Consider the following 144,179-nt stretch of genomic DNA (forward strand, 5'->3'; position numbering starts at 1 on the left):
TTCAGTCTAACCGGAAGTAGCTCAGCACCAGTGCTTTACAAGGAGCGACTGCCCTGTCTGACCCCCTCAACCCAGTTACCCTTAGTATGAATCTATCTGTTCTTAAATTATCGTTGGCAATAAAACCTTATAATCATTAACATTATCATCTCAAAGATTGAGGGACGAACTTTCTAAAATTCCTTAATAACGACTCATCTTCAAACTCTCGACGAAGTTTAAGATCGCTGTAACAAAGTTTGCGTGAAAAAGGCGGAAGATTCGTTAATCGTTCGCTAACCTAAAAGATAATTGTCGCTAAACTTCAACAGTTTGGAGCATCTGTCAGGCCTTAGGGCTCGCTGACAAGGATAATGTCACAGTTGCTTCAGCTCTATTTTATTTATTAAATTCAGTTTGCATTTCTACTTCAATTCTCGAATATAAATCCTAACCGTTTGATCTAATATTAAATTGTATTTAAAAGTTACCTGATGTCTTTTCATTTTGTTCCAGATAATATCTCCAAGCACATCTTGCAGAGTTGCAAGATTTTTCAAAACAGTTACAGAAGCCTTGGTAAATGAAAGGCAACATAGATGCACCTACCAAAAGAGACTTTCAGCCGTCAGATCTTAAAACCAAAAGAAAAATACTGAGACAGAGGATTGTTAGATACTGTTACAGCCTTTTCATCATCCCACTGCTGGGCTCAGGCCTCCTCTCACACGGAGAGGGATTGAGCATTAATCACCATGCTTGCGCAATGTTAGATATTAATTCTAACTAACTTTGTTCTTCTACGTAAAATAATCAACTGCGCGATTCTTGCAATGGAACTTAGGGCATTAATGCATTCCTCAGTTTGATCGATGGTGAGTGAGGGTCTCCAATTTACCATTTATCTCTGTCTAAAGGAATAAAAGACGAAGTTTTCCGAGTGTTTATATTCCGATGGAATTTGGAGGCTGTTTTTTTTTTTTGGACGATTTGTTTTTTTTGTATTTTATCTCTTAATTTCAAAACGAACTTACGAGTCATGGACTTCAAGAGGACTAGTCGAAAGCTATAGATAACTAAATGCTATAATGTGTAGGTAAAACGTCATAGATTAAAACATAAGCAAAACTGTTCCAAGAGATAGCAACTTAGATGTCCATAAAATTTCAAAAAGATTACCACTTCAGTTACTCATACAGCTTACCATATCTCCTAAAAATATATTCGAAGTAATTTAAAAACAATAACTACAGGCCTTCAGCACTTAAAATAAGGTCCGATCAAAGAAAGAGGTGCGCTCAAATATCTTTTTAACCACACTATACCCTTGTAAATTTCCCAAAAAAATATACCTTCAGCTTACGGAAAAGGCAATTTGCTTATAAATTTCCTTTGGCACGAAACCCTATTGGGGAACCGGGTTTCTCTTGGGGAATTTTAATTATTTATTATGTACTAAGTTTGAGGGCATCTATCTATCAATGTCGCCATTGATGACTGGGGTCCTTTCGCGGTTTTAATGGCGCCGACAATTTAGGTTATTGATTTATTCTCGTTTGAAGTAAAAGTTAAAAGAGTTAAGCTTGATTTTGGTAGACATTTTCTCATTATGTCTTTTATTAAGTATTTTTAGTACTTATAGGAAAATTTTGTGTTTACTTAAAATCTTAAACTTGGCGAAATGTAGTGCTGGTGCTTCAAAGACATTTTAGAGCCTTGAAAACGTAGTTCCATTTAAAAAATAAACTTGACCATGACTACACAAAGACGATTCAATACAGTGTAAGTTACTATCCATCATAAAGTAGTCGTAAGTGAAGTTCAACATAAAAACGCACATAAACTTTGGGCAATAAAACACAGTTTTATTTACAGCACCCTGAAAATTGCAATGTCCACCTTTCATCATGAAATGTTGATTTTTGACGATATCAAATAGTGACAGTATAATCGAAACATCATGCAACGTAGTGATGCATTTCTAAACATACATGCTTTAAATTTCGATTCGCTTACCTCATAACCAAGAATAAGCGTGATTGTCCTAGATAGAAGTTTTTTTACCATTTCAAGATTATTTGCAATTTGTAACTTACGTCTATGTATCGTGACCACAGTTTCCAAAGAACAGACAGACAGACAGCTACCAACTAATGAACAAGATGAATTAAACTCCATAAGACACCGAAACACCATAGCATATAAGTAAGCTGCTAAAGATAATAATATTAAACCATATACCACCATCTCTGGGGATTCAAAGTCTAGAACACGAAAGCGAACACCATTTATATTTTAACGTACTGGTATGTAATTTTGGTTTGAGTGTAATCTTCTAACAAGCCCCTAGTGGTTACCATGCGAATGCATAGGAAGAGAAAACTTTTGAGATGCCTTTGGTTGTTGGAATATTGTTGTAGGCCTTAAAACGATGGGGTAAGCGAGCGTGAAACGTGGATCAAGGATTAGTTTATACCTACACTTTGATAAGAATTACATTGATATGTTCGACTTCCTTGAATAACCTCTAAATATGTAAGTGTAATAAATAAGCACTGTTCTGATTTTGAGCAACTATAACATAAACACTCACCTATAAGTATATCACACTGTATTTACAACCGAGGATAAAAAATATATTATCTAAATTCCAAAGAGGACACTAACGGACATTCTAAAAAAACTTAATATAAAGTTCCATCAATACAGTATTTATAAAACTTGATATTTATTTAGTTCATACTAACAAATATCACAACACAACACTGTCAAAAACCTATTGGAAAAACAAAAGAAGCGTAAAGTAAAACAATAGGGAGAACCCATAACATTAACCTGACATGATATTGGCACGAATTCGGCAGCCAATACCAGGGGGGCTACTCTGAGTCAACCAAAACGAAACATCGTAAATAATCGAAAACACGAGGACACTCGACCCTAAGTAACTTTCGGAGGAAGTCCGTGAGCAATGCCAAGTAATTCCCATAGGGCTATGAGATTGATTTAAATAGTTACAATGACCATGAAACAAAAAGGGATCTAGCTGGAACTCAGGTGATTTATAGTCAGTAAAAAGTGTGACTATATCTTCCACTCCACCTATAGCAGACGATATTTGGTCAATAAAGACTTTTTAACTCATCATCATCTGTCTAGCCTTTCCTAAATATATGGGGCCACTTCCAGTTTAACCGAATGCACTTAGGCACTATTGTTTTACATGGCACGCCTACCTATCTGACCTCCTGGTCCCTTGGTTAGACTTTTTAACTCCCAAAAATAGCAACTAAACAGCAAAAATCGTGCAAAATTTGAAGCTCGAAGGTGTCTTTTTTGTTTGTCTATAGTAGGCCTCTAGTAACTGGTGAGTCCGCGAAGATTGCTGGCAGCTGACAGCGATTGGCACTATGATTGATGCCAAGACTGGCAGGTGAATCTATCCGTGTATTCATTGAAGCATTTGGAACGTGGCATCGCCAGAAATTGATATGGACCCCGTTGAGTTGGGTGTTATTTTGATTTGAGGATCGCTTTGTTTTCCATTAGGGATTTTTTGTTATTTCTGTACGTACGAAAATATTGCTTTGTATATCTTTGAGGAGATTTTCTGAACAGATTTTATTTTACAATGTAGCTAGTATCTTCTATCATTCATCCAAGAGAAATTATACCTTATGACTCACGTCAATGCTTTGGAATCATTTTTCTTTTTAGTAGTTTAATCGTAAAACAAGATTTTTTTCAAATTGGATATGTAGTCCCCAAGCGCGCTAGAACACACAAAGTCTCCAGCTGTTTAATTTTCAGTAGGTAAACATCGTATTTTAAAAAGATTAGATGACTTCAAATCGACCTTTTCTATGAAATCTCAAGAAGAATCTAGACTGTCATTAAGAACTTCAATATTTAATGTTACAAGTCACGATAGCAATGTATCTCATTTATAAAAGTCAATGACTCAGCTCAGTCAAAGCACTTCATCATTTTTCAGTGTAAGATTAGATTTAGTATTAAAATGTAAAGGTTAGAGAGGAAAATTTTCAAGTACTTACATATAATCTGCAGTATTATTATTTAGCTTGACAAATCTAGGTGTACTGAGAAGAATTGGATTTCTGGAAGATCCGTTGACAACACGGAAACAGCTTATAAGCTTAAAGTGGTATCTTGCTCAACAATACATATACATTGATCACTTAAAAAAATACTTTGAAATAAGCATTAAGGAAAAAATCCTTGGCATAACACCTCTTTAATAGAAAACGAAATCTTAGTCGTATCCAGAAAACAATTTTCGCGGCGACACCCTATCCTGAGAGGCATAAAAGTTTAGAATTCAATCCTTTTCAAATTCCCACACTCGCGGAATTTAGAAAAGCGAAAATATTTTCAATATGTATAAAAAACATCAAACTATGTAAATTGCTAAGTGAAAACCAGGTAGACACTCCCAATATTGAATTGACCCAAAATATTTGCGAACCAATTTGGAATGGTAATTTAAACATGCAGGATTTAGTCGTGTTTTGAATATGTTTTCAATGTTTGTGGTACCGCAATGTAACTTTAGGAACTCTTTCATAGTTTCGTCATAAAATGTACATTTACTTTTCATGACCTACTCAATTACACAGATCATCATTGCTTAAAAAACTTTGTAATCAGATATGTTATCCAGAACTTTAAAGTCGACTCGAAGCTACCTATGATTCACTTCTTCACTTTCTATAACAAATACTAGGGATAATTATGTTGCTTCAAATGTCTCAACAGCAATCAAATGTAGATAAACAAATTCCAAAATTTTCACGGCAGACTTCACAACTAACTTTTTCAATAAAAATGCTTCATCTTCTATTTTCATCATTAAAGTACTTCATACAGAGTATAATTTGGGTTATCAGCAAACATTGGTCCCTAATCCCAGCTTAAAGGGCCCCATTTGCGTCCATAAACGAAATTGAGGAAGTTAAAATTTGTGATTCGTTGGTTCATGTATTAATATTATGTATGCCCACATAATACGACCCTCTTATGTAGTAAAAAATATAATGGAAAGCTCACGACAGGTTTTAATATTTTTTCATTGACTTTTCTAAGGTTCTTGACCTATGAATTCTGTTATAAATGTAATATCCTACTATGGCATGTCATAGTTAAAAATGCGCGGTTACTTTATTGGCTAACGGCCAGTTTCTTCATCAAAAGTTAAAGTTAAAGTAATGTCTAAAGTAAAAGTAACGGTCAAATTCGTTTTTTCAAGGCTAAAGTGACAGCAAAACTAATAGAAAAATTGAATTTGACCGTTACTTTTACTTTAGACATTACTTTGACTTTTACTTTGGCTTTAACTTTTGATGAAGAAAATGGCTGTAAGAGAGATTACTTAATGTCTACTACCACGATGAAAACGGTAAAGAAACTAAAAGATTCGAAAAAAACCTTTAAAATTGTATTCATACGCTCCACAAGTAAGTACAAAAGTAAGTACCAGTAAAAGCAAATTACCTCCACAAGGTCACAGTGCGCTGTTTTAAAACCTCATCAATTGTTATGAGAAAGACGTTAAAACCACACCATAGCTCGAATTTCCACAAGAATCAACGTTCAACATTAAAAAACTTGTGCAAGTGACATTACAATGGCGGATAATTCCATTTTGCCACACATTAAAATGTAATATCTGGCTAAAATAACTCAAGACACTTAAGATAGGGTCGTGATGGTTAGGCTAGGTCTGAATTTGCGACTTTTAATCGCACTAAGTCATCTTTTGACAAGTGGAAATCTGTCTGCTAGGTAGACCGGTATTTATCACTGTAACAATAGTTAGAGATTGATGACATCTTGGAAAATCAAGTCTTTTTGGGTGATCCAAATTTCATGCTCCCAAGTATTACTGAAGTTAACTTCTAAGTTTAAAATACTAGGAAGAACAGAATAAAGGAACTTAGCACGATTTATGTTTTTTTTTTTTAATTTAAGTACTACATAAGGATTATCATGACGAAATGCAATACTGGTAAGTAATTCAGCAGCGATAAGGAGCACAAAAGGTAAGATATAAGTGTATATTGTTGGAGTTTTTATAAAATCACTAATGCGATTGTCGCATTAGTGATTGTCGCAAAACTTCTAACATGAGCAGAACCTAACGAAACACAAAGTTGTTTTAAAGAATTTACGTCGTCGAGTTTCGCGGGAATGCTTGCAATTTTGTAAGCGGACGAAGGCGCAGGAATTCGCCTTTGTCATAACATTTTCGTTGACAACGCGTTTTAAATACGGCTTTGTTTTGCGAAATTATCATTTTTTCAGCTTTGTTATTTGTTGTGGAAGTTCGTCTTGAGTTTTGTTTGAAAGAAATATTGGTGTAGTGTTGTTTTGATTGTTGTGTTGTATCTTGTTATGGCCGTTTATGAGATTGTATGGTTACACCTTATGTATCTCCAGCTGTAATGAAATCGTCCCCATGCTAAATGCTAAGTCCGTTCGGCTACTTAATCTCTATTTAGTGGTTCAGATGAATAAATGTTTACTTGCGTATAGAATATACAGATTGAGATGTGGGGAGGACACAACGTAATTCCTCAGCCTGTAACAAAAACTGTAGCGAACTTTGTAAAAAAACCAGGAACGTATTGGATGAATTATCACTTTACATGGGCTTCAAAACCAAAACCCATCAAACTACTACACCATTTAAGCATGTTGCTATGTAATAACTTGCAACTGCATTGAATTCTGCATCAATATCTTTAGTACGCATACAAAATGCATATTAATTGCTCGTATGGAGAGTAAACATATGGGTGTACAAAATTGCACATCACATCTTCCCCTAGGGCTGTGTTACGAACGGAATTTTCCCGCATATGGGGAAAATACGTAGGAAATGTAAGGGAGAGGGGAAGGAAGAATTAAAGATAACATCCTTCAAGGTATGTTGTATTAAGAGGGGAGAATTTATTAGGTTAAATATATCAAAATTGCGATTGGACTGCCTGGACCATAGTTTGTCAAAAATAAGGGTTGAAATAAGTAGGAATGGCTTCAGCATCTAAGCACGGAATATTTTTTATCTGAACTTGTTTGATTGAAATTCTTCTTCTTCCATAATTTCTCACTAGTAGATAATACATTTTTTTCAACCAAGCCAACCAACCAATTCAACCGAGTTGTCTTTCAGACAATCCATTCACAGTTTCGTTGGTCTTCCCCTTCTTCTATATACAGTTTCATGCTCTTTTTACCCTTCTTAATAGAATGAAGAATGCTTACTCGCTCAAAAACCTATTTCAAAATCTACCAACCCTAAGACCAAGACTGCATAATATAGGGGACACGTATCCCAAACTGATTAGTGTACCAAATGCAACTTAGTAATCGTAGAATATTTAGTTCAGGAGCGCATCAATAAGTTAAGAGTTTGTAAGTGTGATTACATACTGCAGTATGCAAGTATGCAGCTCTGATAGACGGCACCTGATTCTGAGTTCAGGTGAGATATTTTGTTAGTTGTTTGTTCGTTTGTTAGAAGATGTATTCTGGCTATATATGTTAATGTCTTTGGCTGTGGATTCTGTGTAAGTCGAAATGGTAAGAAAGAATGTGACTTGTGAGATGACGGCAGATAGAAGAGTATCGAAGGAGAAAACATGCTGCGCCGACCCCAAATCAAATTGGGATAAGGGCAGGAGGATGATGTCTTCGGCTGGTTTATAAAGGACTTTGGGGACAGGTATAATATTGATCGGTTGAGGCATAGATGAATGCATTTTTTTAAATATAGATTCATTGTTTCATAATAAAGGGTATACCAAATGCAACTTAGTAATCGTAGAATATTTAGTTCAGGAGTGCGTCAATAGGTTTAAGTTTGTAAGTGTGATTACATACTACTGTATGCAAGTATGCAGCTCTGATAGACGGCAGCTGATTCTAAGTACAGGTGAGATATTTTGTTAGTTGTTAGAGAGATTGCTGTAGTTGTTTGTTCGTTTGGTTTGAAGGATGTATGTATGTTTTGTTGTAAAAGTGTTTTAGCAGAACAGAGTTAGACAGACAGAGGTGTGAAGTTTGACTGATTAATCGTGACTGATTCTGACTGTTCACGTCGACTGCTTAAACTAATTCTTGTTTTTAAGTAGTAAACAATCATGTATTCTGATGTTAACATCAGATTCAGTTGTTGAGTCCCTAATGTAAGTATCTTTGTTTTTGAGTAGGTAAGTAGATATTTATGTTCTAGGGTGGAGACCACGCCTACGCAAACGTAGTGTAGGACGTCCTCAGGCACGGTAGAGTGATGACTTGCGCAAGACGGCTGGCAGGAGCTGGATGCGAGAAGCCGAAAATCGATCTCAGTGGCGTGCACTTGGAGAGGCTTATGTCCAGCAGTGGACTGCGATAGGCTGATGATGAAGTTTAAATGTTAAGTTTTATAAAATCCGTTTAGACTTAGATAAATAAAAATCCACACACGATAAGTTTCATATTCATACTAATATTGGCGTGATATTGTGATGGGGTTATAAGTAATATGGTCTATGTATTCGATGTGAAGTGTGATATCAAGACAAAGGAAGACACATCGACATATTTCAAAGCACCAACACATTATTATCCCGGCAAGCAGGATTTGTTTACACACATTAATCAACGTTACACATTACGTAAGATTTCAGCAAGTTTGTTCAGCTAATGGCAGCCATTTGTAGAACGAGGCGGCTCATATAGTTGGGACACCTCATTTATATCGACGACGATCTGCAGACGTTTCTTAAATGGCCGTATAATTCCATTTTGGTAGGTAACTTTTTATTTACCAACTTAGATAAATAATAGTACTTACTTAAATGAAAGCTGTGTCCACTGGCATTTTTATAGAATTTGTTCTCATTAGCACTAGTATTTATAATAAACTATCTTATTGTCACTGAAAACTCAAAACAAAAAAAATACTGAACTACTATAAAAAGATACATTTTACGCCACCTAACGAAACATTTAAGAACTACACCAAATTCTCGTAAGGTAAGGATATAAAAGTCTTACAGCGCCACCTATACTTTTGGGCACAAAGCCATTAGGTTCTTTGAAAAGCCACCATGGATTGTGATTTGTAAAAAAACTAAGAGATGGCGCTGTATGTACAACTCAAAACCTAACACTATCATAAATTAATAAACAACTTTTATATGTTAATAGTACACTAATTCAGCCAATAATCCACAATGTTTAAAAACAGGATCAAAACAGATACAATATAAAGGTAAAAAGAATAAAAAACACAGTCTTACCTGTTTAATATCGCTGTCCGGAAAGGTCGCCTCCCAGAAATCTTCAATGTTCTCCGGATAATCAGCCTCATTAGTCGGATCAGGGCTCAGGCACGCCTCCCTTTTCTTGAAAACGAAGATCAGACCACCATATTCCTCTTCTGGCCTCCATGCACCACACATAGTTGCCACCGTTCTTTTTTCAAGCGACTGGTCCTCACTTTCCAGTTTTATTTTTTTTACCGGCTCGTGTTCCATTTTTGAATCACTCTTCGTCTTCAAACCTTCACTAGCCATAACAAATTTACTTTTTAAATTGAAACGCGGGTAACCTAAGTATTTCGTTTTAAAACTAAATGCTCTAATAGCTATGAAATTAGCTATTTTTAGAAAACTTATCATTTAACGAAAATTTTAACTACTTATAACTATTTTATTTACTGATAAAATTGAGATTAAACTAAGAGATAGTAAATAGAAAATAATAAACAAAGTTTTATTTACACCGCGATATAAATAACTTTGACGTCAAACGCGCACACGCGGGTCGTAAGACCCAAAAATTGGGGTCTTATATACAATTTGAATGTATTTCACTACTGTAATACTCAGAAATTATATTACATTCATACAAAACCCGAAAATAATCGAGATTTTAACCTCAAAAACCGACGGATAGAGGTTAGTGAACACCAAGCCACCAAACGTCAAACAATCAGCTGTTTTTTATGTCAGTCAAGAATGTCAAAGCATTTTTTAAACTTAGAGCAAAGTCTTTTAAGAAAGAATAACTATTATTCATGTACTTATTTATTTATATTTGGTTATGCTGTGCTCTAAACACTTGTAATCTTAATTACTGAAAATAATGTATGTATTTTTGATACTAAAAAACTGATTAAATTGGTTCCACTACGGTATTACATCATTATCTGATAGATGGCAGTATTTTATCCAGTCAAAGAGTGCCCTTTGCCCTTTTCAAGTTTTCCAAGTACAAAAAGTTTTGATTAAAGGTCTTGAGATGGCGCTGCTAGATCATTAGCGCTCCTAATTGGTGACTGGAATTAAGTTATATTTTATGCTTACATAAATTTTTTACTTAGGTAGATACTTTGTTTTTTACCAATTCGTTTGGCAACGATAAATGACAGGAAGATTATTTGATAGTGTGTAACTAAAATCATGACGTAGTCGCATCATCAGGTCATGTAAAAATATTGTAGTATTAATTGTTATAACTATAACCATAGACTAATATACTCTATAACCTTATGTATGACTTAATTTATAAATACCTATTTTTATATTTTTGTAATGTATTTTTATGGGCCTTAGTTGTATGAATTAAAGGAAAAATAAATAAATAAAAATGTAACACAGAGAACGAAACCATGAAGCAACCGCTTGATTTGATATTTTTTAGTAAAACTGGTTGTCGGACTTTTTTACAAACGCTAGCATCAGGTTTGGTGGTAACTTACTCATACGCTCGCTGGCGTGACTCGTGCTGCTGTTACCTTCATCCCGCATTCCATCAGCCTAGCCTTATCCCAACTATGTTGGGGTTGGCTTCCACTCTCACCAGATGCAGCTGAATACTAGTGTTTTACAGTGAGCAACTGCCTATCTGATCTCCTCAACCCAATTACCAGGCAACTTATAACCCTTGGTGAGACTTAGTAAGCTCATTACAGACGCAAAATTTTCGCTGACTAACAGCAAAGCCTATACAAAGAAACAATAAGCAATCAACGTCCAAATGAGTCATAAATCACGTGGAATCTTTGGTGGGAACTGACAGCTGTTTCGACAGCTCGGGATAGCTTTATTTGCTGGAGCGAATTGCTCTGGGGTTCGATGATGGAGGACCGATATTTTTGGGCTAGGAGATGGACATGGACAAGTGTAGGTACTATGTATGATTATTGACCCAATGTTTGGGTGTAAGGTAATCGTGAATCAGATTAAACTGTTTAGTCGGTCTTATGCCGCACTTGGATACCTGATCGTTATAGAATTATTAAGTAAATAAATAATCTCCAGAATACTGATTTACCTATATTATGAAGCTGATGAATTTGTTTGTAATTGCTCATCTCAGGAACTACCTAGTCCGGCTGAAAAAATATTTCAGTGGTTCAAAAGGAAAGGCGAAAGCTAGTAAGCAACATGGAAGGCACTAAACTCTTTCCCTATTCGAAGATTACCTACATGTAGGTATTCAACAAAGTTAACCCGAATCGGTCAACTCAGCCGTTATTTAAGCTCACCCCTACAAAACCCCACTGAAAGTAAAACAGAAATTCAACCACCTTTACTTTTTCTAACCCCTTTTCAGATGTAAATAAAGTGTCACACGATGGGGTTGGTTGGTTGTGCCACGGAGGAAGGAAAGATAGCGGAGATGCCATAAGGAAGGTAGGCCGGAGTGTCCTTGTAGGTCACGCTAACGAACATCAGCCGTGATCAGTTACTGGACTACTAACGGGTTCCTTGTCAAATCAAAACTAATCTGTCAAAGATTGGGCTAGACTGATATTTTGAAAATAATGGCTGGATTCCATAGAAGGCGTGTAAGGTTGGAGCTAGGAATGTTCCTCGTCCCCCGAACACTTGCATTTTGGCACGCTACTTCTTCATCTTATTTTTACTCAGGGCTTCTTCGTTATTTTCGAAGATTTTGCCAAAGTTAAGGCAGGAAAACGACACTGGGATCGGTTAGAAAAAATAAATAGTTTTAATCATATTCTTAGGAGATTTTGCATTATGACATATCCGCTTGTCATTTTATTCTCTATGGGTTGTACAGACTGACGTTCGTTTGTTTATATAGAAAACATGGCAGCTACGCGAATACTGTTTATCCTGCGCCAAACCTTTTACTTTTCGTTGATTGTGTTTTTAAATCATCTGGCTGAGATGAAAGAAAGGAAAATAGTGAAAATACGAGGGCATGATCATTTGAATTTTGTGATGAAAGAGTAAGATTAGTTAAGCATGGTGAACTTTGGAGTTGGTTAAAAAAAGTTTTAACTTAACATTAGGTATATGCGAAAATAACTCCGCCTGTCGCGCTTTTATATCACAATTACTGAACTAATTTAATTTATATGAAACTTCTTATACAAACTGTAGAGTATCCAGAGAAAGAATATGGTTATTTTTTAACCGAAAGCGGGAAGTAGTCTTCTCGGGAAGCTAGTGATTATATACCTAGATGGTTAAAGGACAATTTTCATACCGTATTTAACCTACAGTTTTCACACTTTTTTGACCATACACGAAAAACAAACTATTACTCCAACTGCCAATTTCCGCCATTACTTAATATAACATTTTCTTTCCCCATTCTCTCGATTGGTCCACGAAAGTGGTTCATAATCTTACTAGCGACATCTGTTGGGCGTCACCTAAACGATGCGCGGACGGCTGACAAATGGATAAACCTTAATAGCTGCCTACGTTAGGTGTTTAGTGGGGCTGCGGAAATAGCGGGTAAGAAAATGTCGGAGTTAAAGAATTGCATTGTCGTTTAAAAGAAACAGTTGTAACACTGAATCTAAATGTTATGAGACGGAGCTTGAGATTGATTACCAGCTGATCTTCGCGGTTTCATCCACGCCTGGGGACGACTCACTTTCCGCAACCGGATAAAAGGTCCTTTTTATCCGAGAGATAGGTACCTACCTAGTTCTCTCGGGACAAGTGAGGCACCGACGGAAGAAATACGTACTTGTAAGTTGTAGTACGTAGAAGTAGTATATTATCTTCTTACCGGTACTAAAGAAACTTTTATAACATAACACCAAAAATAGGTATCTTATTTACCGCCTTCTTCATAGCCCAACAATCCACAAAGCATTTCACAGCCCGCGAATAGTGTAAGTGTAACATAGCAGGCTGGATTCTCTCGTATATTTGTCATAGTCAATCCTCGTGTGCAGCCGTCACAGGATTAATGTGGAGCTTTTTGTGGTCATCCGTTACCCTGATATCATGATGGAACTACTAGTTTGAGGTTGTATTTTTTGAGAAGCAAGCATTGCTGGTTGTACTATCTTGTAAAACGTGGTTTTAGGAAGTACCAGCTTTAGTGCTCGGTTTAATGAGTTGATTTTATTCAAGACGAAGGACTGTTGCAACAAAATAGGAAGTGGTTGTTTCATATGTATATTTTTTTATGTTTAAAAAGTGCAGATTTGCAGCTTAGTTTGATTTAGATTGGTTTTTGATTTATTTGTTGCATATAAAATGGGTTTTGTAGGACTGTACGGCTAGGAAGACGATGATTGTCCCACTGCGAAGCACAATGGTATCCATCGTAATCTTTTTCTCCCGAAAGTTTGTTGTGGTCACTTAAAAAAATTGATTAACTTACCTAAGACCAAAATACAAAACACCTATTTGAAATCGTTCAAAAACCTGTACCTTACAAAACTCAAGAGCCCTAATCAGCTGACCCAAATAAGGACAGGCACCCATCACCACCACACCACTCAACTGCAAAGCAATACATATGTAAATCGATTCAAACGGGCCTAATTAAAAGCTTAACCCTGCGAACGCTGCATGGTAACAAACTCGTGTCTATCTGAATTAGCGTCCGCCAGTAACTATCGGGCCGGGAGCCCACCTCGGCGATAAATTAGATGCTTGCCCACTACACGGGTTGAGTTTGTCTCCATTGTGGTACGTCAGACGTCAAACGGGAATGGATGACAGTTGGAAATAGGTATATAGTGGCAGTTTTTTCTAATATGCTTGTCTAAAGATGATGGCCTGAACAAAATACGGCTTTGGAATAAAATTGCAGGAGTTTACAGTGATAATATGCGCTTGCTATAGGTATTATCATAGTCCGGACATGAAAAAATTTAACCCACTTTCTTCTAAGAATACCTTAGAAAAGTGTAAGAGCGTAACAACGTAGGGCATCGGTAAGTATGATTTCATTAAATCATGAGACTGTTTTGTTAGATAACTTCCTACCACACAACTATTAATATTGTGTTGTCCTATCAAATAAAATTTTCTAACGCATGTTCTGAAAATTTTTGAGATTTCTTCAGATTACTTCAGGATAAAGAGTTCCCTATTTGTGTTCATGCATTTTTCTTCCCTCAAAAATAAAAGCATTTCACCGTTTTCACCATACCAACAAACTTAGTTACAAACACTGAATTACCATTCTCGATAACGAACCAACTAAGCACAAAGTACAGTCCCCACATAAATTTCCCCGCCACAAAAACTCACATTACAATGGAAACACTCTATAAAGCATGGACCATAGACTTTTAATCAATCTGCACGAGCGGTACGGTGCGCAAAAATGGCCGTCCTACCGGCGAACGAGGCTTAATTAAAGCCATAAGGAAAATACGTTCAGTTCCTCTATGAGTTTGTTTTTTTTGCCATCGGTACATTGTTTGCTTGATTGTTATTGTTATAGTTGGGACTGAAATTTTGTTTTTTTGGGGGTATAGGAATATTTGGACTGAAATGAGAAGGTATAGAAATGGTAGCTTGAAATTGTGTCATCACATAAAAAATATCAGATTTCATAACATAAAACTGATAATCTAACTACCGTAAATTAAAACGCACTGTAGGTACCTACTTACCATCAACTTTCCACGCTTTTCCTTCCTAAGATTATTACACTGAAGGATTGGCTCACAGTGCCAATCATCGCATTGAATAAATGAATTTTATTGGGATGTTACCATTGCCAATTAGACATGAATGTATTTAGAAGAATTTCTGGCAAATGTTGGACCCTAATTAACACATTACTGTCCAAACTACGTGGATCTAAAATAAAACTTACTTCTAACAGGAACTCTCACCAATCAATCCACAGTCTTCCCGCACACATAATTTGAGCAACAAATCTATCATTTCTAGCGCAGACATTGAAAAATTGAGACTCCCTTCCCCGCGGAATAACACAAGATATAACCAAAGAAAGAAAATAACAAATAACGATAAATAAAACAAAATATAACCTGTATGTTAATCCCCGGTTTAATCTTGGCAACAAATCGCGTTGCCAACTGTATACGGTTCTTGGAAAATGGATTTTATGGTAATATTATTCCCATGAAGAAAAGTAATCCCCTATTGTGGGGTATATAAGAAAATGTATGAGATTACCTGGTATATTTCGTATTAAACATTAATGGCGATTTGAAAATGAAAGTGGAAAAGAAAGCGGACTTACGGAATTGCGTAACAATCGTAAGCAAGTAGGATTTAATTTGAACACTGTAGAAGCTGTATCTAAGATACATTTGATAACTTAATTAACATAGATAATGTCGGAGTCTTAAATAACAGCAAGCACGTACCTACCTAATAAGTAAATAAAGCACGCAAGAAGTATTGTAAATAATGACAGCTGACAATTGTAACATAATTTGCTAGAAAGAACAGTTTCAAGAGGAATAGCCTGATTTTCTAAATCATTGTTTTCAAGAAATTAATAAAATAGATCAATGAAATCTTCCTCTTTGCAGCTAACAAAACGTCAAAAAGAGAACATTCGACATTTACAAAAAAAAGGTACGATTCGACTGTTTAAAAAATAAAAAGCAAACCAAAGACAGGACTACAGGACTGCGTGTTAGTTTGTATAGTTGTGTCTTGTATCATGAATTATAAATTGCGACTACGCATAGAGTACGCCGATTGCGTGAGTACTGGAATCTAAAATTTTGGATATGAAATGACAAACAAAAGAGAAATAGAGAATGAATGATAATTAAGTTCTTGGCGTCATGGCAACAGATTAGAAACAGGCCGTCTAAATTGTGTATCAAGATTTTGGAAACTATAAAAGCACATCAATTGAAAATCATTACATAGCTGTAAGTACATGGATGGTATTCGAAATGTCCTATTTAGTCATAACGTTCTTATATAGGTAAATAGATTATTTCGCATTACTGACCTACTTATTAGGTATTTATGTCAAAGCATGAACATCATTTTGTACTGAACTGCAAGTTCGATTCTTTCGAATCATTCATTGATCCAGTCATTTGAGTATTCTTAGTTATTTGAGCTTCGAAAGACTCGGAAGGCAGAAGAGCTAGATGCGGCAACCAAGGGTTTAACGTCCAATCCAGTTGTCTCACCAATCCAGCACTGGCGTATTCAAAACAATCCACAGGCAAATAACCGATTCTCCGCCCCACGGGGGTCGTTCGGTGTCCGCTTTACTTTTTCACATTATTCTGACTGCGTTACTGTGCGTCCTATGTGAGCGATGTGGATGCGAGTGCGAAGCGAAAACAACAGACGTTCGATTTTTTCCGGCCAACGTCACGCGGTGCATTGTCCATTCTTGACATTTCACGTTAGAGTGCCTAGTGCGAGCTTCGCAAGTTAACTTTCTAAATGCGAAAATCATATTACCACTTAACCACGTAGGACTAATCTTAGAATTGTTTATTTTATAAAGACTGCCATCGATACTAGGTTGTACTACACTCGCGCTCACTTTTTAAACATTATTATCCGGCAAAATGAATGAAGATATAAAATGTCGGGACAACATATTATATCTTCATTCATAATTACGTATCGAGAGCGTTTGCTTACAAAACTCGGAATCAGCACTCAGTTCGCTTGGCTTTTGCGGTGACTTGCCCACGTAGGACGCACGTTTACGCAGGCGAGGCGGGGCGACAGCGGTACGTCTGCGGGGCAGCGACGACCGTGCGTCCCATTACCTAAGTGTTTATTTTTATGAAATGTGTACCGTGTGTGCTTGGCTTTATAATACACGTGAGATTTTTCCTTCATAACGATTTTTCAAAATGAAGGTTTTTTTCGGTGGAATTTCTAAGCTTTGTTTGGGGTATATTTTATAACAGGTCCCTGGAGGTCAGATAAGGTTATGAGGGCGAGTTATTTTGATTGTGGTTCATAATAAAGGCGTCGGTGACCTGGGTAATTAAGATTGTAAAATCGTTGCCCTGGTTTTCAGAATAGAATAGTATGTTTTATGGAAGGAAAAGCATCATATCATGAACTAATTGAGATGAAGGTAAATATTTTTATTGATCCATGCTTAGGTATAATTTTTTTATGTCGAGAGACATAGTATACTAAGGTTTAGACTTCATAATTGTAAAAGCTTTTGAGATGATTTTATTAGTAATTCTCAGTTTTCTTCTGGTTTCCTTAACATAACCTTTATTTACCACATTAATTGCATACAACCAACTTCGCAAGTAACTAGGAAGATATTTACGTAGACACAGTTACATCTGAAGACTGTTCTCCAGCCTCTTTGAAATCCTTCTGTCTGGTGCCGTAACTACGTTTGTGGCGATTTGAATCTCAAAGATTTCGAATTTAAGTTCTGCTACGCTCCCGGCTTGTGGTTGTGGCTTAATTTCGGAGCGGATAGCGATTGCAGCATCTGTATATACCTAGTTTGCAGCTGATAAGTAAGTAGCGGTTTTATATGAAACCATGAGAAATAGCAAATATCTCAACATACTTAGTTCTTATACTATTTTTTTGACCATTGGGTATTTGTTCCGGTTATTCTTGCATTTAAATCGCTGGCCAATTATAGCTTGGACCATACCTCATCTTTTTATGCGCAATATTCAATTCTGATATCCTTTGAAGCATCATCTTTACCTATGTATTAAGCTAGTCAATCTGCTTGCAGTATTTTCAAGTCTTTACATACATACGTATTTGTAGTTTAATGTTATTATTTTCCTTCCTCTTCTTCTTTCTTTAAGATCTTCCTAGCAATTACAAATCTAAGACCCATTTAAATGCTGCGCGTTGTTCGAAAGAGATACCGCGGCCCTGGTCCATAAAAGGCCTATGACGGAACATGACGGTTTTTAGTCAGTAAGAGTCTGACACTCCCTCACCGCTGCTAACCCACAGCGGGAGGGGTCATTTGATGATTTTTGACGTCGTTAAAAAAAAGACCCATTTAAATTGCACCATTTAACTATAACGATAACTAAACCACAACCATCCATATCTATACTTGCCACTGCTCAAATCGGCGACTTGGCAACTGAAAATGGTTCGGTTATCGTCTTATGTAATAAGTTAAGTAAATGGTGCAACTCACGCTATAGGTGCGTTTTGGAAGCTAGTTGCCGAAGTCAACTGCCGACCGCATTTGTGGACACTGCAGGGAATCTGTCGATATGTGAGGGCGACTGCACTTGCTGCTGCCGCTTCGATCCAAAACGATTTCATATAAAAATACATACAAAACAGAAGTGCAGCTGTGGTCGCTTTGCTGCGGGTTGTTCGAAAGAGTTATCGCGGCCCTGGTACATAAAAGGCCTACGACGGAACACGACGGTTTTTAGTCAGTAAGAGTCTGACACTCCCTCACCGCTGCTAACCCACAGCGGGAAATTTTTGACGCCATAAAAAAAAACTGTGGTCGCTTTAATGCAGTCGGCAGCTAGCATTCAAAACGAATCCAAAATGTTTTAAAAGATGACTTTTGAAGGACATTACTGCAAATCCATACAAGACCTGATATCGCATGGATTTTTCCGTCAAACAAACCGACAGCAAATCTCTCATACGTAACAAGTACCTACTTAAAATAAATACCTTTCTTTTATGTGCCGTAAAGGAAATCTTCAAGATAATATTAAATACTGATACCTATAGATAAAAAACCCGCCAAGTGCGAGTCGGACTCGCGCACGAAGGGTTCCGTACCAGAGCAAAAATAAGCAAAAAAATCACGTTTGTTGTACGAGAGCCCCCAAAATATTAATTTTATTCTAGTTTCCAGTATTTGTTGTTATAGCGGCAACAGAAATACATCATCTGTGAAAATTTCAACTCTCTAACTATCGCGGTTCATGAAATACAGCCTGGTGACAGACGGACGGACGGACAGACAGAGGAGCGAAAACAATAGGGTCCCGTTTTACCCTTTGGGTACGGAACCCTAAAACAAAACGATGATACAAAACAAGTGACTATCTACATAAGTATTAAGATTTTGTCAGCCAGTATCTATGCGCATCGAATAAATATTTATCTAAAGTATAACAAAATCTATATTACGTATAAGATTATAATGTTTCTATCTGCCTACGTATAAGATTATAATGTTACTATCAGCCTTATAATAATTGAAGTTTATTGCGTAGCAGTAAATATATCTTAGGTAGTCACTAAGCGGTTTTGGTGAATTCATTCATTCAAGTTTATATAACTGTTTTATAAGAGCTTCATTCAAAAAGAATTGAGTCACTAAAATAAAATAACGTACTAGCTTAGGTGCATATATATTTTTTCATTTACAATCTACATATTTGCTCATGTTTCTCATCTTCTACTTCTATAGGCATTCATTATCATTATTCCACAATCTCTAATATAGAGACGAAACCCCCAATGTATGATATATTAAATCTATATGCTATTCATTGCTGACTGGAAATAGGATCCAAATAATTAGTTGGATATGAGAATCGTGTACCCAACTGCCAAGTGGGGCTGCTTTTATTAATAATTCATTTAATTGAAACTATAATTTCCCTTATATTCTAGATCCAAACCCAACAAAAATCCTACCCACCTAATTACAAAGTCCATACCAGCAAAAATAACCACACTACCAATCTCACTTCCTCGCACATAACAATTAGATGCGCAGTGACGTCACAGCACTAATGAGGAAGCACCGAACCTCAGGATACGAACAATTAGCGGGATCATAACAAATCCCCGGGAAACGGTTGTAATCGGGACGCGAGGACATTTGCAATTGACTCCGGAGTTTGTGATCGTATCGCGATGTTGGTTCTGAAGTAGTTTTACGGTTTTTTTGGAGATTGAAATTGTAACTTATGTTGTACATTGCCTTGAGTTCAAATAAATCATACTTCACACAATTATAAAGGCGTAAGTAAGTAGTTCTCGATTCGATCGATTAATGAATTTAGATGAAACGTGGCAGCTTATGTATGACTACATACCTATATAGTATAAAACAAAGTCGCTTTCTCTGCCCCTATGTATGCTTAAATCTTTGGAACTACGCACCGGGTTTTGATGCGGTTTATTTAATAGATAGAGTGACTGAAGAGGAAGGTTTATATATGTATAATAACATCCAGCACCCGTGCAAAGCCGGGGTTGGTCGCTAGTATCAATAGTAGTAGAAATACAGATTAGTAACTGTTTCTGATATCAGGGTACGAGCAATAGTGCCCTTGTGAAATAGCTTAAACCACGGACAGATCCTATTGTAAATTAACAAAAAAAGTACCTAGGTACCTACCCTGTCATGAAACAAAAACAAGAATATCCTTAAAAATCTCACTTTAATGAAATCACCAAATAAGGAAAGCAGTAACCCTTCTTAGTGAATTAGATGTACCCTTAGAAGCATGTGTGTTCGGAACAGCTAAGAAATTGCTTCCTCTCCCGATCACTTTATCCCAATCCATTGATTAACAAAAATCACGAGATAACAACCCTCTGCACCTGGGCACTCAATTCTGTTAAAAATGGTGGATAGGGCTGTGCTGTTTTCGTCATGATATGTGGAACGAATGTGTTGTTATTTACAAGGCATGTCTCGATTTTAAGGTATTTTTTATGTATTTCATGGCTTTGTATTTATCATTAGACTTTTTTCTTCCCACTGTTGGGCAAAGGTTCCTCTCATAATGATAAGGCTTTACGGTAATACGCATAAAATATATATTAAAAAAAACACAAGTGTTTTGTTGCACTAATCCTTATCGAGAGAGCTAAAAAACCATGCAAAGTTTCGTATGTAAGCTCCTAACCACTGAAAAGTTCTCACATGAGAAGTTACTCTTGGTTTCAGCATCATATTATTGCTTTACGTATTTTCATATATTCTATATATATTATTATCTTAAAGTTTTTTCATCGTTACTGACTTTTTCTTGGAAAATTCTTGTTCTTTCGAAGGAAATCTTCTCCTCATACTATGGCAAAGCAAGAAGGCACAGCCCTAAAAAATCTAAAACCTAAAACATTTGCCGAAGCTAGCTCACCCCCCATATGTTACGATTTTCGATACCGTGTGCCTCACATAACTTCATACTAGAATATATCGATACTAACAAACGATGTAAAGTCATTGAATTCACTTAGAATAGGGTCACATACAAGGGTTTGTGGCTTTACATTTATAAAAAATATAAATGAGAAAGTTTGTTAACGATGTATGTATGCATGTAGGCATGTACGTTTGTTACCCTTTCACGCAAAAACTGTGAAATAGATTTTAATGAAACTGGCAGTAATATAAGCTTATTACTGTATCAATACATACAGGCTACTTTTTACATTATATGCGCGAAACCGTGGACGGAAGCTAATTATTACTTACTAAAGAAAAACGTAGAAGAATGCTAAAAACTAATTTCATTTTTTTTTCATAAACTTCGGTGACAAATAGGTCAGTAAAAATACCACTATTCAAGACAGGGTAATCTGCAATAAGTTTACTTATATACTATTGTAGACATAGGTTAAATCGTATTGGAGCATGACATCAATGTAACAACATTTATGAATTAATCCGTGGGTGGTCTTGTGTTAAAAATAGACGGGCAAAGTCTATTCTTGTAATATGACACATTCATTACGCGTCGAAAGTCAAACAAAAGATTGCGTATGTTATTTATTTATTTTATTTTAAAGAAAGCTTACAGACTAATTACACCAATTATTTAACAAAGTATATAAAAATAATTGCTAATGACAAGCTTCCACATGTTTACAGATATTAAGTTCATATTTTTAACAAACAAACGTGTTTCACTTGCTTATACCTACTTAATCTAAAGAAGCAAACAAAAGATGGGAACAGTAGCGTGCAGTATGTTGTCAAGAGTATATATTATTCAGGCCACCTTTTTTTATATTTAAACAAAATTTAAGCTTTACTACATTCATGATCAGTTTCTTTCAGTGAAATGAAACCCGAACAAGTATCATAAGCTTTATTCATAACTACGACGATACCTTTTTGTATTCAATTTATTTTTATATTTATTCAATTAGGTGACAATTTTAAGCTTGTGGCACATTATAGCAGCACCGCAACAGCACGGATGCAGCACGGCGTCGCCTCAAATTAAGACTACGGCTAGCTGCCAGCGCGCCAACCACGCGCTGTCCGCTCGCCGTGGGCGCGCCGGCCGCGCGCCGGCCGCGAGGTGTAAGCTTGCTGTCACCGCAAACTCAATATTATTTTAAGACGATTATGATTGATGTTATGATTGAACACGACGTAATGACGTTGTTTTCTGCCGGCTCGGAGTCGGCGCGCAATTAGCACGCCGTCGGCGCGCTGTACGCATGAGGACCGCTCGCTTGCAGCACGCGGGCGGCGAGTCGAGTTGTGTGGAAGCGGCAAGCACGCTGACTGCTCGCCGTTGGCTTTTTCATATTGACATTACGAAATATATTATAATATGCACGAAATTCAGAGCATTAAATGCTCTAAATTGAATGACAACTTAAATGCTGGTGTGGAGCCGTGCTGTTGCGGTGCCGCTATAATGTGCCATAACCTTTAATCATCATTTAAGCTACTTCCCAAAGCAACTTCACTAAAAACAAATTACTTTTTATCACAAAATTAATAGTGCTAGTTTAAACTCCCGTTCCAACACACGTTTAAACGCATTCCCTCAAAAATTTCCAATTAAGTAGATTATACTTTGAAGCAGGGTTAACTAGACCCGAAATGAGACAGACCAGAGTTCTGTTACAAACATGGAGAACAAAATGACTAGCGGAGATGTCATAACGCAAAATCTTCTAAGAATGTAGCGCGCCAAAATGCGTGTGTTCGGGGGATGAGGAACGTTACTAGCTCCGCCTTCACACTCCTTCTTTGGAACCTACCAATTTTTAACAATACCAAAAGTCGTTGACAGATGCCTCAAAGAACAGAAACGCCTCGATGGTCCACTCGTTTTAGTCATGCCAATCGTACGTTTTTGACCTAGAAGAAGGCGCCTGACCTGCCTGCATTGTGGCATCTCCACTCATCTTTACTCCGTGGTTACAACAAATAACCGCTTTACCCCCAAATTGAATTACGTTCCGTACTCGCGGAAACTTACGGGGATTAAATTGGTGATTAATTGCTGCGGTTGCGTGATGTGGTGGCTGATCTTAGCTTTTGTTATAGAGTGGATTTAATTGCAAACAATAATAGTACGTCGGAGGGATCTTTGACTAGGAATTGAAGCCATTATTGTACTATTTCAAAGACGATTTTTTCTAATTTGAGTGGGTTTAATCTAGGTATTGCTTTAACCTTACTTTAATTCTAAAATAGTTATTGAAAAATATAACGTCTTAAGAATCCATATTGTTTGTCACACCACTTTATTAACTTTAATATCTAAGTATAGATGGATTTCTTAAAAGTCCAATTCGTTTGGATATTTGGAGTTTATTTGGGATAACTATTTAATTTGCACTGCTTTAGAATAGAATAATAATTATGATGTAAAAATTTATTTGGAAGAAGCCTTTAGATTGTGTAGGTACTTAAGGCAGTGACCATATATTACTAGATTTTGCATTTTATGGGTTCGTTGCAACAGTCTACTTTACATGATATGGTTTAGCCGAAAACGGCATTTATAAAGAAAGTACCAAATAACATCCCGTATAACCTGCCAAAGCAGGAGAAACAAAAACAGTGTGTGTGGCCAGTTTTAAAATTAAGTTCAATTTAGCAGAAACTGACCACCATTGTGCAAGATGAACTGTTTTGTGCACAAGGTTTTGCACGAAACGAAATGCGTCAGTTTTGTACGAATCTTTTATTGCTGTAGACGGTTGTTTAGTTAATGAAATGACATGTGTAATGATAAAAAAATAGTAAAATTTTAAAAATATAAATGAATATCGATGTAAATGATGCAATTATAGTTCGGCCATTCAGAGAATGCGTTCCTGACACGTCGCGATTGAACTGACGACGTAACTTTGCAATGGCGTTGCAGTTACGATAAAAATATTTTTGCTGGTTGTTTACCGTTTTAACAATTGAGGAGCATTAAAACAACATTATTATATCAATAATCAATGAATGTAGTTACGTCGTCAGTTCAATCGCGACGTGTCAGGAACGCATTCTCTGAATGGCCGAACTATAGTCTTTATTTTTGCGGAAATCCATGACATTAAATTTTAGGAAAAATATGCATCAAAGCATATGCATGTGAATAGAACAGCATCTTGCATCCAAGCCTCGATTTATCGTCTCTCGGAATTAACGCTAGGCACTTATTTTTTTCTAATATTGTATTACTTAAAATCGTTCTCTTAAAACTAAAAATAATGAAAATAGTAAAAAAAATCGTTTATAAGTCGGTTTACTACTATATCTTCCATCATTCACAAATATTCTTCCGATCTTTGCTCTACAAGCCACACCTGTCAAAAAATCCCATAAACCAACTAACCCATAATTTAGTTCGTAACAACATTATAAATACTAATCATAGCCTCACATTGCCATCATTACGAAATTTAATAACACGTCCTTGCCGGTCTTCCATCCCCCTTTTTACGAATACCCCACCAACTTTACTTACCACCACGAACTTTTCTACCCATTTTTATACCTTACAACTTAAGGTTGAATTTTGACTGGCAAGGGGTTTGATAGATGAAAATGATTGATGGTATCCCCTAATGACGTCATCGAAGGATGTCCCAAGGCACTTTGAGTATTAAAATGACAAACGTAGGCCGTTATCGAGTATGGAAATCTTCCAATTTATTATACGATAGGTAGTTATTCTATTAGGTAAACAGCGAGGGTTTAATAGAGTCATTGGGTTTATTAACTAGGGTTGGGTGGACTATTTTGTGTGAAGTGTAATTTTTTATAGGTGGTCTATCTGAGCCAATTATGGGTCATTCGGAGTTGTCGTATGACTTGAGTGGTTTGTAGTCCGTCAGGCTATGTTTTGTGTTGGTTTTTGACATTAAAATAATAGAAAGATTTAAATGTCTGCTGAAAGTTTTTGAAAAAACAAGTAAACTTGGTAAGGCTCCACGTTACTAGGGTTAGAATAGATTGCCAAAGATGACCTAAATGAGTAAAAAATAACGAAAGCATGTGAAACCAGTTATAGATTGAGATACGTACTTATTAGTTGATAAAAAGTTTACTTAGAGATAATAAAAATTCAAAAATTAAAAACAAAACATATCAATTCAAAATCATCAAGAACGTTCAATTATTCCATTGTTTTGAGCAAATATCCGTGAATCGTGGTCATACGGTTTGGCCATAAAACAGGCGTGTGCCGACTGAACAAATATCGTTTTGTATTATTATTTAATAACGCCGGAAACAATGAGAACGTAATGGTCGCCTTTGAAAAATTTAAACACTAGCTACTACTATTTGTTTTAACTCGATCAGAAGTCGTTGAAGCGATAACTTTTGAGGTTTTAACGGAAAAGTACCTACGAGAAAAGGGACTCCATTTTTCGAGTTTATTTCATGCTATGTTGGGTTAGTTTTAATTATCTTTTCTATATAGCATTTGTTAGTATATACTTACATAACTGATTTCTTAGTGAGTTAAGTATTTCATCATCGTAATCGTGTCTTATCCCAATATAATTTGGGGTTTGAGGAGCATGTAGTTCCCTTCCGTATTTATCTTTCTGTAGTCATCTCACAAGTCGCCTTTTACTAGTAGGTGATGCTTCATCTAAAACGAAGAACAAATAAAAATGCCTAAGTTAGGTAAACTCTAAAAAATAGTAGCTACAGAAATATTATTTTTCTCACCTGAATCGAAAAGAAATAGTACCAATTTAACTAGAAACAGCACAGCGACCTGTACTAAACGGCATTTCCCTTACAATGTAAACACATTTAAGTCCGATTTTTTACTGTAAAACGTCACTGGGCACCCTTATAGCTGCTATTAGGGGCAATATATCAAAATATTGTAAAAATGAGGGTAATTTCACCCTTGTTTGCTGTGGCGCGGATAAATTTTTATTTACCCGACTGTACACGTTTTATGGTAATAGTGGAAGCTCAATGCTCGAAGCTTTTTGTCAATAATGAAATTTTTAATTGGTTTGTAACCCGTTGGGTTACATACGTTTAGTGGTATGAATCATTAGGTGAGCTTTGAAAATATTTTGCTTTAAAGTACGCATGTCTGTAGGAATTCGATAAAACTTTGTTTACCTGCTATAGGTATTAGAATTACCAACTGATTTCATTTTTCTTTCCGTGGGATTCAATGAGCACAAAGTGTGATGCTTATAATTATACTTACCTATATTCGCTGTTGATACCAATTTTTTTTTTTGACACCTTTTCACAAGTTAATTAATAACTTACCATGGGCTAAACAGCCCATATATAGCTGGCTAACCGACCGTGTGTGAAAAGGTGTCAAAAAAAAAATATATATATAAGTGAAAATTAGGAATATTTTTTGCATTATTATCTAAGTAAACAACTTATTTATAAATAGAACTCCATACGTATCGACACTCTAATAATATAAATCAGCCGTCAAGATATCACGGCGGCACTCATTGATATTTAAATTCATCTGTTTCTGATAACCCCATAGTGTTACTGAGTGCATGATCTCCTCAATTGAATATTTCGTTCATAATATTAAAGCGAAATACATATCTAAAGCATAGTGTTCAAGTTGTAAATGGTTCAACTAACGTAAGCAATATTATCTAAAAAGAGGCAGTTAGATGCTAACTATGCCTTAAACATGGAGTAAAAATTCATATGGCAGGACTAGGCCGCCGGGGCTGCAGGATTGCTCGAAAGAGTTACCGCGGCTCTGGTACATAAAGGGCTCAAGAAGGAACATGATGGGTTTTAGTCAGTAAGAGTCTGACACTCCCTCACGCTGCAACCACAGCGGGAACGATCATCTTGTGATTTCACATCAAAACAAGACCTAACGTTGTATGCTCCTTAATTTACATACTATCGAATTTGAACTATTCAAAAACTGACTTAACATAATTTAGGGATTTATAAAACAAATCATACACCCAAAATAAATCCTCCATTATTAAAAGATTACGGTGAATCCGTGTAAAACACGCAAAATTGACATCAGGGAGGGCCCATCCTAATGACGAGTGAATAGCCGTGATATTGTCATTACCAGTAATATAACTAAGTAATTAATTAAACTGACTGTTAGTAAAATGCGGTAAAACGTCAGTTTTGTTGTTCTTGATAAGATCGGTTTGTACAAGGTTGGGTGGTTCTATCAATTTGGTTATGACTTGTGTCTGATGGAGACAGTTTGAGAATTAATAAAGTTTACCTATGATTACACGGGGGAAGTCAAGTAAAGACAAATAAATAGTAAATATAATTGGCGTTATTGGACTTGGGTAAAATTTAACTCGGAATACGAAAAATTAGAACTGACGTAGAGATGTGTGTGATAAGAAATTCTACGAATAAAAGTTAGCATAGTTAGGACAATTTCCTGAAAAAACTGTCCGGTTTCCAGAGATTGCCTTGCTAGTTATGATTACGTATTGAGAACGTAAACTTGCAAAACTTACAGTGCAGCGTTAACAAAGTTCCCATCATTGTTTTATACTACTACCAGTAGTAATATTATAAGCTCATTCATTTATAATAAACAAAACCACAGTTAATCCTCTACTTTCACACAGCACACAACAAAATTATACCACATAACAGCCGAAAAAAAACAACGATTATATTCATCAGCTACCAAGCTGTCAGTCAACAGCAGGAGCATTCATTAGGTAGTCCATTCTAATGGGAATTGAACGCGACTAAACTAAAAAACAATAGCGTTTTAATACGCTTCGTTATCCGCTTGAGTGATGGCCCCAAGAGGTTGAGCGACATATTAATTTTGCCGTGAAATATTGCTACTAATGTCGTTTGGTTGGTTAGCTCAAATATGGGCAGAACTTGAAGTTATTTATGTCATATTTTTAATTATTGATTAACGACTTTTAATCACTTTTCAGTATATTATTTTAAAAATGCTGTAAAGTTTAGTATTATTTTGTATCTACACGATAACATGTTACTGTCAAGGTTTTAACATAATCGTCGGGGAAAGAAAAACTTATCATCTATACTAATACTTATTATAAAGCTGAAGAGTTTGTTTGTTTGTTTGTTTGAACGCGCTAATCTCAGGAACTACTGGTCCGATTTGAAAAATTCTTTCAGTATTAGATAGCCCATTTATCGAGGAAGGCTATAGGCTACTTTTTATCTGGGTTCGTGCCGAGGTTCCCACGGGATGCGGGTGAAACCGCTGGCACGAGCTAGTACCTTCATAATGATATATCGCGTCCATTGCAATTAAGTCCCGATTGTGTATATACCTCTATCAATATCATCAGTAGATTCAGATTATATAAATTATTACAAAAAATCGCAACTAGAAGTCCGTGGCTAAACAATTCCACTTATCGGCACATACTTTTTATAAGTTCTATCCCCCGATATATCTAAATCAGCTCATTAAAAACCAGACACATTCCGCCTCCATTTTGAACCAGACATTAACAGGACCGTATAAACAAAGCAGAAATTGATTGTCTCATCAGGAGCTCTTAATAAGCAATCTGAAACGTCACTGTAATTAACTTTGTAATCAGTTTTAAGTGATAATAACGACATGCGGGTACTGTTGCATTGTTTACTTTTTTTGTAAACCGTACGTTCACCCTTTGTCTTTGGGAGTTTTAATTGGAAGTGTTTATGATCATTATTCAAGTTTATTAAGATTTGGGTGTCATCGAGATTGGGAGATTTTGTGTAGTCGAAATTAATGTGTAGAGGATAGAGCTCCGTGAAATTATAATTTTATCAAGGCAACTATGGATTTTTTCCATAAATGATGATTGTTGCAGTTTCAAGGATAAATTCACTATCAGAGTAAAATATAATTCATATAAAACTAGGTACTATATAAATTGATAAAATTATAATTTCACGGAGCTCTATCCTCACACATTATTTTCGACTACACAAAATTGCCCAATCTCGATATAGTACCTAGTTCTATATAAATTATATTATTTTACTGTATAATTAATTTCAATTGATTTTCAAAGCTAATTGCATTAGCAGCCATGAAACATAAAAATCGTAAAATCCATAGTTTAACAATAAAAACAATTTTCCACAAAACCAACCCTTACAATAACCAATAGATATGAAGAACAATAACACATTTACGACATATCTAACAAATGTCAATTTATTCGCAATAAAAACTAACAACAATAACAAAAAGAAAATAAAAAGCGAGTTACACACGATTTTAGTGGATTTTTAGATAGTTAAGCTTAATAAAGGAGTTGTAAAATTAATTATCATTAAGAGTAGCAACACACCGCCGACTAAAAAGTCGGCCGATAGTTGACCTAAACCCCCTTCTTCCGAGTCTTTTCCCAACTAGGCCGACCCCAACGGCTTCCAGTCTAACCAGATGCAGCTGAGTACCATTGTTTTACATGGAGCGACTGCCCTACCTGACCTCCTCAACCCAGTTACCCGGGCAACCCAATACCCCTTGGTTAGACTGGTGTCAGACTTACTGGCTTCTGGCTACCCGTAACGACCGCTAAGAATGTTCAATGACAGTTGACCCAATGGTTGGCATTTTTTTTAGGGTTTTTTCAGCTAAATATCTGGTCTTAGTAATGAGCGTACTATCATTCATATTCATATTGATTTATGAGCCCAAACAAACTATCGGCCGACTAAAAGTTTGTCGTGTGCCGGTTCCATAAGAAATAGAGAAAAATTGTGTTCTCGGTCCTTTGTACCCGTACGTTAAGTTCGAAAACAATAAAAATCGTGGACGGTGATGGCTTGTTGATTGAAAAAGATGAGTGTACACTGTGAGAACGATGCTCGACAGATTATAAGGGCTTTTTACACTTTACGACTGTCATTAAAGTTTTAATTAGGACTTTTTGGTTGTTGTCACAATGATTTTGGTTTTATGATCTTTTTCAAAATGACAAATACAATGTTAAAATGGATTTCTAAAATTAACTGGATACTTAATTTCAATTACAATCTATTTTATTGTGTCGGTCTATAAATTAAGGAACCACATATTTAGTGTGTTTTAGCATTGATGAATTTAATTATTCTGACATAACGCAACACATTTTGATGTAATTATTTAAAAGTCTCTTTGTTTTCTTTTTACTTGAACGCGTTAATCTCTAGAACTATGTGTAGTCTAATTTGAAAAAAAGAAAGAAAAATCTGTTTTAGATAGCCTATTTATCGAAGATGGCTATACTGCTTCTATATATCTGGCTTCATGTAGTACCTACTTTTCATGGGACACGAGTAAAACTACTTCCTAAAGCTAGTTTAAAAAATATAAAAAAAAAAGTATTAAGATCTATTTACCCAACATTATTGAACGTGCGTCTTTTTCAGCCCTAAAGCTTGTGGCACATTATAGCAGCACCGCAACAGCACGGCTGCAGCACGGCGTCGCCTCGAATTAAGACTACGGCTAGCTGCCAGCGCGCCAACCACGCGCTGTCCGCTCGCCGTCGGCGCGCCATCCGCTCGCCGTTGGCGCGCCGGCCGCGAGGTGTAAGCTTGCTGTCACCGCAAACTCAATATTATTTTAAGACGATTATGATTGATGTTATGATTGAACACGACGTAATGACGTTGTTTCGCTGCCGGCTCGGAGTCGGCGCGCAATTAGCACGCCGTCGGCGCGCTGTACGCATGAGGACCGCTCGCTTGCAGCACGCGGGCGGCGAGTCGAGTTGTGTGGAAGCGGCAAGCACGCTGACTGCTCGCCGTTGGCTTTTTCATATTGACATTACGAAATATATTATAATATACACGATTTAATGCTCTAAATTGAATGACAACTTAAATGCTGCTGTGGAGCCGTGCTGTTGCGGTGCCGCTATAATGTGCCATAACCTATAATCGTATCCGTCCCGTCACCACAAAACGTCCCACCAAACCGATAGTTACATGAGTCACTCATTAGTCGCAAGCTGTGCTTTAATCAGTGAGAATAACGTGTAATTAGTAGATGCGGAGCGAGGATACTCTCTCACGGCGGTTCGCTTTGACCAGTTGACTTGTGTAATGTTTGGCACATGCCTATTATATTATTGGTTATCGCAAATCTTTGGTGTGTATTGGTTTTGACATGTTTATAGTTAGACATATTTCTAATTCCCTAACAAGCTTTGCTGTTAGATACAATACGCTTGAAGGCTGGCCGCTTGATAACTCTGCTATACCATTTTTAACGACGTCAAAAATCATCAAATGACCCCTCCCGCTGTGGGTTAGCAGCGGTGAGGGAGTGTCAGACTCTTACTGACTAAAAACCTACGTGTTCCGTCGCAGGCCTTTTATGTACCAGGGCCGCGGTAACTCTTTCGAACAATCCCGCAGCCCACTCTGCTATTACGCAAGAAGGGTGAAGAAGATTTTACGGCTAAATAGATATATACGACTACTCCCAATGTCTGGGCTTCATTGTGCTGTTTCTAAAGACCTGCACAACTTTTTGCAATATTGGTATAACTCGTTAATCAAAGACAATCCATATTTCCAACCTGTATTCACGAACTTGTTATAGCTAAGTCGCACACATACATTTAGCCACTTTTTTATCTGGAAACTTTGTCCACCTATTAGCCGTATTTCAAGGCTTAAACCATTTATCTACCACCGCCTAAGTAGACAGGTACTAAAAACTTAATATACCATTCCACCCCAATTCCCGTTTACAAATAAGATCACCCTGCATACCCCATGGGTGTCGTAGGTGGCAACTAAGGGATTGTATCGGGGGACCATTGGTTCACATAATGTTTGTACCTAGGTATACATCTTGAAAGGTAGCTATAGATACATCTTAACATGTTTCTTTGAAAGCACTGGTGTGACCTTAAGTATCCCTGTGAGTTTTAGATATTAAGAGTCTGACAGTCTTACCCTAAGTAGGACGACGATTTCTAAGCGCCTTGTTGACACTTCTCGTGACCCAAGGGCTGGCTTTTATTTCGCACAGAGGTTGAGCATTGCCATCCAACGTGGCAATGCTGCCAGCCTTCTGGGTACATTACCCAGTGACAGCGATGAGGAGCAATTTTTTGATGCAATGTATTAGTTTTAAGTTGTATATATAAATTTATTTTTAATTTTTAAAATTAATGTAATTATTATGTAAATACTTCAAATAAAAGTATATAATAACGTTAAAAAAAAAAGTAGGACGAGTAATTATTGTCAACCCTCCAACAAAAAGTTCTGGTAAACAACTAAGGTCCACCTTTTCTCTCTAGGGTCTAGGATCGTCTAGAACCATGTAATAAGGTGACAGTACCTACTAATGCCTATAATTTACAGATAAGTACAGAACCAAACTTTGGGAGTAGGTAACTATTATAGTAATCTGTGCTTTGGGCTCAAACCACGCTCAAACTAAGAAACTGTTCGAGGAACTCCCAGTAACACCTATATGTATAAAGTAGTAACATTTCATCTGACTTAACGAAAAACCACTAGAAAGTGGTTTGTTCATCATCATCCTCCGAGCCTTTTCCCAAACTATGTTGGGGTCGGCTTTGTTTGTTCATAATATACTATAAATTACGTCAACAGAACTAAACCGCCCTTATCTCGTACACCATAAATTCCTAAAACAATCGTCAATAACAATAAATAAATCATAATGCCACCTTTACTTCACAGATGCGCTCGCGCAGTGAAACAATACACATCGATGTTTAACGATTTATTAATTACGGTGCAACAGTAGAGGGCGACGCAAAGATGATGCAATTCAAACAGATAGGACACTGTTTGGCTGATGACGTAGACATTGATAATACTACTATTACTTATTTGCCTACACATATTAAAAACGGGTTGTATTTCCAGTGATAATGTTGATATCATCATCGTCATCATCATCTTCCAGCCCTGTTCCCAAGTCATTTGGGGTCGACTCAACATGTCTTTTTCTTCCAAATCTCTCTGTCAGACGTCATACTTACATCCACTCCCTTCTGCTTCATGTCCTCTTTCAGGCAATCAATCCAAAGTATTGTTTTTTTTTTCAGGTCTGATGAACTACGAGCGTAGCGTGGTCCAAATGTGATTTCTTTTCCTGTAATATTATTTCATAATTCTTGATTAATAATTTTAATTTTTAAATAATGGAAAAAATCGTTAGAAAGTCTAATTTAAAGTTTATTCACGCAACAATTACTTATATCCTTGCAAGATTTATACTTTAAAGATTTTGCCATTTCAATACAACACCCCGCACTTTCCCAATCCACAAAAAACCCTTCTACCCCGTACCTGATCTATGTTCGTTGCGTGTACGCACATGCGGGCCCCAGCTATCTGGCGATCTCGACCAGCCAATTGGTAAAAAGGCCCCCGACACTAAATTCACAGTAAATTGCTAAAACTGTTGAGTTTGATTCGGTCAATATGTTTACGATTCCACTTGGAGATTAAAAAAGATTGCTTTTTACAGTAATGCGGGTTATTGGATTTTTTTTTCTGTTGTTTTAACGTATTTTTTTATTGTTTGGCATGGTGGAGGTTAAATAATTTGGTTTATGTAATTAAGATTTAACTGTGTGTGACAAACAGTTGTAGGTAAGTACATTTTTTTCATCACTCGTATACCTACAGGTAATAAAAAAATTGACGATTTGTCTAAGAATATATGAAAAAACTCGCAAAAAAGGTTGTTATGCATGTCAGAAATTAGAGTGATTCTTTAGTTTTAAGTGCAAAACACAACCCAGCAGCTACACCCAGGGTGGCCTCCTTATTATATAGTACAATACATAAGTACTGTAAGTTCAACTCAGTCGTGCGCGCGGCCCTATGTGTGGGTAACCCTTGTACATATACAGTGACTTTGTGTGCGTGACAAGAGGTACAGTCGGGTACAAATACAGTTATTTAGGGAATTTTCGGATTCGCTACTTTCACCAATGTTAATTATAAATTCTGACTCCATGTCAAAATGTCTATAGTATTCTTCTTTTTTCTTTTGTACATGTCGACAAGTATTACCCAACATCCCTTCATCAATTTGACTTAAACGTTCATTTATGAGTTTCATTATTTCCGTCTTATTTTGGTCGACATTATGCGAAGCAATATAATTTTTTAAAATTCCCCACACATTTTGTTTCCATTATTATACTAAATTATAGGTCTTTTACATTCTTAGTCCACACATTTATTTATTGTCCGCGTACCCCGAGCTAGAAAATATGTAAGGAGTATTTAATTCATCTTAGATATTTCACTTCATTTATTTCTTAGATACTGTCAATGTCAATTTGAAAAGCCGTATGAGAAAATAATGATAAACTGTAAAATGTAATAATAAAAAGCTTTGAATGTTGTTTCATTTTTTTGAAACGCTACCTGACTCCTTAAAACATTTTCTCCGTGAAGAACTAGACATTTTCGTAAACGACTGTACCCATAACAAAAAGCGATAAGAACACGTCATGCTCGGACGACGTCACTGTCACACGAATGAAAGTTGTATATTTACAAGCCGACGCACACATAGGGCCGCGCGCAAATCTGAGTTGAACTATCTATACCTACCCATATGAAAACAGATAATGAAATTGAAAGCTTACAGAAAAAAATCAGTGAATTTTTGTTAGCGCATATTCTAAAAAAACATTGGCAGAAATATTTTTCGCCATCTGCACAAATCGATCTCAGTCAAACGTAACATTATTCATTATTTATTTATTGACCAATAACAAAAAACAAAATTTAATTAAAACATCATCAATATACAATACTTATCATTTCAATCTAACCCTTCAAATGCGACCGTACAAATTAGAGGCCCCGAAAAAACTCAATAACCCTCCAGTGGGCACCGATCGGCAATATCAATGACGTTTAACCCTAAACATAATCGAGTCTGAATCGAAACTACCTCAGGGACATCGGGTCTGTTGTGCCCGTAAAATTGCCGAGTATTTTTTGCAATAAAATTGCTCCCTAGCTTTAAAGGGGGTCGTTCACGCCTCGGGCGGTTAAGGGTTACAGAGCTGTGTTGACGTATTCCGAATGATTTCGTGTAAGTAGGGATAATACTGTTGGTTACACGTAAGCTATGTAAATATGGAGCTTTTGTGTTCCATTGATATTTTTTAAACTTAAACATATTTTTAGAGCAAGGTTTTCCTTTTCTATAAAAATAATTTAATAAGGTATGGTTAGGTTGAAAAAAATATTCAATAATTTGCAGTAAGTAGCCCAAAGCTGATATGACGAGTAGCATCAACAGTAGGCCAGAGTTTTCAAAAACAAAATTAGAAAAAAATCATTGTTATAAATATTTTTAATGATTGATTTCTATACAAATCTACAAATACTCAAAAATAACACAACCAACATCAAATAAACACAACACACAGCAAATATATTCAAAACTAACAAAAATCTTCAAAGCTCAATACAAATTCAGACGGTTAACCCTTACAATACCGGAGCATATTTTCCGCAACCGACCCCGCGTGTCGTCTAAACGACCCCATAATTGATAAGTAAAGGAAAAGAAGAATACCGCCTTATACATATTTATGAGGTCCTAAAATTGCTACGGGACCCTGCGAACGGGAGCACTTGCGCCCATTGCCGTCTCATTATGTTTTTAGGGTACCTTTGTTATCAGCACTTTGATGTCTGTCAGAAATCGGCAGAATGATTTCTTTTAGTTTGCCGATTTAGAAGTTTGAGGGTTAAATTGTCGGTGAATTTGGGGACGAGTTCTGCTTTTTGGAGTGACAAAACACTCCTGTTTTCATATCAAATATTGTTAGAGGTCGGAAATAATAAGTTAAAGATATATTCGTATCTGTAGGTATAGAATGACAAAGGTAATTTTAAGATTTATACAAAATTGTTTTGAGAGCCTTATGTTCTCATTATTTAAATATTTTCTGGGTCTCATATACCATGTACCTATTTGTGTGTATTACTATGCAAGTTACGTATGTATGTACAAAAAAAGCACCATGTTACCCCGGTCCCCACTTCCAACATAAACCGAGTTTATAAACGCTAAACCCGACGATGCGTTCAAAAACCACAATAAACCGTAACTTCATAGGCGAAACAAGAAAGCGACACTTACCTTGCCTCTTTACGACAATAATCCATTGTTGAACGTTTTCTTTGCTCTTTTTATAATCCACGCTCGTTTCTGAACGCGCTAAATGAAACGGCGACGTTCTTATTTTGAATTGTTGGGGGTACAAAGGACGATATACGGTAATGTGGTTTCGAGTTTTTGAATTTCGTATTGGAGGGTTCTTATTTTGTTTATTTAATTTTAGAATGTTTTTTTTTTGGGATGGTAATAGATCCCTGTCGTCACACATTGTTAAATTAGGTGATATGTAGATGATAATTAGGTACCTACGTGTTAATTTGTAGAATTAAAGTATGTATTTGAGACTCAAAATCTCCATTTAATATGCCTCACTTTAAGAACAACTGCGTCTGACGAGAGACTGATTCACTAGCAAAATGGCCTCGACAAACAGACAGAACATTGAAAAATTCCAAATAAACAATCCGCCATACATTCATTCAAGCTCTCAATTAATTCAACTATAAATACCAACAGCGATATCATGACAAACGCTACAAACTCGCTGGACAAACATACACGTTAACAACGAGTGTTCAAGTACTAATGAACAGGGCCGGATTAAGTATAGAGCCAATTTATGTGGGCCCCGAATTGTATCAATGTTTTGAGCTTCAAAATCATCCAAAGAAGAATCTAGGCCCTAGATTCTTAGGATGCTGGTGCTGCAAGATTGTTCGAATGAGCTATTACGGCCAAAAATGTCCACTTCTGTTCGCTGCACCCACATCAGCAGCGGGCTTTTTGATGATTTGTTAACTACAAAAAAATCTATGTAGGTACGGTTAGTAAAAAATCCTCCAGAATGCATAAAAGCGCTGTATAAGAAACTTTTAATGCATTTTTTACGCATTTTAATGCATTTTTTACGCATTTTAATGCATTTTTTTACCGCAAATATGAACAACTGATTTCTGGTAGTGAGTTCTTTTACCACTTGCAAGTGCCCTATGATATTTACGGGCCCTCACTTCTCTAATCCGGCCCTGTTAATGAATGAACTTATATCAATTCGTTTGAGACGACTTGGCACCACATGTCAATGATTCGCTTCCGTTCACTCGCTGTGTGACGTCACATCCTATTGACGATGATTTGTTGGTTCTACAATTAAAAGAATAACGAGTCATTTTGGTGACTTGGTTGGATTAAATGGGCTTGAACTACACATGAATGAAATATGTGTTTAAGCAAAAGATATGGCAAAAAACAACGTTCCAATTAATACTTAAAAATATAAGAATTCTAATGGGAAACTACATTTTTTATAGTCATTACAGCATGGTAAGAAATGTGTATTACGAAATCTATAGAAATCAAACTTTTAGGATACACTTGAAACAAACTAGTAACATCCAATGAAAATAATGTTAAAATTAAAATAGAATTGTAAAGAAATAATTAGTGCTATAATTTCCCTTCTGCCCAAACAAGAATAAGAAAAAGTAATTCTAACAAATCTAAAAACAAAATAACAATAACCAGTACTGGATGTAATTCAAACAAATGGTGTGTAGCGTGTTCATATTCCGAGGAATATGTTTTATATCTGTTTAGCCGTCCATTCAAGAGCTTCTTTTTAATGACATGAAGATATAGACTTACGAATTAATAGATAGGACATGCAAAAGTCTGCATAAGATATGTCTTCTCTTTCGATATTTGTTATCGAATACCACTGCAGTATTTTGTTTTCTATTTCAAACGGTTTCTAGGTAGGTGCAGTTTGTTGTAAATTAAATGTCTATGATTGGTTGAAAACTTATTCTTAACTAGCTTCTCAACCTCACTACTCATACTCTTAATGAATGATGAGAATTAAGGCACAAAACTTTAGTACCTACCTGCACAGTATATTTATATGTGCTTTATTTGAAAAATATACTCCGTAGGTCGTGAAAAAAAGAAGAGTAGATATGGCCACCAACAAAAGTCCTGTAACACAATCAAAATTGTAAAACATCTGATAATAATGAACTTATGGTGGCTCATGGATATTTTCTTTATAACACTTTGTTTTGCCGAGACGTTTTTTTGACAAAACTTTGAGAGAGTCTATTCTACGTATTATTAAGTCTACGCTAAATAGTGTTTCACACTTGTACCAGTTCCAGATCATTAACGTTGCGAACATGTGTCGACTTATCGGGACAGACAGACAGACGGCGCGAATCACTCGTTATGTAACTGAGAAATACAATGTTAGTTATTTATTGGTACTTGTATTGTTTTTACCTTTTTTTGATGGTTGAAACTTTGTATTTCACCAGCCCCAGTCCTTTATTATTTACTAGATTTCAGCTCGTGGTATTGACTGCGGTTTCAGAACACAGCTTGGCTACTTCCTGCACCGTTTAAAAAAAAAAACAAAAATGGGTAATATTCCTTCTGATATTACAAAAAAAAAATTATTTCCGTCGGTTATCCAATAAGTCAATAGTGATTTATTCAGTGTCTAATCTCACCATATTGCTTCTCAAAGTTATAGCTGGTATTAGTAAGTTCATATCAAACTGTTTTATATTTTAAAGATTTAAATCTGAATAACTATAGTTTTTCTGAATTCAAAATTAAAAAATAAGTAGGTAATTTTCTTATAGACTTACAACCAACTGCCATTGTAGACCCCAAAATTAAATCAAGAAAAAAAATCTATCTATAACAAAACCACAATCATAATCAATCATAACTCCACCCCCACTAAGCTAATCTAATTAACCAAAATTAATCTATCAACGTTTATAAATAATTTATAAAATACTAAAATAATAACTACTCGGGCAAAAAAATCTCTCTTGCAAGGGACCATGTGTTAACCCTGCAAACGCAACATGTCTCGAGTTTGTCCCGAGATTAATTCCATTAAGTATTAAAACACACTGTAAACTAAATAGTTGGACGACTGTTTTTTTTTTTGAGAAAATTTTGATTCCTGCACACTGCAAACTTTTGTTTCTTTATTTAGGCTTATCAACTAAAATACAGACAGACAATCTTAAAAATATGGGAAATAACAGTTAGTGTATGCTCTTAAATTAAAAGTAGGCTCAACATTATTTTTAGACTGTTCAAGTAAAAAGTATAATTAAGGAGTTCAACATTAACAGTAATTAAAAAATAAATAAATAAAGTAATGAAATACAAATACAATGCTTTTTACAAGCAAAAAAAATTTTTTAGTCGACCGATACATCAGTATGAAGATGAATGATATTACGCACATTACAAAGATCAGATATTCAACCGGTATCGGACCGACTGAAAAATATTATTGGAATCAATGTTTAAAAAAAATCATCCTAAAGCCGGAAAGTGGGTCAAATTAAGATTCCAAGTGTTTATACATACATAGTTACAAATGAGGCTAATATAAGCGTGTTAAAAATAATAATTGCCAACCTCCGCGTCAACTATCGGCCGACTTTTTAGTCTGAAGTGTGTGCACTATAAAAGTACTATAAAAGCAATAGAATTATTTGCACATGTAAATAATGAAGCACAGGAAGTCGGTGTCACATGTGGTCATGTCATTGGCCTCAACTAGAACATCTAGACTTTATAATTATTGGCTTTTTAAGATTATGCTTGAAGCTTGCTTAGTTGAAGAATTAATGAAGATGTTTAAAAATGTTGGAAGTTTGTGGAATTCAGAATGGAATATTTTTGAGAATTGGGTATGGAATGTAAAATATTTTTAGATTCTACTATTCCAAAAAAATGAATCCTTTGTAGAAATAAAAATATTATAGAAATTAAATGCTTAGGAATATATTTTAGGAGTTCATAAAAATGTCTTTTTTATTAAACATTTTTTAAAATATTGATGAACATTGTTGTAACCCTTTGCGAGAATGCACTTTTTCATATTCGAACAATATTATTTTTATATAATATCTGACGTGTCTCATTGATTTTCACATACATGAAAATTATCTCTGCAAACATTTGATTTTTTAGTTTCCATTCTTATTTATTATTCTCATCTAGTTCATTATCATCCGAGCCTTTTTCCCAACCATGTTGGGGTCGGCTTCCAGTCTAACCGGATTCAGCTGAGTACCAGTGCTTTACAAGAAGCGACTGCCTATCTGACCTCCTCAACCCAGTTACCCGGGCAACCCGATACCCCTTGGTTAGACTGGTGTCAGACTTACTGGCTTCTGACTACCCGTAACGACTGCCAAGGATGTTCAATGACAGCCTACAGTTTAACGTGCCATCCGAAACACAGTCAATGGTGTCTAAGATTTACTTATAAAGTACATACAAACTTAGAAAAGTTGCATTGGTACTTGCCTGACCTGGGATCGAACCCGCGCCCTCATACTTGAGAGGCTGGTCCTTTACCCACTAGGCCACCACGACTTTTCTTTTATTATTCTCATCTAGTTATTTCTCCTAAAAAAATGATTTAAAATCTTAAAATATATTGTAAAGTTTAATATTTAGCACATAACAATAACACAATTAATCTACACATCACACACCTTAACCCTCAAACAACCAAATGTACGTAACCCTTTCAACGCTACCGGACAAATTCGCCTCTAATTTGTTCACCTACCGAGCAAAAAGATAAAATTGTTCTCACTAATGTCACATCAAGATGCAAATTGTTTCGGCCCGGGGGTATTTATTTTAATTCTAATTTCCCGCGGTAAATACCGCAAGGGTACCCTTAGCCGCTTCTGCGCTGAATGTTGGCAAACTTTCCTTTTTACACTTCTATGAAAGTCCTTTTAAAGTAACGTTGTGAAGAGTTTTTTTACTTAAATTGAGTTGGTAGTGTTTTTGGGAGAGGATATTGACTGTCATTTTAGGGTTAATTTTTTTTGGCTTTTTGTTTGATAGGCTGTTGTCACTTTCAAATCAACAAGACAGTAGGTATTATTTATGTATATTATGTAATAAGTTGTTACAGCAATGATAACGACAATATTTATATACCTAAGTCTATATATTGTCAAGAAAAAATAATAATTCTAAAATCATAACCAACTTCTAGCACAATCGCAAAAATCTTCTTTTTTTTTCATTAAAATATCAGTTCTTTTACTATTTATCCGCCGAATAACATATCCTCTCTCCTACGGCACTCCGTTTTAACTTTGACGACAAAAAAAAAGAGTTTGCTGGAAAAGCCAAAAAGCGCTTGAAGCACACAAATATTGCAAGTAATTTAATAATTACAGTAAAGTACAGTTACTGCTAAAAGACAATGGCCACTCCGTCATTGCGTCGCTCTAATTTCAAATTGTTAAGTAATGTCTTAGAAACAAGTTCAAGTTGCAAAAGTTTGTCCTTTTGAAACGCTGCTCTAAAAACTACAGCTTCCAGGAAAGAAAAGGTTCTAAAAGAACAGAAGAGATACAAAATAGTACATATTTAGTTCACCTGTATATTTTTTAATTAACTCCAGATAAACGAAAGACTTTCCTGGTTTGTATGCTAATAAAAGCAACACTGATGTATGAAAATAATTACAGAATGTTACAAGAGTACACAAATACCTATTGCCTGAATTGTCTCATCATATGTTTCATACAAAATTCTATATATATTGGTACAAAAAAACGCACATAATCGTCATTTACTCAGTACTCCTTGTAAATTTTCGCCTTACCTTGTAAATTAATACTAAAAAGCGCTTTAATTCACTAAAAGCGCTTAATTTACAGAAGGTTGAAATAAAATTTTGACTGCGAATTAAAAGTAAACATTAGTAGCGGGTAATTTTGCAAAACGCCTCTCGTAGGCAAAGACCAAATGATTTTTGAGAGAACTACCTGCTTGTAGTTAAGCTTTTGGGGTACTTTTGGGGCCTTGAGAAACGCGATTTTGGTATCAAACCAGACAACCAGTCTAACCAAAGGTATTGGGTTACCTAAGTAACTGGGTTGAGGACGACAAATAGGAAAACGCTTCGTGTAAAACACCGGTACTCAGCTGCATCAGGTTAGACTGGAACCCGACCCCAATACAGTACGGAAAAGGTAAGGCAGATGATAGAACTGCCCCGATAGTAGTTACAAAAATGAATGGATAATTGAGTCTACACTAAACATCATATCGTTTAAGTTGCATGTCACTTTTGTTATGCACGTGCTCCTCAAAGAGAAGTCAGCAAACTCTGCGTGGACCCAGGTCAAAGCCGGGGATGCGAGATTCTTCGAAAGAGTGACCACGGCTCTGGTACATAAAGGGCTTCAGAAGGAACAAATGTCGTTTTCAGTCTGTAAAAGTCTGACACTCCCTTCCGTTGCAACCACCACACCAAAAAAATATGCACATGTTATTGACACTTCTTTGTAATTGTGACCTTCAAGTCAAAATATTGTAACTGAAAATAGCCAAGAAAGAATTAATTTCTTTACTTACTCTTTATCCGCAGTTTTCACAGCCCCAGTCGTAATGTTTCGTATTAATTAACTCAGTATAGTTAAAGTGGTATGCGCAACACTGGACTGGTAGCTTTTCCAACGTTTTTTGATCCGGACACCGTGTACGAACCGTACCCAGTTTTACATAACGGTTTCAGGTAACTTCAGGAAGTTCTGTAATTAGGTTGAAGTAAGAAAGTTAGTGTTTAGTTTAATGCGATTAGGTATTTTAGTGGGTTGGGCTTTGTAGGGTTGGGTAAGTTATGTTGAGTATAAGTATTATAATTAGTAGTGAAACATTTGCAGTTGAAAAAGGGTTAAAATTGGGTTCATCATAAAAAAAAATATTGCCTATTTTCACACTAATGCTTTGAATTAATTCATTAGTGATAAAATCATTAAGTAGACAGAAAATACAAGGTAAAGATGCAAGAATAACTTGTAAATGGAGCTTAAAAACCCAAAAATATCTACAAGAAAACACAAAACAGAAACACAGAGTCCAGTTGGAAAACACAGCGACTACCCTTCAAAATGGTAGGGTTAATAAGCTTTCCGTCTTTATGACCCCGGTACAAAATTGCTCAGAGTTTCTGACACTCACTTTTGAGTGGCCATTCTCCAAATGACCCTCAGATATTTTGAATTTTAAACTGTATTAAAATGAGCTAAGGATTGGGAGACCAGGTTGATGTTTGCAAAATTTTATTAGCAATGCGGTTGTAAAGGGTTGGCTATTAAAATCTTATGATGGCAATTAAAATTCATGGGGGTAAGTCTTTATTTTTTTTTAATATTGCTGTTACTTTTATTTAAGCATGAAGAATTTGGAAAGAAAGACGATAATTTATATTTAAAAAAGAGTCCACGCGGATATACAAGAATGATAGTATTAGAACTGAAATAATAAAAAGAAAAATATCTTGAAATAAAAAAATCTGATGAGCAAACAACTCTCAGAGAAATCCATGAAAACCTTCATTCCCAATAAATTCTGATTTCTAACCGCGCCAACTTTTACGACTAAATCCCGCAAAAATCAAACGTCTAAAAACCGAATTACGATTACGATTTTTATATTGCACGGTTTTTTCCGAGCTCCCCGACTACAATCGAGGGGATGATCAAAATAATGGGATTTAGCTGCGAGATTATGCCAGGATTATTTTGCACTGAGTACGTAGTAAAAATTTTTCCGTAGCTCAGTTGGAAAAACGGACAGCGAGAATGGAAAAGTAACTCTAAAACCGCTGACGTAGAGTCGGAATTGGAATTGGGCAGAATGGTCGGGAATTTCATTTTGTCCCGAATAAAAATATCCTATACGACGGCTTTGCTTTATCATTGCGAAGTGGAAGTGTAATTAGTTTTCGCAAAGCAAGCTCTGCTTCCTTATTCTGGGATTTACGGTGCCCTTTGTCCTGCATTGTTATATTTTTTAAGGAAATGAAAATAAAAACGGAATTCAGGAAAATGTTGATTTTGTTCTGTGGTTTTCCAGGTACTCAACAGCGATATGATAAAGATATAAATACCTATGTAGGTAATTCAAGATTTAAACTATTTGGTTTCAAAAAGTAAGTACTTACTGATAGTCATGAGTGTTAGATTCTGAACAAGGTTTTTTCCAGCAATAACCCAAACTAAATCTTCTATCTTATTTATAACAGAAACCCAAACATTAAATACCTATTTACTCCTTATGAAATTAGAGTCACTTCAAAATTGACATATTATGAACCTCCATTCCATCTCCCATAAAATAAGACCATAATTATACAAATAACCCATCTGTAATTAAGAAAAATAACATCCGTGTTACTTAAAACAAAAAAGAACTCACGACATTTCGAAAAAAGAATTATGGATGCCGACTTCAACATTCATAGTTGGGCAAAGGCTCTATAAGATTTCAAAAAAAGAATAATATATTTAAAAAAAATCGCACCCAATCAGAATACCGGTGCGTAGGCGCGTTCGGATTAGCGTCCCGTATTCGTGAAAAATTGAACCGTTCATTGTTTTAAATGTTGGTTCGTGACGGCGAGCTTACTGCGTCCGTCCGCGGATAATTGTATCATCTTTTGACGAATTCGCGAATACACTGCGTTATTAAAACGGTACTAGCTGCTTTTGCGCTTTGATGTTGGTGATTTTTTACACTTAAATTTTTAACAAACCTAGATTTATTCATCTATTTCTTACACCTATTATGTAACTTAGTTAATATTTTGTTAAATTGATATTGATCATCTAATATAGCCTGGAATTACAAAATTAATAATAGTTACAGTAAAACTACTTAAACTTAAAACAAATCTTATATTTGAAAGAGACGATCGTTCTAAAAATTCTTAAAAAAATGCTTGATAATATCTATATTTTATTTTATAGGTATAAAGTAAAGGCGCTTTTCTAAAGAGATTATTATAATTTGCATAATGTCGGCTGTTGTTAAGTCAATGTCGTCATCCATTAATTTTAAGAACAATAGTTCGATTTAAAAGGACTTCTGCTGGGTGAGAGTGATAAAGAGCTAAATATATTTCAATGACATGTTTAATATACAGTAAAAGTGGTTTTGTATTGACTGTTTTCTTAATATTGACGAATAATATTAATAAACTATGTAAAGTATATTTTCTTAAACACAAAATAAAAATAAATTGCGATCTGATAGAGATATTACTATTTTAAACTTTATTTTGTAAGTATAACAGTTTCGTTTTTTTTTTACAAAATTCATAATCCGAAATCCATTTTTTATTTTTATCAAATTATTCGTCCGAAAAGAATTTTTTTTTTCTTTTTCAGAAAAACATTTTTGTCTTTTACATAAAAAAAAATCTGACACGATGCAACAACTCAGTAATAAAATAAACAAACAATACATATTCCATTCCTAATCAATATTCACATACTTATTTACACGCGTAAACGCGAACTTTTTACCAACGAAAAATTGCTCGCGTATAAATGCATCGGTAGCACAATAAAATCCATCACGAATCATATTATTGTGTTACCTATACAAAGTGATTGTCACTCGAGGCACATGGCGGCTTGCGACGCCCGAGGCGGGGCTTACCACACCACGCCCACAGAAAAACGGCTCAAGCGATAAGGTCGAAATCACTATGGAGATTCTAGAGATTTTCGGCTTTACAGAACAGAAAGCCGCGAGAGCGCGCCACGAGTGTGTGTCTGCCTTAAAACATAGTCGCCACCCGCGCCGGGCGCACGCTCGCTATTCCAAATTCGAAGTCGAATTTTTAAATTCGGTATTCCAAATTTAAGTTCTGTATTCCAAAGTCGGTTTTTGGAATTGAAGTCGGTTAGAGATTTTGTGTGTTATGCGTCGGAGGCCGTAGTTTTTTGACAATGGAAGTAAGTGCAATGCCTCCGATGCCCCTGGACTTCTCCATGGTGAGGAATGGAAGTGGTTCACCTGGTTCGCTTCGGGAAGGTTCTCCGAGACCTGTGTCCAACAGCGCATTCAGAGTTGTCACTCCAAAGGGTAAGAAAATATTATTTTTGGTCGATAGAAAATGTTTGTTATTGTTTTGATTTTTTCTTGTTAGGCTCTCATGTTTTTTTTATTAGAAGTGAATGTAACTAAAAGAAGGACTCTTTTTAATTATTTAAAATAGAATTGCACTCTTCCAGAACATATTGTTAATCAATATTTGTTGTTAAACGGTGAAAATAAACGCTACCCTTTTGTTGTTTACCTTATGTCACTTATTTCACATTTCTTTACAAAATCAGACAATGAAACGGATGTTTTTAGATGGAAAATTATCCAAAATGGGTTATTATACCGTAGTAGACCTAAACGGTACCTATTATTGTAATTTAAAAAGGTGCGCAATATTTCAGGCCTTTCAAAGTGTGCAGAAAAATATCCTAAGTTTCAAGTTAGATGTGCAAACAATAAGTAACATCTGATTCTTATTGGATTCCAGTTTGTTATTATATTTTGACTTTGTTTATTTTATTTAGGAACAATTTGGTTACATTGCTTAGTAGGTATACTACAGTAAAAAATGACAAGCATGTACTTAAGCTCCAGTTTTTTAGTTAATATTTATTATTTCTCTATTTTTTTTCTTCATTCAAATTGCTACCTTTTCTCAACATTATTCTACTTTTAATGAACTATTTATTATTACTCTCATCTACTACTAACTGATTTATTTTAAATATTAATTCATAACTGTTTCCCCTTCTAAAATGCATTTAAATATTTTTGAGTGTAACGGTCATAAAATATTTGTATTACCTGTTAAATCTGATATCATTTACCTTATTATAAAATACCGTTTAACCGCAAGTATTCAAAATAGTGCAGTTTTCCTGAAATTAGATGTTTTAAAAATAAAAAAATTGAACTTTTCACGGAATCCCAAAAGTCAAAAGTTTTTGGATTATCAAACTTAGAATAGGTTCTAATAGAAGGCAGAAATTAGGACCAGATTTTACAAATCATTAGTTTTTTCTAATAAGACAAAAATATGGGTGCAGGCAAATTATCAAATCACCCAGAATAAAAATAATTTACACATTTACTCAAAGTCAAAACTGGATCAAAGGACAATCAATTTTTATACTAACCGATACCTAAAGGGCAATTTGAAATGATCAAATTTTCCTATGAGCTAGCTGATCATATAATCAATACTACTGTCAAAGGGAACTTAATTGTCGCCCCTTCGACCCTTGACAAATGACACCCGACCACTATTATTATGACGGTATTGGGTGCAGCAATACTTTTAATTAAGTTACGAATACATCTATTGGGAATACTATAACTGTCGTTATGGATTTGGGAAAATACTTAGCTGGTGCTATTTTTGTGTGGAACTAAAATGTATCATTAGAATGTAAAAAGATGTGCATTACGGGATGATTTATTAATTTATAATTAGGTAAAATATTCTAGAAAAAATTAAAATAAGAACACAAATAAAAGTACCTATTGCAAATATTTTTTTTTCTCTGCTTTAAATTGTGTTGAATGTAATGTAATGAATCTTTTTGACTATCTCAAAAGTAAAAACACAAAATACATTAAAAAAAATGCCAGAATTAATGTTGCTGACACGACTGTGCTTTTTCCGGAAAGTGTAATTTAATATTGACCATAAACTATGTAAAGGTATCTATCAAAATCATAACATAAAAATCATACTATACTATTTTGTACCACAATTCTAATTGATGTATTTAACACTGATTTTTATTAATGATATTAATTCTATAAAAACGTTGCAAAATAGCGCTTTTGCACTAAACCCACGGACTGCCTTGAACTTCCATCAAAATTGCAGCATTTCTCTGACCCCACACATTTCCAGACGGTACCTAATTCTGATTGGTCAAAGGAAATTAAAGTTCTCACACGATACCTGGATACTAGATCACAAAGGAAACGATACTGGATACCGATACTCTATGCATTTCAAATATTAATTCCGAATATCCATTCTGCAAGTGGAATTTGAATTTTTATTTCAGAATTCCACTATCTGTTTTTAAAATTTGGAATTAGAATTGGGTGGTTTAGAATTTAAATCGGTATATAATTGAGTATTTTAATTAATTTAAATGAAATGTGTAATATACAAGCTGTTGATTTGCATTTGTGCCATAGTTCAGGAGGAGGACATACAATACGTATATAATCGATTGGAATTACAATAGATGGGAAATAACTAAAATGCACTGCTTTTTTTGTCATTGTAATGTCGTGGTATTTCAGAAGTAATCCAATTTTATGAATGAAATTTATGAGTGATCGTTGCGTATGCTTTGTGTTTGCGTTTAAGTGAGGGCGCAGCGCGGTTTTAAGGCCATTAACACACGCGCCAAGTTTAAATAAGGCTAGATGACATTTACGGAATTCCGAAAAAAAATTAAAGAAAAAAAATTACGTACCAATTTTTTTATTGATTTGGGTCGAGAATCATTAGCATAATTACCTCCTTGAATATGGCACGGATGCAAATCAACAGCTTGTAGAAGGAATATTTATTTTTTGCTGAATTTGAATCTCGGATCGGATTATAATAGTTTGCATTTAGGTAGTTAAAATAGTATTAATTACATATTATATACTTATATAGTAACGTAATTAGTAGTTTACTAGATAAACTAATATTATTCCTAGGCGTATGACGTTTTGTTATCTAATTAATTTAATAGGTAGGTACAAGGAAAAAACAAAAACACCTATCGCAATAATTCATAAATCTCCGTCATAGCGCTGATTATGTCTCTAAACTGAACTCTAAACATTTAAAAAGCGCGACCCTTTTTTAAAAAAACACCAAAAAAATTAATAATTCAAGCCAAAAAAAAGCACGCAAATGTCATTGCACCCTCCTCCCAGCCTGGCATAAAAAAATTAATTCCAAAATTAAAAAAAGAAGATCCCTCAAACACTAATCAACCCGGCACCGGCCACGAAAGGGCAAAAAGTACCCAAAGTACAATAGGACCGTGACTGTAATCCGGCGGGTCCTCTAGACCCGGCACGCGCTTACCCCGCATTCTAAGTGTTAAGCACGATTGTTGAATAGCGAACCTTTTTAAAGGATTACTAAATTGTAATTGTTTTACGGGTATTTAAACTTTTGATAAGGGAGCAAATTAACATACGTTTTGGTATTTTTTAGTAAAAAAGGGATTAAGGAAATTGTTGGATTCAAAAGAAGCGTTGAATTAAGAAATTTAATTAGTTTTAAATGGTTTTTTGAACTAAAGGGATTTAATGACATGAGACATTTTGGTTTGTAAATTCAAACAAATCAAGATGGTCTTAGAATAGCAATATCCTAGTTTCTCTTTAAGTGCAATTGGATCTAGTTGATATTTTTATTTTTCTTATGTGCTTGTAAAACATAGGCATAATGAGACCTCCATGGTCTTACCACAAAAACTTTTTAACGTCAGTTTATGACTTGTCTAAAAAAATGTCAAATTATGACGTTGACATATGGTTCATTTTGCAGCCACGATTTTTTCATCATCATCATCAGCCTATCGCAGTCCACTGCTGGACATAGGCCTCTCCAAGTGCACGCCACTGAGATCGATTTTTGGCTTCTCGCATCCAGCTCCTGCCAGCCGCCTTGCGCAAGTCATCACTCCACCGTGCCTGAGGACGTCCTACACTACGTTTGCCGAGGCGTGGTCGATTTTTTAGACAAGTGTAAAACAGGTGTTAAAGTTTTTGTAGTAAGGCCATCAATGTTTTGGCCTACCTATCTTTTGAACATATTTTGGCGAGAAACTGAAATAATCCTAGTTACTTATAATTTTTGGTTCTTTGGTACTCAGTGACATTGTTATAAGATAATAATTGTAAAATATTGAGGTGAAAAGTACTGAAGTGCAAATAATATGATTCTAAATACATTACAATGCACTTTAAAAATTGCATATCAATATAATTTGATATAATTTAAAACATCTCTAGGTATATACCTAGGTTATATTAAAAATAATTGTATATAGGTAGAAGAAATAAAAGTAAAATAATAAGAATAAAATATCACATACAATCTCATTAAAATCAATGTCTATGTTGCGTGTCGTACAGAAATAATGGCAAACTCAATAACGGCCAGTGTTCGATCAGCCAAATCCGATTATGACCGGGATCAGATGTCTCGACAACGAACGTAGATATTACAATCCGGGATAATATCCTCTTACGTATTAATTGTTTTCTGTAATCTGTTTTTAAGATTTTCTTTTGTATGTTAGTTTGTGTTGTTGTTAATATGGTACGGAGATTAGAGTATCTACTTACTTAAGAGTAGGTAATTACAAAAAAACAGTCTCCAGAATAAACCAAGTAAATGCAGTTTTGAATAGAATGAATTTAGACCATCGCACACTAAAATATTTTGGTCACACACCGCAGTATTCCGACTGGTATCAGACTGAATAAAACGTTTGCGTGGTTTTACGATTGCCTTCAAAACTAAACTGTCAGCATAATATCATCGGACTAACTATCGGCCTACAGTTTTGCTTGCGAAGGACTCTTAAAGCCTACTAAATCATAAAATACAATATACATCTCAGGAAATTGCTTTTGTTCTGTTTACAGTCAAGACCTTTTAGAATCTAGACTGTAGTATTAATAAAAAAAAAGGATTTAAGAGCAACCCAGTTTAGAAAATATAATCAGATAATTGTGATTCCTGTGTTCTCTCTCCTGCCGTTTTTAGCGAAAGTAGAGATTACACCATTTATTTTTCAATCTAGCACACATCTTTGTATTCCCTGAATTTAACAACTACTCACTTCTTACTACATTTTCTCCTGGATTTAACTACATTTGAACATTAAAAAGCACTCAACAGAACTACCTCACTACAGACAGCAGACCTGATTTCTGAGCGAGCGCACCGCATCCGATCCATCATTGGCAATGGAAATCTAATTTGTTACATTCGGCAACTACTAGCATATCCCTAAATGAATTACAGTCGACACGGAACGTAGTGCGAAGTACGATTTATTTTTACCAATGTCGTACGCATCTGTGTGGTTATGTTTTGGTAGTGAGTTCTGTCTCTTTTTAGGTATGAGTGTTATACTATAGATCAGTAACGGTTCTGAGGATTTTGTATTGAAATCCTTGTTCGGCAAGCAATATACGCTTAGTACATGAAACTTTCACATTACTTTTTGGAGGCAGATCTCTTTGGAATCATAGGTATCTACAAGAAGATCAATTAGCCATTGACCAGCAAATTGATCATACTATTTATGATATTAGTTTAGGCGGTGAAGTTTTATATGAATCGGCAATTAAAAAGGCTAGAATCGGAAAATAGACACTACAAGCTTTTTTGCCAACAATATCATAGAAAAAAAATGCTTTCAAACCTAAAACTGCGTTATATTCATTGTTAAAATCTAAATAAATTTTATTTCAAAACCAAATCCAACTTTTTAGAATCACTATCCGTTTTCCTTCATTCAAGGAAGTACCGATTCCCACTCAAACGCACACAACACAACTATTGTTCATAATTGTAACGTTCATTCACAAAACTTTAATTACCAGTAGTCATCCGGGCGTCTACTACATTGACAGAAAAAAACCGGCCAAGAACGACTCGGACTCGCGCACGGAGGGTTCCGTACCGATTTATAAAACGGACCAAAAAATCACGTTTATTGTATGGGAGTCCCCCAAAATATTTATTTGATTCTAGTTTTCAGTATCTGTTTAATAATATAATTCACATGATCTGTGAAAATTTCAACTATCTAGCTATCACGGTTCATGAGATACAGCCTGGTGACAGACGGACGGACGGACAGAGGAGCGAAAACAATAGGGTCCCGTTTTACCCTTTGGGTACGGAACCCTAAAAACAAACGAAGCTTCAATTGCGAACCAGACTAACATGTGTTACTCGCGACAAAACGACGACATTAAAATCGCACGTCCTTGGTCGCATCCGACATCCGCTTCTCACAGTTAACTCTACACGCATTAAATCATTGTGTTACGGTAATAAAAATTATAAGTCTTACTGTGGTGGTTCAGAAACTGGTAAGAGTGCAAGGGTTGAGCTTATTTTGGGTATCGGAGAAGAAATAGATAAAATGGTTATGGTGTCTCTTACACGGATTCATTAGGAGAAAGTAAATAAAGTTGCAAAATTAGCTGAAGTCAATTATGATTCTCTGACAGCCAGTATAAGCTTTAAAAGACATACCAAGAGAGATCTTATCCATAAGCAAGAAGAATCGCTTCTTGCTTATAAGAACCGGCTAAAATCCGAGTCAGTATGTAAATGTAAGTGATAGACATGATTGCATCGTCCACTGTTGGAGAATGGCCTACCCTAAGCTGGGCATGCGTGTTAGTAAGAGCACTGTGGGATATTTTTAGCTCCGTAGATGCATAGTTAATATAAAATTGAATAACGCTCCGAATGACAATAATTGCAAACAATAGAAAGTTCATTTCAAAAGTTTAGTTCCATAACGTAAAGGAGCTCTGGATTAGATAAACGGCAAAGATTCCAGGGTCGCCATTAGTCTAATGGCACACACGTGGCCGTATTGCCAAATCCCTTCGTCGTGTGAAGGCGATTTAGTACCCAAATTAATTATTAATGGGCCCTTTGATGCGGTCGCTTCAACAAGCAGATGATTTGTTGATTGCGAGAGATTTTTAGATGTCAAACAATTAAGCGAAACAAGTCATGCGATTTTATCGTTAAGATCATGTACTATTCTTGTATATAGGAAGTTCGTATCGGTTATGAAGTTTTTAGGTCGTACCAATCCTGGATGTTTGTCCAGTGAAAGATGTGCTTCGAGAAGCTTAAATTGTACAGATAGTACATATTAAGCTACTCTACAATAAAACTCACTATTGTAATAAACACAGAGGTGAATTTACGTTATTAAATATGTGTAGGAAAACTACAATTCATTGACAAAACTGACTATTTATCATTTTACAATGGTATTATCGGTATCAGTACACAAAAATTGTATCCTAAATTCAAAGGACAATTTATGAACATAATGCCTGTTCCGTAATAATTAAAGCTAAAGTATCATTATCGTCATCTTGTAACCAATTCAGTGTGCTCACTGACCATTGTTTAATTACCATTAACCATCCGATTCTAGTCCAAACTCCATTCCTCATTGACCCTAAAGCTTTAAATCTTAACCTTATTAGAATCTTCCTGTGTCCAATTGTCGCAAAACGTGCGGCTAACATCAAAGTGGCCACTGTCCAATGAGCGCAATGAATCATAGGCTATGGAATTGATTGAAACTGTTTTATATTATGCCGACTGACGGTTTAGTCAAATTGGACGACTTTGTAGATTGGATAAAATTTTTTTAGTGTTTCAACGATGAGTTCGAAATTTTGATTAATAAATGTTTTAGTTGGGATATTTTTTGGTATTGTGATTACATTTTTGTTGTTGGTGTAATCAATGGGAATGGTGTTATACCTATTTGTAACACAGTCTAGGTACTTATATGCAGAACTATTTACTACGTTGTACCTACTAATTACATTGTATTATATTTTTGCAATGATGCATTTTTGCAACATACTAACATTCTTAATTTTTCCTTACTTTCTCATTCAAGCTGCCTCAGTCACCTACACACGAACTGATTCACTATTGTTTTTTTTTAAATTGGTATTCTAAACAGAAGTTGCAAAGGTCCCAATCTAAAGCATAGGAGTTGCGATGTGTAACACTATACGAACGGCGACTTTGACCCCAATTCCGTAGGGACCAGTCACACGAGTATGTGTTTCAAGCGGGATTTTATTAATTGGAAAGAACTTATTAAATGAAAATGGTCTTTGGATCTCTCAACTTCAAGAGATCTTTGAGTTTGAAAATATAATTTGTATCCCGCAAAAGAATTTGAAGAATTTTAAACTAGCGATAGTAAAACTTTTTAGAATAATACCAGTTACAGATTCGTATATCCACAAAATCAATTGTCAATTCTATTCAAACGTAATTTAATAATTTCCAAAAATAATAAAGACTAGACAAGCAACCTTTCCTTCAACGAAAAAGCAGCATCAGACGGAGTAACAATTGCGTCCAATTGAATATCTGCCCTGAGAAAACATTCAATCTCGCACAATTAACACCTCTTAACCCATTCCGACGTTCGCACGCCAATCACGAGACGGAGGATTGTACAATTTAATCGCTGCCACACTGTTCTTGTGCTAGATACACACATCGATGGGCTAGAACTTTGATAATGATGGTGGTATTGGTGAGTTTGAAGCTGGAAAGAGTAAAGAATCAGATGGACTAGGACTTGAGTAATAGAAGAAAGAAGGATGTTAATAAAGCTTTGATAATGGCAAAAGAAAGGCAGCAACTGATGTTGATAGAACTCTTCTGCAGTGATATGGTCAAGATGATGTCAATTAGAGTCTAAAACAGCAGCCTACATTATTCTTAAAACTAGGAACGCCAGTTGCTTGAAAACTTTTAACAACTAACAATCATCGACAAAACATCACTACGTTTAACCTCAAAAACCAATAAACTCATCTGCATCCACTATTACAATAACGCAAGGCAAGACAAGGCCATTTCTATCGCGAATGTACAACAAAAAAATATTCTCACACTCGACCATTATGAACCACGATTTAATTTACGACTAGATCTCTTTGGATCAATTAAAGTGGCAGATGACAAACAGTGGACATGACTATGACTAAGAACACGCGTAGGTGGCGTGGTTCCGTGGGAAACGACCAATGACTAGATTTGACAGACTTGTGCATTGAATTTTGTAAAACTAGATTCTGTACTAAGGTTGATGGATTTTTATTGGTCCTTAGATACATTCTTTCGGATAGCTTTTGCTATATCAAAGAGACAGTTGAAAGTTATTGTCGGTGCTTGAATGATGAATGATGAATTGAAAATTGATGTTTTGCGCGATAGAGAATTTTTGAGAATAAAATAAGATTAAATATGAAACTGAAGCAAGCATACGTTTTGACGACTCAGGTGAAGATTAAAAACCACTTGAGATTAAAATATTGGAATCGATTTTTATAATCTTAGTTTTGTATAATCTAGGTAAAAACAATTTCAAAAACAATCTTGACCTTCCTAAAGTAAGGAAACCCGTTGATTGGATATCACGGACATTGCATCTGAAAACGGAGGCTGTGGGCGGATTGAACGTGGGAACTCTCAGTGGACTAGTCAACAATGAGTCAGAGGCTGACTAATGTAGGCCAGGCGCCATACTAAAGCGGTGAAATAGGATAAATGGACAGGAACAGTAGGAAGAAAGGTAAGGTAAGAGGAAGCAGAGGTTATTGATGATATTCAAGCTTGAATTTTATGATGAGAAAAGAGAGATTAAAAAGGTATAAAAATATACAAAGCTAAGTTTGACAAAGGACTTGAATGATGAATGATCTTATGAGAAACCTTTAAACTCTAAGTTCTCCTTTTACTAATCATAATTTATGTAATGTATATTTGCTCTAAGTAAGTACCTATGTTCCACCAGACTGACCCAATTTAGAATTTGGCCAGCAACCAATGAAAACAATCAGAATAAAAATAATTAGGTACGAACACACGTTGCTAATCAACGACTTCCTCCGCAGCTTTATTTTAATTAGCAACTTTGTTATCGTTAACAAAAAATATTTTTCTGTTGCTAATCTGTTAGGAAGCGGGGACCTCTGTGACCTTAGGACCGCATGTTTTGCAATTAAAAATGAAAGATTCTTTATAACGTACAAAAAGCTTAGTGTTACAGATATCTGGGTCTTGTAGACCGCCTGTCTCCAGATAAGAATGTCATACGTTTCTGTTTATCTTGTTTTTATGGTATGCCTCATAATGAACTGAGTGTGCTGATGAAATTTCTTTGTATTTTTTAATTGGTTGGTAGCTAGAATTTTTTGTTTCATTTGTTTTTTTTGTTCGTTATTTAGTTGCATTTCAGTATCAAGCTCCATTGTTCTTTTCTATCTTATACTTTTTGTGTGCGTTTTCCTTATTGCATATATTATTGTCCAGTAAGTGTATGCGAAGGTCAATTTCGCTAGTCCACACCCAAAACTTAAAAAATGGCACCACTTCCATACGTCACGTTCACAAAGATTCACAAACATCACACGCAAAATGAACATCAAAGGACCAACAAACAAGTGTTATGAATATAATACTAATATAATCATGACATAACATCGATCAGTTTCCTTTGAGAATTCTCTAGATTGTAGATAGTAGTGCGTTGTTCTTGGCCAATTATAATAATGTACTGTTAGCGGCCACCCAGGACGGTAATGCGACACCCGGATTAGAACTCGATGGGTTCGGAGTCACTGCAATTGGTTTTAACGCAGTTTTTGAGGACGGCCTTTTAGATTTGGTTGCATTATATGAGTTGAAATTTGGTATTTTTGGGAGTTTGGTTTTATGAGATGGGACTAATTATGATCTTGCTGTAAGGATTAAGAGTATCATAGACTTCATTCGTTTTTGCTACATCTATATATTGATTTCGATTTCTTTCTTCGCTATTTAACCAAAGTCATATAGTTACCCTTGCTGTCATCTAACATATTCATGAAGTCATAATGATTTTTTAAACCAAAACGAACGCATCAAAAAAAAACTTTCACAAACGAATCAATCGACTCTATTCATCTCTATAGGCGACCGAACGATTGAACCACATTACTATCTAATAATACGCGAATGAATGACCACCCGTCCATTGACTGAAGTATTGTTCGACGGACACTAATTGATGCTGCGGCTGCCTTTTGTGATAACACTAGTAGCTTCGAGACAAATGCAGCTGGTTTTAATATGGATTTGGATGGTATAGTGAGTTTCTATGATTCAGATGATGCGACAGCAATGATGCGATATTGATTATAAAGAGTTGTAAGCTAATCTGGGATAAGTATAAGGTTAGGATTTAGACAAAGTTCGAGCTTAAACAAGGGGAAATGATTAATAAGTTTAGCTTACGAGAGGAACATGCATAAGCATACAAGAAATCGAAATAATAAGTCTAAAACGTACAGTTGAAAAAAATGGCGTAATCGAAAAAAAACGCAAGTACTACTCTAAAGACTACTAAAGTTGATACTATTTAAGTTGATATTGTTTTTTTAACTTAATCAACGATCGGCAAATCAATCATTCAAATCTATTTGGTTATAGAGTAACAACAAAACAATGATAGGACAGCAATCAATCATACGGTTGATGAGATAAAATCCTTGATAGAAAGTACCTTGCAAAGCTATTCAGAAGTTATTATGGACATAGCTTTCTTTTGAAGGAGATGCGTGATCCAGTGGACAGAAGAAACATAACATACAGACTTAATTCTAAAGCATTTACCAAAAAAAGCAATTCGCATATAAATACGAGGAGTATGGTCTTACAAAAATTCAATAATCACAATCTTGACACTCGATCCTTAGAAGCCGGACGGTCGGTATTCGAGGCGCCGGTCGCCGGGCGCCTGCACGCCGACATGATTTGATCTGATATATCTAGATTTCTTATTTTAGGTGCTAATGTGTGGTCTGGATAACTGATATGTTTAACACATTCATAAGGTGCTGTTGATTAATTGGAGTAGATGTCTAGACAGCTTTGTATGTACAGTTATAAGAGTGTATGTATGGGGATGAAAATGGGGACCGACAAGAAGTTTTTTCTTAATTTTTCATAGCACTAAGCTATCGGCAAAATAAGATGTACCTCTAGGTACAATAAAAGGCAAGGCAAAGCTTCTAAGCTTCCATAAATGACTTTAATAAAACTTTTAGTGTACTTAATCAATTCAAACGTTTCCATAACACAAGACTGGAAAAACTCCAACGACTCACAAGCTATTACGTATAACAATAAAGAAAAAGAATGAAACCCACTTTGGATTGCAACTAAAGAATCATTGGAACATCGCAGACGGTATCAATTGCAAATTGCAACAGCATAAGTGATATAAAGCTAACAAACACTTAATGTATGATCTGAGCCGTATTAAAGTAATGTATGAGATAAATCCCTGTTATATTTCGACATGGAAGAATCAGCACGCGACACTATAGAGTCTCGTGTTGGAAGCGAAAGCGATCTTTTCATTTTTTCTATATTTGTTAATGCCCTTATTTGTAACACATTCGAATGAGTTTTTTTACTTCAGCAGAAACATGATCGCATTCAACAGCATCCAATTGTGCGTCTGCTAGTGATTTTATGATTGCATCATTCTCAATCACTATTGTTTTATTAGGCAAGAAATAACTCTGAGATTTCATGCACGCGCTGCTTTAACGGCCCTATGATGCTATTTTATTCTTTAAGTTCGTATTTTACCGCATTCGATCTCTCTAACCATTACACATCTTTCTGTCTTCCAAAGATCTCAAACATTCAGGATCTAAACCCCCGCTATCATCGTATAGCTTGTTCCACCTCTCATCACAGGAAGCGATGTCACAATTGGCGTGGCGAGCGTCAATTTAATGATCTGCTGGTCCGGACGACGGTCATTGATTCTCGTAACATTGGCGCCGTTCGGCAAGTTCTTTGTTTTAACTTTGTATGTCTGTGTGTTTTTAAATTGTTTTTTTTTTTTTTGTTTTCTATTAGTTGTTCGAAGTTCAAGAGCATGAACATCTTGTCTTCTCTCTTGAAGATGTTGATCTCGTTCATTGTTATTATAGTAATTTCGATTGCTATTGGTTCCAAAATTATGATTCATTATTTGCACAATTGTGATGATAGTTTAAGCATTTTTAGGGAGATCTTTTTGACTATGCAATCGTGTGAGACCTCGCAATATAATTGTATTACACAAAGTGATTTTTATAGATTGTGCCTTATTAAATAGATCAAGAAAGCCTAAAAGCAAAAATATTTGTAAATGCTTTTTATTGTAGGTACTCTAAAATATATCCTAGTTTAAAATCATGATTCATACCACAATTACAAACTTGGCCATTTAAAAATAGATTTCTCCGTTCACACAGTGACGATCTATTTCTATAAATAGTAATTGATGTACTCCAAATTTTACCAATTCTGCTGTTTGGTCGGCGGCATTGAGGTCATTTGGTGGTCTTAATTTTTTCTCATTGTTGATAAAATCTATGATGTTGATGGGAGAATTGCTTAATACTGGTTGCTTCCTGGTTTTATTATCATCCTCAGTAACCAATTTTTCAACTCCAGGCTTAGTTTTAGCTGAAGAATTATTAACAGACAGATTTTTTACATTGGGCATTTACAATAAGGAATAATTAAATTTCAAAGGTTCCAGAACATCATGTTACGTATGATTCAGTTATATAATGTATGTTACGCTACTATCTTCTTTGGGCACTGATGGTAATGTCCGGCAGTCGACCTTAACACTCGCTGGCGCCACCGAATCGCTCTCTTCCTTTGCACTGATTGCCCTTGCCTGTCTTGTTCCTATCCTGTCCCTGATGTACTGCTTTTTGTTTCTATCCTACCCATCCGTTTTGTCCAAGAAGTAATACTATCTATTTACACTAATTATAGAGAAGTTACACCTTAAATTGACTAAAATAAATCTGTTATCTAAATAACAAAAATAATTGCAGTAAAAAAATGTAGGTCTTCACTAACTCCCTAACGTGCCCAGAAGACTGTATGTCTTATTATGTTGAAATCTGGTAATACTGGAACAAAATTGAGAATCATTTTTGGCAGGTTTATGTGCCGCAGTATATATAAAAGCTTAGAATGAATAAGCAATACTTTCAATTTTTTATTTATTCTTGTCAGTGCAGTCAACAGGAACTAACTGCATATTGATCTCCTGTGATTATTGGCATAACTTTAGGATATGTTTTTAAGCCCTATGTATATCACGTTAATTTGGAAGGTCCATTTGGTAGATTATGGTTGGCGCCATCAAATCGTCGTCTTCCTCTGCACTGATTGTCCTTGCCACTCGCTTACAGTTCTTATCCTATCAGTCCTAATTTATTTGGAAGGGCTTTTGAATTAGGCTCGGTCAGACTTTTGTATTTTCAGATCCGTACAAAATAATGACAAGTTTGAGTTGATATTCTTATCACTTTTTTGTGTCATTGCCAAACAGTATGGTGCATGTCTGCATCAAATCTAGGTACGATTTATGTCGGCATTGAATAAATCCTGTTCACGTGAAAAGTCGTATATTTCTTATGTCTTTATCTTTCTTAGCTTATTCTTTTCAAATATTAAGATAACGCTTTGTTGAAAGCAGTAAACTAAATCAATGTAAGAGGACTTAATGCTAGAATTGATTATTACGTTCATCATTATTTGAAAAGCTTTTGTTATGAAGTCTAAGCTTTTATCATCCGATCAAAACAATAGGCAGTTCTAATAAAATACTGACGGTTCCCTGTGGTTTTACCGAGCTTCTTACGCATCCGGATAAAAATAACCTTCGACTTTGTACCTTCATTCAAATTTCACCTCAATCTTAGCTTGAGAAACTAACTTTCACATTTACAATATTAGTGCGAAGATAGCCAAAGTATACCACATTCGCAATTTCAACTATTGTCGCCTGGCGCCAGAGAATCGCTCTCTTCCTCTGAGGCACTGATTGCCTCACTTACAGCCATCCGTACGTAATCACGTGCACCATCCATCTGCATTAACGGACAAACAAACTGACACGATGATAGAACAATAGATCTTATTAGATAGTACAGATATGTGTGGAAAATCACGCTTCAATTGCCCGATGGGTTAAGTGAAGTTAGCAAGTCTGAATTGAAAGTTAGGTCTTGGTTTTCGTCAAGTTTGTTAGACTCCATAATAGTTATATATAACAAAGGAAATGGTAAATTTATTGATTAGAATAGTTCAATATAAAAATATCATAACCAAAACTGATGGAACTACATGTTATCCTAGCCATGAAAAACGTCTTTTTCTCCGACTATGACAAACATCCATAGAGACATCCAAGACCATACATATTTTGCAAAATTACAACCCAGAGAGAAAATTCATCGATAAAATTGCGAGAACTTTTCTTCTCTCCATAGCTGTTTTCTTCCTAAATCATTTTTTATCATGAAAACTTTGACCATAATTGATAAATTACTATAAATTCTCACTAAACCGGAGTTTATATTATGCCCCATTCCTAAACTTCTAAGAATTTTCTGATATCAGAGTGACCTTCATTAAAATATTCATAGATTTAATGTTAATACGTAACTTTATCGGTTTGTAATAAACAAATAAACTTTATTGTTGTTATAAGTACTTGTTTGTGCCTATGTGTTGTGGCCGATTTAATCTATGTTGCGTAGAAGGCTGATTTTGTATTGTATTTCATGTTTGCACGCAACTTACCTTAACTAAAACCTCAACTGAAACTAAAATGAATTTAAACTAAGTATTTTCTTTTTTGGTGTTTATGCATATTGGCATAAAATTGAGAATTTCAAGACATATTTGTTTATTTCTAATAGGCAAAAAATCTATCCATCTCTAAGCTAGTAGTACGGATCCAAAGATTGGGTCTCATGGAGAAGAATGGGAAGAATTGTCAAGTATTACGAAAAAGAAGAATAACAGTTATAAGTTGTAATTATCCTACAGAAAGAAAAGTTGAGTGGTTCTATTGACCATACCTAGTTCAAACTGTGCCAACATGGATAATATTTCACACCTTAAATATTACAATCTTTTGTAGAATTGTCAAATATTATGTTTATTTCACATAAAAAATATGAAACAAAATGAATTAAACACTTAATCGTGTACTATCAGAATTACACGGAATAAAATGTAATCGATACAGCTAATATCTTGTAACAACAGCAGTGATTACCTAAATACATGTTTAGATAATAGTTTATCGAGTAATCCTTTCGGAATTGTTCACCGATATAATCGATGTAAAATCATTGTGTTACATGTGTTATTTATTATTTTTTATTGAAGATTGTTATGTAAGATTTGATGTTTTTGCGTTTCAGTAACACCTTCTTTAATATTTCATAATTATTTTGAAACGCTGAAACTTAATGGATCTTATCCACCCATACTGCATGTCGATTCTATAAAATATCACAACTCACTTCGACATCACTCTCACTTCGACTTCGATCTAAAGGTAGAATTCCGTGGACGCGACAATAGTCAACCTATGAAAATGTATGGCACCGTTGTCGAGGCCCGTGACAGTCGCGCGCGGCCGACGAATTTCGTAAGCTGCTCGCGGCATTGTCAAAAATTTAATTCTGGTTTTACTAAAATTCTATAGATGTTATTAAGCGCTAGACCATGTTGAGAAGCGTACGGCCGCGAGCGGCTCACGAAATTCGTCGTCCGCGCGCGACTGTCGCAGCCCTCGGCAGCGGTGCCATACATTTTCATAGGTTGACTTTTGTCGCGCGCGGCTGCGACAATCGCGACCCACGGAATTCTACCTTAAAGTTTCGTGATTGACATTGTCAAACTACACTAGCGCTACACTATCGAGCGTGTTGACAAGTTGAACTAAATCAAAGTCGAGATTTTGACAGATCTGTCAAAATCTGTCTATCTATAGGGGAGGTAGGGGAGAGATGGGCAGTTGGGAGACATGATCAAATCAGAATAAAAGGGGGGTCCTTTTATTCTGATTTCTGATCATAGTTTTGTTTTTTTTTATTGGGTAGTTTACGTAACCGACTGGTAACGGTGTTCATCCATAGACTATCTGTCATTTCTGTGAGTTGTCAAGAACAAACACTCGTAAAAGTACTTAAATATTTTGTTGCGGTTTCGGATCGTTATAAAGAGAAAACTAATGAAAGGTATGTGTATTTTCTATTATTAATTATTGATTGTCAAAATCTCCAGTTACAATTATAGTAAGTCGATGCAATCCACACCTATTATACCTTTAGAAGAGAGTACTACAGCAATAGTTAATGGGCCCCACGTTTTTATTTTAGTCTAATATGACCGGGACCACCTACGTAGGTTGACAGGTAAGTAACTATTTTTTATTTTCTAGTTTTCAGTGCACATAAGATAAAACCGTTTAACTTAAAAGTTTTTTTACCGATTTTTTTTTCATAAACTAAGTCAAAAGTGTCCAATGCTCCCTATGGTAGGGAGGCTTGGACATACCATGTAATGTATAATTTGTAAATTTTTGCTCTTCTTCGTCAGTGAAAATTTGTGAGGTTATAAATCTGCGCGAAAAATCCTTTATAGAATCTTGTTTCAGGTACCGTTGCCAACTTGATCTAGAGACTATTATATTTAAAATAGTGTTTAAATAAAGTTCTAAGTGTTTTAAAGTGATTAAGTGCCTACCTTTAACGATGGCTAGAATGTTTTTGCTTAAATCTTTATTAGAAGAAGCTCATGATTATTAGAATTTAGAAAAGCGTCAACAATCTGCTAGAATTCGCAGTTTATCTTTATTAACTCGCGATGATGACTATGTGAGCATATATAGATTGTCAAAGGAGCTAATTGACCAACTGGAGTCTGATTTACTGCCCCTGATAAAGCCCACAAAACGTCGAGGCAAAGGACTTACAACTCGTGTAAAAGTAAGTATTGACACAGTTTATAGTTGAAAAATTGTAATCAAGCACACAATAATAAGAAAAACACTTAGTTCTTAATAAGGAGTATTCCCTTTATGTGGTTTCCCCGCCAGCTGATATGTTTTCAAAAGACTCTGTACTTCAGTTATAATATTGGTATTCTCTTAAGCATGAAAATAACCAAATTGGTCTCAATTTTGTTTTCACTAAATCCAGATAAAGTAGGTATTACATTTTTTATTGATTTATTGTTTCACAGATACTATGTACTTTATCATTCTTGGCTAGTGGCGGTTACCAGAAGGTTATTAAAGAGGGCATCAGAACTTATTTATCGCAACCGTCTGCATCTCGTTGCATAAATGAAGTAGTGGAAGCTCTGAACAATCCGGCCGTAGTAAAAAAATATATAAGGTTTCCTCAAAATCAGCAAGAAAGGCAAATTGGCGCTGTCAGTATTTTTTTTTCGTAGGGTAAGCATAGATTATATTCACAGCACGAATTTAGAGATTTCTGTTTATTTTATACTTAAAAGCTGCCTCAAATTCCTTACAATAACAAATTATAACTAAAACATCATATTTAGCTAAAATTCTGTGTCAAAACTGATAAAATTAAAAACTGATTAATCTCGGTTGACATTTTGTCGAGTGGGGAAGTCACTAGCACAGCATTGGTCGATGTCGAGCTCACTTCACTTCGCAAGTGATTAGGTGATGTTTACAGAATGCAAAATCAAGGTCGTTCTGAATCGAATGCGAAGTGAGAGTGAATAGCGAAGTGAAATGCGAGTTGTTGTTCGAATTTTATAGAATCGACGTGCAGGCAGGCCTTGGCCCTGTTGCGCCCCGCTGGGGTTGCTGACAGTATTCTACTTGTGTAGCCCTTTCATTTGATACCCATATTGAGGGGGCTGTGCCATTTTGTGCCGGTGGCCATATTGGATTTAATTAAAGGTGTATACAAAATTTCAGACCAATCGGTTGACAGGAAGAGGGTGAAATTTGAATTACTAAATTTGATCCAAGAATAAATAATAAAACAAACGGGGTGAGCTAAATAAAACCGTTTAAATATCTCGTAATGTTGAAACTGATTGTAATTTTTAGGAAAGCTCTTTCATTATATCTAGCCGAATATAAGAAATGGCAATAAAAGTTGATAATGATCTGTAAAATCTGATTTTTTATGCAATAAATTGTGAAAAAGTGCCCATCCCTCCCCTACCTCCCCTAAAGTATGAAATGACATTACGAATCGAAGTGAAATGCGAGTTGTTGATCGAGTTTTATAGAATCCCAGTACTGATCACTGTTCTGCTAATTATGGATACTATTACATGCAGGTAATATGGTTTTGATAAAAGGTAGTAATTTGTCATTTATTGTATGAAATGAATGCCAAAATTCTATCTCTTTTCATGCTGTTAATGATGTTGCAATACAAACAAAGTTACACGTACATGTATTGGTTGGTTTTTGTTCATTAAATACCGTGTGTCTTAAAAAGGTCATGTATTACTTATTAACATGACTGTCCCATAAAAGCCGGTCTGCAGATAAAACCAACTAAAGCCTCATTACTTTTCATTCTCCTTCCAAGAATTAAACACGCTCATTCTTCCAGGAATTAATATCACGTTTGAAGAAAGTGCAATAGAGTTATTAAGCCAAATGCCTTGTGACTTGGTACAACTTACCCGAACCTGTTAAATACCAATCGAACATTAACCTTCTACTATTGTGATAAGGTTGAAAATCATTTGAAGGAATTTGACAAATTGATCTGGTCGTCTGTACCAAGTTACCAACGTGGTGAGGGCATGAAGCCAAATCATGACTGACCATTTCATTGATAAGACAAACACTCAATTGTTTGATGTTAAGTGGGCCATTAAAATGCTGCTGGGTGATGCAAAAAGGGCTCGTGTCTTTGCGTAATTTTGATACCAATAATATAAAAAAATTACGTATGTATTTTTAATCTTAAAGACTAAACTATAACTAAACGTATTCTAAGAGTATTCAATGGAATAATCTCAAAAATATGATATTAATTAGTAAGATAATGACTTCCCTATCCCATGAGTCATTGTGTCTGCATCGTGACAGTGAAGTGGTTAATGCATGGGCATGATGCAATATTCAGAAGACTTTATTAAACGTATATCAACATATTTTTTTTTTTTATTAAAAACATTGTTTTCTTAGTTTTTCGCTCTCACATAACACAAGCTACAAGTAATAAGCGCCGTTTTAGAGCTCCACCGGATCAACACTTTGTTTATAAGCTTCGCGCGATGTTTGCTCTTCTTCTATATTTAGAAACTTTAATTAAGATTGATTGAAGTGTTTTTAGTAACTTTTACTGAGACAATGGTATTACATGTATCTTGTCAGCGTAATATAGCGTAATATAATAAGCTTAAGAAAATACGATATCCATGTTGGTTAACCTTACGGCACTTCACAACCATGTTTGTTTCTTGCCCAGAACTAATACCACTTTATCAATGGTTAAAATAAAATCCCGTAGACTTCTTAGTAGTTGATAAGCTAATATTATAAGTCTCACTCAACTGCCTCTTCGGTCTAGCTCCCATCGTTCTATGAGAGTGAAGGAGCAGTGAGTGCACCTGTGTCTGCGCAAAAGCTTGTGCACTATAATATGTCTTGCGCAGTTGGCTAATCTCCTTAGGTATATGAGAACAGCTACCGTAGCTGATAATCGAAATAATAAAAAGTCTTAACTTACAATTATTAACTTCTGAAAAGTACCAAACAAAAAATACTACAGAATCAATGGAAATGGAATTCCTATTCAATAGCAACCTAGATCAGTTTCCACATAGACGGCAGATGCGCGTGAGTCACATTGTCGTGTAATTACCGTGAGCTGTAATGAGGAAGTGCCCTACTACTGAATATTGACCGGTTTACTCTTTAGAGCTTGTTTTGTTCAAGATTTTTTAGTGTAATGGATTTTTACAGATGTTGGCTTTCGATTTTTTTAAGTCGACTTTGAGGTGGATGATGATGAAAATAATTTAGTTGGTTATTTTCTTTTTTCATTATCATGATAATCGTTTAGCTTTTCTATATTATACAATGTTATTGCCTGTATACTATTATGTTTTTCTTAAGGAGATTTTTTTTTTGGCAAAGAGAAGTTTAGCGATTGCGTAAAAGCTAAGTAAAATCATCGAAGCAAAAAAGCAAGTGCGTTTATAAAAGCTTATCTTGTGCCTTTGAAACACAAAACCTCAACACCACTCATGATACATTTGATTTAATCACATCATTATTATTTACTGCCTATGTTAAAAAAATAAATCCTCTTTCGTCCCCAGGAGTATCAGCAAGCGAAGCCCTTCGGAATGGCCTCTGCCAGTCCCTATGGGGTGCTTCAGCCAGCCGATCAGAACCCAGGATCGCGTCACCACCTCCACAGAGTCATGAGACTCCATACCCTGTCAGAGGTAAGGGCATCATGTCATTTATTTAATACCAGAACAAGAAGTGAGCAAGCGATTTCCAACTCAGATATAGCAGTTTTAGGGTTATATTTCAGTTGATGCTGAATTCATAAATGTAATGTACCTTCAAAGTCAAAATCATTTACTGCGTATGGCTACGCATATTTAGGCGAGATATATGGCATATGGCTACTACGGTTAATTATATGAGCACTCAAACGCCCATTTCTTCAATTACAGACTTACTTATTTCTGAAGAGACACTTAAAGACAACCTTACTAAGTACCAATACAGAAATATTTGTTAGAGAAAAATTCAAGCAAACCTGTGAAAATGCAATATCAAAAACTTTATTTACAAACTGTCAACACATCACAGGAACGTCATTCACTAATCCTATTACGAAATCATTCAATCATTCAATCCGCTCTCACTCTTTTTAGTTCACCGCCAATAATCTCAGGCTCAAGTGTTCTGCCAAATGACGACTGTATCGAAACTGATAAAATTGGCGTGCAATCGAGCACCCAAACAGATTACTTACAGTTGTCTAGATTGCTTAAGACATGATTGGTAATTTCCTGAGGATTTTGTACGATCAAAACGATATCTGTATTTTGGAATTTTCGCATTTTCTTGATTAGAACTTAGCAATGATGTAAATACGCTTGATTGGCCAAATTAATATCAACTTTGTGCTCATTGCATTAAAGTTGCAAATAACTTACACAAAATTACTGACCTAATAATAAATAAAAACTTGACTGTCATTACATAACAAAAACTTATAAACAACAAAAAACAATCGACGTCACATAAGCTGCCGAAACTCATTCAAAGCATAATCTATATTACACTACAGGCCACAATAAACGACCCAGCTCTAATACCCAACATTTAATAAATAACCAATAACATTTGGTGCCTAAATCCCACGGCTACAGATTTAGGGTTCGCCCTATCTTATCAGGAACGTCAAAACTGTTATCACTGGCGAAATTACGTTGTTTTATGACTTTGATTTTGGCGGTACGACAAAGGAGAGATAAGTTATCGATATACAACTTCGACAGTTTAAACGTGCATGTTATGATACATGTAATTTTTGTGTCGAACAAATTTCGATATAGATAAGGTAGGGATAGAGTATTGGATGTTAAGTGTTATTTTTTTATTGGTAGCTTCTTGGTTGGTAATATTGCAGTTTGCTATATTTTGTTATTGAGGCTAAACTTATAGTAAATCCACATTTTTTCTGCATTGTTGAGTTAGTCAGTTCTTTTGAGAGCTTTTAGCTAGGGACTTCAGTAATGGTAATCTTGCATAAAGTAATAATTTCAATAGCTTCAATACATTCTCCTTCACTGTAAAGATAAAGCAATGGCAATATAATTACAAAATTATGAACACATAATCAACCCAACTTGCTAGACTTACTTAGATACTATATATGTATTTGAAGCAAAAAGCTAAGGTTTTTTTTAACAATAGGTAATATACAAAACAATATGCAAGAAAATTTTTATTAGTTTTAAGTTTTCTTTGTTTTATGTAAATATGCAAGAAAAATTCTAAAAACCAATTTCTTTGCTGACCGTCCTTGGTTGTCTCGGTTGTAAATCGGATTTGGACATGTGTACCCTGATAGGTAAACATACGTCGTCCAGATAACAGCCGGTTATGTTAAAACTCGTGGGGCTAACCAACCAAACATCTTGCTGTGAGTTCGGGATTTGAAATTACCTTCTTAATTCAAAAATGAGTTTTTGAATTTCGATTTTTTGACGTTTTCAAGTGAAGGTGTAATTAGTTGGTGCGTAGTTTTTTTTGCACGCTATTGTAGTGCCAGTCCATGCCAGAATGTTGTTACATAAGGGTGAATATACAATGGTTATTATTGTTGTAAGTGAGAAATTATCGCTTTCGTAACGCACCTTCGAACAACTAAGTTTGGTAAGGTGCTTGGATAGGTTTGACCAATTAGAATTGTGACAAATTACCCCGTCTTTAAAGCTTCGAGGTAATCCATCCTGATTTTATATTTTGATACAATTGATACCACCACATTTAAAAAGCAATTCAAAGAAAGGACTTCTATACCGTCGTAAAATCCAATGACGCCCAACCCTTAAACGCGACATGCGATTCAAAATTACAAAACAGCCAAGTTTAACCACAATGCTCGATCAATCAAAGGGTAAAATTCGTGCCAGGTATAACCGTCAATATTTGCCAAGCGGTCACGACAACGCTTGACTGTTTACCCTATTATTCACTACACTGTTTGCCAAGTGCAGCCAAGTCCCGCCAAGTCTTGATAACCTCTGTTAGCGTGACTTTTGCTCGTGTCAATTGTTTAATGTTAGTCTTTTTGGACATTATTCTGTTGTTATTTTGTTTGCCAAGCTTGGGGTGGCTAATCTCGAATCTATTGTTGACTGCGTTTGTTGAGTAAGGCTTTTGTGCCTGAACCAAACAGTGGGCTGCAATGACATGCTTGATATCTTTACTGAATGATAAAAGAACGTGTGCCTTTGGATTTAAGCATTGATTACAGAATGGAAAATGCCAAGATTGTTTGAGAAAGCAAACTGAGAAAAACGTCATTTTATAGTGTGCCAAAAAAACATTGTCCAATTAGCATTTTTCATCAAGCAATCCATGTTTTATTAGCAAGCATTAAGTTTGTAGTACTAACCTCAATCACACGAGACGCCTTTAAAGAATAAGCCTCGTAAACTGTCCATAATCACAAATCTTGGCGCTATGTTGACTGGCAATTATCAAACCAGAGTTTAATCTCAAAGGCACCGCGGTTTCGTCAACGTTTACAGACAAACAATCATTCAAATGGCATTTAATTCAACAACTGTCGCTCTAAAATCAACCTTAAAATTTTGGTGCTGAGGTGGTATTTTAAATGGAGTAGGTAACTGCACTGTTAAGTTGGTATGCATCACAAACATGAAGCGTGCTATTGTTTCAGCAAATAATTCCTAGAAACATTAAGAAGAGAAATCGGGGCACGCATACAAAGGCGCCGCCGCGATAGCAGAGGTCATCCCAAACTTGATAACCTGACTGAGGTAGAGATTAATGAATAACTCACTAATAATTGAAATAGGAGAAATTATAGATAATTAGTTATTTATTTTTGTAACCCTTCATACAGTAGCCGGCATATAACTTGGCAAGGATTTCAGGATTTGGGTCCTTTAATAAGTTTGAGCTCGCACATAGTGCACTAAATGATACAAAAAAGTGGTCCCTGCAATTGCTTGTGTATTATTCTATGGTTATTGACATCGTGTATTGGCAATTTATGCCTGCTTGAAAAACATAGGACCTGCTTTCATCTCACGATTCTCGTCAAGTTGCTAAATAGAAAAGCTTTAAAACAGCCGGTGGGCGGAAGGACCAGTCTATGGACGGAAGGATCGAAAATATACTATTGGTCCTAATCTAGTTTTAACCGCCATAAATTTTGCTATTAAAAGCAAATCATTTACTGCGCAGAAAACCTTTATCTAACAAAGTTTTGCAACGTAATTCTATAAACACATAAGTGCACCTTAAGCTGCTAATATTTTTTTTCCCTCAGTGAGTTTCAACTATTTGTGTTAATCTTGAGTGTAAAACATTAAATAATTAGTAATCAGATAGTATTATTTGATTGATATCGAATTTGATGCAGTATGTCGGATTATTAAATAATTTCTGTGATATTAAAAACCCAGTCTATTTAAAAATTTTAATTTTTTTATTTAGTTGTTAATTACTTATCTTGTTGAAATCGTAAGATTAGTTCAATTCAAGATTTTTTTATAATAAATGATATTGCAAACACTGGTTACTCAGCTGCATCTATAGACTGCAAGCTGACCCCAAGATAGTTGAGAAAAAGGCTAGACAGATGATGATGAAATGACATTATAAGAAATGAAATTCTCAACTTTCTTTTGCGTAAATTCAAAATGGTTTTTTCTCAGATAATTTTTATCGTGACGTGGAACGATAACTTCGAAAACCTCTAGGTGCGACGACCATACCTAATCCCCCTTCGTCGGTATCATAAAAATTCTTAGATCGTACCGAAAGACCTGATTTATCATATTTATCGTAGAGCATACTGACATTGTTAATACCATCAAATGTGACATCGTGTTACGTAGCCGATATTGGATAAAAATATTGCCATTCACTATTTTACTATAAAATATGTAAAACTGAATTCAACCCGCGTTTTAAAGGAAATCATTCAGGCATATGGATAAAAAGTAGTCTATTTGTTATTCTGATATATTAACTATATTATGGCTAAGTTTCATTAAAATCCCTCCAGTCGTTTTTGCGTGAAAGAGGAACAAACATCCATACAGACTAATTTTCAGTTTTAAGTACTGAAATTGACAATTTTAGCCAACATTTGAAGGTTGGACGCAATTTCTTTGTAAAAACACAGCAGTAAAGATAAGTAAGTTGATAACAGAATCAATAGGTAATATTGGTTGGAAGTTTTACAGTGGCAATCTGGATCAGGTTTAGCAGGTAAAGCGGTATAAATTTAAAACTAGCTTCAGCCTGCAGTTTCACCCGTCACCTACATGAAAAATAGCCTATGTTCGGCTTCATTATGCCACCTATCTCTGAACCAAATTTCATCTAAATCGATTGAACTATTTTAGCTTGACAGCGTAACACATTGGGTTGAGAAGGACAGACAGGCAGTTGCTTCATGTAAACACATGTACACAGTAGCAATCGATTAAAACTAAAAGCCAACCCCAAGATAGTTCGTAAAAAGGTTAGAAAGACTCTTCTAGAAACATTACATACTAATGTTTATTTATCAAAATTAACTTCAAAATGTTTATTTTTCTGTCGTATTTATTTATTTTGTTATAGTCGAATAGTTCTAATCTTTCATAGACCTTCGCGTAATAACTTTGATTAGTATAATCCTTACTGAAATGGATTACAACAAATCCTACCCGATTACACCCGAGGTTTACCGATAATTTATATCTAATGATTTTTAATATAAATTGTGCGTTTCGTACATATTTTCTAGGGTTTGGTTGGCTCTGGTTTTATGTAGATTATTGTAGGATTAAGTGGTATTTTTTTGTTTTTGCCGATTCTTCAGATATTTGGTATGTCGTCATTGTGACGTAAAGCTTTTTAATACTGATTTCAATCATTAATTAATCATCAATAGACATAGGCACAATTTTTATACGTAGAAAATTTGTTATTTTTAATGATTTTTTCATCACTATATTTGACTCGCAATTTCGACCGTATTCTGCACATCTATAAAACGTCCTAGGGTCCGTTTCTAAGGTACCATTTATCTCAATATCCTCTATCCCAATCGGCTCATACAAATCGCTTGCACAAATAATTTATAAAATACCTTTTTTCAGCAAGATTTCCAAGAAATCCTACGCTTAGTTCTTACGTAGAAATTCCTGAAAGTTCTTCGCTCATTTTCAAATCAGGCAAATTGACTTTTAACTGGATAATCTTGAAATTGTGACGGTTTTTCTTACACGCCCGTGTTACTAATGACAGGATTACGCCATCTTGGATTTGCAGTGATTAAAAAATTGGAAATGTAACCTGAATTTAGTGATTCATACTGTTAGAGGCTGATGAAATTTATTTTTAACCGACTTCCCATAAAAGAGGAGGTTCTCAATTCGGGCGGAACTTTTAGCTTATTATGGGGGTTATTTGTAGTTGTTATTTTATTTTCATTTACAGTATCTAATAATAAAATATGTAAGTCATTCATCCTAGCCTAGCCATTTCCCAACTACAACATATTTAGGGTTCGACCTAAATCCTTACTTGGCACATAATCATATTATTCAGGTTGTTTTTAATTAAATAAGTCACTCTATGATGCAATCATCTGAAACTTTTTCTTTATATATTTATAATACATGCTGAAATATTTAGTTTGGTCCTAATGGAAAAAGATTAATAAATATTTTAGGCGGAAGTATTTAACTTATCAAATAATAAAATCTAGGTAAGGATTAATGTATGACGAGTTATACTAATGATATGCTAACCGGATTTATGATAAACATTAACTTTTAGTAAATTTTAATAAATAATAATATACCTAACTATGTAAATTTTGTAGGCAAAGTTTAAGATGATTGAAATGTAGGTAAGAATCTACACAAGAATGTTATTTTCAGAGTTGAAGATTTTTTATATTTATCTATACTAATATTATAAAGCTGAAGAGTTTGTTTGTTTGTTTGTTTGAACGCGCTAATCTCAGGAACTACTGGTCCGATTTGAAAATTTCTTTCAGTGTTAGATAGCCCATTTATCGAGGAAGGCTATAGGCTACTTTTTATCCCGGTACGGGAAGTAGTACCCACGGGATCCCTCTGATTTGTGGATAATGGTTTAAGACTGAAATTCTCAATTAATCACCAAATGTAATGATGAATAATTGGATTAACTATACCTATTATGACTCAAACTGCTCGTAATAAATAGCACTTATTATTTCTTTTTTTAGAATATCAGATAGGTTTTGCGTAAAGACAAAGATAAAAAAAATGCCTTTAGCCGGATGCCCCAACATATAGATTTTAAGTGTCATATAGATAATACTAAATATCTTTAAGTATGAGTTTACCTGTACGGCTATACTTAATTACTTATAAGTACATAAACCTATAATCAATGAACCTACCTATTAATTATCCTATTTTTGTTTGTTAGTACCCCAAAAGGCCTAGAAACTACGGAACCGAAATGGAAAATTAAAAATCCTTCACTGTTGAGTCTGTTTTTACTATTCCCGGGTGACATAGGCTTTATATTATCCAGTTACAGAAAGTATAAGTAGAATTATAGTTTCCACGGTATGCAGGTGAAACCACGAGAACCAGCTTGTATGTAGGTAAGTATATAATAAATAGCAATGTGAGTCAAACAAAAAATCATTAAGACACTGGTAGGTACGTTTTTTACAATCGTTGATTTAACTAATCTTAGCCAATAAAAGGTATTAAAATCATATTATTACGATTGATAAAGGAATTACACGCGAATGATAACATTTGATTTATGCATATTTACCTACTTTTGATAGATTTAATTCTCTGACAGTCACGTACAACGGATATTTTAGACATAACAATATTATCTAGTTTCGTGACAAAAACTCTATCAATCACTGTTTTATCTGTTATTATCACCATCTTCTTCAAGTAGTAAAATAGGCCTACCTTAACTGATACTTTGTTTCTAACGAGTACTAGCATATTTTACATCGGCCACTATTTTTGGCCCCCGACGCAAAAATAATTAAATTAAAAAGTGTCTAGTTGAAAATAATTCAACTAGACACTTTTTTTTAAGAAATTAATTTCTAGTCTTCGATTTTTCATTTTGCTGGTCTTTCAAGTCAATTAACAAACCAAAATAAATCTATAAAGTTGATTTTTGATCATGACACTTCAGTAAATAGTAAAATCAACAATCATAGACAGATTTCAAGATTGGACATGGACAGTTAAATCAAAAGTAGGTCCAAAGTGCAACGTTTATTGACTTATAGATAAAGTTAAATCTTTGACTATCGTATAGTTGTAAATAATGGTTATCTTTACATTGATCACAGCGCCGCTTACTTATCACAGTTTGACAGATAAATACAAGGTGTTAATTTGTTTTTTGAAGAAAAATCAAGATTATCGGGTTTTTGGTAGGCTTGTGGTATCTTCAGTAACTTTCAATATTATTGCAGTCCAGCGGTGCAGCATTTTAATGACAAAAATAATAGAAAAAAGCTTTATTTTCACAATTTTTTTCTAACTTATATTTTAGACACCAATAGGTCAACCTACCCGAATCTATAAATATTACCAATCGAACACTAATCTTCTTACATTGTGATAAGGTTCAAAATCTATTGAAGTAATTAAAATTTGACAGACTGGTGACTTTGGATATTTTGATACTAGAGGTATATTTGATTTTAAGTGTAATTAAGGGAACAACAAAAATATTCAAATATATTAACATCAATAATTCACCTAAACATTAACCCTGCAAATTCTCAGTGCGGTCAAAAGGACCAATAATAGTACCTTTATTAAATTTTTGAATACCCGTCACGGCCCCCGTATGATTTACTTGCATTACTCTTAATCCTGATTAATGATTTGAACGTGACTAGACATTTGATTTTATAATCTCAAGTTATAAATTAGATATTAATTTACTCTGTGTTTTGGTCCTATGGATTAGCACTTTTTGACAATACTTTTGAGATTCGTATAAAAATTGGCACTGTTTATCAGTTTGCTCTTTGCACCATGACAAGAATTTATATACTTACATAGTTTCTATGCTGCATGACTTATTAGTTTCGATATGGTCAATATTCTGAAACCCATACTTTGCTGATCATCATCAATCAGCCTTTTCAATGTCCACCAGTACCAAACAGATATTTTTTCATTTCTTATCTATACTAACATTATAAAGAGGAAATCTTTGTTTGTTTGTTTGTTTGGTTGTGTAATGGATAAACTCAAAACTACTGGACTGATTTTAAATATTCTTTCACCATTAGAAAGCTATATTATCTGCGAGTAACATAGGCTACATTTTATCCCGGTGCGGGCAGTAGATCCCACGGGACGCGGGTGAAACCGCGGGAAAACGGCTAGTATATAGATATATTTTATCAATAGATATTCAGGTGTTTACAGTATGTGTCATCATATACCTACCATATTTATTATCTTAGATGAGTGAAGAGATACTGTAATAAATTAAAATAAAATCATAATCCTTTGACATGCAGATTATCTAAATATTTAAAAATAATGTCTGTAGGCAAGTCATTTTCAAATTGCACATAGTCTGAAGGCACGTCATTTATTTTACAACAAAAAAATATCTGTAACCCTATTTTACTAACTACACATCAGCCCCATGCAATCTTATATCAAAAAGCGCATTAATTAACTTTTTCACAAACACCAACCATTTTTCATAACCTAAGCGACATTTCCACGATCACGCATTATAAACATTTTACAACACAAAAAAAAACCAGCCAACAATAAATCGCCGGCAACATACGCAATACATATTTTTAATTTGTTAAAAGCTCTCAGAAAAATAACAATCTGAATGCATCGCTGCAATTTGCTGCGAGCCTCGCCTTTTATAATTAAAATTGCATTAAGCCTGCAAATAGTCTGACAGTAATGCCGCTAATGTTCTGTTTGGTTAGAAAAAATACAGACGGACAGCTTGTAATCCAATTTGTTCGCTAAAAATGCCTTAATTCGATTGCATTTGATAGTTACTGTTTGTCTTACGTGTGGCAGTTTGACGCCAGAATGAGGTTAGCTGGAGTTCTGTTGGACTTGTTTTAGTTTGTCTTTGTATATTCGATGTTTTACATACCTTGAATTTATGAGAGAGAACATTTTCATGGCCAGTTGCATTTTGAGGGTTAAGTTTTTGAGCTTCACAAAATTAGAGTGTTGTGATTGTCATTCATAACCATATTTAGAAGAAATCAGAAAGAAAAATAAATACCATGATAATAATGACCATGACCGAAAAACACATTGCCCAAAATTATAAATCAAAGCCCAAAATTATATCACATAATTACCAACTAACAATAGAACGCCTTTCTTTTCACTGAGGGTCCCATTCAATATTTGGCAATGCCATAAATTCGAGCATACTGTCGGGGCGTAACAATGAATCTAAATAACCATTAATATGTAATAAATACTATAGGGTGATAAAGCCGTGTCGGTAGGGAACAAACAAACAAGTGTAGGAGCAACCCTTAAACGCTGGGCTTTGTTAAAAGAGGCCCGAGCGTGAAATATGCCAAGGGGACGGTAGATGACGAAGTCAGTGCCGAATTTTGCCGAAGTTTCCCGATTGGTTCCGCTCCAAATGCCGACAGCTGCTGCGTTTCAGATGGGGTTCGCTCTTCATTAGTATAGCTTGTCTCGCCTAGAGATGGATGTTTGTTTTTGGACAGCACGAGGTGCTGATGGCTAGTTGATGATGTATGAAGTTTATTCTGTGGGACATTGTCTGTAATTTTGTTTTAGATTTTCTTTTGGACACGTGTAGATCTTTCGTCGTGCGTCTATGTTTTGATTGTCATGTGTGGCGTTCGTGGGAGTCGTTACTGATTACAGTTTAAGTGATTAAGTAACGTGACTAGTGAGCACTTACTTATAGAAAATATTTATGCCTGATTCACTTATTACCTTAGAGTCGACCCCTTAGGATCCAAACTTGAGTGATTTTATGACAGAATAAGATTCTGCATTTACACACTACTACTTCATTACAAGCACTCATATAAATAAGGTATATAGTACCACTATAACATATGTCCCTATAAGAACATCTAAAAACAAAGTAAAGTACTCACCATACATAGACCAGCTTAAACACCATTGAATAACATAATTTCCATTCACTCCTAATCCTTAATCAAACATTGAACAATACCAACAAAACTAAACAAAACTGAACAGCAATAGTTACGTTTAGTCGCGCCCGCGGATTAGTGAATTGTAAAAAAAGATTGGGGTCCTAAACGACCCGACGTGTTAATTACAGGGGTTGGGCTTCGAGGGTTGAACAGATGAAAGTCAATTTGCTTCAGCGACATGATACGGCCCATTTCGCTCCGAGCGACAAGTGTGGCACCTGCGCAGTAGGGTCTTTATGACCCAAACAATTGTAGGGTTAGATGCATTATTTGCATCAGTTTTGATGACCGCTATTGTCCGAGAATGGGTGAATAAGGACAATGGAAATGGCTCAATTTTAACAATGCAAACAGATTCGCTCTTCTTGAACTATTCAAACTCAATACCTACATATATATATATTTTTTTTGTTACAGAGGAAATCAAATTCGGCATCAACCGTTTAGTGAGCGAAAGGACTGATAGAACTGAAGACGAAGAAGAGGAACATCACAATGAAACGCGACCCGAAGGCATTTCACCAGCCTCGCGCTGTGGGAGTCCCTGCTGGGCGCCATCACCACAGTCCCCACGATCCATTCGCTCCAGCTCCCCAGAACTTGAAGTAGACTCCCCTCCATCATCCCCAAGAAGACCTCCAGACACATCTCCTCCTCCGAAAAGATCGGAAGCTTTCTCCGTCAGTGCATTGCTTCGGCCTGACGCCCCAAGAGTGCAGCCTCAAAGACCATTCTTATACCCTCCGCTACCTTTTGCCGAGTTTCTGAGAGACGCTGGTAGTCTTGGTCTTCCTGGTTGGGGAGGGTACAGCAACTTATACCTGCATGCTGTTCAGGCAGCTGGGCCAGAATTCTTACGTCTCCGTGCAGCTGTTTTGGGAGCGCCTGGACCTCTATCCAGACCTCTCCCTTTAGGAGATGTGTACTCCTGCGTCAAATGTGAAAAGATGTTTAGTACTCCTCATGGTTTGGAGGTCCATGCTAGACGGTCTCATAACGGGAAGAGGCCGTTTGCTTGTGAGCTCTGCAGCAAGACTTTTGGACATGAAATCAGTTTGAGTCAACATAGGTGAGTATCCAAAATGTATGTCGAAAACTCGAAATGACTTTTATTTTGACACAGAGATAAAGAAAATGTAAGCCTTTTGCAAATTAGATGTTTAACATAAAATTATATAAAAAATCACAACACATATCCTTAATCAATAAATAACTATACCTACACCTGAATATAATACTGGCTTCTAACATACAATTTCTCTCTGCAGGGCTGTCCACAGCGTAGAAAAGGTCTTTGAATGCAAACAGTGTGGGAAGACCTTCAAGCGGTCCAGCACACTATCTACTCATCTGCTTATCCACTCCGATACCAGACCCTACCCGTGCCAGTACTGCGGGAAACGGTTCCACCAGAAGTCTGATATGAAGAAACATACTTACATTCATACTGGTGAGTGCTATATTTAAATACGGAGTTAGTTTATATTCAAGAACAGAACGTACTTCTATTTAAACTAGTAACCCATTTGCGACTCCTATGGATTTCTAGATATCTATGAGTAGCTAAAGATAATCTTCACCACTCTCGATTTAAGACACACCACCAGAGCAAAAATGTAACTTTGACGGAACACGTAAAAACAAGTCTCGCTTTTTCGTATCAGGTTCAAAGGACCAAAAATGGTTTAAGACCAAACCTATTCTCCCCACAGTTTTAATATTTAATTTGGGTCCGGAGCACTATTGTTTACACACAATCAAGTGTGTTGTGGAAGTGAGAACGGTCAAATGAAATCGCAATGGCACTTAGGTACCAGAAGGTCCCAGCGAATCTTATCCACGGACTTAAGTGTTAGTGAGACGCCGAAGTATATTTTGTAGACCGCAACATCTTACATTCATGAAGAGGTTTTGTTACGGACGGAAAAGTTATCGAACAACTTGATAGCTCTAAAACTAAGTATGACTGGGACGGAGCCCAGAATTGCTATAGTTTGACTTTATCAAAAGACGACATCACGAGATGCTTTACATTTGAAATCAGTTTACAGTTACTAACTACATCGCTTGAAAGAAAAAAATTAACACTTACTCATAAAAAATCAACTAAAATAACTATTATACAGACAACATTAGATTTGTCTAATAACTACTTATCTAAATGTAATCCTTATTCAAATTCATAACTCTTTCCACTCGGATGATTCACACTCAAAAAACAAACCATGGATCGGCGCCCCATCCTTCCCGTCCCTATGTATCTGTAACCCAATCGCTTCATAATGCAACCACGACATTACGCGATTATTATAAAACAACAGAAACTCGTCTTACATTAATTATGTGGAGGGTTGGTTAAGATGTTTTGACAGCATAACTCCCTGAATTATGTCGGATAAGTAAATGGACTCGGGAAGTGTCGTGGTGAATTATTGTCTCGTAATTTTCGGTTTAAGTTTGTACTTAGATGGTTTTAAGACGTTTGGAGATGACTTGCAACTTTTTGGATGACAATGGCGTTGATAGCTATGAAAACAGCCTAATTTTGGATTATAAATGGGGAAGGCGTGAGGTGTAAAGTAATAAATAACATCAATAACTACACACATGTACAGTTATCGGTTCTGATGATCACTTTGCCCTCATTGTCTATCACAAAAGCTGATCTATTATAAAGCAATTTATCTAACAGCGGGGTTCACTCAACGCAGAGTAATTCATGCTATTTAATCTAGTATCGTTGGCTCTATTTACAACTTTCTGGAAGATAGTGTTCTGAACTTGTCATTCACACACATGTTCTTTGTCAAAACTACTATCGAAGCTCTACCTTAACCTAGGTATATATCTTTTTAAGTTATTAAAAAAGTAACAAATTACGAGTAGCTTACCTATATTATATATATATCCTATATCAACACTTAAAATTCTTCCTATTTCTTTTGTATGATCCATAAGTTCATACAATAGAAGTCACGTATAAAATCTAGTTCCACATAAACAGCACCTACATACCACAGTGAAAAACATCCCTTATAGTTAAAAAGACGTTCGTTCACCAAGTACCTACTATTCTCCCCAGTTCATTTAAGACAAGGGTGGGGGTGCGATCTTCTCTGATTCAGACGCATAGATTCGCCGTTTTCATTGCTTTGACAGTGGGTGCGAGGGTAACAGCCCTACAGTTTACAATAAGAGTGAAAAGGATGTAACAGAAGGGTTGGGTTAGTTATTGGGCACATGTTTCTGCAATAGGGTGGTCTGCAGATAGTGATGAATAAATTTTCATCTGAAATTTTCTAGTTTTAAATTCGTTTGGTTTTTGTCTGCACTTTCAAAGTCGTTTAATGTTTCCAGTTTAAGATAAATTACTTTATTGAAATATGCATTCACCTTCTGCACAATATGTCTAGCGTTTATTTCATTTTATAATAAAATCTGTAAAATAAACCACTCATCCAAGAGTATTTCTCATGAGACCGTTGACCTGAGTTGCAAACATAAACATTATTTACAAAAAAAAAATCCAAGTATATAAAAACGAAATCCTGTAAAATAATGACAAACAACCCCGTTTTATTATCTTTCACCATATACATTGACTCGACAAAAAATCCGAACGTTCCCAACCCCGAAATTCCAGTAGTACCTACCAAAAATTCCACGTGCCATTTACAACACACTACAATCCGTCTATTCAACAAAATGCTCTTAGAGTCTCAGCTCCAAATAAATTTAACCACGCATCACACCTGCTCTCACCCTAAACCTACCCTCAACAAGTAAATTATTAACGATATCAACTTAGCAAATAGTTGGACGAACGGTATTTTAATCAGTGTCCCAACTTCTTGATTAATGTACCCTACTAAAATTTATCGTTGAAATTTTATTTATAATTACGCCAGCTAAATTAAACGGGTGATTAGTCAACGTCGAGGACCGCTTTGCGATTTGTCACCTCAAGAACAGAATTTGAGTGTAATTGGGCCCAGAAGTTTGGTTCTACCTGCAGTTAGCTCCAATTTGGAGTTGCTAGTTTCAAGTTTCGGCTATTAATTGGGAAGTTAAATTATTCATTGAGTCTAACTATCGTCCTTGTATTCGGGATTCCTGTATAACTGTTATAGTTATGTTTTTCAACAGTATAATTTTAATAATATTGCAAAGACATAAAAGGGCCAATTATAGCCCCCTGCAACACCCCAATTTTTTTAAACAGCTATCAAAACTTTTCTTGTCAGATAATTGACCCCCCATTAACAGAGATTAAAGAAATAAAAATTAAAAAAGAGGAAGCATGTAACACGATTACTCAGACATCTCTCACTCCAACTCATGAATGTTTTATCTACTCGAAGGCCTGAGTTGAAGCATTTTTAAAAAAACTCTTCCTTCTCTTAATTAGTCGGCGAATAAACAAGTGGCACATTAGCTTTCCAAATAATTACGCAGTGGCTGTATTCCGGCCTCTTTCGTTTGTTTTTTGTTTTCTTTTTATCCAACATTACTTCCCTAGCCTCGGTTTGCGGTGAAGAATTTAAAAAGCATTTGGGAAATTAGTTTGGTTTGAGGTAGCATTTAAAATGCAATTAAAATGTAAAGCTGGAAACTGAACGTTGGATATTTTTTAATGGCCAGCTCTTAAATGAATGCGTCAAGTCTAGTAAATATGAAAAGTAATAAAACTCTTTGCTGCATTATATTATTATTTTCTCATCTCGATCTTAGAGATCAAGCAGGTAATATACATCTAGTTGATTTACATACAAATTAAAAACTAATTGCCGAGATGCTCGACTTACATTTAAAAGAAAGCAGTTAAAACGAGAAAGATTCTCAAAAAAAGATTTCAAAGAACAAAATGAGAAACCATAAAACTCTTAATAATTGTCTTAGTCGAGCCAAATGTTCTTAACTTTCTGTTCACAGCCCCTCTGATTACTTTTTAAAGCCTTTTTACACACAAAAATAGCAGAAATACATCTTCGCAGTCCAACGAGGCTTGCTTTCTTGTAATTGAATTCGTAAGGAGCCATTCAAAGTTAAAATTGTTATAAAATGCAAATGTTAGAAAAACTCCCATGATTTTTCTTAATATTGAGGACTTTATAATTCTTTTAATTGATAAAGAATTTTGAGACAAATTTAATAAATGTTGATCTTATTCTCGTTTGAAATTATATTTTATGGTACTATCTGCAGTAGCCATGATCTTATTATGTTAAACCTTCCAACAATAAGAATAAAATAGTAGGTAACTTGAAAGTACGAATCTATCAGCGGATAGGTAACTGAAATATAGAAATATTTTATCAAATACCTGAGATTTTATTATGTAACAACAATATCGTTTATAGGTTCATGTATACCCACATTTTCATCTTGTTCGTGCTTTATACGTACCTACACGGTATATTTATATTTTGAAACACTGAAAATAATCTTAAATTTAATTCTCACAAATTGCCAAATTTTATCACCCCAAAAAAACTCGACCAACGAAACAAAAACTAACAGATATAAAACTAAATGTCCAATCTCTCGAAACCAATTCTTCGTACAAGATTCAGGACTTCAAGTATTCCATCCACACAACTTGGGGGGAGGAAATCTAAGCGGTCCATAAGGAAGGGGGGGTGAGGAGGATGGGAGGAGGTGTCGCTGCCCGGGGGTCTGAATCAAGGAGTGCTACGTGCTCCGGGTTTAATTAAGGATCTGGGATCTTAGAATGCTTCGATTTTAGTGGCGTTTTCTTTTAATACCTTAAAACGTTTTATTAAATGCTGTGTGAGGAGCTGAGTGGTTTATGCGGCTGTAATATTAATTAGTTTTATTGGATATCTTTGTTGAATCGGGTTTGGGTCTTTATTATAGGTAAAATTAATAAGTTCATTATTAACTAACGCATTTTCTCAAAACACTTCTCATGAGAACTCCAACTCTCAACAATATAGTTTGTTAGTACCCAAATCTAAGTATATTCACAACTGTAAAACAATCGTACAAGAAACTCAAAATGAGGTTTTCGTCTACCAGATGTATCATACCTTTAGAGATCTGGCTGCTAATATTGAGATGGATTCAGATCCCTAAACATTATATTCCAACATTTGATCCTGACGTAAAATCCCAAACCTAACACCTCGGCTCCAGATTTGTATCGTATATTTTTTCCACACGCCACTTGATCTCACAGGGGATGCCAACAGAAAAAAATCAGTTTCGCGAGATTTTTTTCTCACGCGAAAAAATGACAGTTGAATTTGTATGCCGGGAGGTCTCACTCCCATATAATATTAGACGCTCCCAAGAGAGGAGGATAATTAAATTAATGTCCTCAGCCCTCTTTTGCCCCACGTTTCGTAGCCAGTAATCCGACACCTGCATTGTTTTCACTCAGTTGTTGTATCGTTGTAGTTTTATTTTCTTTTGTTTTGGTCCTTGCTAGTGGATGAAGTTGCTTCTAAAAATCGTTGACGTTTGTACGTTTAGTTGATAAAGCAGTAATATTCAATATTTTCCTGCTGTTTCCTTTCTGAATAAAGCATTTATGGGAAAAGATCATTAGAGGAATTTTGATTTTTGGAGGCACTCCAAATATGGTCCTTCGCTTCCTGTTTCCTTGTCACTATTCCATTGAAATGCGATAACCATAAATTGGCTTTCAAAATCAGTATTTTAATGTTTTTACTCAGGCACAATTTCAACGGGATTAACCCAACCGATTCCCACCAATCTACATTACAAATCGAAAACCAAAAAAAGCAATCAGAACAAACATTTTCTAATCCATTACCGGCTCAAACAACTGCCCTAAGCTCAAAAAAGGCAAATCAAACCGCACCTTCAATCTATCACTCATAACGAGGATCCACTTAACTGTTCTAGCATGTGCAGGAGTCGACGCGTGTCGACGCACGCGCCGCTTCGGTAATTCAATAAACACATTATCGCGATTAGGTTCCGCGCCCCCGCTGTGCTCGAAACGACCCGAGCGCCCCCGAAGTACCCCCGAAGGGACGACAGATTTCATCGGCTGATTTCGGCCATATTAATGATTAGTTCTTTATTCTAATTTGTAGGGTTGAGTTGGTTTACGCTGGTCAGCGTTTTGAATAATTTTGACATAAAAGTTAGCCAACTTTTGGTTGGTCGCGGGATACAGTGTTGCTTTTGCAGTACACTTTTTAAGGATTAAGAGGCCAATCCATTTGGAAAAAAAAAACCTAAAATTGACTTTTGACATCCTAGAAGGAAATTCCCGACACGATAGTATAAAATCATTTACATCTATCACAGTTTTCAAAAAGCCACAAAGTAAAAACTGACTCATTATTTGAAACCAGAGAGGCTAATAAGTATTCATTGTTATTACGTTGGTCGGTATAAAAAGTAGCCGTTATCGCCCGCACCATACTTCCTGCCGTAAATCCATTACAACTTATTAACAAACATGGTGATTAGTATAATTGTTGCTAACACAGTACAATAACGAACACATGTTGGTTACACGAGGAAGTATTAATCTGAGACAAGGTCAATTTTTGGTCCTTCTGCACGCAAAAGGACGAGGCTTAATGCCTCTTAGGATCAGAACACGGATTTATTCAAAATGAAAATTTGCGAATAGAATATTTCAATGAAATTGGAGTCCTTAAGTAAATTCCTTTATTAAATCATATTTTTTTACCGGCTTCTCAAAAGGAGGATTTACTATCTACAATTGTAGAGCTCTTCCATGCTTTTTGCAGTAACACCATCCCTGAAAACAAATGCTACCGTTATTAAATGATCTACCTTATCAAACAAAAATACAGGTCTCATTATTTTGGAAAATCTAGTAATGCACACGATGGCTATAGTGAGAGTATCTATATGGTATCATTATTATTTAAACTAAAAATGTATTTAGAAATGAGCTTCCTATTTTAGGGTTGACTCGTATAACGTTCTTTAAGATAAAAAAGCATTATTTTGAGTACCTACTACGAACAAATGTACAATTTTCAAAATGATACTGTTTTAAGTACGTTTATGGAGCTGAACCTACATCAATTATTTAATAACTATATTAAGACATCATCAACATTAGAAGCTTTTTATACCTTTTTCTGGTCTTTTAGTCCTAAAATACGTATAAAAGTACAAAGGTATAACCTATCATATGTCACAGTAAATTAAAAAACTGCATTCACAAAGTCCGCGTGAACGTTGATACTCATAATAATTGATGCTATTCACTGATTGGGACTCGTTCTCATTACTGGGGTGTGGCGCGAAGCGTGGCGGCCGCGTGGCGTCCGCGTTTTTTATGCGTTTTTTTTTTTTCGATCGCAATTTTTGCTTATTTTCAGATTAGGTTTTGAGTTTGAATGCAATTGAAGGATTTAAAGTGTGGTTTAGTTGAATAGTTCAATTGGTTAGTGATTGTCTGTCTATTTTCTATTGAATTTTTATGAACGCTAGTTATTTTACTGTGGAGAAGATACCAAAAATATTTCGAATATTTATTGTTGAATGACAATAAAACATATCAAAACGACGAAATTATTTTGTAAATGCAAATTAAATAATTGAATTTTTCTATCTTTATTAAATTAACAGCTTCCAAAACGCCATGCCTCCATTAAAAAGAAACAAAAATATTTAAACCAAAAATTAAACACACGTTCCATTCCAATTTCAAAACAGCCCGATTTAAAATCAAATTACCTCTATTTTGATTGGCCAGTGCTCCGCTTCGCGCGCTTTCCGAGTGTTTTGATTTGACGGTGCGACAATGGCGCCAGTTGTCCAAGTGTTTTAGCAAACCGGCGCTTGCCAAGAAAACAATAGACTGCAAGAGATTTTCAACCTTAGCTTCCTAAACTTAAGGTTGGAAATCCAATGGTGGCTTCGTCGAATTTGGACTGTTATGGCTTTTGTGCAGAACGGGTGCAATTCGAGTGTAAAAATAATAGTGACAAATGTGGTGCATTTGTTGAAATAACATGAAATCATGTTGGGTCAGAATGATTGTTGATTTTATCAAAAAACGTAAGATTTCTCATTGGTCTTTTTTGGAATCTCACTTTCAATAATAATGTTGTAATCATTAGTAGACAGGTATTGCAAAAAAACTTTGAAAAAGAATATCTACATTTTACTTATCCACAGGAGTGAAGAAAACACAGATTACACCAAAAAAAAAACTAGTAAGACTTTCAAATACTTGTAATAGCACGAATCATCTATCAATTTAAATCCAAATTCATATCAAATACTTAATACAAAAGTTATTACAAAAGTTATAATCTGCTCTAACGACTAGACTCGCACATGGTATCGGGTGTCAGTACAGAAATTATGCAAAGCCACCGGTCTAGCCACTCGCCACGACCCTAATAGCTGTCATGTTTGATTTATATTTCGAATAGACCATTAACCCTTTGAATGCGATGACTATAGACAAGTAAAAAAACATAGACAAGTAAAAAAATGTGTAATGGAGGTAGTTAAATAATATAAAGTTGAAAAAAAAAGTAACGGTGGTTTCAAATTGAGTAACTGATTTAGAAATTGTGACCAATTTGATGTTAGAACCTACCCGAATCTGTCAAATTTCAACTTTCCACTGCATTGATACGGTTGAAAATCTATTGAAGAAATTCGACAGATTGAGATAGGGTAATGTGCTGTTTTCTGTGCCTTCAAAACATATTTCAGTTTTCATTAAAAAATTACTTACACAAGGTGTAATCCAACAAGACAGAATCTCAAGTTCACCGACAATAGCGCCCGTTTTCTTGAAACCACTGCCCACTTTGAAAATTGAATTGAGTTTTGAAAAAACTGACGTTTACGCTGTCAATGAACTCGAGCCTTCAGTGACATATAACAACAGCCACATACAGTTTCAATCAACAACACAATATCGTGCCTACTTACCGTTGTCGGTTATTACGAGATAATCTACTAGTAGCCCAACCCTTGCTATTGTCTATTAGGTAGGAGTACCAATTTATTATTGTCATATCATCTATTGGATTTGAACGCATGGATTATGGGGATAAATGTCATTGGTGTTTTATGGTGACGAATATTAATAAGTAGGAATATTTGATACTGGTATAAAATATAATACGACTCTCGGCATTTTTTTTTTCCATATTAGGTACAACTCGTTAGCAATGACAATGGTGTTTTTTTCAGCTTTTAATCAATATAATTCTATTGAGAAATCGAACAGTCTACGTTTTCATGCAATAAGTACCTACCTAATGTGTATTTAAATGATTATTGTTAAATATTAAAGTAACTGTCTTATGTTTTACTGTATTTGACATCAATTGTCAAATGATGCAAACCAACGCTACAATATCCTACTAATATTATAAACGCGAAAGTTTGTATGTATGGATGTATGGATGTTTGTTACTCTTTCACGCAAAAACTACTGAATGGATTTTAATGAAACTTTACAATAATATAGCTTATACATCAGAATAACACATAGGCTACAATTTGTAAACATATTGTTCGCAATACTAAACCTGCGCAGACGAAGTCGCGGGCACCAGCTAGTTATGAAAATAAAAACCCAACCTTTTTCTTAACTATATCCTACATAGTTCTAGTACAATTTTAACCCTAAAATGCAACAGTATGGGAGACCCACTCTTAACTATTAGATCACTTATTGTCGACACGAGCCACTTAATTCGAGTGTAGGTACTCCAAAATCACTTGAAACCCTCTTCACTATATGTATGTCAGCCACTTATTAAATAAATATTTATTGTTCACAGTCGGACCTGTTTGTGTAAACCTACTGGTATTTGTTTTGTTTTACCATGTTTTAAAAAATAATAAAATTACATCAATAACACGGTAAGGTATAATTTTTGCTTAGATTTTTACCACAGCCTTTTTAGAATTATCTTTTACAATAAAACCGAGAATAATACACATTGAGATAAAACAACCAATACATCGCAGGGACTCAAAATCATAAAAAAGAAAAAAAATATGCATAAAAAAATGCCACACGATTTTTCTAGAATACTCTACTTACAAATAGACTCGAATATAGAAACTTCAAGAGCGTTCGAGAGAGTTCAGATTGAAAATGGCCCCGAAAACAAAAGCTGGGTAGTTTTGGGACCCGGGGGGTCCCAAAACTACAAACATCAATTGTCACCGAGCAATAAGCGTGGTGACTCTCGCATTCTTGAAGGTCCTACTCCTCAGTGCTTCGAGGACTATGAAAAGATTGGAGTCGCCTTTTGTAAAGATTCTTATTCGTAAAAAATCTTCTAGGACATTGTTCATTGAATCAATTCATGTTAGAATTTTTGCGACCGTTAAGTTACCTGGCACTTTTATTTGCAGTAAAATTAACACGAAGTCGAAACTACTTGAAAAAACTCCTACCTAGCCTAGGTAACCCTATCTAGTCTTGTTAGATTTAAAATACATTTAATACCCTCTATATATTGTGTCAATAATTCTGTGAAAAATTTCCTCGTCTCTTTATCATTACGTCAAATTTGATATAGCGAGCTTCCTATTTCCTAATAAGTCGACGGCAGACCACAAGGGAAATGACTCTGAACAATTCCTCGTAATCCAATACAGAACAAAAGAACTATTCTCCATAAACGTGAACAGGCAAACCGCCAATCTTTAGGGGTGTCCCCTAAAAATCCAAAATTCCTTAGTCTAACACGGAGCAATAAACGTAGTGACAGTCGCATTCCGGCCGATTCCGGCAATCCGGCCGGACGGCAATCTGCCGCATTCCGTGCCAACTGACCGACATTGTGGAAGAGTAGTGATCTGTTTACTTATGAGGCCTTGGGCTTTTGTTTACTGGCCTTCTACTTTCTACATATATTATACAATTCTATTTATATACAGGTACGTATGATGAAAAAGAACAATGCTGAATTTAATTGTGACGACACTTGATCAAAGTAAAACTAATTACGTACCTTCATTGATGCATTGTTAAATTGTATCTTATCTCCTCTTCCTCCTATTCTATCTCCATTTAAACAGTTTCAAACTCAGATTTTCAAAAACTCAACTAACATAAAAATCACCTGCACGCCAGCACAGGTTTTCACAAACGTACAATTTTCTTGGCGAAAACATTCTATATTTTCCCTTGTGTACCCCTCGGAGGGTCGAGGGGTGGAATTAACGAATTTGTCAACTGTCAACGGTAGACCTTATGAGTTTTTCTAAGGGGTCACGATGATTTTCACCGTGGCATGTCAATTACGACAGATCTCATTTTATGGGCGGTGATTAAAACGGCCCATTTGTCTTTGGAAAATTGGATCGGTGATGCTCTGCAGTTGTAAGGTTATGTTTCCGAATTAGAATGTTCGAGAGTTTTAGATAAGGTTGTACTTGAAAAAAGTGTAGTTTATATGCAGTTTTTTTTCGTATAAGCGTAGCAGGAAACCACATTCTAATCAGAATGACGTTACTAATAGGCTTAAATATTAACACTACCTAAATATAAATGAGGAAAACCAACGCCCTACCTTTACTGCCTTCTACCAAAAATAACCGCAAACTTTCGGATGACGTTTTAAAAATATTGCATATAAAAACTGGCCACGTTTTCAACGTAAAAAACTTGCTTATATAGGCAAAGAGCCTGGGTAGCCACTACAATAAATCCTTCGTGTAAGTGGCATTTACACAACACATATATTTCGAGTTAGAGGCAAATCGTAAATGTCGGGTACGTGAAAAGCTTAGAGCCGTTATGTGACCCAACTTAAAGTTCCGTTTGGATCCAAGGATATTTAATGTTTTGTGTTATTGTGCTTTAAATTGTTATTAAGTTTAGTAAAGTTTCTTTAACATAAATCTTAGAACACATGACCTGAGTTGTAAAATTTTTACATCGAAAAAAAACTAGCTTTATCTTAATCTGCATAGTGTTTCAACTCGCTGGACAAAAATCGTTAACACAGTCATATTTTTCGCTTCTGATTTTCATCGACCAAAACTTGCACAATAACACAAACCATTTTACCACCGCCAACTTGATTTTTTCATCTCCCTCGGCATCAGAACAACATTTTTTCATCTCTCAATTTATTATCCCACAATTACAAAGCAGTTTTCCTAAACGAAAACCGTTGAGAATTTAGTTTTGTTTTTCGAACGAAGATGGCCGCTGTTTGCGAAGATCTTGAGGCAAGATTGTGCCGTATTTTCCATTAGAACGAAGAATCTAGTGTTGTTATAGAACGAAGAGAGATTGAATCGTTGTTACAATGTTTTTGCAGGCTAGAGGTTTGTTTGCTCAATCAAAATTCTGAAGATTGGTACGGGGATGGATTTTCTGAGTGGGTAGGCAAATTTTAGTAGACTGGCTCTTGTGTGTTAGGATAATCGAATTTACAACCAATGCTTTATATTCTGTTTCGTTTCTGTAGTGCAAACTCTGTTATTTACTGTACTATTGCGATGAAGCCTTGAAATTATTTACATCTAAATATTCTTCAACGCAAAAAATCTGAAACCACATACATCTTTAACAATATAAAGGCCGATAAAAACATTATCTCCATCAATTTTGTCCGTTAAAATGTCTAGCATATACGTATACGGTCATCCCTCCTCACAGGGTGTAGGGTGGTACGGTCGTAAAACGGGATTCTCCGGGAGAAAATCCTCACTTCAGTACCGACCTCGGTAATCACGCCGCCGTCTCAACCCGTGTGGATTTGTTGAGATATAACGCTATATGCACGTACATAGGAACGTATAGTACGCCTTCTATCAGCAGAGCAGAATGTTTGAGCGTATTTTTTGAAGTCACGTTGTTTTGTGATTGTTGCAGCGTTCGTGATATGAGTTTGGACCTCATTTGTAAATCTGTCTGTGTTTGGATGAAAACGAATTTTGGCTGTCCAAATTTTCTGGGTTGTCACTAACGTTAGGCTTACTGTCTGAGATATGTAATGTAGGGACCACATTGTTATTTCAACCTTCGGGCTTGACCGTCTCATTTGTTTAAGATTTTGTCCAGAATTGATTGTAGCTAAAATATTTACCAGTATTTGTTCATTATTTTATCGTTTTTTGTGCTGACAATCTCTTACATGGTATCTAACAGCTCCTTCTTCACTTCTTTCTCTTCTACCATGACAGAAACATACTCCATGGTCTATTACAATGTTTCAGCTTTCCCTCTTACCAGCCTGCGACTCACATACATAAAGGCTGAATTTATCGCCACGTCAGTAAACACTCGGTCCCGGCTAGTTTCCTTAAAGCCTGTACTTTTAATCCTGCACCTGGTTTCAGTAAGTGCAGTTTGCGCTCCACGGTTAACGCAAAACGACGTCACTGTGTTTTCCAGTTTAGACTCTGTGTTCGGTCTTGGTCAGTTTGAGTGTACTGTATCTTGTGAGATTTCTCTAGATATTTCGTTTTGATTTTATCATTCCGTATGTATAATTTTGGTTCTTCCTCTTTATATACATAAGTACAAAACATAGTTTGGTGTCCCTAATTCGTCTGTTGAACATCATCTCCTTTAAGTAAAGCATATATTTCTATTTTGTCATGTTCTTTCTTATCCTTTCCTTTTCATTCGCAAAGCTTAAAAAATCCGCCTTTCTGTTGACCGAGTCAATTGACCAAATCTTCTAATTGTTCTGCAGCTAACGTTTTCCAGCTAAATCAATACTGAACACTAAGCTCACTATAATTTATTAGTACATCGACACAGTGTCCTCGCGTGTCTTCGTAGGAAGACGCGGTGAATAATCAATGAGAATGTAAATGCAAGGTGAATCCACGAGCTCCCCCGCCCCCCAATTTGCTCAGTTTTTTATAAGTCGTTGAATTATTAAGGTAGGAATAGTAGTCGCTTAAAGTTATTATTATAGGCTTTGGTTCATGGAATGATTGTGTTTGCAAATTCTATTTTTCGTGTTCAATTAGTTGAAAATAAACCTAACCGTTAGGTAAAAAATATAAAAATTTCATGCCGTCTATCTGTCAATTGAATTTTCATGTGTCAATCTGTCGTCATGTTTTCCTTATTTAGGTATTGTCCAGTTTTGCAGGACTTTCACAAAAATTACATAGGTACCAGCGCATAGTTTAATTTTGAATACAAATTCACTTCGTTACTTAATTATTTAGGCATTTAACCTGATAACTAAAACGTAAAGCGATTGCGAAAGCAGTGTTAGCAAAAAATGTTTCAACCATACCCCAAAAATCCAACACCCAAAAACACCAGCTCGCACCAAGCGCAATATTTCGTAAAATCTCACTGAAGGAAGCACTTTAAGTTTGTACCATCGTATATTTAATTCACGACCATCTGAAGTACGTCCCCATAAAAATCCTGCCAGATACTGTGCAGATGAGCCTTGCCAGGGACGGATTGCAATCATTTTAATTGCCTTGTCCTGTTTTAGTGCTAAATCTCGTTATACGATTATGGCTTTGTGATTTTCTCAGATCTGGTTTTGTTTTATCGATTTTATTTGGGATGGGGAGAGGGTGGAGGAAAGCTTTTTAATGGCACGTGGCTTATAAGTATAGAAGAATGAAACTGATATTTATTTCTAATGATTTAATTATGAATAGGAATGTAGATGTCAGTAGTGGGTAATACGATACGCAAAGAGAAAGAGGTCATGATAATTTATTAAAAGTTTCATTTTAATTTGTTAGTTTGACTAAGTAAGATTTATCAAATGTATAATGTATTGTAAAATTCACTTCCAAACTATCTACTTCTCCATTTTTAGACTACCCAGATACATCCCTGTTCCCCGGTTCAAGATCCGTATACCCGGAATTTACGGTTATCGCTACCCGGGTTGCGTTCAATCACAACCTGGGAACTTAATACTTAACGCGTCTATTGCAAGCTCATACGTTTTTAGTGTTCAATTATTTATGTATTTTATTTTTATTGATCACGTTGAACGTGATTTGAAAGGAACGCGGCGAATGAGGGTTAAGTTTTGCGGAAGATTTTTTCTTGTTTAATTGTGGCCAGGATTTTTGTGTGGTTTGCGCACTGTGGGGTACAAAACTTTTGTTTAAAAAATCAGGCGTTTGAAACAAACCACACTATGATATTTTTGTATTTAAATTGTCAGTTCGGAGTCTAAACTCATCGAAACAAAATCTTTACTAAATTAGAAATGCGGTGACAATGTCTTTCTGTTTGTCCGGCTTTGACACCAAAACTATTGAACCGATTTAAATGGCATTTAGTACACAGGTAGTCTCTAGTCAGAAAGAGGAATACACAATTTTAATACGGTTGCGGGAAGTAGTTTTTTCGGGCTGTAGATGAAACCCTGTTGAACAGCATAACAAAATCTTTTTTTCAAATCCATGAATAATAAAACAAGCATTTTAGCCATTAACTTAAAGCTCAATTTTGTATACCTCCTAATTTCGCACCCAACATTGAAAGCAAAGGTCAAAACAGAGACGCTCTCCAACAAAAAAAATAACGACGTTCGTAAAAATCTCTGAACATCATGTTGGATCGTAACACTTTACTTATTACTAGTTTATCAACCATAACCTCGGTTATACTGAAACAAATGTACTGTAAACAGGTTCAATGAAAGTTTTTTTATGATCCACTATGAATTTTGTAGTTTTTCATGTTAAAAGCGTGCACTGTAGCACAAAGGCAAAGTTTTCTATTCGATGTTTGACATTACCTAAAGTCTGGTACATACATAATTGTATCTTTATTACCTAAGTATACCTATGGCAGACAGAAATATCGTTTCGACGGTTCGTTCACACAAAAAAGTGTTCACGGATAATTTCAATGGATTCGTTAACAAGGTACCTACTTATATCGGGGACATCCCACAACTGTATTATATATGAAATACATAATAGTAAGTAGATAGGTACTACAATATACCTTTGTGCGCTTTTAATTCAGAAACTTACTAAAATACCTACCCTCCCTAAAAACAACACTAGAATTATCACTCAACCTTCAAACACGACTTTCAAGGCTTCAACGAACCAAATCAATCAAAACTTCAGCACCAATCAATAATTCACAGTCTATATCTTAAATCCTCCCCTTGGGATGCCCTCAAAAACAATTAAGGCTTTCTCACCCTTCGCCATATTGTGTAATTACGCATTTACCCCGACGAAGATTTTACCCAGTAAAGATCTTACGCGTTACGACTTACGCCTCGTAATAAGTTCCCGTAACGGGTCGTACTTTACCCTGGTGGCATGTTTCGGGGTAAACTTTTAAGGAGACTGAGTTTTGATGATGTTGTTGAACACTTTGGAGTGAATCTGTCTCTTGTTTTTAAGTGGGTTTCTCTTTAAATTGAAAGAATGGAATTTCATTTGTTTTCATCTAAGTACATAAAATGTTATGGCAAGACAAAAATGCAGTGGTAATTAATAGATAGCCCTTGCAACAGATTTCAAATAGTCTATAGTGCCGTTTGAAATGCGAATACCTACGCCGAATCGATTACGTCTACATCACACAATCAGTAGCGGAACTCCGAACTTAATGCCCAGCAATTTATGCCCCCACAAATTTATTCACGCAGCGTATAGGTAGTCGAAAGGGGGCCGAATTGCAAAACATCACAATTTGCGAACGCCACAAAGGGAACATCTTTCAGTAAAAATCTGTAGAGTATCGTGAAGATGGAGATACTAACGAGGTGGCCTGGGTACTCTGATTTCCAATTCAAAGGAAAATTGCGATGGGAAGGGTCGGTGGGGGGTGTTGGCGGAGTGGGGGCCCCCCTCCCGTTGCTACGCGACGCGGGGTGGAGCCGCCGCAATCACGGCCCAATGGCACGACGGTTATAAATTGCTCTGGCGTCGCGACATGGCCGTGGGAGAGAGATGGCGAGGCCTCTCCGTCGCACTAATGAAGTCGCCTACAGCACCCTTGATTGACGGACTGGCCCTTTTTCGGTCCTAGAGTTAGGTATCAATGGCGTGCCGTGATTTGCCAGTAATGAAGGTGTGGTTTCCTGTTGTGCCTTTGTCACGTGGTTATACCATTATGTACGATATGTACATGTGTGTGTTATATGCTCGCCAATTTATTCGCACTCCCACTTATATGAATCACTCTATGTACCAATTAGATGTTTAAAGTCATATTGTGGTGAATATTTTACGCAGGATGCGAACACCCACGAGTTGAGTCAGATACGCCAATGAGGTGGCCCCATTAAATTGGGTTTAGACGTTTCTGAGAATTTTCTGCTCATTCGTACCTACATACATACATATCTAAACTTTTTATATGTCTAAGCTTCTGTGGTGTTGAATTTCAGGAGTCATTATTATAGTGATTTTGTAGAAGTTTTTTTTTCTGTATAGTAATTAAACTTCTTACTATTTTTCCTCTTTACTATAGAAATGAATAAGGTAAACGCGGGTGAAGTCGTCATGCCCCAATAGTCGTCAATTAATCTAAAAACTTTTATTTATTATTTCTACTGAACTTAAAATGGCCCGGTTTATATGTCAACATATTGTTGATAATATATTGCACAATTGAAATTACAATACGGGGTTTTAACATTCATGGCGTCTGAGATATGTTATTCGAAAAGTATGTGCCCTAACAAAATAGTTTTTTCGTGAAGTTCAGCTGTCAAAAGTGAAACTCAGCACGTGGTTTTGTGCTTTGATTTACATAACTCCAGTGGGGTCTGTGGTATGTTTCTTTGTTTAATTAGATAGTTAAGTTTATTTGCTAACGATGTAATATGCAATTTGGAATACTTTTAACATAGAAGATATATTTTTTTAATGTGACATCTATTGGTACTTTAAAACTCCTATTTGACCCAAAACCCGTCAATTTTAGAATTATTATGACGACTACTGGGACGTGCCCAAAAGTTGCACCTAAACTCGTCATAATGAGGATATTTTGTGTTTTACAGTACAAAATGCGAATAAATAGCTAATATCGGGACTTTTACAAAATTGTTATCTCTCTAGAACAAACATATTTAAGGTTTAGACTACATTTGTTGATAAAACTGCGTTTCTTTAAAGCTTTTTCTTAGGGTTACATTTTACTCTTCTGGTTCTAGATGCACGTACACAGTCATGTTATTCGATTCAATTAATATGTTTCTTAATGGTTAAATCCCCTGTTTCCTATAAGTATGCACTTTCTACGAGTGTTTTTTTTTTAGGTATATATTGGCCGCTGTAGGCCTCCGCCATTCGATTAAGGACACACGATACATATCTACCGCTTTGGGTACAACTACCACTAGCCTTTGTTTCTACTACGCTTGGATTACAATTTGTGGCAAGCAAAAATTGACTGTTCTTACACTATGCTTTTTGTTTGAAATAACTGCATGTCGTCACGCGTATTGTACCGCGTCTCTCTAACTTGCTTTAATAGCGCCTGTATAAAAATTATGTCATTCAACTAGTTTTGACGCAAAAAATATTAAAATCAGTTTTAAAACTGAGATGACATAGCTTCCATCGCTGTCACTGCTTTGCTTGTCGTATTCGATATTGATGGGTAAAGAGTAATCTTATAGTTATCGGCACGAATCTTGAGCTCTGTCTGTCTGAAAACTAATACAGTGCATCAAAAAATTGTTCCTCATCGCTGTCACTGGGTAATGTACCCAAAAGGCTGGCAGAATTGCCACGTTGAATGGCAATGCTCAACCTCTGTGCGAAATAAAAGCCAGCCTTTGGGTCCCGTGAAGCGTCAACCAGGCGCTGGGAAATATCCTTGGCAAGAAGGCGGGCTCTCGGACCCCACGGCCCAAGAGTTTCAACCCCAAACGGCTCAAACATGTACTTGAATATAAGGTTACTATATTTGCGCCGCTTGAGGTTCTCTGCTTGTGCAGCGGCGGAGCCAGCACAACATGCAGTTCCGGGATGGGAGAGTTCCGGGAGATGGCGCAAGAGTGTCGATGCACGTCGCGTCCCACACTAAAGTCCTACCCAACTTCCACGGAAATAGCGACATGCCGTCTGGTCTCTTGCCATTGTCGCGTACCAAGCCATTTGGTTCGAGTACGGCTGGTACGCCGACGGCAACAAGAGCGCGACGGATCACGTCGTTGATGTTAGCATGTCGTGGTATGCGGCCGGCACTACGGCTGCACGACTTTCCAAGCATTTAAAGCCTCGGTCAGGCATGTCACCTCAAAATTGACCAGTGTGGTGGTCTCACAGACTTTCATATTTACAAAAATAATAAAGGGGGAAATATTAAAACTAAGTATCAAAAAATTCATCCGCATCGCTGTCAGCGGGGATCGTGCCCAAAAGGCTGGCTGCATTGCCACGCTGGATGGCAATGCATATCCTTTGGCCGAAGTATAGCCAGCCTTTTGGTCACGAGTGGACTCCATATTTTCATGTAATTTATGCTGGCGTGTCGTGCCATGCGACCAGCACTTTTGCCACAGGAAAGACCATGGTGCCCAAGGCAGTCCACAGATTCGCCGCACTGACAGCGATGCGGAGCCTCAGTGGGAGCGCTGAGGCGTAGGCATGTAGCGATCCGGAATGTTGTGTCACCCAGCATGGTTCCAACGCTGGGTGACGGCAGTGCGTGAAGCCATAGCCTGACTCCCACTCTCCCACAGCCAGACGCTCAGTAGTATTGACAGATGTTTCAATTAGTTTATTTCTCGTCAATCTACAGAGCGGCTCGTCCCACTATCTCTGGGAAGCCGGGTTGTCAGGGAAGGCTGTATTTTGGCAAGCTACTTTCCAGGCGTTCATACCATGCACCTCAGAATCGACCAGTGAAGGGGCTAAAATTTTGCTGGTCAACTCCTTAGTGCCGCACACCGAGGATAGGAACGCCGGTAGACTTAAACTGGAAATTTTGCGGACGCCGAGGCCACCGAATCTGATCGGAAGGGTGGCTTCGCGCCCGTGTCGACGGCGCGCGTTGTTCCACGCGCTCGTCAAAGAGATGTCAGCAACCCCAGCGGGGGCTGCGGGTTGTTCGAAAGAGATACCACGGCCCTGGTACATAAAAGGCCTTTGACGGAACACGACGGTTTTTAGTCAGTAAGGGTCTGACACTCCCTCACCGCTGCTAACCCACAGCGGGAGGGGTCATTTGATGATTTTTGACGTCGTTAAAAAAAAAAAGGGTGGCTTGAAGCCACGCTCGGTCGTCCAAAGCCAAATTAAAAAGAGATGAAGGATAGTACGGATAATTTGGTCAATTCTGTCTAAAAGATGTGGCTGCTTCCTTAAGGGAGAGGAGCGAAGGTTGTATATAAATTTTGGGAAAACACAATATTGGTTTTACAATTTAAATATTTTAATAGTAATAATTTTACTCGTGCTACATATGCACATGACTGCATGGTTATATGATTGATTACGAAATCTATATACATATAATAAATCTGTAAAAAAACTGTGTCTGTACATTGAATATATTAAAAAAATAATAATTGGGTGGGGTTTAGAAACAGTAATGGAGCACAAATCCAAAAAAAAAATTATGTCTGTTTGTCTGTATGTCTGTATGTCTGTATGTCTGTATGTCTGTTTGTTTGTACACGCTAATCTTCCGAACTACTGAACGGATTTCAATGATTTTTTCTTTGTTGTATCAGTATTAGGCCTGGTCAACATATAGGCTATAATTTATCTTCGAAACTTGAAGACCTGATGCAGAACTCCAACAGACCAATAAAACTATAAAAGATACAAATATGGTGCCGTGGCAAAAATTGTTTCATTTGATGAGCATTTTCAGCTGAGATAATAAATTTTAAGATCTGGTACACCTGATGTGGAACCCCAAGAGCCCAGTTTTTCTGTACCATATACAGGTATGACGTTTTAGCAAAAGTTGTTCAATTTGATAAGCACTTTCTATTGACTTATACAAATTGAAGATCTAAAACACCTGATGTGGAACTCCAGGGGCCCAGTAAGACTATAGCATATAGAGGTATAACGTTTTAGCAAAAGTGGTTCAATCTGATAAGCACTCTCTATTGACGTATAAACATCGAAGATCTGGAACACCTGATGTGGAACTTCAAGAGCAATACTACACTTGAAATGTATAGAAATGAATGTTATGAAATAGGTATGGTGAATCAAAAAAGTCCGTCTTTTAGATAACCCTAAAATAATGGACACGTATTTTTTCTTTTCTCCTTTTCACTAACAAATAATAAGGAAGATATAACACGCTTGAATTTTGTGTTAAGTCACTGCTTAGTACAAATTACATACCTAGACGTGGCGTCACGAGCCCCTCTGTCACGAGTCACTCTCCGAATTTGTTGCGTTATATATATCTCATTATTATTTTGTATGTCTCTTCCAGACCTCGGGACTGCAGAGTTCCGAATTTTCGGGAGGAAAACGTGGGGCCGAAGCCAACACGCTGAAGCCCTTTTGAGACAACTTTAATGAAATGGTGACACAAAACCGACGATTATCCCTTTATACACTATAGAAATGAACCCAAGGACAATCCCCGGTGGGCGTCGTTAAAAAGAAAAAACAATCCCCGGTTCTGTGTTATACCATTGCTAACTGTGAATGAATACTACTTGGGCCTATTGTGATGGGATGCTATTGGACTAGGAATGGGGAAACTACGGGAACTATGGCACCTGCCGATGACAATGTATTAGATACATGTAAAAATGGCAGGTGGAGACTCGCCAGCTCACTTACTGGGCCCCCGGGAATCAGTCACTGAATAGCAACAAGAGGGCAACAAGAAGTGTGAGGATACCTCGGCGGATTTTAAACGCAGATTACGCGCTCCCTGTGGGTCACTTACTACGAGGCACCTATCCTCCGAGCAGGGCTACTAACCCTGCTCTAGCGACTCCACTCTGTCAGTCTGACGGTCAAGCCAAGCCAGAGGGTTGAGACCTACCCCCGTCATGGTTCACTCCGACCGGCCGGAGATGGGGGACAGTATACTCTCCCTGGAGAACTCAGTATATATGCCCCGCGGGGTCGCTACTCCCCGTCATCAGCCTCAGATGTCCTGCGGAGCTTATATCTCATTATTATTGTCGTTATTATCTCAAGAGCCTTTGTCCCAATTATGTTAGGGTCGACTTCCAGTCACGATGCAACTGAGTACCAGTGTTTTACAAGGAGCGACTGCCTATCTGACCTCCACAACCCGGTTAACCGCTCAACCCAACACCCCTTGGTAAAACTGGTTAGACTTACTGGCTTCTGACTACTCATAACGACTGCCAAGAATGTTCAATGACAACCCACAGTTTAACATCCCCTCCAAATAACGGTCATTGGTATCCAAAATATACGTAGAAAGTACATACGAACTTAGAAAAGTTGCATTGGCAGGTACTTGCCAGATCTGGAATCAAAGACGCACGCTCATACTTGAGAGATTGGTTCTCTACCCACTAAACCACCACGACTTCCACTAAGTCATCACGACTTTGTCATCTCAGTAACATTTAATGTTTTTTTACGTAATAATACGTGTAATATTTTTGCCACACACAACTTAAATGCGGACTAATTAGAATCACTACTTTTATTTATCGCTATGGTCACGTCTATTGCGGTTCAGTTCTTGGCGTTTTGTTTAGTCTGCTGTGCTTTTGCCGTTGAAGTACAAAAATTAAATATATGGAACGTTTCTAATGGCTATGCGTATTCCGTTGTTTTCAAGCCAACGGGCCCTTAAATTCAATATCAGACGATTCAGATCTTTGATTTTGCTGACCCCGTAGTCGCTGGCATAAGGGACAGGATCCGCGTACGAAGTCGCGGGCAGAAGCTAGTATAACATATATTTTATAGACTGATTTTGTGATTCCAAGCGTTTGATAGATAGGAATATAAATTAAAATGTAACTATGTATCTGTTTTATTGAATACCTGCTCTTCTAACAGATTATGACCTGCTATTCTAAATAGGGATTTGGTTTTCTATCCATCTACCTAATGTTTCAAAGGCACAAGTATGCTTAACAAAGTCAAGCACAAAAAAAATGTACGTAACTTGAACTTTATGTTCAAGAGCAGAGAGTTCACATTAGCATTAAAAGTTGACGAGTACTGGGAATATTTGACGAGTATCCGTACAAATCAGACGACTATTGGTACAAATCGCCCTTTTTTTACTTTTGCCTTAATAAGTACATAAACCCATGAAAATGATTAAAAAAACATTAATTACTTAGAGTAACGAATAAATACTCTATCACGTCATGCAAAAATTTTCATTTTATATTGAATATTTACTAGACAGTAGCGCTTCAAAGTCGGTGATTTCCGAAATCCGACGAGTATTGGTACGTTTACCTTAGTTTCTAAACAATCCTTGAGTCGGTATTTCTGCAAACAAAAGCTGGCGACTACAAAGAAGATATTAAATTCTTGTCTCGTAAGAATCACGCTGTTGTTACGTAGGTTTGAAATTGCTTATGTGCGGTTAAATCGGAATTTACTTACGTTTCAAATTATTTTGAAAACACTTTTGTACTTTTCCGAAGAAAATAAAAGTAAATTATTATGACATGATCATGAGATGACATCTAAATTAAATAGAAAACAAGGCAAAATCAGGGATTGAAATACAAGTTATGCTCTACTGGCAGAAATACAAAAAATATATAGCAAATGGTCTTTTAAACACTCTAGTATGAGTATAAACCTTTTCCAAAAAAATAAAAGCCCTTACATACTAACGGCCAGTTTCTTCATCAAAAGTTAAAGTTAAAGTAATGTCTAAAGTAAAAGTAACGGTCAAATTCGTTTTTTCAAGGCAGACAGCAAAACTAATAGAAAAATTGAATTTGACCGTTACTTTTACTTTAGACATTACTTTGACTTTAACTTTTGATGAAGAAACTGGCTGTAAGACATAAAGTATAAACACCTAAAGTGAGTTAAAAAAATCACATATTTTCCATACCCATAAAGTTACACTACACCATGCTAAGGAGTCCGGTTTGTATGAGAAGAATGCGTAATAAGGACCGGACCAAGCACAGATTACACTCAAATTGTACCTATCACTGTATAGGTAATATGTGAAGAGGTATGATATATGGCATAATGCAGCTTAAGTTGTAGGAGTTAAAGTTGAAATTGCTCTAGCAGTGTTAAATAGCTTTAAGGTTAGTTTATGTTCCTTAATAGGGTGGTGACTTAGAAATATGTTTTATCAGTTCCGGTTTACGCTGACATTAGTAAGCTGAAAGTAGTAAGTAAAAATTCAATGACAAAAATAAGTCACAAAAATTAGGATAATTTTGATTGAGGCTGCCGTTAATCAACATAAAAATGGAAAATTATTTTTAACAGTTCTACTAAACTTATTATTCTTCAATAATCCTAAAACGTCTCAATTGGCACCACAGTTAACATTAGGTATTATCAAAACTATAAGCACAATACTCAAGGCCACTCAGATTACACGATTATTACTAATTTGTGGTAAAGAACACACAGTTTTCCGCAAAGATAAGAAGAACATATCAAAAACATTTATTATTTGAATACAAAATTCATAGATTTTATTATTTATTTCGTTACTATTGCGACGTTAAGTCATGTTAAATGCAGAGATTGAACAAGTTTATGAATAAAAATCACCAATAGTGATGATGATGTCTTCCTAGCCGATTATCGGCCAAGGCGGCTGTTCTCATATAAGGAGATCAGCCAGCTGCCAGGCCATTGCGCAGACACAGGTGCACCCACTATTCCTTCACTTTAATCACAAGGCAATCCAACACGACCGGAGAGAAATTTCGTTTGCAAACCAACGTTGACTTCTTCGAAAACTGTAGGTATCTGTTTTTGCCTCACTAAAGTCACTTAATTCAAGCCTAAAAGCCTTAAAAAAATAAAGCATAGTTAACTCTCTAAAACATAAGTCCAAACAAACTATACCCCTATTACTATTGGATAAAAGCAAAGCGAACACAGCAGCAGATTTTACCGATACTCCACAAAAGATATTGGTAGCTCGCTAGCTATAAATAGGGCATTTACCCTGTATACATACAAACCTTTGTATATGGATGACGTAGCTAGGGCTGTCTCTCTATAAATCGTATATAATACGGCCAGAGAGAAAACTGGGAACAGATTCCACAAAGGTTTATTAACACGGCATCGCTAGGGTTGGCGAGCGTATGTTTTTCAACTGTTTTCTGTTTTTAGAGGGTAACTCGGTTTTGCGTTTATAACCGTACTAGCTATTCGATGCGATTGCACCCGGGTCTCGAACTACTTCAGCATCCGGATAAAAGTAGCCTTTATCCTTTAACAGGCCCTAGACTATCTGTGTAGGTAGTGGTTTTGGCGTGAAGTCATCTGCCCAGCCTTCTTACCACTTTGTTGGGATCGGGTCCCAATCTCGCTTCGCAAATTATTTTATTCGCAAAGATTGAGAGGAGAGGAGCAAAAGGAAATTATTTTAATTCTATATAGGTATTATAGAATGCAAATCAAGAATCTAACGACATGAAGCGAGCTTAAAACTCAATAAACTAACATAGTTTAGTAGACTCATAATGGTAGATCTATATGGCTATTATTCACCTGCACTCGAGATTATTCTTCTTCCACAAGATCGCAGCTCTCTTCTACCTCTTTTTGCAATAAACTTGTAAGGGTAGTTGTCCAATAGGTTGGGAATCGACAACCTTATCATTGGCAGGGTCGCGCGTCACACTGGATCGATAGCGCGAATGTGCCGCGGATTACCATCGCCAATGCTCCGCGATTACAAGATCAAAATGTGTTTTTAGCTGTGGTAACACTGGTATGGGACTTTTGAGATAGGTTTAGTTTAGAAACAATATAAACTGAAGGGGTAGAAACAACTGTTAAACTTAAAACTATCTCTGTATTCAGTAACTCTATAACTGATTCTCAACCGTTCAGTCGTTTTGAAGAGATAACAAAACCGACAGAATAGCATCAACATTATGGCACACTAACCGTTTTCCCGCGATTTCACCCGCGTCCCGTGGGAGCTACTGCCCGCACCGGGATAAAATATAGCCTATGTTACTCGCAGATAATATAGCTTTCTAATGGCGAAAGAATATTTAAAATCGATCCAGTAGTTTTTGAGTTTATCTATTACAACTAAACAAACAAAGTTTTCCTCTTTATAGACAGCTTCTAACCAACACCTCCTTTGTTCACAGGCGAGAAACCCCACAAATGCCAAGTCTGCGGCAAAGCGTTCAGCCAGAGTTCCAACCTGATCACTCACTCCCGCAAGCACACGGGCTTCAAGCCCTTTGCCTGCGAACTCTGTGGCAGAGCATTTCAGAGGAAAGTGGACCTTAGGAGGCATAAGGAGACTCAGCATGCAGACATCAGACCCCCGCAGCCGCATATGCAGCCTCATACGGATGTGCATGGCATGCATCCTACTGATATGCATGCTGTTGCTGAGCATCGGATAGGTGAGGTTTCAGATTATTTTTTGGATGTTGAAATAAGTAGGCTAGGAGACATCAGTTCTTTAAGTAATAAACGAGGATTAAAGTTACACCAAGGAATAGGAAGAAATAACCATGTAATTTCTTCGGTTTAAACGTGGATTACCTTTACTCCTTGTTTATTATTATTAATAAGGTAGCTCTCATTGTACACCAGCTGCTGCCAGGCCCCTCTTCTCCACTGGGCACTATGGGCAAGTGCCCAGGGCCCCGCGATCGAATGGGGCCCCCTAGTTCCTGCCAGATTACCAAATGATAACCGATATTTAGGTACTAAAAATCCGATGATAATGACCAATTAAAAGAATGATAATGAACATTTAAAAGAATACTTAAAAAATGTTCAGAGTGAAAATGAAGCACCTAACTGTGTACAGGAAGCATATAATCTATTAAAGCAAAACAAAATTGAAGAACACACATTTGCTAACGTAGAAATTGCATTGAGAATATTTTTAAGCATGATGATAACGTCACTAAGGGTGCCATTCTAATCTGCGAAGCCTTTTTAGAAATTTTAAACAAACCTACAACAGTGCATGTGCGAGACATCGAGGCGGTCACCCCTCTCAGTCACTGTCACCCTTCTCTTTGTATTTTTGCTTTTATCTGATTACTTAAATTAATTCCTCAAAGTTGGAAAAAAAAAATGTCTCTTCTTCATTTCTAATTTGTTCTGCGCTTATTTTTTGAGTCCTCAATCTAGCAAAAAGTTAAAGCACCAGCAAAACAGTAGTTTAGTTGTAGTTGTAGTTTAGTAGCAAAAACAATTGACGCTCGCTTAAAATTTTCGGTTTCTTTTAATTTGTGCTTAATTCTGAGGTAAATTAGAGAGTCCTCATAATAACAATAAAAAAAAATCACTTGGATATTTCTAAGCTATTTAGGCGCTATTTGTAAGCGGAGGTGGAGGACTTTTGCGTCCCAAATGTCAAAAAATGTTGAGCTCGCTACGCTCGCAGCTGGTTCACTTTCTGGTCGCTTTTTTTTAAACTTGTTTGAGTACTTCTGTGTACCAAAACTCAAAAATTTCGCGCTCGCTGCGCTCGCGCCTTCTTCACTTTACAGTGCTTTTTTTCAATCTTGTTCGGGTACTTTTGTGTTAAAAATCTCAAAAATTTCGCGCTCGCTGTGCTCGCGCTTTACACTTTAGCTGTAGTTTTCTCTGAATTCTTTATATCTCCATTGCGTCCCAAAAATCAAAATTTAAAAAAAAATATCTTCGCTTTGCAGTGCTTTTTTCAAACTTGTTTGGGTACTTTTGTGTTAATTCTGTATGATTTTACTACGTGGTTATATTTTGTCGTTATTTTTGGAAGGGGGTTGCTCAATAAGTAGCCCGCCCCGGGTGCTACCCGATGCTACGCCGCCACTGGCAGAGAACGCTCCTTCTCCAAATTGAAACGAATAAAAAATGAATTAAGAAGTACAATGCTTCAAGAGAGATTAACTAGTTTGTCGCTGATGTCCATAGAATGTGATATTCTCAATACCTACCATAGATTTTGAAGAAGTGATTAACAATTTTGCTCATCTTAAATCTAGAAGGGTGCCTTTGCAATCAACAAAGAGTTAATCTAAGGATTTTATGCTAAGCGAGTTACTTTTGTAGATTATTTTTTATATATCCTATTTTTTTTTAGGTAGTAACTAAATAAAAATAAATTTAGAACCTTGTTTGTCTATTTTCTTTATATATTATAACTAAATAGTGTTTTCTCAAGGTCATAGGGGCCCCATGATCCTAATGTGCCCAGGGCCTCAAATAGTTTAAAGACGGCCCTGGCTGCTGCCAGCGGTTTCATCCGCTTTTTCAGAGAACTACTTTCCGCACTCAGATAAAAAACAACTATTCTATCTAAACAGCTATTCTGAAGTACCTATCAACTATACGACTGCCAAGTTTCATCAAAGTCCGTTCCTACGTTTTAACTCACTAACACTCACTAACTTTTGAGTTAATAAGCTTGCTTGATGGTATACTAACAGCCTTTTTCTTCCACAGATCTCCGTCCCCCCCACCCGGATCTTCGCCAACACCCTGACTTCAGAGCTCACATGAGCACTTCAGTGCCACCTCTTCAGCCTCTGCCCTCCTGAACTTCAACTGCCTTCGCGCCCCACTCCTGGCGTTAAGGCTCGAAGGTTCACCAGCAATGGTGGAGCGATGTGTAGTGAAAGATACTTCTTGGTGATTTTTTTAAAGCTGGCTGGTATTAGCTGTTGAGTTTATTTCAAATTTGGAATTTGTTTTGAACTTCGAGTTCGTTCCTGGGACTGGCTGGTATTGAATTCAATTTTGGAATTGTTTTTGAACTTCGACTTCGTTCCTGGGACTGGCTGGTGTTGATTTCAATTTTGGAATTTTTTTTAAACTTCGAATCGGTTTAAAAATACTGGAAGAATGGAATTCAAAATATTTGAAACCATGGTCATCTTGTAGTTGTTGTTTTTGCACCAGAAAGGGGTCTAAGTTTTTTAAGATAATACTCAACAACAAAAATGGAAAAAGTTTTTATTTCCATAATAAGTTACTGAGCAGCAAATAATTTTCATTCCACATCGCTTTACTATAAAAGCCTAACTATGGTGTGTTGAAGTATACCTGGTTCCATTGCGAAAGAGGGATGGTGATATGAACTCTGTATAGTTACATCTCGCTCTTACAATGGCAATATGATTTTGAGACATGTCATAGTTGGGCAAAGTAAATCGTAGGTAAATATTAGGCAACATACACATTGTATACAAAGTTAAAAAAAAAATGTTACCGCAATCCAAAATGTAGTTAAGATAATTATATTGTAATTAAAATTTGAACGCTTTGTAATTGTGAGTTTTTTGATCTCAAAGTAAAATACACAATAAAATATCACATATAAAGTAAGTGTTGTGCAAAATAATTAAATGAAAAATACATTAAATAAAATGATCCGAAATAATTTTATTTGAATGAAACCGTTTAGATTTTAAATATTAATTAGAAAAAAATACTCAATAATAAAAATGCAACACAATTTATTTGAGCTGGTATCATCCAAAGAATATTAAGTTTTCTATCACAAAAATATATTTAAATAATGGACTGATGGAATCATTCCAAAATGTTTTATTTTTCCATATATTTAAAGACATGAACAATTTAGTTTTTAGTAATATTTTTTTAGAAACTGTACGTTTATCACAAATATTTACATTACATTATTTTGACATCATTCCGTGTTAAGAAAAATAAAAGTAACAAAATGATTAATTAAATATAAGTAGAAACTACAACCACCAAAGAAGCATTTATTTATACAAATAAATATTGGCAGTAAAATACACCACCATGGCAACTGTAACAATTAAAAAATAAAATAAAATAATTTTACCAAAATAAATAATAATAATGTGTCATATTATACATATAAAATCGCCATAATTGCACTAGATTAGAATTATTGTAGAAAAATACTCGCATATCAATATCATATTCATAATACTTTTAATTAATTATATTTAAATGAAATCGAATTATGTAAAATATTTAGCTGATTTATTTTTAAGAATTAGTAATAAGAATGTACAAAAAATGTTGTCTATTTTTATGGCTGTAATCTTATGTAAAAGCACTTAGAAGTAATTCGCTGAATTTCAGAATAATATTAGACCTTACAATACGTGATTATTCTTATTTTTTCAATTAAATAATATTGTAAAAAAATATCACAATAGTCTGGTAAATTCCTTATTCAGTTTTTTTTTTGTAAATAATTGATAAATAAGAGTAATTAAAAATATATTATAATGTGAAATCCATTATGCCAAAGTCACATAGAAAAATAGTGGTTTAGAGTCACCGAAATATTATTTAAAATGATAACATTCCTTACAATTTTGTGTGCGCTTAAAAGACAAAATAGGTGTTAGATTTAAAATAATAAAAAAAAAAAACACAAATAAGGTCGCATTCCATTTACACATAACTAGTAGATTTTTAAAATCGTTCATCATAACATAAAAGAAGAAAAGGGAATATTTTGTCATATCATTTTTTTTTGTTTCCTACATAATACGTATACCAAAAAAAATATTTATAATTTTACGTGTAGTTAATCCTCATTATAATATTCTACTTTATTAATTAGAATCGAAACATAACATGTAGAAAAAAAATGTTAAATCATTTCTATTGTTTCCAATATTTGTAAATAAAAATTCAAAAATGTTTTCTGAAAATTTTCTTAAAAAATTGTATGTTATTAAATGTAAAGTCAATGTAAATATTGTATAAACTTTGAAACTAGTTATGTTAACGATCCCAAAGAAAAACGTGCAATCCTAAAGGTCGTAATTTACGAGTTATTATTGTAAGCAACTGTCACTTCAATAAATATGATGATGTATATTTTTTTGTCTTTTATTTAAGCACATAGAAGAACCCTTCTTTTGAAAAAAAATACAAAGTTGATTAAAGGTTGGGTTAACCTGGTGAGGAAGAATAGCTATTAATTTATTAATGTTATAAATCTCGAGAGTTTTTTTTTTCTAGATTGGAAGCTCTTATCTTAGAATTTATTGATTGATATGTAATCCTGCTGCTTAGAATACTACCCATGCCACAAGGGTGAAACTACTGGCGGGAGCTAGTCAGACACAGAACCAACAATGTTGACGTTTATACATTTGCGTAATAAAGTTCAAACCATTTTTTGCAAGGCGATCATCAAATACAGCCAGGAAAAGAAGACTTTTCTTGATAAGTCTGAGCCCACAGGTTTGATACCTGATACAAGTGGTATCTGACCCGCCTCTCAATTCTCTCTGTAATCTAAGTGTTAAAACAAGACACCATCTAAACAGTACAGGTTACAATAAAAGCCTTTCTAAATAATTATGCAAATACACCGTGAGATGTTGCTGAACTTAATTTTATTTCGCCATTAGCTCAAGGCAGGGGAATAGGATTTAATATTGGAGAAAAGCTTCTCATGTTACATCGACGAAGACTGAAGTATTTTGAATAAGAAGTGGTGTCTATTACAGGATTATTTTCGTGGCTACCACTAAGCAATAATTTTATGACACAAAATATTTCGACAAGGTTTATTAGGGCTCCTAAAAGTATCATGATGCGGAAGGATTTTCGAAAATGGTATACCAAGAACTATAAAAAAGTATGAGAATAAAATAAAAATTAAGTAGGTACTAGGGGATGACTGAAAATACTTGACTAGGAAAAGGCTGAAAATTCTTGGAACAATGGCAATGACAAATGATGAAATGATGAAATGATGAAGCCGACCCCAACATAGTTTGGGAAAAAGGCTCGGAGGATAGTAATGGCAATGACAAATGATAGAAACACATACATAGGTGCTGTTATTAAATAGAGGATATGGGTGTGTATTAAAGGTCAGCCTTTAGTCATCAGGAAGCTAGCTTTTAAAATAAATTAGATATGATAAATTCGATTTTTGTAGAGTTTGACTGCAATATTGAGTTATTTTCACAGGCTACGACTTTTTTAAATCAAAAGGATCGTGCTGACAGTTGCAAAAAATTGGGAGCCTCAGGTAGGATAATATTTTTCACAGTACCCAGTGGAACCCTAAATTAATCCAATTAACTATCACCCGATTCCAAACAGTCTGTTTGTCTATAACCGTCAATGTTTGCGACGCTATGATCGATTGATCATTAACCTAATGGCGGGTGTATCGAGTGTTTATATATTGTTAATGTTTTATAAACTTATAGGTTATTTGCTATTTTTAGATTGACACAGGTTTCTAAGTACCCCTGTGTGTTTATACTTCATTTGTTTGAAATTCTGATCCGATTTGAAATCTTAGCTTTAGAATTTCATATGTTCCAGTAACCATGTTATGGGACATTATGAAATACCTACCTACATCAAGCCTATATCATATTTAGTAGGCGTCCTTGCAGCCAATAGACTTACGGCTCAGTCAGTGTATCCAGCTTTATATATATATTTTTTACTTAGGTAAGTTAAGAATTGATATTGAAAGCACCAACAAAAACAACACACAAAATATTCCAAAATGTTTTAACTAAAGCCGTAGGTACCTCCATTCCGTATTTGATAATGTTAGACAAAAAACCTAGTTAGATTTGTAGCAGCCGGGATGTGGGTCCCTAGAGTGCGGCGGACTCTAAACGCCTGTTAGCACGCACTGCGGGGCCGGCGAGGACCATTGTTGTGCAGGGATGGATTTAGGCAGGTTATTTGGGTATACCATTGAAATTTTGAGTTTTTAGCTACTTGAGTGGTGGTATGCGAGATTGTTGGAAAGATTCAACGCGGCTCTGGTATTCAAAAGGTTTTAGAATTACCTAATAAAGCTGAACCAAAATGAAAATTGGAGTTGGAATCTGGAAAAAGACACTAAGAAGAAACTAAGTAAAGCAGTGGGATAAATGTGGTAGCGAATGAAACAGTAGGGAATGACTAAATTAAAAACGATGACACTGACTAAAAATAATAAATGCACGCGAAGAAAGTAGGACTCAGTTTTTAGAAATAATACCTTGTTTACTTAATTTGGTTTGTTTGCTCCATCTATTCAATTCATTCTGTACTTCTATGAATGCACAATTAACAACCCAAAACATCTGTGCAAACAGAAACAAACCTAGGAAAGTCTATTCTTTGTTCTATCTCTTCGTACGTTTTGATAAATTAATCAGGCGGTTCCATGGTGTAATGGTTAGCACTCTGGACTTTGAATCCAGCGATCCGAGTTCAAATCTCGGTGGAACCTGGTCACTTTTTAGATAAAAATAGGAAACGGTAACGGCACCTATGTGATCTACTTAAGATCCCAAGTAGGTATGATATTATTATATCTCATTTACAGCAATATTCTAAATTCAAGCTTAGCCTAAACAGTGACAATATTCGGTTATTCCTTTGGTGCTGGTTATTATCACATTTGTTTTATCCCCACGAATCAAGTTAAACCAAGTTTTATGTACTTTACGATTGTTTATTATACCCGTATTTGTCAGTTTTTGATTAACAGTTTAAAAGATTTTAGTGATACAGACGGACACTATGTTTGCGTTCTTAGAATAGAATCTGACTTCATGTCCGCCTATCCTCACTAATACAATTAGCAATTCAAAAGTATGACTTTCACGGTTAAACGGCTGAGCTGGTTGATATTAAATGCACTGAGATGGTGGTTCCTGGGCTACTTTTAATACATAGGTAATTTGAATATTTTGTCTAATCTTTCTTTAGGTATATATTCGCTAAACATCTTTCACTAAACAGCAATTAACTACAGAACACCGTTAAAAAAACTACACAATTATACTATTATATTCCCTCATCCCAAGTCCGTCCCCCTGTGGGTCAGCGTCATATATAATTCAGTGGTATCCACATGCGTCTCGGACGCAATCAGTATTGTGAATAATTGATTCCGGCCTGATGATTGTGCGCCCCGCGAGATTGGACAAGATTTGCCTGTCCCAGTACGGCCCTGGTGGATTTGCGTTATTATTGTTTTTTTTTTTGATGTTGGCATTGTGAAAAACATTGTTATTTTTTTTTGCCTAAAAGTCCTAGAAAAAGAGAGAAAATAGTACCTAAATGTTTGAAACGAATATCCTGTAGGTATAACTTTTCTAAAAAAAAATCGTTTTGAATTCGAAGATTTTTTTTTTTTTTTGATAATTTCCAGCCGGTCATCAAGTCTCTTTACAGAAAGTTGAAAAAAAAATACTTTCAAAAATTCGAAGATTTTCTTACATACCTACATAGTTACAAGTGAAATTTAATATTTAATACTTAAGCGTGTTAAAAATAGTACTTCTGTTTACATGACTTGTTAAGCATAATTTTTTAACTATAATTATGTTTATTTGCAAACTAAAAGTTGATGATTTGCCCTTCTTATCTTATTAAAAAAAATAATTTCAAGATCAAAAAGTACCTACTTTCTAGATAGGTACATAAAAGCCAAGACGTAAAAACAACCCAAACAAAGTTGCTTGCGCCTAAATAATTTTAATATGTAGTTGTCAATCGCTTCACCGCCAAATAAGAACTATTCCTTTCTCATGCTCGTGTTAATTTATCTATTACTATTATAAACATAAAGTCGATAATAGCATGACTCAACATTATAGATAGAACATTTGAGCTGATGACGTCAGCGTCAAATAGCAGTAGTGAAAGGGACGCACAATTTCGGCGCTCTGCCAACCGGTTCCATGGTGTAATGGTTAGCACTCTGGACTTTGAATCCAGCGATCCGAGTTCAAATCTCGGTGGAACCTTGATAGCAAAACTTTTTGTATAATTTTATTGAATTGATATTGTACTGTTAAAATGAAAAGGATAATTTTTTATTTTATTTTTTGAACATATATAACTTGTCTAAGCGATAACACATTGTCTTCTCTAATCTCAGGTCAATCTTTCCATAGTCGGTTCTGCGTCGGATCTAATACAAGTTTTTATACTTGTGAACCGAATATAAATAGGTAAGTATTATATGCAGTTGTACTTTTAGACTCGCAGTAGTTAGTAGACAGCTTTTAATTTCATTTCCAAAAGATGCTACTACCAATAGATTTAATTTAACAAAACCTCTTCCCAATAATATGTTCCAATCGTAATCAAATAAAACTCTCACAATTGACATAAAATAAAGTCAATAGGAGCCTTGATAACACTGGAAACCAATTTCATCACGACAGATATCACTTTCCAATTTCATTTCACCCTTTCCACAATGGCCTTACCATCAAATTTATTCAAATTGCACCGTCGCGCGACCACGGCAGTGTCGCACCTGGTTTATAGAAAATACACGCGAAATTGCACCTTGTTGTCTTCAGTTAAGGTTGAGAATGCATTGGTGATGAGTGCACCAATTTCGAACATTGCAATTTATAGATAGATATTCTTATTCCACTCAAAATAACATACGTTTCTTCTTAGCAGAGGTTCGGTAGTTCCTTCAGAATAATGTTTCAGAAATGTGGACTGTATTTCAAGGGTGGTATGGTTGGTTTTTGATTGGGGTGTCGTGTATATAATATGTTAAGGAAAAGCGAATGGAAAGCGTCTGCAGTCTTTTGTATTGACGCGTTTTAAGTCAACACTTGATCAGTAGTGTAAGGATAGTGAGTTTCCAGTACGATCTATTTTTGGTACATACGTCAGGGGTACTTTATTTTTAATTGACAGAAAATGTATGTAAGTACCAATGAATCAGAAAAAAAGTTGCTAATACTTTGATCAGTACCTATGTGAAGTCAGCAAATTAGTTATGTTATTAAATCTGAATAATTTTATAAGTTCAAATAAAATAATAAACATTAAGCATTGCCATCCAACGTGGCAATGCTGCCAGCCTCTTGGGTACACTCCCGGTGGGCAGCGATGAGGAGTTTTTTGATGCCATTTTATAATTGTTTTTAGTTGTATATATGTATAAATATGTTTATTTTTACGTCATGTAAATATGTACATAAAAGGTATAAATAAATAATAAACTAAGTAGTCCACCCTAGATCATAAAACATTTTTTATTGATTTGAAAAAAGTTCAATTCTTGTTATTCTTTCAATATACATTTTATAAAACAAAAGCAAAAACACATACAAATCAATTAGGTACCTTACGAGAATATCTATAAAAAAAACTACACAATACAAATGGCCCCCACCCGCAAAGTTAAGTTGGCACAATTTACATAAAGATGTCGACTTTCAGCATCAGAATCGAGTTAGGAAGATACTTTAAAACTGTCGCTTAGCACAGACGTCGAATCCGTTTACAGTTTTCGGGAGTTTCAAGACGGTTAGGGCTGGGGTGGAGTCGATGTTTGGTTTATCAATCCTTACTACAAAAGTTCCTACCCCTTCCTTCCCATCACGATCCTATTCATTTAAAAATTGAGTGTTTTTATTGTGAATTTTCAAGTAATCCGTTAAGTTAACGGTAGCTGACTAATATCAGTCAGTCATGAGTTAACGATAACATTATAAAAAAAATATGCATGAATAACTCATAAAAATCAAATCACAGTACTTATTCTTCAGACGCTTTAGAAATTTATCTGAGTATTTTCTACGTAAAAACGAAAAAAAAAAAAAACGAAAATATCTATTCGTACTAAGTAATCTGTTGAAAACTTTAATGAATTACAAAACGTCTTGTACTAGCAGCTACTAAGTGCTTTAAAGACGAATATAAGCTAGACTAATTACGTAACATTATGTCTATCGAGTCTTATAACTTGCATTTAAAAAACTTCACATAAATGAGTAGTTTTTTTAATGCAAGTTGCATTAGCCATGAGACCATAGGTAATCCACATCTGCAGAGTTTACCCGCCAACAAAAATATACTATCGATAAAAATCCCCGACTTATCCCATCCCTACCCGCCACTAGGGGCGTCCAAGTTGCGTATTGAGTTACGCGTCCCTACACCGGTCCAATCGCATCAGAAGGCTCCATTATAATATCCCGTTGCTACGGTCGTAATCTCCATATTTACATAATGCCACTCTTGAATATTTGCCTATTGCCTATTCTTGTTTGTGATAAACTGATGGACTGGTAGGCTGAAGATGGGCGTAAGGACTTAATTTGGTGTCCGATTTCGGTAGTCTACAAATGGGCATATTTTTTGTCTTTATCATCTTCCAATGTATTGTAGGAGCCCAGCACATTGCAAATCGGTGCAAACTTTTAGCCGGTCGATAGTTTAATTGGGCTCATAAATCAGTATGAAGATGAATGGGACTGCACGCATTACAATAAGCAGATATCTGGCCGGTATCACACCCATTGGAACGTTTGATTGGATTCACGATTACCTACAGTATCAACTGTTAATCAAACATCGGACAACTGTAGATCGCCAATTAAGTCTGCTGTGTGCAGAGGCTTTAATTCAGAATATCCAAAACCGATGCAGACGAAATTCAGTGCACTGAGAGATAGGTTGTACCTTGAGAATGGTCACAGGCTATACTTTCTATATATGTAAGTATTTAAGGAAGTACGCTTTAGTATGTAAGAAACAAAAAAAAAAACATTTAAAAACCTCCCCTTCCAGAAAATAAAGTCTTCACCACTCACGGAAGACTCCCCCAGTACCCCAAACGACTCGATTTGATTTCCCCTCTCACGTACAATACGTCTTCGAGTCACTTATATCAATTTAATCGTTGAATTGAAATTCAAAGAGCAGACTGCGAATCAATTACAGATGGGTGATCGGCGGCATTCAAATACTCGCTGATAGAAATATCCTTTAAGAATGTGCGTGTGGAGAAATGTGAGCCAATATATTAAGACGTGCTGTTGGGGTGGTTTGTAAAGAATTGGTGAATTACATGAGAAGTAGGGTGTAATTTTTAGTAGACTTGAAACAGCACTAGAGGCCAAAAGATCTTGCTGTGTGGAGAGGACTGTCTCAATAGTGCAGTATTTAGTTTTAATAACTTAACCTTGATGGTTATAAGTAATAGTTATATCGATACAAAATATGTTAGACTATACTCTAGAATCTTTTGATAGATGATTTTTCACATAAATCTGAAACATCATTGGTGCACCTGTGTTTAAGGTAAGCACATTTGAATTTAAATAAAAAGAAAGTCATCAAAACCTCCCATTTCATACAAAATCATAAAACAAACTGAAATAAAAATAAAAAGTAAAAAACACTTATAAATTTTACGCTCATATGAAAAATACGTCCATGTAAAACCTGCAATACAAGCCCTTAATATGAAAAGTGATTACTAGAATAAACCTTCACTGTCATATTTACGTTGTCGTAAATATGACAAAGTAAACCTTGGTATAATTTACGACAGCAATACGACACTAAGTGATAGAGATATAAAATTTATTCTCGTCTCTGCGTCGCCGATATTATTACGATATAAAAACGGGAATCAAACGGTAAACGATTATTAAGTTATTGCTTGGGTTCGGTTGAATTAAGAAAGGGTTGGGCTTGTTAATTTTATGTTGATAGGAAAATTATTGTTTAGATTAATTTCGTTGAAGTAAATGCTACAAGAACTATGTAGCTGCAACGGTTACAATTACCTAAATACTTACTCAACTGAATCAAATATTTCTATAATAATATGTCTGCATAACTCATAGATAGTCCCTACCTACTTTGTGGTATTTTACGTAATAAGAATCTTCTGTCTATAAATGCTTGTCCTGTTTAAATAAGTGTCTGTGTAGTTACTAAGCGCCTGCAAAATTAAGCAACGCAACAAAACGCATGATCGATATTAGAACACATCAAAGAAACAAATTGAGAAAACACCATTATTAATCTAATTCTGGTAACTTCTACTTCTAACACTAAAAATACTATACTTTACTAAAATAATTAATTACCAATTACTTAAATTACCTCTAAATTACGAACCTATTACTTCACATTTGCGACAAACTTTCAAACCAACAATCTTCAGATCGAAAACATAAAACCGACACACAAACTATCAATAATAAAAATACTCTAGATACCTACACACATAAAAACCTTAGGCCTTTCAGAATCAAGATGCTGCGATCCAGAAAAATTATGCAAAAAGGCTCTCTGGTCAACTTAGAGTGTTTGGAAAAAGGGGAATATTTTTTATGACCGGGACCCATCAAAATTTTACGCGACATCACGCCGAAGCTATATAGAATCAATCATTCCGAACGCAGAAGGTACTTTCTATTCAAATAACGTATTTTTATCGCATTTTGCTCGGGTAGGTGTGTAGATACCTACTTGAATTACGTACATATGTGATGTCGATTTTTTTTGGGTTTTATTTTGTACCTATATCATGTTTGCTAATTTTTGTTGGTGTTTTTTAAGTCTCATGATGCCAAAAGTAATAAATATCTCTGAAGTTTCATTAGGATTTTGTAAGAACACTATACTGTACCTAACAATCTTAAAATTACCCTTAGAAAATAGTCAAGGTAGATCTCTTTTATTTTTTTTCAAGGCTGATTAAGGGAATTTGTCAAACTTATTCCTGCACACATTTTACCATCTTTAAAATATGAGCAGTATCTCTTATAATGAACTTGAGAATTCTGCAGAAAAAGTATTTAATTAAGTATTTGGAAATAAAGGCATTTATGGATAAACCTATAAATATATGTTATATCTTCTTACTGATCTCCTATCAATCCCCCAACTAATTCCTCTCTAATTCGACAAGCCACTGACAAACCGACGTACTAAACGGCTTCAAATCCTTGAAAGTTTAATATCATTGGGCCAATTATGGCGCAAATTGTGACCGATGGCCGAGAATGGTCCATTCTCGTCCAACTAAGCAGTTATCAGGAATAATTGATTCGGAAACTCGCCCGGGGACCGACGCATTGCATTCGAACATGCAACCGTAGATTTTAAGTTAATTTTTAGTTAGGAGACTGTGTTGTTAAGATTGCTGTGAGATTCTTTGTGATTGTCATTTGTTTTTTCTTCGGTGTAAAATACAAAATGAAATCATAGTCTTTTAAAATTAAAAACAAAATGGTGGTTAATTTGAAATAACAAACACGTGTTTTAGGTAGGTACCTAACTAAATCAATACATACACCTGTTGCAATAATGATGATTGCTCTATAAAATTTGACAGGGGTTAAAATACACGTCAATTAATTTCCTCGTGCTTACAAAAATTTAAATAAATATATTTCAATACGTACATACCTTTATAACCCAAGAAACCCCACTAACATTTTATTTTATTTTGCATTGGTGAACTTAATACGTGAAAGCACATCGCGTGCCTAACGCCATCTAGCGGCTACTAACGAAGATTTAATGCGAGCAGGAGATTTTGTTAAGCCAACACAATTCGCCAACATTGATTTGTGGGCAACAGATGTTGGTTTTATGGCCAATTAAAATGCCATTATGGTGAAAAAATAATTGTTGTTTTTTTTTTTTGCTTGTATATAGTTTATTTTAATAAATGCCCGTGTCAAATTAAAATAATTACAATAGCAATTTACATTTATTACATTAAAACATGTTTTTTGTACAACTGATGTTGAAATACGGAATAAAATTATCTATTTCTACAATGTACACACTGTACATATATACAAACTTAAACTACTTATCTTTATACAAAACTAAAAATAAAGTACAAAATACTATATACAAAATATATATAAACATAAAACATAATATAAAAGAGCATCGATCAGGCGTCGAACTATTCCTCCGCATCACTGTCCTCCGGAAACGTGCCCAGAAGACTGGCTGCATTAACACGTTGAATGGCAATAATTCTTTGTCCAAAGAATAAGCCAGCCCTCTGGTCACGCGAAGCGTCGACAAGCCTTTGTTGTTTATTTATGTATTTTTTGGGAATTGTTAAAAAGAAACATTCCTATGTGTTTAAGTACATAGGCAGGTATTAGTATAAACTTTTTTTAAATTAAATGGCACCAAAAAGCCTACTTATTAACGTATTTTTTTTATTATGGTATTGATTTTTAAACTCTGATTCACACCGATTCACATCCTAAATTAGGACAAGTGCCTTAAACAAATAGAAAAGCAACGGCTTAATTGTCTCATTGCAGCATTGTGACAGACCAATATTGAAAGTTATTCATGCGTATTAAAGTTAAAAAAATATATACCAAGCACTCATTTCCTGATAATATCATTAGGTATTAGCTGTAAATTACAACATTAATATTGTAGGAAATACCACCTACTTTTTATTTACCAACCATTGGTACCAAGTCTACCACAAAACGCCAATAAAAACCATCATTTTGCAAACACTCTTGTCACTTTATTATCGTGTGTACGTCAATTCTGAATATGCATTGGATGCAACGGGTCGAAGTATGCAAATACACATTAAACGTTTATAGGCTATAAGGAGTTTCACGTTTATGGCGAAAGCCTATGGCGTCTGGAGTGGCTTTTTCTAGTAACGATATTTTGGAGAAAATTGTCCAATGTTCTGAAAAGAACTGACCACTATGTTTGTGAATTTGAATGTTTTGCTTTTTGCTAAGATCTGAAAAATATGATGATGATGATGAAGTCCTCCTAGCCGATACTGTCGGCCATGGCGGCCGTTCTCCCATATTGAGATTAGCCAACTGCGCAGGACATACATATTAAATTATGAAACACCGGTCAAACACAGGTCTCAAAAATACTCCCTATTTTTTTTCTCTTATACCACGCCTTTAGTTTCCTGACTAAAATGGGGTCTGCTTCCAGTAGCGAAGTTACAACTGAGTATGAATGTTGTACATGGGCCAGGAGTCCATGGGAGAGGAGATCAGATACCTACCAATCTCTTCTCAGTTACCTAGACATCTAGCTCTAAGTCTTTCTGGCTTTTATCTCTAAAAATCGTATCGTCCCCGCCTCGTCAGGCCTAAAAGCTCCCCATCACCACTAACCGTTCGATAATTATCGGCAATACGACATTGACGACGCCCCCGGGTGTCGTACGGCACGACTACGACACGACACGACACGACACCTAACGTAGATACGATATAAATTTATTTTTATTTTCTGAACCATTACGAGAATTGCTTTCGATTTACTTACGTTAAGCAAATTGAAGTGGAAGTATTGAGTTATCTTTTGATCTGCGTGGGTAAAGTAAAAAAGGTTTATTTGAGTATAAAAATACATAAATACGTACTTACCAATAAAATACATAGGTAAATTCATGGGAGATGGAAAAGCATGCGCTACGGACAATGCTGCGTGTGGACTACGGCGTAGCTCTATGAGAATTAAGTAAGTTTTGTCCTTTTTAACTTTCATCTGAAATATAAAGAATGTTATTCTACCATTAGAATAGTAAATGCTAGCGAGATAATTATTTTATTGCTGCACTTTTATACATATATTATGCTTAATGATATTAGATAAACTAACTAGCCAAATCAAATACAAATAAAGAAACAAAAATATTTACCGTCTCAATTAAACAAGCAAACAGTAGCTCCCCACAAAATATGAGCGAATTTCACCAACCATTTGGCAAACATAGCCAATATTTGAACAAAACCACCCCAAAAGGGTCATAGAGGATAATAATTCTGTTATTAACTACGCACAATACGCGATTACAAATAAAAGACATCGAAAAGAACTACGCATTGTAAACTTCATTATCAAAACGTAATAACAATTACAGAAGAGAATATTGAAATATCAGCTTTATGACAGACAGTTAAAGTTCAATGTCAATTGTCACAAAGAATTCACTTTTGCTGCATCACCGCAAACCAAACCCCTAACCACCGAAAACTCAACCTTATGACTTAGAAGATATAGAATAATTTCCTTTGTAGAAAATCGTCGGTGTATTTACAACAGGGGGTTGTAAGCCGTAGGCCTATTTGTGTCGGTTTCACACTTACAACAATAGTGTCATGATTCGTGATCCCGGATTATCCGGGAACAATCCCGGGATTAGGTGGCGTTGCGGCAAACAAATGGACCCGGCTAACGAGTGGAGAACAAGTGTTGTCACTAATGGGGCGGTCCTATTTCTAATTGTATTTATTTTTTGCGGGTTTTGAAGGCACGTGTAAGTGTTTTGTTAAATGCCTGAAGAGCAAAGTGATTTAACAAGGAGTACTTAGGTCCGTTCAAGCTGAGACGTCTTATGGCTGAGATAAATATCAAGAAGTAACAACTTTTTAACGACTACGACCACGGACTAGCAAGCGCAGCGTAGGACGTCCACCAACGAGGTGGACAGACGACCTTATAAAGGTCGCCGGAAGACGCTGGATGCAGGTCGCTTCCAACAGGTATCTGTGGAGATCAAAGGGGGAGGCCTATGTTCAGCAGTGGACGTCCTATGGCTGAGATGATGATGATGATGATGAACAACTTTTTTTCAAAATACTTATAAACTTTCCTTCGCGTTTAAGTAACTTATTGTCTGCAACAATCAAAGATCCTAAAGTGAAGCAATAAGATTCTTATTATATTTTCCTAGTCACAAACCAAACCATCCTTATAATCTTATCTAGCTTCTTGCTTGTAATATTAATACATATTGAACTTCATTTGGATTCATCGCAAAATTCCTATGACCATCGATTCTCCTCAAATAACATTGTCGCTAAGAAATGGACTCTCTTTACTTCACGACAGGTATTGAATTCAAATGTACGAACAAACGTTAAATACCTAGGCATAGCTTAAACTTATGTACAGATAACTTAATAAATTAGTTAGTCGCTTCTGAAGTTAACCATTTTGTCGCCTCGAAAATGAGCAATAGTGATTATAGTTCGGCCATTCAGAGAATGCGTTCCTGACACGTCGCGATTGAACTGACGACGTAACTTTGCAATGGCGTTGCAGTTACGATAAAAATATTTTTGCTGGTTGTTTACCGTTTTAACAATTGAGGAGCATTAAAACAACATTATTATATCAATAATCAATGAATGTTATAATTTTGTGCCAAACTGAGTGTCAAATAACTTGGTAAACAATATTTTTCTAAATCTATACTGCGCTATTACAAGGTTATGTCAGCGGTTTATATTTTGTAGTGCTGTGCTAAAAATAACAGGCAAGTATCGTAATCTGTTCTTATACAGTTATAATATAAAATAATACGTTTTGATTTTCTTTTTAAGAATTGGAAAATAATGAACTATAAGACTTAATTATAACGTTTATGAAATATAAAAATAAAACTATGACCAAACCGCATTTTTATACTTAGATTAAAAATGGTAACCCCAAATGGCGTTATGGGCCGCCATTTTGTGACGCTAAAACAGTCGTCCGTTGTCGTTTCGTGCGCATAGACCACGTTTTTCAAGTGTTTTCGATCTGTTTTTATTTGATTACCCGGCTTTTGTTAGACCGAGATATCAGGATTGATTCTGTTATTGATAATAAGATAATTATACATGTAGGCGAAGATGATGATGAAGACACCACCACCTCAAGCACATCGGAGTCTGATTAATATTCTGTTCGCACATTCAATTCAATGTACTTGTAACAAAGAATAAATAAAACAATTTTATTATATGAATATTACCTTTTTTTGGTTTCCACTTAAATAACTAAAATATAAAACAAATGATTCCGCCAATTTAAAACGAAAATAATCTTAAAATAATGCGGCGGTTCATTTTGAAGGAACGGTAACGAACTCAGTGTTATGTTGTGCCCATCACTATAGTTCGGCCATTCAGAGAATGCGTTCCTGACACGTCGCGATTGAACTGACGACGTAACTACATTCATTGATTATTGATATAATAATGTTGTTTTAATGCTCCTCAATTGTTAAAACGGTAAACAACCAGTAAAAATATTTTTATCGTAACTGCAACGCCATTGCAAAGTTACGTCGTCAGTTCAATCGCGACGTGTCAGGAACGCATTCTCTGAATGGCCGAACTATAGTCGTGACTAACTGATAGGTGTCAGGAACGCATTCTCTGAACGGCCGAAGTATAGTGCATGATATCACGGATCTGAGTTGTACATAAAACACCACATAAGTATTAGATCATCGAGCCCAAAAAGCTTTAATTACCCAGATACTACAAACACATTCACACACAAACCAAATACAATATCTTTTAATCCTATTGTCATTACGCTTCATAGGGTATTTAGTCTGATTAATTACCTGACAAGTTTGTATGCAAAACCAGTTTAAATTGACCTCCCGTCCCCCTTTCGAAGCATACATTTAAGAACTGTTAGGGGAATGTTAGAAGGATGACAGAGGTCTTGTTATACTGGTAGCTGTCACAGAGTAAGGAAAGAGCGGAGATGCTATAGTGCAGGTAGGTCAGGCGCCTTCATGTTGTAGGCTTTACAAGTCACCAGAACTAACGGGGCGTTATTAACCAAACTGTCAAAGATTGGTCTTGATTGATTGGTGATTTTATGTTGAAAATAATGGTTGGGTCCAGAGAAGGTATAAGGGCGAAAACAGTAAAGCTCCTCGTCCCCCGCTCACCTGCATTTTGGCGCGCTGCTTTCTTAGGCGATAAAATCAGCAGATGACCCCTCCCGCTCTGGGTTAGCAGCGGCGAGGGAGTGTCAGACTTTTACTGACTAAAAATCCATCGTGTTCCTTTGTGTAACTCTTTCGAACAATCCCGCACCCCACTGTTAAGGCACCTCCACTAGTCATTTTGTTCTCCATGGTAGTTTCACAGGTAGCTAGCAAGGTGAATGGGACAATTAAGGTAGTTAATGAAACTACATTTGGAAGACAATATGGTTATGATTAAGCGTGTCTGTTAAATCGTCGGATTGTTGTTGAGATGTGGTCTTTGTATGTCTTCTTGGAATAATCTTGGTATTGTAAATGATCTGTGGTTCTAGAACGAACGTGCTAATGTAGTCTTAACTTTAATGTGAATGAGTTTTGAATTAATCTATGTATATACTTTGTATGTTTGTTGGAACTAATCTCAAGAAATACCATACTTAACCAGATTTCATTTTTTTTTTGTGTTAAGATGGATCATTCAGGCTATAAGTAGATAGGCTTTTTAACGATTTTATTCAACTACAGTTCTCGCTGGAGAACTAAGACTTGCTGCAATCTCCGTTGAGGTACTCCATTGAAATCCCGTGATTTTTTATATCGCGCTTAAGTATATGTAGAACCGCGGGCGACAGGCGAAAACAAAACCGTCGCGGCAAAAAGTTTTAATTTTGACCGATAATTAAAAGAAATGTACCCAGGATGTTCATCGTCAGTTTTCTTACTGTTACACTGCAGAATACGTGAAGGAAAATATAACCTTAATCCTAAGTGCAAAATTTTTTGTTGACCTACACTTACATACAATAAGTTCTGTTTTATTTCCAACTACCTTCAGTTCAATAATTTGTAATTACATAATGATACTCGAGCAAAAAAATATCTTCTACTGCAGGATACTTACATGACGGAAAATATAACCTTCCTCCTTAGAGCAAGTTTTCTTTGGTGACCTACACTTACATATAATAAGTTCTGTTTTATTTTGAGCTACCTTCAATTTGATAATTTATAATTACAGACCTGCATCTGGTAACACACATGAAATAGTTCCAAGGAAACTCCGGAAAACAATTACACTCGGAGGAAAGAAAGGAAACCAATCTCCACATCGACAGCAAAAAAAAATCTAACCTCACACACAAATCCCTTTATTTACTCAACAGAGAAGATCCCAGAAAATAAATTCTCAACCGATTTTCCATTACGGTCTGTCTACGGAAACCGCTAACGATTCCAGCACAGAATAAAGGTATACAGTTGTGAAGCTAAATACTCATCATCCTTCTGCCCTTATCCGAATTTTATTTGGGGTTGGCGCAGCATGTTTTCTTCTTCCATACTCTTCTATCTGCCGTCATCTCACAAGTAACATTATTTCTTTCCATATCTACTTTTATACAATCCATCCATCGTTTCTTTGTTCTTCCTCTTCCACTATATCCGTCCACATTCATACTCATCACCTTCCTCACAACATGACTCATTCCTCCGCATCACATACCCATAAAATTCGTAAAAATGTCACACACACACACACATGTGCATCGACGAGCTTTTACCGGTGTTATCGGTGCTGTCAGTATTGTGTGTCGTGTATGAGTGCGTGTGTGAGTGACATTGTTACGAACGGTAGTACGTAGCTTCCCAACTGTTGCAAGAGGATATGCTTAATCTGTGAACCCAGCGTCCGATTCTCCATGCTTTTCTAACTAACCAAAAATCGTATTTAACCCATCCCGTTCGCACTCTAGTGTGAAATCAGTCCGACAAATTAAATCCCGCCTCAGATTATTACATAGCTCCGTGAATGTTCATAAATAACCCGTAGGGAGGAACGCGGGAAATGTACTGAACGCACCCGTTACAATGGCGGGCTTATTTGAATTTGGAATTCTGTTTTTTTTTTTTTTGTTTCTGGCCAGTGTTTTTTTTTTGTTATTGATAGTAGGTTTTAATTGATGTGGATTTTATTTGTTTGTTTCTGAAATACTCAATTGTGTATGAGGTGTAATTGCTGGTAGAAACAAGAGGAATGCGATTTCAGAAACAATATTATTTCATTCTGATTACAACCAGGCTATGTAATTGAAGCCACGATCCACAAAGACAGGCAGTAGTAACATTCATTTTCAATCTTTCAACCCTTGCAAAACCTAATCAATCAAACAGCAAAAAAAATCAAATTAAGTCAAATGCCACTATCTCGGTAATCAACAATTAAGCTCAATCGTTAGTCAAGCTATATTTTATAGAGTTCTATATTTGAAATATAGGCGGCAACGGGTTCAATTAACGGAGTACCGTTATTAATGGGACGTTCCCGGGCGTCCGATTATACTCAATCTCCGGTAATCCGCGGTGGTGAGTCGGGTTGCACTGTGAATGTTTAAATGTAAAAGTTAAATATTTTTTATATCTGAATAATGGAATTGTTGTTGAATTTTGCGACAACAGCAAACAACAGTGACAAACAAGATCGACAGGGTTATGTACGATTCAATTGATTTTGCGACACTTCATGCGGATCTTACCGTTGCAATGATGTACTTATTTGATTTGTAATGAGTGAAGTACAACTTACGTAGTAACTATTATAGTAATCTGTGGTACAACTGTCACAAAATATCGTCAATTAACAAATGAGAATTATTTTCTTGATAATAGTCCTAAAGTCTAAACCCTGAATATAATTTTCACATCTCATCTGTATAATTTGCTGTCGCTCTTTCTAACTCCGTATCAATTGCATACTTGTAATAGCAGGACATTTACTTTTATAAACCAACATAAACCTTACGACGACTTCCATCACTCGTACTTTAAAACCCTTAAACTACAGTTAACTTAATCCCCGTTCATCACGGTGCCACTGCCCGACCCTCGTTGAAGGCACGCACTAATTACCGAAGAGAATTCAATGCTATAAATCACGGACATAATATAGCAGAGCGTCGCGTCGCTTTGGTATGCGCAGCCCAAATCCAATGCTATGCCCCCTATTTGAATTTAGTGCTGTATGTGCTCTATTGAGTGTGTATATGGCCTATTTGATTTTCAAAATACTGGTTGTTTGAGCAGTCAAAGAAAGGGTAATAAGTTCCTGCCGGGGCTGTAGGATTGTTCGAAAGAGTTACCGCGGCCCGGAACCTAGAGGGCTTAAGAAGGCACATGCTGGGTTTTAGTCAGTAAGAGTCTGATACTTCTTCACGCTGCACCTAGCGGGGGGGACATATTCTATCAATCTCTTATTCGTAGGAAGTCCTTTGCGCACCAGGATAAAAACTGTCTTACAGCCTTCCTCGATAAATGGACTATCCAACATTGAACAAGTTTTTCAAATCGAGTCACCTTTTCCTGAAATTAGTTAAGCCTCCTTTCCTCCGTGGTTGAAGCAAAATACATACGTATAGTACGAATATTTAGATTATGAGTTTTATATCCTTTTATTTGGTCCTACAATTTCAGTAGGCAGTTTGCATACAAATATAAAATAGGTACCTACATGGGTGATTTTTTTTCATTGCAAAAAGTTATGATAAAAGTGCGTCTCCTGCTTTCAGACCGCCTTTAAGGCGGACGGTAAAAATCCTCGAATTTGATTATACACATGTTAATATAATATAGAAGAAGCTAAAAAAACTTGGAGTAAGTATAAAAAAATCCTGTAAGAAGGAGAGCTAATGTGATTGCGCCCAGGTGTGTGCGCCTTGAGTATATTGCTGAGTCGCTGGGCCGCTAAAATGTGCTGCACTGACGAATGGCGAACGAATTACATAGGCACTTCCAATGTGAAGTGGCACTCCCCATAAACGTAGGGAAAGGCATATATTTGGGTGATTCGGAAAAAATATGATCTGGAATTTATAAAGTGTGGACATCTGCTAAAATGATTGGATGTAAAATTAAGGAATTTGGCGAATTAACCGTATATAACCTACTGTACCTACATACTTGTACATTTACATAATTTTAGCTAGCTTCTGCTCTTACTGTCAGTCATAAAAATACAAAATATGCCCAATATGTCAAAATATGGCGTAACTGAAACAGGAACTTATGCTATTTCATAAGTATTTATCATCTCCAACAAGTTGATGCAAGAGCATGTCGACTTTATCTAAAGTCCATCCAAATCTGTACTAAATAAAATGACTCGACAATATTTAGTAGCTCCATAACAGCCGATTTTTATGTTGATTTCTGACCCAGTCTGCCCGTGACCATGGATGCTGTAAAGGATCCGAAACGTCGGATTTAATAATATTAATAAAACCGCGATAAAGTCCTTAAAAGTAGATTTTTTTAAAAAAACAAGACTACAGTAGTCTTGTTTATTACGCCTATTTTTAATAAAATTTCAGTTTACAAATTCAGACGCGCCATCTTGAATTCCTCATTTGCCAACAGCAGCATTTTAGGCCCCCGATCACATTACAGCTTCCCTATATAAATCATTCTGCTGTCGCTTGCTATTGGATTAAGATTTCCTTCGATGTATTGGTACTCATCTCTTAGAGTGACGTCACATCAGCTTTGATGTATGAATTTCCCTTGAGACGTTTCAGTATGTAGAGAAATGTATTAGAAGGGGTAGTTTTAGTATTTTTAGTAGGTTTTGTGTTAACATATTTTGTTTAGATAGATTTTAAAGTATGTGATAGAGTTAATTGAATAGACTGATTGCCACATGGTACACACGTGGACATCTCTAACAGCAGAGGTGCCGAAAGAGTATTGATGGCCTTTTAAAAAGAGTAAGCCCCTATTTCTTAATGATTTGCTAGTGAATTTGTTTTATTGAGAACGTAAAAAACTATAAGTACATGTGACATTTTCTATGAACAGTAACTTATTTAGAGTTGAAACACATACCTACATGCAATATTAGAAGTTATGTCCAAGATTAAAGACTGAAATCTTAGAAATGAAAATAAACAACATCTAAAAATAAATTAAGGAAAATAACTATTTTGTATTGTCCATGACATATCATGATAAATTGGATCAGATTCCCAATAACCAGATTGAGACATTTAAAACAATGATAACAAGTCTAAAAAGTTTTCTAAGAATAGCTTGATCTTTCTTATAAAATACGATAAGATACTATTTGCGTAAAAAAGATATCGGAATTCAGTCTTACATGAACTATTTGAAGAGGTTTGCCACATTTCCAGTTATTTCTAAGATCCATTTTTCGGCATCAAGTATTCCTGACGATAATGATGATGTCCACCTAACTGATTGTCGGCCTTTGCGGCTGTTCTCATATAAGGAGACAAGCTAACAGCGCAGGACATATTAGGTACCTAAATATGTAGGTACTAGTAATACTCAATAATGCAGCTATGTAGATTTCTGTAAGCAATAGTCGAAACCACCATCTAAGCATGCCTACGTAAACCAAGTATTACTAAAAGTAATGAATAATGAATAAAATAATACCAAACTATCAAATTGGAAAACTCAGACGCTGAGTAAAATCGAAAAAGTTACACCTTACAACAAAAGTACTGATATAAAGATTATTGTCTACAAGTAATCCGTCTTTTTAGGGACTAGGGATGGGAAAGACGAGAAAATATTTGTAGCCTACGCTGCGTGGGAAGGAAGGAAAGAAAGAAAAACATATTTACACTCATTAGTCACACTGATATTATAAACATGACAGTTTCGATATTTGCATATTATATTTTATACAAAAAACACTATATCACGAAGGATATTTTAAAAGACTGCATGACGATATCGGTTGAGTTTTGAGAACCGTTTCAGCACAAATTAAATTGATTGAGGATGAATTCAAAATCGAACTTCCGTTATAAATTGGAAAAAAATACTTATTTGCATACTTTTTTACTTCTATACTCTGACACCGAGGATTCTCTGATGATTTAACTCACTCGAAAAAGAATTACTTAAAAACTGAGACGCTAAGGCTTACCAGGTGATTAAACCTGCAGCTCACTCGATACGAACACATCAAATCCAAACACAAGGACTATAAAGAGTTCCTTAAAAAAAACAACTTCCAATAAACAAAAGTCGATCTGCCTTTACCACATCCCTATTCTCTAAATATTTTATTAAAAGGGCGACGCCGGCGCATCATCAGTCTTGTCGCGCAATATAGCGCTAGACGGCGGACAAATCGTTCTGTGCGGTTGTCTTTTAACTGTTTACAAAGGGGTACAAAGGAATTCGATTCTGAAAGAAATTTGTTTGGGATAAGATGTTGGATTAAAAAGTTCGTAGTGGTTGTTTAAGTTTGGGAAATTGAGCGTCTCTGATCTGCGTTGAAGGCAAAGAAATTTTAGTTTTCAGCAGATTTCTACTATCATTCATTTTAGTGTAGGAAGTATTTCCGTATTTATATCAAACTGAAAACTTGTATTGAGGATCTCACTGTAGTTTTTACCAAATAAAGAGTACATAATAGTCTATTATATCTACCAATAGATTTCAATCAATGATCGAAGGAGTTAATGACGAGTATTTAACAAATTATAGTTCCAAAATTAACTGATTGTATCAATTTGATTCAAGTAGGCTTCAATTTTGCTAATTTCAAAACCTATGAAATAAGATTCCACAGAACACTACTTTTTAAATTTTGTTATTAAAAAAAACAAACGCAATCTATACATATAATAAATCTGTAAAAAAACTGTGTCTGTACATTAAATATATTAAAAAAATAATAATTGGGTGGGGTTTAGAAACAGTAATGGAGCACAAATCCAAAAAAAAAATTCTGTCTGTTTGTCTGTATGTCTGTATGTCTGTATGTCTGTATGTCTGTTTGTTTGTACACGCTAATCTTCGGAACTACTGGACGGATTTCAATGATTTTTTCTTTGTTGTATCAGTATTAAGCCTTGTCAACATATAGGCTATAATTTATCTTCGAAACTTGAAGACCTGATGCAGAACACCAACAGACCAACAAAACTATAAGAGATACAAATATGGTGCCATGGCAAAAATTGTTTCATATGATGAGCATTTTCAGCTGAGATAATAAATTTTAAGATCTGGAACACCTGATGTGGAATCCCAAGAGCCCAGCTTCTCTGTACCATATACAGGTATGACGTTTTAGCAAAAGTTGTTCAATTTGATAAGCACTTTCTATTGACTTATACAAATTGAAGATCTAAAACACCTGATGCGGAACTCCAGGGGCCCAGCTAGACTATAGCATATAGAGGTGTGACGTTTTAGCAAAAGTTGTTCAATCTGATAAGCACTCTCTGTTGACTTATAAAAATTGAAGATGTAGAACACCTGATGCGGAACGCCAGGAGCCCAGCTAGACTATAGCATATAAAGATATGACGTTTTAGCAAAAGTGGTTCAACCTGATAAGCACTCTCTATTGACGTATATACATCGAAGATCTGGAACACCTGATGTGGAACTTCAAGAGCAATACTACACTTGAAATGTATAGAAATGAATGTTATGAAATAGGTAGTATGTTGAATCAAAAAAAGTAATTAGTCCGTCTTTTACATAATCCTAAAATAATGGTGAGGATACCTCGGCGGATTTTAAACGCAGATTACGCGCTCCCTGTGGGTCACTTACCACGAGGCACCTATCCTCCGAGCAGGGCTACTAACCCTGCTCTAGCGACTCCACTCTGGACGGCCAAGCCAAACCAGAGGCGTGAGACCTACCCCCGTCATGGTTCACTCCGACCGGCCGGAGATGGGGGACAGTATACCCTGGAGAACTCAGTATATATAGCCCACCGGGGTCGCTACTCCCCGTCATCAGCCTCAGATGTCCTGCGGTGCTTATATCTCATTATTATTGTCGTTATTATCTCAAGAGCCTTTGTCCCAATTATGTTAGAGTCGACTTCCAGTCACGATGTAACTGAGTACCAGTGTTTTACAAGGATCAACTGCATATCTGAGCTCCACAACCCAGTTACCCGCTCAACCCAATACCCCTTGGTAAAACTGGTCAGACTTACTGGCATCTGACTACCCATAACGACTGCCAAGAATGTTCAATGACAGCCGGAACCTACAGTTTAACATCCCCTCCAAATAACGATCATTGGTATCCAAAATATACGTAGAAAGTACATACGAACTTAGAAAAGTTGCATTGGCAGGTACTTGCCAGACCAGGAATCAAAGACATACGCTCATACTTGAGAGATTGGTTCTCTACCCACTAAACCACCACGACTTCCACTAAGTCATCACGACTTTGTCATCTCAGTAACATTTAATGTTTTTTTTTAACGTATTAATACGTGTAATATTTTTGCCACACACAACTTAAATGCGGACTAATTAGAATCACTACTTTTATCCCTATGGTCACGTCTTTTGCGGTTCAGTTCTCAGCGTTTTGTTTAGTCTGCTGTGCTTTTGCCGTTGAAGTACAAAAATTAAATATATGGAACGTTTCTAATGGCTATGCGTATTCCGTTGTTTTCAAGTCAACGGGCCCTTAAAATACAATATCAGACGGTTCAGATCTTTGATTTTGCTCACCCCGTAGTCGCTGGCATAAGGGACTTTATCCGCGTACGAAGTCGCGGGCAGAAGCTAGTTCCCAATATAGAGGTCAGTGGCAATTCCTTATTCACAACAAGCGCCAAGAAAAAAGAATGAAGCTGCAGAAAAAAAATGGAAAGTGGCAAAAAGAGGTGGAAAAGAGTCAGGTCCGAACCTCATTTGTCGTTCGTCGTTTAGATTACATTTCAAATGAAAAGTGGGTATAGTGTGCAAAGTTTTTTTTCTTTCCCTTCGTCGTAAATACTTGTCAGGGCGACAACCGTTTCGAGGTGTCAAGCAGTTGACTGATTTGTTGGAAAAATACCCTTTTTTTTCTTACGAAGAACGTCTTGGAAATTAGTGAACGTTTTGGCAGAGGAAATTGTGTTTTTTTTTTATTAAGTTCATTTTTTGGGATTCTTTGACGAACAATGAATTGAAAATCTACCTAATTAAAACTTTTGAAACACGGTTGTCTACAAATATCTAAGATTTTCCGCAGTTGATGCGTTCAAGGGCTAGTTCAAAGCGAACATTACAATATTTTTAAAACGTAGGATTTCGTTAAAACGTACATTGGATAGTTTGAAATAAACTGCAAATACTTTTTACCTAATCGACAGTATCTACTTATGTATCATCTTCTATGTAATTTTTTATTTTAAATTCATGAATCGGCCATTTTACTAGACACGTGGACGGTTAACAGGTGCATCTATTTATAATTTCTCTTTGCATGAAAATGCTACAAAACATTCAAATAGAAAATATAAATAATAGTTTCATATTACGATAATATTATTCTGTCTTCCAATACTTTGAAAAACCCATTATCATAAACCGTATCGAATCAACGTGACATTGTCCATCTTTAATATGACGTATGCACATGGTCATACATTGAAGATTTTACTCATTAAAATATATTTAATAGACATACAAAACGAGCAATGGATGTTGTAATAGTAACACTTGGATAAATATTTATGAAGGAATTTGTGACGTCATTACGTTTATTGTTGTTTTACGTTGGTAACGGAATTCTTGTAAGTATTATTATTTGTGTATTTAATGAATGGTGGATCGGCCAAATCTTAGTCTAATAGGCCTTAAAATTCAGGAAGCTTGGAGCCTAAGTACCTACTCTGTTTTTCCTAGTAGTTTTTGCTGCTCCGTCACGATAGCCTAGTAAGGCCCAAGTTCACGTTAAATCATCATTTTATTTAGTTTATGTTTTCCACGAACCTTGTCCTTAATCTGGGCCTTTTTAACCCGGCACTGCTCAGCAGCTGAAGAAACCAGCTGTGAATTAAGCAGACCAATGACATCCTAGTTTGTAGGGTCTTTCCAATATCATTGGTGAGATACAACCCAACAAAGAGAGGCATACTTTTCATAAAACAAAAAAATACAGAACCAAAAACTTTCTTAGCCTACTTTTTGACGTAGATACATGCCACATCCAGCTCATCGTCCAAGCAGAGATGAGGTAGTATAAAATATTCAGATACGTCAATCAATATATGAGCGCTCCGTGGTCCGATGCCCGATGTTTTCATATTTCATATTGCCACCTTTACTTTGTGTAGTTTGAGAGCCTGGGGGTTAGAGACGGGCCTTTTTTTTGGACTGGAGTGGTAAAAATGTGGGAAATAAAAAAATAAGTCATTTGCATATTAAGTCTAAAACTATTTGTTACAGAAATCTGAATATGAGAAATTGATGGCTGATGTTTTTTACGTCACCTACCCGTTTGTACTTTTAAGATAATTACGAGTTAAACCCTTAAAAGTACCTATCTCCAACCAAGGTTTAATTATTAGTTTTATTCATTACCATTTTTTTTAAGCATTCAACATTAATGTTATTGTAACTTCCGTTTTATTTATTTTAACTGTTATGATTTATTCCAATAGCAAAAGTGAAGGAATTTTTGACGCACTTTAGCAGCATTTTATCAGTTTTATTGTGTACAATATTTTTTCTACGTATTTGTAAATAGGTCTATATTATATTTTTGTTAAGCCAAAACCAAAATAGAAAATTAAATCACAAAATCCCTGGTAGTCGAGCTCCTAGCCTAGTCAGTTTGCAGATGTAGTCCCGGTCGGAATATTGGTAAAAAACAATATTTTATAGCGGTCGCTAAGCGACTCCGCAAATGTATGCCCGTGGACGTCGCGCGTTGGGTTAACATGAGATTAGGGTCGTGGGATTTGTCTTACGATATCTATTTTTTTCAGGTTTTTTATATGCTTATTTTTTTTAATGTGTTTTAGAATGATTGTGGTGTTGATCTGTTGGTTACAAATCTTGTACTCAGTCTACATAGTATTAAATCCATTGAATATTTAATTATATGTTTTAAGAGCCATAATTTATTTGGCTTTATCCTATTGTTGGTGGCTGAAAAAAAAAACGCAATTAAATATTTTAATACCCAGGTATCCCAAAGCTTTCCAGCTCACATTTAACAATTCTGTATTATCATTTCTCCAGATAAATCATATTTACATAAGAAAAAAACTTAATTCTCAAGTGGCCAACCTTATTCACAAAATATTCCTCTCGTCCACGTACATTCCCATCACATTAACTATTGACAAAATAAAAATGTAAAATGGCGGACGACTCGGCCGTTACAACCGTCGGTTACTCCAAGGAGCCATTCCATTTTCGAATGTTCCCGCCAATAAATATGTTATAGAGTTACAATGAGGGATAAACGCTTAGGGGCTCTTCGCCACTTCTATGTAACTTTATATTTGACGTATCTGTGTCTTTTTAGGTTGTCTGTTGTATGGACGTGGGTCTTTAGGGTTAAATATTTTTTGGAATAAAGGGGTGTTGTTGGTTTGTGGGTTTCTTTATTATTTGGACAAAGATAAGATTTTTTTTTTCGCAGTAACAGACAAAGTTAAATAACCGACAAACTAATTTGATGTTTTTTATATTCTTTTAATAATACTATCGAAAGATTCCCCAGCCAATCCTTTTATTTTCAATTATTTTTATAAAGCTTTCACTTTTAAATATAGGTATGTATTATATGTATTCTAGCTAAGTATATAAATTAAGCAGATAATACTTTTATGCCACTCTACTATATGTAAATCATAAATCTTTGTGCCGCAACTTATGACATACCTACATAATCAGCAAACGTAAGTTTTTTGCGTCAAGCATTGAGAGACAATAAAACTGCAATAAATAAGATTATGAAGTATTTGATTAAAAAAATAGTGTCTATAAATTACATATTGTGTAGGTCATGTCTAAATAGGTACTTATTATTTTTTATCGAAAGATTATCCACGCGTTTTACACCTAAGATAAAAAAAAAAAAAAAAAAAAAAAAACAATAAAGTTTTTTTCATAATCGTAATAGTATTATTTGCAAAATAAAACTCATAGAACTAATTTCCCCCTACATCCCCGAACTGATTTTATATAGGTAATTTTTTTAACCCTTCAACGGTCGTAGTTATTCTCACCAAAAATATACTTTCATTAAATAATAACGACAAACAGACTTTGAAAGCGGTACAATAAATTTGACAGATGTCAAAAAGATCCATAGAGATTCGATAGACCTCAGAAAACCTCGTATCTAAGTTAAAAAGTTATTGAATAGGAAATTGAAAGTTTTGCATACCTACTTACAAAACATTCAATATTTTGTTTCCTGAATTGTTATTTATGTTCGCAACGTATAACAACTGAAGCTTTATGTATTTTACTGCAAATAGGTTTTTTCGTCTTATACCTATCTGAATTTTTAAAGATGATAATGAGTATGCATCCGATTATACGAGACTTTCTAATTTCAACTTTTTTGATTGCTTCATTAAAATCGAGTAAAAGATTTAAAGATGCTACAAACATAGAACATAGGTACACTTACAATCTCCAACAAAAATAGATTCTCTCAGTTCACACATTCTTAGACATGTTTCTAGGTCACGGACGAGATCTTTAGACGAAATTAGCATTAGCTGGTGAAAGTGCTGCGATAGTAGTGGTTAATTTCGACCAAACTCTCGTCGGTTCCATGGTGTAACGGTTAGCACTCTGGACTCTGAATCCAGCGATCCGAGTTCAAATCTCGGTGGAACCTGATCTTTTGGCATAGAAAAGGTTAGGGAAGATAATGGTCCGTTTTGTTGAAATTGCTCTCTTGTCAGAGTTAGATGATATGAGAAAAATATAACAATTGTGATTTGTGAAATATAGTTTTATTACTGTTTTAAAAACATTCAACACATTTAAAATATTTTTTTTTTTTCTAAATAAATACTCTAAAGTAAAAAAAAAATAATCTAAAAAGCAATAAAATTATTAAAAACCGTTTTCATTGGCCTTTCACATTGTTCATTCCTATCTTTATTGTATAATGTATATAGATTTTGACGTACCTAATTGAAATACTTACGTACTAAGTAATTCTTAACCCAAAACTGCACTTAATATTTTTTTGCATTTTAAATATCGGTTAATAAAATATATCACAGAACTATGAAAATCACAAAATAACATAGTTAACTATTCATTAATTTTGACCTACTCGAAAAAAACATGTTCTTAAATATATTTAAGTAGGTATCACTAAGATTTCTTGGTTAATTAACAAAAAAAAAAACATTGTTAGAAATAATTTTGACTGGACGTAAATTTTACGTCGTAAGACACATCCCTACCTACTTGCTCTCTCAATAAAAAATCAACCAAATTCCAAAATCCCCCAACTGCATAAAAAATCACATCATCATAATTCCAAAATCAAAATTGGGTGGAGTTCCCCAATTTATCAGTCAACTAAAAGCCCTGATACACTGCGATATGCAAAACCCTTGCTAATTACCATATGTTCAGCATTCATGTGTCTGGCCGCGCCCTTACGAATTTACTGATTACTTTAATTAAAAAAGCGAACTCTTTCGCTGGAGCGCCTTGGGATTTCAAGCGTTAGTATGTGGATTAAAAATCGTGTTGGTTGGCACTGTTGGTAAGTAAAGGTTTAGTTAAACAAGGTTTTAAAGTCAAGGCGATAGGTAAGTAATGCAAGTTTTGTTGCACTTTTGGTGACTGATATGATAAGCCAACGCAAAGGGCTCCGACGAAGAAGGAACACAGACAGATTTAACTTAGTATAAAATTCTGACGCTCCTTTCAGCTACACCCTGGAGTGGAATGGGTCTAAAAAGATTTGCCTTTTACTAATAAATAAATATAAGTAGTTACCTCTAATAAATATGATTTCTTTTACAACTGTACAGTAAATACACTCGTATTGTTTTTTTAAATTATTTTTTTCATAATTATGCACACCTTTCAGTAAAGTTTACCTTAACTTTCAATGTGTAACCCACCACAAAACTAGGGCTGTCACTTTATGTTAATAAAAAGCCATTATTATATTATAATAAAATATATTATAGTCGTAATTGCTAATAATTAATTAGCTAAAACAGTTTAGTTAACACAGCGACCTTTTAAATAATTCGAACTTACAAAGCAAATTTTCATTAGTTTTTGTCCAAATAAATAGGACTCAACTTTAAATGTTATTCCTATCATAATGGGATACTTTTTGGGTCTGACTCAGAAACCACTGTTTAAAAAAGCTCAGCAATGTCTTATCGACCCGAGGAAAGTAAACCATCATGTGACTAGCTATTACAAAACAATGTTTAAAGGCTTCCAGTATAACCAGGTGCAGTTGAGTACCTAACAGTATTTTACATGGAGTGAAAGTCTACCCTACCCTTAACGTTGCCAAATATCAACCATGACCCACAATTTAGCATTCCTTTCCACTTATTATATCAAAAATCACCATTATTTCTGTGGCAACCCTAAACTTAACCCTTTCGATTACGAGCGATGGTTATCGCATAGAACTCACGCGCTGCCCACATTACTGGTGAATTATTATTTCTGATTAATAAATTGTGTGTCCCGGGAGACTGCCTGCTCGACACTGTCACGCCTTGTCACGGCAGTGTTGCCAGGGTTGAAGGAAATTGTGGGGAAAATGCGAGAAAAACTCCTTGAAATATTGGGAGATATAGGTAGAAGGTGTTTTCTTTATCAACATTTAAGATGCAGAAGATAAGGACACTAGATCAGTTCTTAGGTACTTGTCAATTTCCCCAGAATAAAACCAAAAGTTTGTTTTGAAAACTTCTGAAAAACTATTAGAAACTGCATAATTAGAATACTAAAACTTCAGAAGAGAGTTGTTAATTCTTGCTGAAACTGGAAAATATTTTTACCTGTTCAGTAGAACTTTTCACCTGGCAACCCCTTCCGATCGTGTCACGCCGTCACACCGTCAATTACGTTATTTGATGCTTTTTCATTAAAGTAATACGATACCCAGGAGGCCTTGGGCGGGACTGGGTTACTTGGGTGTGATCGACGGCCAAAATAATCTGGGGACGTTTTTTAACACGAATTATTACCACTTAGGGCCTTTTTTTGCCAAAACTCGACATGTCAGGCGATTTTTTTTTATGTTCAAAACCTTGGCTTTTGGTAATTAAATGGCTCAATGTTTATTTTGTTTTATTTTTTGGTAGAAAATAGGTTTTTGGGGCGGGTGTTTGTAATTGTAGGGTAAGACAATTATGACATAATAGTTGTAATTTGATACAATGCTGTGTGTTTTTTATGTTGCGGATTTAGATTTAATGATTCAATTTAAGCAAATGTTCACAATAGTAAAAGTAGAACAAAAATATGAATATGCAGCAAAAATTGTTGTTTAGGCCTGATTTTGTCTAAATAGCAAATTTTTTTTCATGTCTCGTGTAAAAAACATATTCAAAGTCCAACTAATGATTTAGTTTTGTTTCCCAGCAGAATTTCAGGTTTAGAAAAAAGATGTCATTAGTTACTTTTTGATAAGTATTTACATTTTCAAAGTATTTGCAATAACGCGATAAAAAAAAACAAACTGAAAAGTAATAATAATCTAATAGGTCTTGAATCAAATTGTACTTTTTTATTTACATAGATATTTACAATACATATTTACAATAAAAATCAAAAACTATCCTAGTAAAACAAACAACTAAAAAGCGTCAAAAAATTCGTCCCCATCGCTGTCAACTGGGAGCGTGCCCAAGAGGCTGGCAGCATTACCTCGTTGGATCGCCATGCTTGAATCAAATTAATAAATCAACTTCCCTATAAAAAATGTAAAAAACTCTAAATTAAAAATCAACAAAAAGTATCCAAGGTTCCACCGAGATTTGAACTCGGATCGCTGGATTCAAAGTCCAGAGTGCTAACCATTACACCATGGAACCGTGCTGGATGAGACAAGAGTTGCGAAATAAGATACCACTATCTTCCTAACTACATTGTAATAATTTAAACAAAATAGCCACTATAATATTGTCTGAGTAAATTAAACCTTATTAGTAAAGCAGAAAGTCCATTATTGTAAAGCAATTTATTTTCTTGACACACTTGTTTTTGCTAATGTCGATAATTTTAATGAGAGTGTCACGAATTTCTTAGAATTAATATCGATGCATGAACGAATAGCTTAATGGGCTTATTAATTTAGTTTTTGTACATACAGCGTTTTACCACGCAATGATGTGTAGAGAATTCAGTTTCATTAACAATTCTGTCTTCCTATAACAATAAAATAAAATCTCGAAGTAACGTTCGCACCAAATACTTAAGTTTAAGTTAAGTTTGCGTTACTGAAGCCATTTCACTGATTAAGTACCTACACATGTATTTGACATTCAATATTTAAAAAAAAAAAACTATATGTAACACGTTGTGTCTTACTTAAACGTTTTACTTATTTTTACTATTTAAGTAGGTACCTAATTATGTAGGTACTTAAATGCATATTACCAATTAACTATTTATATAGGTAGTTATTGTAAAACGGCGAAAAAAGGTGCTGAACATATTACATTATCAAAATATTATTCTTAATTATTTACTTATCCTTGTAACACGTGACATTGGGTTAGTTCAATGAATATTCAAATTATTTATTTAAACAAATGTTTTGTACGAAACGAATTGATTCAAATCTGTTGTGACGTCATTAAACATATGCCGTTCAAAAAATGTTTTATGGATTATCAATTTATTTACCTACTTATGATACCTAATTATTTTTTTACCAAAGTAAGTAGGTAGTAATTGTAAGGATTAAGATAATCCTTTGTAAATAAGTAGTAAACATTCACTTTAAAAAAGTGATAAAAATGATTAGTACATAGATAATAGGAAATAGTAAATTCTTTAAAATTAACGTATGAAAGGCGTCTTCAGTCACAAAGTACAGTCAGCATCAAAAGAGAGAGAGACAAAATGATTCTGGTGGAATGAATAATTGGAATTAAATTATTATTTGCACCCAATCTGCTGATGAAATATGTACCTACAAGTAAATTCTTTGAAGAAACCCATTATAAAAAAAAAATAAAAATAAAAAAATGGCTTGAAAAATTAAATTCCACGCTACACATTAAAAAAAATACAATAGAAGTTATGATTCTATTCCATCTCAAAATAAACTCGTTTAGTTCATTTTGAGCACCTTTCTAAAAAAAATTAAGACATTCTAGAAAAACACACCAATAACTACACACACGTATAAACAGATAGCTAATTTCGACCATTCTCTCATCGGTTCCATGGTGTAACGGTTAGCACTCTGGACTCTGAATCCAGCGATCCGAGTTCAAATCTCGGTGGAACCTGATCTTTTTGTGCAATTAGCATACTGGACTTGGAAGTAAAAATTGAGTTTTTAATTTATTCAAATTATTTGGCTATTTAATTAAAGTAGTTGTTAATTTAACAGTTGTAAAAAGTTAGAGTGTTTTCTACAAATTTTAAGAGAAAGTAAAATATTTATGGACATCTATTTGTTTAAATTATACACGTTTTGTCGATTTCACCGGTCAGTCTAATTTTATTACACTTGTCTGATGTCATTCTATATTTTTCTGAGTTAGATATAAGAAGGAAGAAACACGTTTTTTTTCTATTCGTAAAAAATATGTCTCATCATGAAGATATTCTGTTTTGTATGTCCGTACGGATTTAAGTAAAATGAAGTAGGTATCCAAATAAAATTTGTATTACCAGTTATTTTCTCTAATGCTTTTGTTTACATTTATAAAATTGCAAGTAATTTCTCACAATCAAAATATCGATGTTGCATATGGATTTCAAATTGGTGGCTAATTATCAAAAGTCTAAACAAAGCGATTGAATCGTCTAGTTATCGACTGATAGCCAGAGTTCATATAGCAAATGGACAAGATATCGATCAAGGTGAAGTACAGTCAACGACATTAATACTGATATAATAGAAAGAAAATAAGTTTTTGTTTGTTTTGTTTGAAGGAACTTACAGAACAATTTATTTACTTAGACTATTCTCTCACTGTTGGAAAGTTGCAGTCTTCTCGGCTAACATAGTTTTTTTTTGTTTGTTCCCCAAAGTCTCCTCAAGTACACAACCGATTTGGATTTTTTTTCACTTTTGGGAAACTAGACTATGTATGCCCGACTATTATAGGCTATATTTTGTCCTGCTACTGGCCGTAGTTCATATCAGATGCGGGTGAAACCGCAGAAAAAAGCTAGTTTGTTAAAAATGTTATTTTTTTATCACACAAAATAATAATTAGGTACCTACACACACTACAGTAACGTAAAACGTATTTTACATCTTCAAGATAATTTTGTTTTTGTATAGTTATAAAACAAAATAATCTATAATGACGTTTAAAAAATACCAGTGGGAAAGTAGTTCTGATAAAGAGTAGTAATTTCAAGGAACAATATTTCAAGGAAAATGATTTTTTTCTGTTATTTGGTGTGCGTCTTTTGTGTTTGAAAAAGATTTTTTTTCCTACTTTAATAAATGAATATGCCAAAATTACAGCAATTATTTTCAAATGTGATTTTGAATATTTTTGTAAAGAGTAACTATACTAATTTGTCCAACTGTACCATCTATGGTGTGTTATGGGTAATCGTGGCCATTCGAGTGGTTGTCTACCCATTTACCTAATAACTGCCGTAACAAGTGGCGTGGGGTGACCATATTTTTAGGGTGGATTGTATTTATGAAATTCTCAGATTTCTAGCCAAGCTGCAAAGGAGGTCACTATTTATTTTATTAGAATTCATTATTAAGTAAATAGGGCTTGCTAGATACGTAGGTTTTGATAATCATTAAAAGTCTTTAAAAATGTCAAATCACAAAAAAGAATCTATCTGTAGTAGGTTATCCATAAGACTATTAATCAAATTAGGTATTAAATGTACAAAACAGCTTAATATCGCCGCAATAATCAGACATCAGTCATTTGATCCCATAGATTCAAAAAATATCACTAATCATAATACTTATAATGAATCATAACTCATACGACATTTGAAGTCTAATCCAAAGTGCATTTCCTTTAGCTGAGTCATACAGAATGCACGTTGCATATAAACTCATATTGTTGATATACAGATGAATTATTTAACTGGAAGGTAAACAACCATTTCATACTACAAGTTTTTATGACATGTTATGGTCAGTCTCCAAAACTGGTTGGTAGGAGTTTCCAAAAAATAAAGTGCTGCAAATTTTGGCTCACCACATTAGCAAATATATTGTATGGTATTTATATGACAGGTAACGAAGAGTGGATAATGTGTTCTACTCTTGTAGACAAACATACTCGTAGCTCCCTAATCATTATACAAAACATCTGACAATCTGGATGACCGTATTCTTCTATAAAATTAAAAAATATATATTGGTTGGTTGACAGTTCTAGTAATATAATATTATTTGCAAATATCAAAATATAAAGCCCTCGGCAAGTTAGGGGATTTGCCGAAATTCAATCGTGTTGATGATCAGTTGTTACACTACTATCCTAATTAAATATGTTGATTACTAGCGAAAATTGCAGAGTACCTTATTTTCTCAGAGTTAGTGGTCGAGAGGCTAGTTATTTCAATAAGTATATTAACATTTTGCTAAATACTTTAAATTCTTTCTCACATTCCTTTGAAGTTACTT

General features: G+C 35.4%; 1 protein-coding gene and 5 non-coding genes across 6 annotated transcripts; 5 read left to right on the forward strand and 1 right to left on the reverse strand.

Moving 5' to 3' along the window:
• Positions 1-46,086: 46,086 nt before the first annotated feature.
• On the forward strand, positions 46,087-109,918 carry LOC124646193 (zinc finger protein Gfi-1). Its single transcript, XM_047186288.1, has 6 exons — positions 46,087-46,426; positions 67,386-67,514; positions 78,449-79,100; positions 79,300-79,481; positions 105,229-105,492; positions 107,534-109,918. Exons 1-6 carry the CDS (start codon positions 46,291-46,293, stop codon positions 107,626-107,628), a joined length of 1,458 nt encoding a protein of 485 aa, XP_047042244.1. The 5' UTR covers positions 46,087-46,290; the 3' UTR covers positions 107,629-109,918.
• A 2,308-nt stretch (positions 109,919-112,226) lies between these two features.
• Positions 112,227-112,298, forward strand: Trnaq-uug. The gene has a single exon. It is a non-coding gene; the product is annotated as a tRNA-Gln (tRNA).
• A 1,453-nt stretch (positions 112,299-113,751) lies between these two features.
• Positions 113,752-113,823, forward strand: Trnaq-uug. The gene has a single exon. It is a non-coding gene; the product is annotated as a tRNA-Gln (tRNA).
• A 23,330-nt stretch (positions 113,824-137,153) lies between these two features.
• Trnaq-cug lies at positions 137,154-137,225 on the forward strand. Its single transcript has one exon. It is a non-coding gene; the product is annotated as a tRNA-Gln (tRNA).
• A 3,124-nt stretch (positions 137,226-140,349) lies between these two features.
• Trnaq-uug lies at positions 140,350-140,421 on the reverse strand. The gene has a single exon. It is a non-coding gene; the product is annotated as a tRNA-Gln (tRNA).
• A 1,353-nt stretch (positions 140,422-141,774) lies between these two features.
• Trnaq-cug lies at positions 141,775-141,846 on the forward strand. Its single transcript has one exon. It is a non-coding gene; the product is annotated as a tRNA-Gln (tRNA).
• The last annotated feature ends 2,333 nt before the right edge of the window (positions 141,847-144,179 follow it).

The sequence above is a fragment of the Helicoverpa zea genome, chromosome 3 (assembly GCF_022581195.2).
Source record: "Helicoverpa zea isolate HzStark_Cry1AcR chromosome 3, ilHelZeax1.1, whole genome shotgun sequence".
Classification (NCBI taxonomy): Eukaryota; Metazoa; Arthropoda; class Insecta; order Lepidoptera; family Noctuidae; genus Helicoverpa; species Helicoverpa zea.

Coding starts and splice junctions, on each gene's coding strand:
- LOC124646193 (XM_047186288.1), top strand. CDS start 46,291: ATGGAAGTAAGTGCAATGCCTCCGATGCCCCTGGACTTCTCCATGGTG. Junction 46,427..67,385: donor CAGAGTTGTCACTCCAAAGG/GTAAGAAAATAT, acceptor TTTCGTCCCCAG/GAGTATCAGCAAGCGAAGCC. Junction 79,482..105,228: donor ACATACTTACATTCATACTG/GTGAGTGCTATA, acceptor CTTTGTTCACAG/GCGAGAAACCCCACAAATGC.